This window comes from Corvus moneduloides, chromosome Z (assembly GCF_009650955.1).
Source record: "Corvus moneduloides isolate bCorMon1 chromosome Z, bCorMon1.pri, whole genome shotgun sequence".
Classification (NCBI taxonomy): domain Eukaryota; kingdom Metazoa; phylum Chordata; class Aves; order Passeriformes; family Corvidae; genus Corvus; species Corvus moneduloides.
Genome location: NC_045511.1, coordinates 37,360,926 through 37,462,934, shown reverse-complemented (window position 1 = coordinate 37,462,934; position 102,009 = coordinate 37,360,926). Strand labels below are relative to the sequence as shown.

General features: G+C 40.5%; 3 protein-coding genes across 4 annotated transcripts; all 3 read right to left on the bottom strand.

The window, feature by feature from the left end:
* Positions 1-40,918: 40,918 nt before the first annotated feature.
* HSD17B3 (hydroxysteroid 17-beta dehydrogenase 3) lies at positions 40,919-63,848 on the bottom strand. Its single transcript, XM_032095785.1, is given in 11 exon segments — positions 40,919-43,881; positions 44,190-44,221; positions 45,110-45,241; positions 47,044-47,066; positions 48,416-48,453; positions 49,210-49,277; positions 49,741-49,848; positions 53,226-53,235; positions 55,273-55,340; positions 61,494-61,535; positions 63,635-63,848. Coding segments are annotated over 11 exon segments (831 nt in total). The 5' UTR covers positions 63,789-63,848; the 3' UTR covers positions 40,919-43,725.
* SLC35D2 (solute carrier family 35 member D2) lies at positions 40,919-87,694 on the bottom strand. 2 transcript variants are annotated; one of them, XM_032095784.1, is made up of 12 exons: positions 87,417-87,694; positions 84,653-84,686; positions 83,041-83,127; positions 79,809-79,876; positions 77,362-77,433; positions 75,351-75,419; positions 74,226-74,328; positions 73,585-73,677; positions 71,166-71,233; positions 70,356-70,434; positions 68,495-68,577; positions 40,919-42,460 (listed from the first exon to the last, which is right to left on the bottom strand). In XM_032095784.1, coding segments are annotated over exons 1-12 (900 nt in total). In that variant the 5' UTR covers positions 87,560-87,694; the 3' UTR covers positions 40,919-42,459. The 2 variants fall into 2 exon arrangements, with proteins under 2 accessions (XP_031951675.1, XP_031951674.1); XM_032095783.1 differs by lacking the exon at positions 40,919-42,460 and adding an exon at positions 65,745-67,877 and having other exon boundaries at positions 87,417-87,691.
* A 438-nt stretch (positions 87,695-88,132) lies between these two features.
* Positions 88,133-95,283, bottom strand: ZNF367 (zinc finger protein 367). The gene is given in 6 exon segments (XM_032097082.1): positions 88,133-90,765; positions 91,352-91,490; positions 91,853-91,972; positions 93,682-93,832; positions 94,827-95,162; positions 95,164-95,283. Coding segments are annotated over 6 exon segments (1,011 nt in total). The 5' UTR covers positions 95,188-95,283; the 3' UTR covers positions 88,133-90,524.
* Between the last annotated feature and the right edge of the window lie 6,726 nt (positions 95,284-102,009).

Genomic DNA, 102,009 nt, shown 5'->3' with positions numbered 1-102,009 from the left:
TTTAAGTATTGAAGTGATATAAATGCAGGAGGAAATGATTATAGAATTTCAATTCCTTTACAGTATTTATTTCAAAGGTCATGGGTCAAGTAAAATACAACAGAAATAACCCTGGTCAAATTTATTTGAAAAGCATAAATACAACCTGGAAAGCTTTAGAGACCCATTATTTTAAGTATGAACTGTAAGTTTCTTATCCAACAAACATTTATACACCCTCTGATTTTGAGAGTCTTCCATCAAAATCAGCAAGCCTAATAGATTGCATAATTTTAAGCACTGTTCAGCATTTAAAGATATTTTTTATCTCTACTTCAGCTCTATTCAGTAGATCATACTTTTTGTATACACAGAGAAGTTCATCATGCTTTGAGAAACCTGCCTAAGTTTTGTTAATTTCTATAATGGAGAATAAAGAATTTGTACCTTGGACATCTGAGTGAAATGTATGTATAAGGTGTACTCTAATATGAGGACAACCATATTCTTGTAGTGGAGGAATAAAAGTGTCATGATGAATTTACCCATTAGCCTGCAGTTTTTGTGGACTTGGTAGAGGAAACACTTGGGCAGTTAGTGTTCATATTATCAAAGCCGTTTTCTGAATGTATTTGAAAAATTACCTTTTGGCAAACATACCGCCTGGGTTACATTACAGTATTAGCATAGATAATTCTGGCACAGATGAAGTATGGCAATGGTTAGACTTTGTAAATGTGCATCTAATTTTATACCTTGAGGGTAAAAACAGCCAAAGTGAACTGTTTTCCTCGGAAGTGGTGTCTGGCATCTGCCTCTTGTTTTTTGCTGCTAAATACAAAAGGAGGTTTGTGGATATGATAAAAAGCTTTGGCTTTGTTAGAAAGCTTGCTCAAAGAGTAATGATGAAAAGTATTTAACTTACAATTGGGTAAGTAGCATTTGTTGTGTGAGTATATAGTATCTCCTGTAATAACTTCAATATGTCTCTGTGATTGTTCAGTGGGATGTACCAAATGAAAGGGATATTTAACAGGTCTGTTTTTATCACTGTATCTGCCTGATGATCTACCACATCTGCATATCATGTGGAAGACATGGGCACCAAATAGGCAGACTTGGAGTAGGTACAGGACAATATTTTAGGCAAAATTGGAGCTTGGGTTCAGAGGTAGGCTCAAGGTCAGCCTGAAATCACCTTTACTGCTCTTGTAAGATTTCACACTGGCATGGTAGGCAAAAGGCATCAGAGGACTGGTTTTGTCACTAATACGGAAAATTTCACTTGCTAGCTGTTCTGCTTGTGACTGTCTGCTGCTTGTCCCTAAAATTTCAGAAGTAAAGGTATCTTCAGGAAATTCTGCTTGCATTTTTGCTCTATGAAGAAGAAGCACTTTTAGGTTCCACATGTTGGCCAAACCTGTGGAGGAGTTCTTGCTCTGAGAAATCACCCAACTTTCACCTACTCCTCATGACAGAAATGATTTGTTGTACTGAGTATGACCTTGGTTCTGTAGTAATGTGATATGATTGTAAGGAAAGCTATAATAATCTTTGATAAGGCTCCTGCCTCTTCCTATTCAGTAACAAGAATATAATCCCCTATTACTACAGGGTAATCCAGAAAGCCTCTGTTGCTTTTTATGGGACATTTTGATGGCAATGTGCTCTCTTTACTCTTTTCCCTGGCAGAAATGCACTGTGATTTCAAATTGAGTCCATCCCTCAAACCGTTAAAAATTAACTGGATGAGCTATATCACATGCAGTGCTATATAGCACCTTCTTTTAAACCTGGAGTAAATAGCCAGCCTTTCCCAAAATGAAAGCTTTTCTCATAGTCACTACAGGGCTTTAAAAATATTTAAATCCTCATCAAAGCTGACTAATGCCACTGACAGCAACAAGTGGGTCCCCTTTTCATTCGGGTAAATGGCATCTCTTAGAAAAGTGTAAGACTTGAAGACTACCTCTGATAGTTTTTCTTTCACGTTAAATTCCAGGTAGTCACACTGATAAGGAAATGCCAGTATTCACGCTGTACCCTTCACAACAGTTCCCACACCTATTTGTAAGTTTTACCCATCAGCTGAACCATTTCCAGGCACATGAAAAACAAGGAAGAATTTTTCTTTTTATTCTTCTGATCCCTAACACATGAGCTGTCTGATTTAAATTTGATACTGTAGATGCAAATTTTTTTATCTTATGGAACAAAAATGCTATTTTCCAGGGGAAAGTCTTGCAATTTCTTCTTCTTAGGAACCCAAGTGTGTATTTTTCATGCTTTATTGGTGCTTTGCGTATTTTTAAATGGATCTGAGTTTAGAGAATTCTGTGAAGTCTAAACCAGATTTTCCAATCATTCATGGAAAGGTATCATGGCAAATTCTCATATGGACTGTGATCATCATCAACCAAACCCAGACCTCAGAATTGAATATGCAGACCTACAAAGGTTGCTTGGGTGCCAACGTGGTTTTTGGGTGGTATTGAGTTGGCTTGGACACTCTTCTTGGATTCTACTTCTCTGCTGTTTGCAGCAGAAAAGAAGGGCCAGGCAGGATCTGTCCTTTACCAGTTTGTGGGTATGGTTTTAATTCCTCAGGGCTGAGAGCTGTAGCTGGCATTAGGTTGCTCTGAGTATAGGAAATCAGAATGTAACTGAAACAGGAAAGGGATTAGAAGGATGGAAAAAAGGGAAGGGACAGAACCACAACTCTAAAACGGTTCCTACTGCGTGCAATTCAACCCATGCCTATTGTGTTTAGCTGCCTTTTCCCATGCACTTGTTTTTGATCTACAGCACACGCGACGGTGGTAACTACTAAAACCTAGGGAACATTTGCAAGCTATCAAAGGAGGTGGAGTCACTCAGGCAACTGGAAAGGGAAACTCTGCTATTTCTCAGGATATTTATAGAAGGGTGCCCCCACTGCCATTTGTGCTTCAGGGAGGTCCTTCCCTTGATTACTGATAGTGTGTACTTTAGCCATGTGTGGTGTAGCAGACTGGGCTCAGCACTGTGAGCCACAGTTCCCCTTTCCCAGAGATTCCTTTGAACTTTGCAGCCCTATGCAATAAACTTATGTGTGGTGTTAGGCTGGCCCACCCAGAAGCAAGATATTTCTTGGAAGCTGTCTTGCACTTCCCTATGGCAAGCTACTGTGAAAATGCTATGGTAAAGTCTCTGTGTCAACACTGCTTCTCCCCCCCCTCCTTGCTCCAGCCTGCCCACTGGAGGCAGACCAGGACTATCCCAGCTGGAGCAGCACTTTTTGCTCAGCACTGTTTCTGATTTGAGACCTTTCATTACTGTCCCACTCCATATGGACTGCTGGAAAAGCAGGATGTTCACTGACAGCATCACATTTGCCCAAAGCTATTGTTTCAGCTTTTGTTTTTAATTGCAGCATTCTCAATAGCTGGCCTCTTTTCCTCTTTTTTGATTATGAAACAGGGCTACATTCCATGTGTTTTGTTATTGACGGTGCTGTTCCAATCTCTAATCCATTCTCAAAACAACAGTTGGAAAATACTTTTCAGGTCCCTCTCCCCAGTGACAGCTGGTGCATTTTCAAAGACTTTGGTTTAAGATGAGAGAAGGGAAGGGAGTACCAGAAGGGCTAAGCAAGCCTGACAGCTCTCTTATCCAAACACACAGTCATTCCCATGATTGATGGAGTCCTTGCCAGACTCTGGGAGGCTTTCAAACACACTGTTCTGGGGTGGTGTGAGTTTCAGAGGGTCATTCTGGCAGGTGTGACTAAACGCAAATTAAGTGTTAGCTCCCCAAATAAATACTAACTCCGGGAAGATAACAAGTACCATTTTCACAACTTACTACCTTTGAGCAAAGAAAGTTGTCTCAGAACCTGGAGATATTAATGAAAAATGCTGAGAACCTTACAGTTGACTAGGCACTGGGCATTAAGTTTAATAAGTTAATACTTCTACCAACAAATGTATGTTTCACAACCAAAACTGTGGATGTATGTTTTTTTTCCATGGCTTCAAAAAATAACAACTAAAACTACAAAGCAAAATAAAAGAACAGCAACAAAAAAAAAACCAATAACAACCAAACCCCCAAACCAACCAACCAACCAGGAAAAAAACCAAACCAAAAAACCTCCACCAACCACTCCGTTCTCCTCAAACCTCCCAACCCTCACCATATATTCAAAGTAAAATTTTTGTCTGGTATCCAGAATAGTGTCCTGTTTACTCAAAACATCTTCAAGGACTAGCTTATCATCAGGAAGAGCCTTGTGATAGAGTTTTCTTTTCACTGAAAAGTAAAAAACCCTAGATTCAAATGCCTTTAAAGAATCCCAGTCTGAAAGGGAAGCGGTCTAATATCCTTATTTGTACTGTTCATGTCCTTGTGATATATATGTTGATACCCTTAATATGTATTGTTGATACAAGACAAGTATTTAATGCAGTACAAAGCTAAATGCAAATGAAACTCAATTTGACAATTTCAAATGCACTTTCTAAAAAGGAAGGCCAAATAAATGTGCACATCATTTAAATAGAACTCTAAGTTTTAATGTCCATATACTAGGAAATAATTTTTCTAGTGTTTTCTTCTACCGTGAGTTATGACTAAGAGTGTCTATCAGCCTATAAATGCCTTGCCCTGACAATGTTTCAATGTCAAACAAAAGGACTTTTTCTTCCAGAAAGTGAATCACAGCTTTTTTTCTTTTCTTTTCTTTTTTTTAAAATAAATAAATAAATAATACTTTGCACATAGAATACCTTCCACCAAATTTCCAGGAGTGGGAAAACTCTCCCTATGCCTTTGGGAGACTGGAAGGTGTGAAGTGAGGATGAGAGAATGTGTTAGGTTCCCAGGGATGTAAAAGTCAGAGCAAATGTAAGGAATCAATTCCAGTTCATCCTTCTACTAATATGTTGTTGTAACTATTAAACCTTATCCTCATCACATTAATAACAGTAAGTCAGTGGAGAGTTACCTGCCCAGCACGTGGATCTACTTTTTTTCATGTTTTCCCAGGATTCTCCAGAGAGCCATAGATTCATAGTTTTTCTTTGGATTGGCATACGCAGGTTAAAAGACAAAACCCTCAAAACTGTATAAAATGTGTCTATACAATTGATGAGGCTCTTGGTTTTGCCAGCAGGCAAATGGGTAGAAATCAAAGACTTTATTCCATCACTGTATGAGTTTTGTGGCTGCTTCTGGATGAAATAATCCTGGAATTTGACTTTAAACTGGAAAATGCTGGAATTAATTTTGCTTTTACAATTGCACTAACTATGGTCAGTGCTTCATCCCCTGTCACTGAAGGATAAGAGAAGCTTTCTGCCATGGATGCATCTGATTTGTCATGTGCAAAAATATTCCTCTTGGCAGGCCTTCATAATCAAGCCCATTTCTTGCTATCGTCAATGCTGCTGTGTGGTTTTCTCTCTTTGCCAACTGCCTCAGATCCCTGCTCCTTTAAAAGTCCCAACTAACTGGTCTCAGGGGACCAAACTCCTGCACATGTCTAAGACTGCATTGTAGCACTTTGCATCCTACTCAAATTGGGTCACTGTACGTGTGCCTTCCAGTGTGCCCTGGCACATGAATCACCCTTTAAATGAGAAAACTTTTTACCATTACACTACTTGAATGCTCTAAAGGCAACTAGATGTTTCATTTATAACTCGGTTCTGAATACTGGCCTTGAGGATTTCATTCTGGTTTTAATTTCTTGGATACTTTTGTTTTGAATATATTGTCAGTGATTAAAAGCTTATACAGGGTGGGAAGGGGAAAGAGAGCAGAAGAGTCACCACATTACATAGCTTGTGAAAGGCTGGAACAGGATGGCTGCTGTAGAACAATGCACATTTAGAAAGACACAGAGCCTGTGCTGGCAACTTTAGGCAGCTTTAAAGTAATGTGGATATAATATGTCCCCAGCATGAGGCTGCATAACTCTGCCAGAATACTGCAATGAGAAGTATTGCCAAAGGGTAGATGCAGAGAAGTTCCCAGTATCTCACAGAATAGAACAGCCATAGAAAGCTGCCACAGAAGATGCTTTGTTGTTGCAAGTACAGGTGGGGTAGGGCTTCCCCATCTATGTGGACAGTGTTTTTTCTCTGCCGTATGTTTGCAGATAAGGGAGATAAGTTAGCCCTCTGCAGGTAATACTAGGCTATTGGCTTGATGGCTATTGGCTGTAAAAAGACTGGAGGGACTAGCTCATAGGGAGTTATCTACATTATAAGCCTTACCTGGCTGTAGTTAGACACAATCCCACCCAAAACAACTCAGCACTTCAAGGACGTCTTCCAGTATTGCTTCACATACCCCTTAACCTTCCTGAGTTTTTTCATGGAGAGATCCTTTGGTGCCAGCACGGCAAATAGTATTTGTATTGCTTGATTGCTGGAGGTCTTTGAGATGGGCTCCATGGCCTTTCCTTCAGTCTTCATGACCAGATATCCCAGTGGCAGAGATAGAATGAGAAAACTATTTTGTAGAATACACACACACACACACACACATTTATCTACAGATACGTAGACAAAAAGTCAGGGTTTTGTTCTGACTTTGGAAAAAGGGATAGTGGCAGAGTGTTAGCACTACGTGATATCATATGGACCCAACGTGAGTCAAAGGTCACAAAAAGCAAGAAGAGCAGACTCACACTGTGTGTCATACATGCAAAATTAATAAAACTGAAGAGCTGTTACTTTTCAGTTTACATACATGACTACTGATTTCCTGCCTAACTAGTTCCTTATGTGAAACATAATGCTTTCTGACACTGAATATTGATTGGTCATGAGTTACCATTCTAGAGTTCACCATGCTGTATTTTAAGCACTTGTTAATTTACCTTAAAGCTCTAATTATATTATACTCCTAGTTTATTGAAAAAAAACCAAAAAGAAGCACCAACCAAACAAAACCAGGAAAAATCACTCCCTGCCCCCCAAACCAAACAGGAACATGCAAATTCAATTTATTAGTTACAAAAAAAAAAAATCAATTAAGTGATAGTAGCACTATGCATGTTCTTTTCTTAGGTGTTGTGAATTTGACTACCAGATTGGACTGCTCTGAAGGTTGTTTCCAAATATTGGTTTTGATCTGTTGCAGTAAAACAAACTAAACTTACATGTGTTTCTAGGAATGTATTACTACAATGATTACTTAAATCAGGGAAACACAGTACCTAAACTTGTTGTGCACTCCAAAGCTAAGCTGAAGTCTGCAGTAGATAATAGGAGTAAAGCTTCCATTAATTTCCTTCCACACTCCATTTAATTTTCTTCATCAGAGTAGACCCTCAATATACTAGAAGTAGGGTGGTTATTTTTCATAAAATGGGGCATTATTTTAGACATTTTATTCACCAAAGTGCATGAGGAAAGGGCATAAAGCAAATAACAGTTTCTGAGGAGGAAATCTTACAGAGAATTGACCTTAGAAATAATGAAGTTAGGTGGAGAAACATTTGCCAACATTCCCACAGTAGACCAAAATATCTGAGCCTCAAGTAGAGGTGTGAGGAGCAAAGGAGACACAGAGGAAGGAAAACACATAAGAAGGAGAAACAGGCTCTTTGGAAGGTTGTTATTTTTAAATGGTCTCAATACTATGCTTCAAAGAACAATTTGATCTTACCTTAAAATAAAGGAATAAAGCCACACAGGGAGTGAGAAATTAGGGTGAGACTACTTTCTTCTTGCTCCTCTTACTCGTGTGCATTTACTTCTGTGAAAATACCTACTTTCTGCTTTATTTAGAAATTAATGTCTACCCTGAGAAGCATGTAACAATGAATTTGTTCTTAAGCCTATGCAGAGACTTTAGTAGATGTTACTAATTTTTATGGCTTTAGTAAAAACTCTTACTGTTTAGATCCCATACAAATAAAAGCGTTTCTATCACCTGTCATAATACCCTATATTGTTGTAGGTTAAGATAAAAGTCCATTAGAGTGATTGGCTGACTCACTTCAAGGATTCAAAGGCTGTTTGTCTCGATTAATTAAAGACCTGTAATTACACCGGTTTGACCTCGAGGACAGCAATTACTCCACAAAAGCTCTCTACAGGAAACCAGACATTAGCCTTGGCTAATTAGCTTGACATTCACAAGCTGCTCGTATCAGAATGCAGATGGTTTGGCAATACCAGCATGCAAACAGCACCTACACATGCTGCAGGAACTGCCCCCAGAAAAGAAACTGTCCGTCAGTGATGACTAAGAGCGAAATTATTTTCTTGGTGGTTTTTATAATTTGCATTTAGAAAAGTCCTTTTTCCCAGAGACAATTTCCCATGGAGAAAAATGGAAGAAGGGGATGGCAGCCTGGGAGATTGACTCAATTTATTACCGGAAAAAGTAGAAGAGTCTGGTTCTGTAAACTTTTCCTGGTCCTCCTGACAGTGATTAGTCCTCTCATGCCTATTGGCACACATTCTTCAATCCTTCTTCTTGTCAATGTCTATAGGGTTTATATTTAGGATGCTGTAGGCTCCCTACATATGGTCCGAATACAGCAGCATATAAAGCAAAAAATTATTATTCAATTTATGCTAAAACTTGCATCATTTGCACACAAACTAAAATGCAGTTTTGGTTTGGATTTACAGTTCCAACTTCCATAGATGTTTAAGTAATGATTCAATTAGTCCTATAGAGATGTTTTAACATATGCTCAGCATGTAGCTCAAAAAAAGCTGTGAGTTCACACTTCTTAAGAAAAGAGAATTTAGAATTATTTATTTCCTTATGTCTTTCCCAAGTGACAGTCAAATTCTAACCTGTATTTCAATTTTTTTCTTCAACATAGTTTTCTACTGTGTGTTTCCAATGTTACAGGTTTGGAGTCATTTATATAATGAAAGAAAAAATTTGGCATTTGTCAGCATGGCAATCTATGGTGAGCCTAGACACTAAAATGCCAAACTTCTTTGTATTTCTCTAGAAACTACAGAACTAGGAGTTTATTTGTTATGAACAAGTGTTTCAGCAAATGATCAACCTGTGAATTTGGGTGGTGGCCCAAAAGTCCACAAAAGACCAGATACCTTGGTCCTTCTCTGAAGGCATGACAGCGTGTCACTTGCTCCTCTCCATATTTAGTGTGCCCACCAAAATGTTGGGGTGTCCACCCGTCCCCCTGTGGACTTAAGTTTGTTTGTAGTCCTTTCTTGTAACTAACTTTTTACCCTCTGCAAGATATGAGATGGATAAGGAATGCTGGAATTTATATTAACAAATGTACTTCTTAAGAGTTTATTTGTCATTCACTCCTTTTCCAGTCTCAGTATAAGCAGTGTTTTATTGCTCAACTGAGTAATATCTACATTTGTCAAGTGATATTTGACTTTTCCTGAAAGTAAAAAAAGAAAAAAATATATACAAAGGACATTTTTATTGCAGTGAAAAATATCAGCTAGCCCTGTGAAACAACTGCTAATCAAAGATCTGTCAATATGTAGGGAATCATTTAATTCAGTCAGTTGGAATGAATGTTCCTGCTTTCACCATTTCCAACACCTACTCTTGCCCCAGATTTGCCTCTCTGTGACATTGAGGAACCTTTAGAATGTCATTAAACTGTCCATTGTTTTCACAGACATTCACAGCATATCTCAAATTTGATGTCTTCACAGATAGGTCCAGAATCTCCAGAAGCACGTTTACATTGCTCTGTGTCAAGCTATGGAAATGCAGACAAGGATCTGGTCCTTATCTCAGGTCACATCAGTTTTCTGCTGAAATAATTCATCATCACCGAACATGGTTCTGATGGTGTTACACTGTCAGCACTATCAGAGCTAGCTGGTGTAAACCCATCTCAGGTTTGTCTCATGATGGTCAAACTAATTTTCTGGTTATAGCACAGATCAATCTCAAAGAAAGGGTGAATACTGTAAAATGGTTAAATTTTGACGAAAGCTCAACCTGTTTACAATTCCTCTCAACCTCCACTTTTGGGGGAATAGGAGGGAAAAGGTAGAGTAGACCCTCAAACACCAAGTGGTGCATCCCTCCTATCACGAAGCATTTCAGGAAAGTGAAGGTGTTACAGAAGGTATGGAGCCTCAGGACTACAAAGGACAATCTTGTATGGATTCCTGATCTTATAGGTAGGGCTGCCACCTCTTATTCTTCCTTCACTTGGCCTTCAAATCACATGGTTCATGATGCTTCCAGAACCATGAATGACACCTTTGCAAACATGCAGATGTCAATCTAGTGCATGGCACTGAAAATACACAGTGCAGAAATTACAAATTACAGTGTGTGCCAACACTGAAAATTAACATACTCATGAAGGTGCCTTTTCCAGTTTCTGTGTTTTGTTCCACACCATGAAATTTCCCAGGGCTGAGCATGTCTCAAGCTGCCTCCAAGGCCAAAGGGACTGTACTACAATAAAGTGAGAAAAAGATATATAGCTACTTTCCCACTACATGCAGCCATGTCTGTTTTCTAGATGCTCCAGCCCATGAAAAAGAGGAGGAAAAAGAAGATGCTGTCTTGCAAACCCTTAAGTCCTTACTCTCAACAATCTTTGCCAAAATGGCTATCATATACAGTGGTAGGTCATGGGGGGGGGCTTGTTGATGGGAGAGAAAAGTTGGATATAGCTATTCTTCCCTCATGAAACATAGTAAATCCCAACAAAGAGCCACTGAAACCAAACCAGTGACCCTGAGTGTGCCTCCCAAGTCAGCCTTTGGAAAGGTAGCTTGTTATGCATAGGGGATGAAAAACTATATCCTGGAAAAACACAGAAAGTAAATATTTAAAGAAAAAGAAACACAATGAAACAAATGCCTTGTGTTTATATTTCTGTGGACCAGTGCCAAGTATCTCTCAGCCTGTTACCCAGCTAATGTTTACTGTACCAAATGATTTTTAAATCAGTGGATTACTCTCCTCCATGGTTGTGAAAAACATCTATGTATTTGTTCTGGACTTCCTCTTCCTGCCTTTGTTGTTAATTTACAAGTTTCTCACATCCCTCTGACAATTTCTGTCTGTCTGTTTACATGTTTTAGATTTCTGATGGAATGTGTACATTGCTCTTACCACCACACTCAGGATCTGTTGCCCATTATCCCCAGGAACATAAAATATGTCTAAGCCATTTTTAGTGGGCATTTGAGAACACAGGCCAGGAGTACCCCCGGTGTCTTTTAAACCCCAAGATCCTTGATGCCTGCTCAGAGCACCATCTCCCTCCAAGGAGAAAAGACTGTCAGGTCTCAGCCTCTGTTCAAATCTCTGGAAGGGTTTTAATCCAAATTATTTGAATGATGAAGAATGAAAACCACAGACTCCTAACTTAGCCTCTCTCACAGCTATACTATACTTTGCTTTCTGACATTTGATGGTGAATCATGAGGTCAGAAGCCAGCTAGGGAGCTGTATTTTTGCACATTGTAGCCAGAGATGCACACTTCTCCTCAGTCTGAGAAGCTCAGCCCTCAAAGACATAACCAGCAATGCCACCCACTTTCCCTCCTTTCAGGTCTCTGATCGAAGCTTAGGCAGCTTGGTATGAAGCAAAAAGCATTCTTCTGTGTGGTTTCAACTTTCCTGGGGAAGTTATGAGAAAATAGTAACTGCAGACAGAAATAAAGACTGAGAGGAACAGCAGGCTCATCAAACATCACAAATTCTTGGTTCCAGGAACGTGCATGGAAAGAAGTTGGTCAAGAGCAGTCACTTCCATCCCTAGGTGAACAGCCTTGCCCATACATTTCTTACGCAGTTGCAGGTGTGTAGCACTTAGATGGATGTTTGATCACTTTCACTCACAGAAGTGGCTGGACACCTCATGATGAAACAGAGCCCCAGCTACAGGAACATTCCTTAACCCTGGGAAAAACAATGAGGCCGTTGCTTTAAACCACGGCAGCAATCTCTTTCAGTGTTAGACCATGGGCAAGAGCTCATTTCAGATGTGAGGACAAGCAGTGAGCTGTGTCTAAGTATTCTGAAAGTGTATTCATTTACTTGAAAAGAAAAGCTCTGGCTCAACTTATGCAACGTGATAAACGTTTGGTTGTCACATTACCTAGGCTGGAAAAGTCTGCATCCTTTGCTGGGAACCAAGGCAATGGGAAAAATGTCAAAAATTTAATGTTTCAAGTACAAAATCAAAGTCAAAACCTTCTAGCACATCATGGTTGGGATGAATATTAACTGGTGGTGCTCAACTACTTGTTAGTGCTTCGTACCAAGCTTCCATTAACTTCAATGACATGACTGTTTCCTGTGGGAATTACACTCTTGAAATTTTTTTTTTTTTTTGAGGGGTTGGCCTGTCTTTCTTGTAGGTTTTGGTTTGGCATTTTTTGCTACTGCCTATCAGAAATGACTGGAACTATTTCTGCAACTTTAATAAAAATCAAAAGTTGAAAATGATTGACAAGACTCAGTGATATGTCAGGGCCTGGTTCCCACTGCTTTCCAGAGCAAACTGCAGTCCACATGCCCCTGTTGATTTGTTCTGTGCAGCCTGTACTGTTGCTTTTTATCAGATAGATGAGAACCATAGAGGAAACCATCTTGTTCAGACCACATCAAGCTCAAACACCAGTACCATCTGATTTAGGCTTTCCTTTCTTCTGTTTCTCTTTGATCCCGTTTTGCATGCCTTCTGTCATTAGATATTATAGAAGCACAGATCCTTTTTTTGGAGGAAAGTCTGAACATAAGGCCAACTCTTACTCTGCACTCCAGAGTGGTGAAAAAAATCTTGGTGATCACTGGATGCAGAAGTTTTAGAGCAGACTCATCACCATTTAGCAGGACAAGGTTTCCATTCAGTGTGACATCATTCTTCTAAATAATCTGCTTTTTGTGTCCATCACAGATGGGATGCAAGTGGGTACAAATCATTGCAAGAGAAATATGCACCTGATTTTAAGAAAGCATTTGCAATGGCGTAGTTGGTGATGCACTGGTGTGGATTGTTTGTGGGGTGGTGGTTGAAATTCCCAGCTCTGAAGGGTTTTAAGAATGAGTTTGTCTAAGACCAGTGAGGAATAATATAATTTTGTGAGTTATGTGGGTCTTATCAGCCATCTCTGCCTATTAGTGAGTTTTTCAGACATAAGCCAAGTAGACTGTGCAATTGTGCAAGGCAGGACCCAGGACCTCTGAGGGAAGATGAGTAACCTCTAATCACCAGACAACAAATCCTGCCAGCCTCATGCCAACTTCCAGCATCTTCAGAGTGGAGCTCCCAGTGCAGCTGGAGCAGACACAGAAGCCAGACTGCTGCAGTTTGTGGAGAGGGCCCAGGGATCTGCCTCCTGCACTGCCTACGTGTGTCCACAGCACCACTGCTGGAGTTCTCACTGGGTCCAGCCCCAGCAATGTCCCGTGTCTTACCAGTAATGCACTTATTTTGTGCATTTAAGTAACAAAAATGTACCTTCGGTCTAGACAGGGCCCACAGCTTCCTAACACCCTCCTCTCATGTTGGGTCTAGAATCATTCCTAAGAGGGAGAGTGTGTGGACACTGCGGATTCCTATCTCAGTCCAAGCACATGTACACAAACATGTTCAAAGGAAGTTTGCAGCTGGACTACTAGACTATCCCTGACTCCAAGCCTGTGGCATTGGGTCCCCAGGCAAGAAAGTTGCTGAGAGGTTGCAAGTGGAGTGTGTTTCCGTGGTAGTGGGAAGTGACTCTGCATTTTGTGCTTCTGCATAGAAATACAGGTTATGTCCTGAGAACGCAAGTGTTGCCATCTTCTTTATAAACAGCCACAGGAATGTAAAAGTTGTTCAAAAACTAGATAGGCCATGTATGGTCAAAGTGCTGTCCAGAGAAATGGCAGGTGTTTGTTCTCATGGGACCTCTTCATGTCACAGCTCGTCTGAATATTAAAAGGGATCATTTGTATGTGAAGGGGTAAAGAAGGGTCAGGGCCACATTGTTCTTTGCTCTCTTTGTTTCTTAGAACAAAGCAAGGAGTCAAATTTGAATTCACAGAGTGGAGGGACAGCCAAACTTCGTGCTTGGGAACCTGTTTGCATTTGTAACTAGCATAGTGTTAATTAAATTGAAATGGATTCGCAGGCATAGTTTCTGTGCTGGTTTGGTTTTGTTTGAAAACGTTGTTTTGAGGATAGGGAAAGAGGAGAGACAGTCCTTTTACGTGTGCATGTGACAATTTAAGCACAGTTACTTAACACTCCAGTCTTCTCTTCGTGCATGGTGCAAATCACAGAAAGACAATTTGGAGATTATTATTATAGTTCTCATAGTACCCGTACTTTGGCCTTGATTTTTCACAAGAAATCGTAGAAGGAGGAAAATGAGGTAGTTACACTGTCAGTCCATCTTGGGGTTTAGCTAATTTAAAATGTATTCCTGTGAACAATAGCTCCAAATTGCAACTGGGATTAAATTACATGTTATCTCATTAGTATTCAGCATCATCACTGCAGCTTTCAATTGCAGCTTCTAGTATAAACTGCCTGTGTGAACACAGCATTTGTCTCTGTGTTTCTGAATCAATCTATATGAAGTTAGTTCAGTGATACACTTTCTGCCTGGTTCTTTGCTACCAGTCTGTTGCTTGCAAGGCTAAGAGATACAAACAGCACATTTGACTTCAATCTGTGAGAGGCACAATAAGCACATTTCCATTTTAAAGTCATTTTCCAAAACAAGGCTGAACCTCATTAAAAACCCCAAACATACAGTTACTGAAAAAGAAATTAAAAAAAATAAGTGTGTTGCTGCAGTAAGGAGGGAGATGCCATTTGGATAGTCTGTGAGACAGCTAGCACTGCTGTATTTCTTATAATGCCATTCACGTCTGATTTGGCTGGGAAGGGGGCTGTGTAGCATCCTAGGACTTAGACTGCTGTGGAGTGCTCACAGCAAAAGGCAAGGCTCACACAGCAGGTCAGGAAGGCAAGGCCTGGACCCATTGTCCTGCCTGTCACTAAAGCTGTGGACCAGCTAGGTCACTCTATAGCTCTGACTGCACCCTAAAACCAGGAGGAGCTGACAGGTGATGCAGGACCTGGCCTCTGGGAAGGGACAAGGGCTTCTGCCCCTTGCTGAGTCTCCAAATCAGGCGGAGAAGGGATGTCTCCATGCTTAATCAGGATAAACAGTCCCCTGTGCCATGAACACAACAAGGGCCAAGAGAACGGACCGGGAGCATTTGTCATTTCCACAGTAAGGACCTGGCCTCTGGGAGCAGCAGTGTCCTCCTGAGCTGAAGGGGCTGAGGAATGGGTGAGAATGACCAGCTGTACCCTGCTATTCCCAGGCTCACTGTCTGCTGAAGCTTAGTACAAAATACAGAGCAAAAACTGTCTGGAAAATATGTTGAATCCAGGTATTTGTAATCACAGCTGTGGAAGCCTGACTACTGCAGTCATTGTGATTCTGAAGACTTTAAAATGCTTTGGGACATATTATTTGATATGCTTTCTTTATTTACACTCCTTTAATTATGCCAGTAGTGGCCTAATCCATCACCTGGTGATGTTTTCCTGCATGAGAAAATCTGAGCGCTAAGATTTTCTTTGTGCCTTTTATTAGAGTTTCGAAGTTCTGTGTTAAATGAACTTTTTTTTCCTAGTGGATCTCTTTTGGTTGTTTTTTGTTTGTTTGTTTGTTTGTTTTCATTTGATTGGCTGGTTTGGTTTTTTTGTTTGGTTGGTTTGTTTTGTTTCCTTATTTTAGTCCAAGTTAATGCAACTGAAAAATTAAACTTTTCTTGATTTGGAGCAAAGGCAATGGGAAAAACGAGATCTTATGTAGCCTGTTTATTTCTCTGTGAAAGCAGTACAATATTTCTTCCAATGATTTCAATGATTGCCTAAAATTTCATGAAATCTTTGTCAAATACAGGATGTTCTTTCATCTCCAAATAGAATATACAGCTATGATTTTGCAAAGTGTGAGGCAGGTCCCCAGGAACTGCTAAATATGATGGTATCAAGCACTCATGACTCTGTTGTCAGTTTCTGTTTTTAGTCACAGTGTGCCCTAAATTTGGCGTTGGACCAATTTTCTTTTATATTGCCTATTTGTAGAAGTGAAAACCACCTCCTTGGTGACAAGACTGCCTGCTGAGGGCTGTGTGAAAATAAAGAATTTGAATGGAAGACTTGACATGAGTCCTACCTCTAAGGGCTTGGGTTTAGGGGTAGAGGTTTTTTTCTTTTTGTATGAGTTTCAGATGCAAACTGATGGAGTTCATGTAGTGGCAAGCACTGCTGAATCAGGAGAAACTCAGATATAAAAATCTCCCTGTAAGTTTTGGATTTTTGTCCTTACGGGAATAGGAGACACAAGTAGTATGATGAAACACAGTGTGATTTGCTGTGGCCTGCATTTCAGATAGCTTTCCAGTAACCTGTCCGTGCTCACTGGTGCCTCTCTTGAGAGATCTCAGGGGCTGAGACCTCCCAGCCTCTGGGCTTAGTTCTGTTGCCCTACTTGTCTAATGGAGAGGTGCTAGTAACAGTGAAAAGTGTCTTTTTAAATTATTTATGAACAAGCGTATTGAGAGACTAGGGAAATCAGTGAAAGATCACCACATCACAGCCTCTTTGTGACTAACTCACTATTTATGATGTTCATTGAATGAAGCATTTCTGGAAGCCAGTTTCACTAGTTTCACTACAATAATGTTCATTATAGCCATTCTGCATTTGCAGGGTGCATCTAGTGGTGGGGTTCTTCTATGACTTAACTCTTAATGCGGTTGATGTCATCAGTCAGTCTGAAAACAGGTGAAGGTGTTTGTGGAGGAAAGCAGAACCAAGAGAGCAAACCCTAATGTTCTGTCACCGTTCTGTACTTTTCAGTTAATTAACTTCTTTTTGCAAGCAGTTTCTCCAGGAGCAATGTTTCAGTGACAAACTCTATTCCCAGGTAGCAGATAGGCACAATGACTAATGTGTGAAGAAATAACTCTTATTAAATTACTTGCACTTGGTACATCAGCATCAGAGAGGCAGTGCAGAAGAGGAAGACAGAAGAAAATCATGCAGAAGCTGATTTCAAAGAGAAGTTACCAGGATTATTCTGATTTGACCTGGGATTTTTTCTCATTGGCTGCCAATGGAATTAAGGCTGGAAGGCCAGATTATTTAATGAAGTTTCTCCATTTGGGTGATGTGAATATCCAACAAGAGAAGAATATGAAAAACGTCATGCTGCCCCAGCCAACGTGGAAAGTTCCTATTAACCCTAAAGACAATCTGTATTGTAGCAGACATCTACAAAGTTTTCACTGTTGTAGCTTAGCACCAAGATCAAAAAAAGGGGCAGTGGAGATGCAGTAAAACACAAATTAAGCCTGTTTGCAATAGTGCTAGTGCATCTTTGACAAAACAGAGGCAGATTCATGATCTTGCATCTCCCTTCTACATCACATACATTCCCTAGCCCAGGAAAGAGGCAAGCTGACAATGGGGCTTCAAAAATTATTACTTTAGTTTTGCAGAAGCTGACCACTAACTTGGAAGTTGAAAGGTACATTTGGAAGAAACAAGGAAAACCAAAGTACCCTGTGATAGCCGTTTTGCAGAACTTCTTTCTGAAAGAGACAGGAAAGATGGTTTCGAAATCATCTTCGCCATGGATTTCCAGCGGAAGGTTGAGTGCTGACAGAATGTTGGGGCCTCTAATGACACCATTTGGTCACTGATTATTTGTAGGTTGGGACTTAGTGGGTGGCATGGAGCTCTCTGTGAACTTTTTCATCTTCTTGTTGCTTTTGACTGTTTTCTTCTTTTTTTCTTTTCTTCTTTTTTTTTCTCCTGTCCCCTGGAGTGGCCAGGAAAGCATGGTGGTGGGGGGACACAGCATTCACAGCTAGCCTGAGACACAAGCCAGTTTATTTACTTAAACAACAAACATCCAGCATGCCAGCAGAGCAGTGACAGAGGGCAGTTCCTGAATGGGATGAGACAGTATGTCTTCTAAAGCGCCCACCCACGTTGCCTGAAAGGGTTTAGTGGTGCTGACTCCTTGTGAGGAAATAACAGCTTGTGTGTTCAGAAATGTCACAGGCAACCCAGCAATGTGTGTGATGTGAGGATCTCACAAGCTGTCTGCAAATGACCAGAGGCAAAACTCTGCTTATTTTCCCTTTATTTCCTTCACAGCTCTGTGTACCCCTCCCCCTGCCCTCCTTTTGGGGCTGTCATTCTTCTCATCATCCTGAATGCAGCTGGCATTAAGCAGCAGAGCACATTCTCCATCAGATGGACAGAGAAGGGGGTTATATAAACAAACAGAACAACAAGAACATTTCTAGGAGCAACATCAAACTCGACCTTTTGTTTTATGGCAAAAAGTAACAAAGATGTTCTTGGGAAAACAGCTTAGCTGAGAGAGAAAAAACACGAACCCTTGAACTGTTGTGCCTATGAGGAGCTGACCAAGCAGTGATTTGCTTTCTTACCAGGGCTCTGAACTCTGCTGGACTATAAAAATGTACATTGTCATTGTCATTCTGTAAAGCTTGGTAACCTCAGAACTCAGCTGAAATAAAGCAAAACAAACCTTTTGCTATCTGTTGTTTTTCTAGCAATCCTGGAGTTGGATTTTTGCTGACAACTCCTCAGCATGGCAGTGTATGACACCAGTGCTCTGTGATCTCCATTGCTCGCCTGCTGCTTTTCCAGACTGAAGCAAAGGTGTTGACTTTGACCTACAAAGCCCTTGATGGCTTTGGACTTTCCTATTAGATTTTCTCTCTCTGAAAGCAGTGACCCACAGAGGGGTCCCAGATGTTATGAGACAGGTTTCTCATTAAGGATACCTTGTGGATGGCATAAACTTCCATACCCACTCCAAAATATTCTCACGAATCCTGATCATGTGAAAAGTTTGTGTAAGAGCAAGTCATTTCCTCTAGCTCTTGTCAAAACTCTAATGCACCCTTGAAAGAGGACCAGGGAATCCCAAGATTTCATCCTCAGTCTTCTAAATGCTAGCTCAGAAGTTCTGTTAGAGGGTTTTTTGAACTACCTGAGTACTGGTAATGCAGCACCAACTTTCCTTCGGTTTCAATGGCATTTGAGAGGTTCATTACCTCAGTTAAAGGGAGTAAAATTAATTTCATCTTAGTTCAGGTGCTTAAAACTTTATTTCAATATTTATTATCTAATTAATGAGGGCTTATCACTTAATACTGCTGCATCTAAGCTTCAGTTAATATGAACTATTAGACTGGACTTCATCAGCAGTCAATGGGGAGGATTTTTTTGTGAGCTATCTAGACACTGCCGTGGGATTAGAGGACCCATGCTATAGAACTTCCTCCTTCTCTGCACTGATTAGAGAAAGTGTCAGCGAATACTCAAATGCATCTGAAACTCAGTTACGTAAATACATTTAAATACATAAATCTCAGATGGTGGTAGCATCAAAACCGGAGATTTTTCATTCCCTTTTAACTAAAACCTTTCTGTGATGCATATTCTTTCCCAAACTGTTTATGACTTCTTACTAGCACTGAGTTCTTTTCGTCTACAACTCTTAGGCTGGGATCAACAACAGTGTTTAGCTCTCTCTACCCACATGGCATCTAGATAGCTTTCTGGATTTGGACTTTACTATCCTAAGTTACAGTTTATCTATCCACTCTTGCCTGGCTAGCCTTGGCATTATACAAAATCACATGCAGACACCCCCTTCTAGAAAACTAAAGCTCATTCTCAAAATATACATTCTTGGACAGTGTTGAAATCTCCTAGAACACAGAAGCACTCCGTGTTTTTAGGGGACCAGTGAAATCATGTTCTGAAGTAGTGTAACAGTACAGCTTACCTGACCACTGAGAAGGGCACTTCTCTCCCTGCTTTTCCCACAAAACACTGTAGCAAGCTTGTAAATAATTGGTACAACTGCAACAAGCTTCACAGATAATTCCTGCAATACTCAACAGTTTAGCAGGAGAAGAATGACGTGTTTGGAACAAGGAAGGCCAGATTTCTGTGCCTATGCACACCTGCAGTTCAGGACCTATGTCCTTACATGTGAGAACAACACTAAATGAATTAAATTAAATTATTTGAATAAATAGGAAAGCTAATCTCCAGAAATAGAGACAGACAGAGCTGATTTTCTGCACTCTGACAAGGCCATCAAATCACAGAAGCATATGATAATTTGTGAAATGTACCTATCACATCCACAGAAGTCCCTGGCTGAACAAAACTGGTTTAAAAAGTACTCTGCTTCTTGCATCTAGCTCTCCCAGAAGAGAACATGAAATAAAGAGTGTCCTTCCTTTCCATGTGGAGCATAAAAGGTAGCTTGTCTCTTCTCATAAAACTGAGGTTTATCAGCAGATATAATCTCACTTGGCCACATCATTGAACACCATTTAGTGGATTGTTACCTGTGCTAGAGCTCACAGCTCATGCCTGGTTTTACCATCAGTCAACCTGCCTGTTCTGTAGTCTCCATGCTGATCATATGCATAAATAAACAGTCTGCCTAAGAGATGTAACCCTGCATTCCTCCCTACACACAGCCCGATGAATTGAGAGCTGCAATCTCACCTAACAGACCATTCTGAGTTTGTGCTTCCTCTGCCGCTGTTTGCTGTGTGTGGATACTTTGTCTCACACAGCACCACTGAAGCACCAAGCTATTGCTAAATGTAGCCTTAAAAAAAAAGGGCAAGGGGCATTTATAAACATTGCTACTCTGTTTTGGGTCTCTGAAAACATTTGCCCTGCACATTACACCATGCAGACCGTCATATGCTTGAACTTGGACTACAGCAAATATGTGCCTCAGTGTTTCATTAATAAACTGTAGCACAGCCAATGCCTGGTGTAATTTTAATTGGAGAATCACACTGTCCCTGAAAAACGGGTAAGGAGAGGCTAGTCCAGATTTTTAAACAGACTTTTCTACTGTACTGTACTGCACCAAGGGAGAAGAAACAGTCTCGTAATGACCAAATCGGAACAATTACCTTTAGGTATACATTTTAATTAGCAAATTTTGACTCATTTCAAAGTGATCAGTAGGAATAATTTCTGTTCACAAGCCTCAAGTGAATAGTAAACCTCTAAGCTTGTATCATCAGTGACGCACATTTTTGTTGTGTCAAGAGTGTCAAGCCTTCATCAACACCTGTCGTCCAGGAAGAAAGAGATAGGAAACATATGTGAGTTAGTGGGCATGGTGGTATTGGGTCAAAGGTTGGACTTGATGATATTGGAGGTTTTTTCCAACCATGGAAAAGATTCTATAGTTCTGACACTCAGAATTTGTTTACAGTTTAATAAACTGTTGCCTTCTGCCCACACCAGCCAGGAGGGACAGAGCTTTATGGAAAATGTTTTGTGAACAAGCATTTGTCTCCAAAGTTTCTCTGAATATTTTTTGGTACAGCTCCACCAGTGGACCTCTGTAGACTGTGTTTCAGCTCATTTTGTGCCCAAATTACCTAAACCACATGACTTGTTCTGGAGCTAGCATGGAAAATCTTGACTTCAAAACAGTAGAGTAGATACAGGCATGAATGATGAACAGCTCTCCCACATAATAAGGATACTCGTAATACCTTAATCCTAAAATATATAGAAGAAAATGAGGCAACATCTTATTAATATATACAAACTGCCGCTCAAGCATGTGAAGATATGAATGTAATTATGACCTGTCAGCTCTCGTTCTGAATATTTTAGTGTGGTGGGAAGTCTGCTGAAATCTTTGTGGAATGCAGATACATTCCAATCATCCAAGTAGCTCCAGGACAGTCCAAGACTCGTGATTTCAAATAAATTAATGTATTTCCTGAGTTTTAGAACTGAAAGATGCGTGTAACATCTGTACAATCGCAAATTTGGTTATGAAAAACCTGACTCATTCTGAGATTAGCAGAATCCTGTATTTGAACTATCTCATGGATTTACAGTATTATCAAATTCAGACTCTTGAAGTCAGAGACACAATCCACTCATGCCAACTATCTGACAGGAGAGAAGAAGGCTGTTTTCTGCTGAGAGATGTGCCACGTATATTCATTTTGCATTCTGGATTGAAAGTTTCAGGCAGACACTGGCTATCATTGGCTTCACTACAATTCTCAGAGCAATTATTACATGCACAAAACTTCTCCAGATGGGGGACCACAGTATTGTAAATGATGCAGGATTTTTTTTCCAGGGAATTACTACATCAAAGGAATAAGTAAATTGTAATAATATTCTCCCATAGCCTTAAAATACATTACACCTAAATAAATCAAGAAATAAGTGCAGTTAGAGAAAGAGGAACTGCATTTTATTAGTTTAGAGTTGGTTTTGATAATGTTTTGCTCTGTAAAAGTGAGCTGGAATTCATGTTGAACATGTTGGGTTGTTTTAGCCCCACAGAGAAAACCAAAAGTTTTACTAGACATCCTAAATAAAAAATTGAGAAGTCTGGTTTCACATTTTGAAGTGACATGGTGTTTAGAAACGGATCCATGTATATTTTACAAGAGAGAAAAAATCTCTGAATGAAACTGCATTGTAGGGTTAAACAAAATGCCTTGTACATTCTCTCCAACAATGGTTTTACAACTTCCTGGTTTGTCTGTGATTGAAAATCCAACTGATCCTCCATGTAAATTTTGAGGAGATGCAGTTTATTAATGAAATCTGAAATTTGTTCTCAGAGACACATCTTTCCAGAGCACTGCAGCAGCGATGAATGCATGGCAAAGCAGCATGACAATGAACTTCCAACTCCACTCTTAGCAAGAAGTAAGAAGCTGTGGCACCCAATCCACTGCAGATTCCCTTTCAGTTGGATAAAGCAAGGCAACTGATGAGCCTAGGCCACACGAGTTGTAAATATGTTTCATCTCCACCGTATTTCTTACTTATTTACTCTTAGATGAGGAGAACAGAATTGAGACTAAAAAAATTTGTATTTTTTTTATTTTTTGCTGAAACAAACACAAGAAATTCAATAGGCTGTGTGTTAATTTGTCATAGTGTTCATTAGATAAATAAATAAATAAATAGCACTGATGTCGCAGTGACCGCTGCTGGCCACGGCCCAGGCTAGCTCCAGCGGTGTGCGGCAGGAGTGGGGAGCACCCAGAGGCACAGAGCTTTAAAGCGGCTCCTCTGAAGCCTCTGCTCTACTCAGGGGAGCGAAGGCTCCAGGCACTGTGGCTGTCAGCAGCCCTCGATGAAGGGAAAGATAAAAAGCAGCAGGGAGGCTTGCCACGGGAGGAAATCCAAGCACATCGAACGGTACCCTCGGAGGACAAGCAACAGGCGCAGTGCTGCTACACCTTATAAAGGGGGGGGGGGGTGAACAGGAGGAGTAACCCAACTAGGGACCAATAAGCGGATTAGGAGGGAGGGACGCTGGAGGGAAGGACTCACATCTGGTCCAATGGTCTTGGTGGGTGGAGGGAGAGGGGTCACATGCCCCAATGGAGCATCCAGGTTTAGGGGATTTCCAAGAGGGGAGGTATCCGAGGGGGCAGGGTCTTGGGGGATTGACGGGGACCATCTAAGGGTAATTAGGGAGGGCTTTGGTGACAGGCACAGAACAGTCCAGAACTCTGGGAGGGGTTTGGGTGATTGATAGGGAAGGTGCCAGAACAAGGGGAGGGGATAACCATATATGGGAGCACCGGGGGAGCGGCTTGGATATGGGGCAGACCAACTGGGAATAGAAGTGGGGAAGGTAGGGACAAACCATTAGGATACAAAGAAATACAAAAATACAGTAGAAACATCGCATCACCACACATTGACATTAATCACCACATGGGACTGCAAACCACTTGTCTGCTTCTGAAAGCTCAGATATTCCTCTTTTATATTGCTACTTTACTGTGAAACCATTTATGGGTTTAATAAGTGGGACTCCTGTCTACATCTCAATTAAAAAAAAAAAACAAACTATAATAGGCAATACCTCCCCCACAAACTGCTTTAAGAAATTATCTCTTATGTGTCCTGTCTAATAGACACAATAACGGAAGCCTGTGAAAAACATGACGAAGTTGCACACAAGGAAGACCCACCACAGCAGAGCATATTGAACAGCTGCTAAACCTATAGAAGTCACAGTTTCACGCACTGACGGTTTGAGCATCTGATCTTATTGAAGCCAGGATGATTTGGAACAGCTTAGAGAGGAACTATTGACTGAAGAGACCTTTATATGGAAAACCATTGTTCAGTTAAATTTTATGACTTCACAGCTATTAAACTAGAGAAATTTTAACAGAGAAAATTTCCTTTGAGGTTTCTTTATGAAGTGAGTAAGCTCAGTTCCCCATTTTTTCACAGATTAGGCTCTCTTTTAAGAAGCGCTCTCATCTTTCATCTACTGGGAAGAACAAAAAGCATAGCCTGGGTTTAGTAATGCAAGCCCCTTATCATGAATGAATCTCATCCACCTAGAAAGAGGAGGGAGAATTCTCAGCAATTCTACTGTTAATGTTATGATGGATTTTAGAGAAGCACGCAGGTGGTGACCAGAGTTTCTCTTCTGGGTAATAACTACATTATCAGGAATGCTATATTGGCCACAACATTTGCCATCAAGAAGTTTCCCTTTACCTCTGTGTCATTCCAATAGCAGCATAGAAGGAGCAATTAATGACTACCATGTCACCTGAAGCCTTGTCCTGCTGGCACTCAATTGTTCAGAGGTGAAGGATCTTTCACGAGGTGCCAAAAGGGGAGAAGACATGGCCTATCAAAAGACACTATCACATGTGTTCATGGGTTCTCTTGACTCACCTGACTGCTGAAGAAAGGTTACAATATGTGGCAGGGCTTTCTTCAGTGGCTTTTTCCCAGGGGACAATTCAGCAGCTAAATCTGCACAATACCATGTGCATGGTAGCACTCATTCGGCTTTTCTGATGCAGTCACACTCGACCTGGAGTACGTGGAGGGTGAAGCAGATACCAAAATATGTAGACTTCAAAAGTACCTTTACTACATTCCAAAGTCATATTAAAATCCACTCTAATCTTCCTTGCCGGGACCTTTCTGCCAGACCATCATACATGGTCTTTCTAACCCATTCTTGTAAACCTGGGGAATTATGTTTCATCTCTTGTTAGATGTTAAATGCCATTTCTAAAATGCTGATATATGTCAGGACCCACCCAGGACACCATCTGATGAGAAACTACTGTGTAACTTTTTATTATACCTTCAAAACATATCTGAATTGAGAACAAGACTATTACACTTCTACAAGCATAAATGTATTCTGAACTACCATGTTCCAATGCCACAGATTTTTCTTAGTACTGTCCTTTCCTGGTACCAGAGGCTTTTGACTGATTATATGTCCTTTATGTTTCACTTTGTTCTTTTGGTTTTTTTCCCTGACTCAAGGAAACCTCATATTTATTAGAGTAAGTCAAGTTCAAAGCAGAGGATATGAACAAGCCCAACAAAGTGAAGACCTTTTTCATAATACTTTAATATTCTAAAGCTTCACACTTTGTAAATTGTGTCATTGTAGGATTTATTCTCCCCAATTTTTCCAGTGTTTGGATTTGATAGCAAAAGCTAGCTGTCTCAAAAAAAACAAAACAAAACAAAACAAACCTGCATCTTGAAAGGCAACAATTGCTCCCTATGTGTCAGTGCACTCCCACAAGTACAAATTGATGTCAGTGCACCACACAGACTGCTGGGGGTAGGGGGAGGGCAGCTAGAAACACACCTCAGGATAAATGCCATCTATCTCTCATTCTGTTGTGGAGCAGCATGCAGAATGTTGTCTTGACAAGATTGCAGAGAAATGGCAGGTGCTTTGGCACTCTCTTTTCTTGTGGGTTTTTTTGGGGTTGGGTTCTTTTTGTTTGTTTTGTTATGTTTGGTCGGCTTTTTTTTCCCAAATCATGCACATATTTAGAGTAACACCACGGAAAATATTTGAAAAAGCCATGTTCAAATTTATTTCCTTTTCCTGGCATTTGATGTTCTGTGCTCTACCAGCAGAGTGGAAATGTCAGAGAAACCCACCTGCAATGCCCTGGCATTGTGCTGTGTGGGGAAACTCCCAAATACTGCCATGTGGGGAGCAGTGGCAGCTACAGCATTTTTCCTGTACACTTGCACTAGATCTGCCATTGCAGCTCATGTCAGTTTGAATTTTGGATGTCATAGGTACTGCCACGGTTATCGTGCTTGATATGTGGTCTAAAAGGGAAAAGGCACTTCCTTGGGGGACAGCAGCACAGTGCCACATGCTTCAAGCAAGACAGCTTGAGGCTGCTGTAGTGTCATCTCACTTTTGTAAACAGGGGGAAGCTGCTTTATTTGGATCATTTATGACTCATTCTTTTCAGAATTTTATTTTACAGTACTTTCTCTGTGTTGGGACAGCCTTTAAAAGGGAGTATGAGTTTTATAACTTAACAGAGTGCCAGGAACATGAATGGTGCCACAAACATAAGAGAGGTATATTGTCCCCGTAGCTTATTATGAAATCAAAGCTATTATTACAGCAGCAGTAAAAAGATGAATTCCAAAAATTAGCAGTCCAGCTCTTTCTTCAATTTTGTTATCTAGAGGCTCAACATATATTTTATCCAGCAATATTTATTTAATCAGACTAAAATAATTGTCACAATTCCAAAACCTTATGGAACAATACTGAAATTTTAAAAGAAATTATGGGAGAAAGGCAAATGTATAAGAATTGCAGCACCACTATGGCCAGGTGCATGATAATATTTATTACTTTATAACAGCTGAAAATAATAGTGAATATGCAAGCTGTGTACATGAATAATACTGTGTCTGCTTGGTAATAAAAACCAAACAGCATTATAAATGACCCGACAGCCTCAGAGCATTCGTGTCATGCATGTGTGTCTGTGTGGGGAGATACAACATATGTTTCACACATACTTTATTTACATGAATGCTAAAATGTCTAGTTCACCTAGAAAAGGAAAATGACTTACATGGCCCTGAGGGTGCTTGGGCTTAGCCCAGTGTAACGCTGGCCTCTAAGCTTAGGTGTAGCTTTCCCTACATCAGTGCTACGTGTGGTGCTGCTGGAACCATTAGGAAGTCACCCCAGCAGGGTGAAAGCAGTTTACCAGTGCCTAGAGGAACTCTGCTTTCCTCCTGATTTATGTTGCCACATTCAGCAAAGAAGGCAGTTTCTGAAGGTGAAATTAGCTGAATTCCACTCTTATATATACAAGCTGTGCATCTGGCCAGGTAACTGGCCAGATAACTTGATGATTGGTGGAATTAGGGGCAACACCTCATCCCTAGAGGTGCTGACCTGATGTGTCACCTCATATCAAATTACGTGGCACAGTTTCACATTGCTCAAGGCCAGGTTCTTCAGCACAGTGTTTGAGTACCAGGGACAAAGAGTAGTCCTGTAAGACACAGAACGAGGAACGCTCGATGCAGTTGCCATTCCCAGAGAGAGGCAGGGAACAATGCCCAGACCAGAAGGGAAGGATCTCAAATCCTTTAAGAGGCTGTAGGTACTCTGCACTGCTTCCCTGGGGAGGGAATAAACATCCTACAACAGAAATTAAGGTTTCATGAGAAGATGATTGATGGAGAAAAATGAGAAGGCCAAATGCAGGGACAGCTTTAAAGCAGGAAATAGCCATCTCCAGCACAGACACGGATGCACTAGCTGGATGTGCTACAGTTTAAAATAGGGTGTGAAAATGCACTGAATAAGCAGTTGTCACTTTCTTGCTGTGTTTGTGAGCACTCCCACCATATCAGACATATCAGACAGTGCTGGATGGCCCTTCTTTTGCAGAAAAGGTAGAAAATTACTTCACGTTTAAATGGGATTAGGAATATGCCCACTGCTGGAATTACAGGGCTCCTGGGGAGCCAGAGGCTGTCTCTATAGAGTCATTAAGAAGCTGTTAAGGAAAGACAACCTGTTGCTGACATTAAGCAGAGTTTTGCATCTAGATCAGAGAATATATGAAAGTGTTATATCTAAAAATTAAAACAAAATTTTGAAAATACATTGATTTTCATTTTTACTGTGAAGCCTGTAACATTACAGAATGTAAAAAAATAAAAGGTGAGATGGCTGAGAGTGTATCCTCAAAAACTCCAAAAGCAACAGCTGAAATTATCAAATAAGAAACAAATATCTGTGATTGTTGCTCACGGGCATATGAATTCATTATACCAAGGAATGTTGTGTTGATGTAGCTGTGATACAAGATACAAGGATAAAAGTAGACAGTGTTTGTCCAGAGAGGTAATATCTTTTATTATATTAGAACCTGAAGGAGGGCATACATGTCTGTAAGATTTCCTGGTTTATCCAAGTATGACACTCAGTCTAACAAAGGACTATCTTTCCTGAAACATCTTGCTTTACTCTTATTAAAACATGAAGTTTACTTTCTTTTTGCCAGACTTGCTTATACTTAGAAAAAAAAATTACAAATTGTTTGTGTGCGACATTAATATCTCTCTCAACAGGTAGGGGGGAGGGAGGGCAGCAAGGAGAGAGGATGTTCTGCTGTAACGTCTTTTTCTCCTGACAAACCATCACAAGTAATTTAATAGCAATGGACTTTTCTGGACTGAAACTGCTAGAAACAAGCTAAAACAATAGGCTCAGAGTACAGCATGTTGTTCATGTGCTTGCCATATGCCTATGTTGCAAGCACAGTTATTAAATATTGAAAGAATATTATTCAACTTTTACTGAAATTCTCTGTGATTTCATCAGTAAAATGGGTTTCTGTAATCCAGATGGGATCAGTGACACAGTTTAATAACAGAAGCAACTCTGGAAATTAAGGTGATTATCAATATATGGGCCACCCACTCTGTGCCATTGATGGGAATCTGCCAAACAGAACAGGAAGAGAAGTTGGCATCTACTGTGTATCAGCAGCAGAGATATTTTGTTACTTTATTTATTGATCTATTTATTGATTTATGATGTGGGTGGAGCTTTGGGAGAAGAAAGCTGCCTTTTAAAGCCTAGATCTATAAAATCAGCATATGAGGATAGTTAGACAGTGTTCTGCAAACATTTGTCTCAGACACCAAGAGCTTCTGCTGGTTTTGTTTTTCTTTTGATACAGAATTAATCCTTAACCATTCTTCCTTTCAAAACTATTCGTGCTCTGAAAAAGAAGGCAGAGTGTGCTTTGTTTATCCAGTCTGAGTAACTCACTTTGGGTGCAAGTGGTTAAGTGTGATATACATATAACATCTTCAGAAGCTTGTAGTCATTGGAGTCTGGAGAACTTCCTTACAAACAATTCTCAGGCTTTAATTAAAACTGTGGTATGAGGGCTGTACTACATTATCTTGCAGGAAAGCAGCCCCAGAAGACTGACTGGAAGAAATACACTTAAAACTCAGGTGCAGCAGGGGCCACATAACCTCCAACTCATTCCCATTATGTGACTGAAGTCATGTTTGCATCACACACCAAAATTGCAAAGAATAAGAGAGAAGAAACGGGATTGGTGTTGGTTTTGCCATCTGACAAGCACACATTTCAAGCCATGTAGCAGTGAGGAGTTTTAGGAATAACAGTGAGCTGCTAGAACAACTCCACAAGCCTGCAGGCTCGTGGAGAAGCAATAGGACAGTTGGAATGGGACAAAATCGAACTGTTTATAGATTTTCATTGCTTTTAAAGGACAGGAGCCAAAGACAAATGACTTGCCTTTTGCTGCTTTCTCAATTTCCCATCTACAGAAATTCCATCTACTTGCCTTTGGGCGTTACGCATTTACCTCACAAGTGGATTTCCGTCTTCATGCCTACATTTTTTGATCTCCTAGGTCTTTGTTCTAGTCCCTCAACTGTGACACATTCCTAAACTTTCAGTCTGCAGCTGTAATCTTTTGGTTGTCTCACTGGAGGTTATATCCAGAACCCACACCTTGCAGCCATCTCTCCAAGCTTCTTTTGCCACCAGGATCATTTCTTCTGTAAATCTCCAATCTCTTTCCCTAGACATCTCATCTCTAGGTTTCTTTCTTCTCCACTTCATGCCTTCCTAATAGGCATACCTTTATTCAGCAAAAGGCTTTCTTTCTGAGTGACCCAGATATTTTGCCTCTACAAAATACACTAGAGAAGAGAGAAACTAGTAAAGAACGGCCCATGATCAAAGTAACAAAGTATTCAACTCTTCACTAGTAAAACAGGTTTCATTAGTCTTCATCTTAAAGGGGCTTTAGTTTTCACAGATACTGGTCCCATCTAAGGACCAAAACAAATTAAAGAAGTCAAGAAACTAATTCACAGCATGACCTATCTACGTACCAGAGATCAGTGAAAGAATCAGACACAGACCAAGCTGCAGAAAGCCTTGGAGGAGCCCACTGAGATGAGCTACTTCAGTTGTTTAAGCTGAGTTGGATTCTTCATTCTAAAATATCAGAGAATCAGTACTTACTTGTTTAAAACAGATATTATGTGTTCAGATGACTTGAAATGGCTGAATTTACAAGTTTTACTTGTCTCATAACTTTCACATGGGCTAAGAACTTCATTTACATTTTTAGAAAGTCAGCCCTGGACTCTAAAATTCAAGGTGACTTTAATTTAAGAATGCTTTAAAAATGCTGCTGTGAAGTCTATGTGTGACTGTCTGGCTTTGATGTTGAGGGTGGCATGAAGCCTGGCTCTATGGCCTTTCTAGTTCCTGACCATTCCCAAAAAGCCTCCAGGCAGCTTGGAGCTGCCAGTCTGCCCTGGAACTCCCCTGTCTGGCTACCAATGCTTAAATTCAGTTCCTTTTCCAGCCTTTGTTTATTTGTCCCACTCACATGCACACTCAAGTCCCTCTGTCACTGTATGTGAGGGAGAATACTATTGTGATGATATCTGAAATATTTCCATCTTGTTTGAAGTGAAATATTTACTATAATCTTAAATCATCAGTGCTGCTCAGCACAGGCTGGAGAGTAGGGGGTGGAGTGGATTAGAAAGGAGATGCAGGTGAAAACCCAAGATGAAATAAAAAGGGGGTGTAAATACTCAGTTACACTTTCTCACTGAACCTTATTTTTCAAAGCTGAGATAAAACCAAAGGCAGACAAACTATGAAATTTGAGTGACAGATTAAAGCAGCCTTACATGCTGTAAATGTTAGACAAATACAACAATCTGCATGTGTAACAAAAAGGGCAATATAACCGCCTTTGATCAGCGAGAAGATATATAACATTCTTTTTTGTTCTTCAAAGGCAAAAAGATGTTTTATTTACCCAATGTCACTTATATAATTGTTTGCTCTACCAGAGCAAGATCTAGAAGTATTTCTGCTTGTGTGGAACACGGTGAAAGATAAGAGCCCATAAAGCAGTCAGATGATCTGACTCCCAGCCATATGTTAGCCTGTGGGTAGGAACGGAACAACACAGGGGATTTAGACCAAAGCCTGCAAGCAGAGCAGACATAAACCAGAACCAGGTGTGCCCCATGGGCTGATCTCCGGTAGTGTTGATCCTTCTTCAATACTGTGTTGACATCAGTGGGCTTTTGGTATGAGCATGCCCAGTCGGCTGTTTCGGAAGTTATTAATGTGGACGGTATGCTGTTGAGAGGTGTACAAAAGGCAGGACTTTCGGCTGGATTGTCAGACCTTCCAGCTAAGTGTGGAGCTGCAACATGCTGTGGTCTGTGTATGGCTGAGGTCAGAAGAGAGATCACTGATGCCTTTATCTGAGTTTCACTGAGTTCTGTCTTAAGAAAAACACCCTCGAAATCAGCATTTGATTTTTCTTCTATTTCTCCTTAAAAAAAGCCACATAAACAAAAATCCCTCAGTATATATCCTGAAGAGAGTAGGTGAATGAGTGTACAAAGCCTGCAGTGCCATTAGAAGAAACAAAATAGGGTGAAAATGGTAGCCAAATCAGTCAGGATTTTATTTTGTAGTCATAGTGCCCCCCGGAGGTATCTGTTCAGTTAGCTGCATGGCTCCCTATAATTTTAAAGCTCTTTTTATTTAAACAGCCATGTACATAAAGCCTAAAGGTCTAATTTGTTCTCTCAACCCTGACTTGTTCTGCTTTTTGTACAGCTCGGTGTTCTCTTGAGCAACCTCGGTTTCTGTAGGTTTTAGCAACACACGATTGTTATTCTCTGCACACAAGCCGGCGTTGCACTGCTGACTGTGTTTTAGTTACACGCTCTTACAGCACCTCTCAGTGGTGAGGCCAACTCTTGGTTTGCTGCTTCCCAGGAGGCAGTTTCAGGCACCAGGCAAGGCATCTGTTTTCCAGTACGACATGGGAAGGGATAGTTCCTTATGCCAGCAGTACAAAGGCATCTCTGCATCACTCACCTCCCTCACGCTGCTCAGTTCCCTGAAGAGCACATCTTTGCTGTGGCTTCCAGGAGTGAAGCCAATCTACATCTCACTCCCAGACACAGGTTCAGTGGTCCTGGCCTACATAAGCATTTAAAATCTGATATTTTGATCTCTTAGTTTCAATAATAGCACTTAATTGTTCAGTAAGAGGTATCAATTAGTCTGATTAACTCAATCAGGTCACTTTCCTGCAAGAAATTTGTGCTGTTTAAAAAACCCTATTAGGACTGACTGTCTAAATAAGACGGATTACAATACTATACTTTTGCTTGAAACACAGTAGCAAGTATCACTAGTAGATGTCTTGTTTTATGCAGATGCATTCTGTCTCAGTAGGGATTAAGCCAAAGCCACTGAGGTCACTGGAAGTCTTTCTCCTGCTTACTTTCCATGCTGACACATCAGTGCTTTCCAAAGCACACTTGTAGAAGTTAGCCTACCCTGGACAGGAAAATTCAAGCAGCTATAATCCTAATGTAGGCCGCATCTATTTTCCTCAAGAAGTCATTTTAGCTTGTACAATCTGTAGGGAAAGGATTAAGCTTTCCAGCACTTGCAGTGTTATCATATTCTGAGCCATTAAACAGCAGTAATACTAACGAGCTGTCCCTATGTCTGCAATAAGTCTTCCAAAAAAAGTGGCTCCACATCATAGTATCTCTGATGTGGGATAAATGTTCTTGTCTCCATGGAGCGACACTTTGCCCCAGAGGTTTTAATAATCACAGACCCCCTACTGAGCCCTGCAGCATCAGTCCTCAGCCCAGATCATTCCCCTTCTATTGCTCCAGCTCAGGCACTGGAGCCAGCCATCTTCCCCTCTCTCTTGCACCCCAAACAGGCTTTAGTTTGCATCAGAACAGCTGCTTTTGACTTCTTCCTTTCCTTTGCCAAGTATTTTTGCAAAATACATTTTTATCATTGTTTTTTTCACTGTTTACTTCTATAGTAAATTCTAGGTCAATGTCTATTTGAAGACAGTGGAAAGAACTTTGATGATTATTTAATTTTCATTGACCGGTTCACTGAAGGTATTTCCCCAGCATAAACTCATACTGTGCTCACAACATAACAAAGTCATGCAGCAGGAGGATATCTCCTCCTAGGTAGCAATGTTTCAGCAAAGTCTCTCATTGTATTGAAACAAGGCCTTTAGTGTCTTGAGCAGTAGCAAACACAATTGTTTGGCCACACAGATTTTCCAAAAGGTTCCCTGGGAATGGCCAGTAGATTTTTAAACTGTTCATAGGGAGTAACAATCCTAGTTGCCTCAATACTTCAGGGCGGTACAAACTGCAATAGGTCATCCTCCAGTAGATTTTATACTCTCCCCTTGAGCTAGCAAAGCTATCAAGATGGGACTTCAGTGTGTAAAGCCGTGCTTGACCTTGCTCCCCACTCACTCACTCCTGGACCATTCAGCTTGGAAGTTTGCAGAGCAGCAAAGGAAAGAGAGGGGGAGAGAGGAATGCAATAGTCCTCTTGGGCCAGCTTCCTTTTCTGTGTTTTTCTTGACCAGGCAAGTAGCCAGGAATGCTAACCAGCTTTTTTTTTTCATGTACCTTTCTTTTTGGCAACAACAACAAAAACCCACAACCTACCAAACCCCAAAAAACTGTCATAACTAAACCAAACTGAAAAAAACCAACCCAAAACAAAAAACCCCAACCCACTAAAATCAAACTCCAAAACATTGTGGAGAGGCAGAACTCTTTTACATGTGGTCTTCTTTTTGGTGTGAATGCCTCAGATCTTCATGACAAATGCCCAGATTCAGTTAGATTTGAAAGACTGGAGAAGTTTAGATTGCTTTAGTTCAAAATATGCTTTATATAACATTTCAGTCACTCTTGGTTTTGATCAATTCTGAAAGGTTAAAATACACCAAAATCAATGTAGGAGACTTTAGTCAGAAGTGTATTTTGCCATCATTCTCTCAATTCACTCAGTAGGCTGGACAGCAATTTCAATGTAAATCACACATACTGTTCTAAAATGGGGACCTAAGTGTGTAAGTGTGGATGCTGGTATCCAGCTTTAATATCCAAGACTGAAAACGGGACTTAGAAAGCTCTCATTGTCCTACAGCTGTCCCAGGAGATGCAAGGGGATGTCAAGGAGCAGTTTATACCAGCTGTCTGCTGTGCTTCTGCTGCAGCCACCGACAGTGACCAATGGTCTGCCTCACTTTGGAAAACCCTGGGTTGTAATGTTGAACTCTGCCTTTGCCTTCAGAAACCCATATGTACCAGGATATATGCTCCCATGGCTTAAAGACCGTGCAGAAGGTCTGCAAGTAGGCTCTTAACCAAGAATGCTCTTTAAAAAGAAAGGGGACAGGAGGAAAGATAACTGTCCCTTTACACGTTATGGTCAGTTTGGGATTCTTGAAATGCCATAATGCTGGAAAGATCAAAGGAGAGAGCAGAATAGCCAAGAAACTATTTGAAGACTCTCTGTCTTTATTCTGTGTTTTGGGAGGACTGACATTTCTGAAGTGCATACTGCAGTCACTGTCAAGGCCAATCCCATCAGCTGCTCCCTCAGCAAAGCACTCCTCACTTGTACAGCTCTGTCATGCAGCTACCACATTCTAGGATATCATAAAAAAATATTTCAGGCAAGTTGCCATATCAAATTCTTTCTCTTGTGGGTGGTCCTTGAGAAAAGTAGAGCCCTGTCTGTATTACCAGCCCTGATAACAGACTGTTTACAACATTAGGATTCAATGGTTTAGATTTTTTCCCTCGTTGTAAATTACTTGTCTAGACAGATTTGAAACTCCAATCTTTGTGAAAGTAAGGCTGTGACTCAACTGCTGATGTAATCCACTGATTGAATACAACATATTGTTAAAACCAATCCTGCACTGCATAGTTCCTGTTTTCCTTAATCTAGTAGTCTTGAAGACTGACTAACTGGAGTGACTTTTTTCTGAGTGATTTTCTTCTTTGCCTGAGCATGTGACTAATGTAATAACCAAAATCTGTGTGAGTCAAAGATTTGCAGTTTGCATCCCACAGCTGTAAATTGTTTTAGCTTTACTCAAAAAATAGTGATTTGGGGAACAAAACCCCAGTGAAATAAACAGAAAAATAATCAAAAGTAAAAAAAAATAAAATAAAACAAACAAACAAACAAACTCCCAAACAACCCAAACACCAGCCAACCAAACTAGAAACCAAAAAAACCCAAAACCACCCAACCAACCAAACACAAAACAAAACAAAAAACCAAAAAAACCCCACAACCCCGGAAAAAAAAACAAAAACAAAAAAAAAAAAACCAAAAAACCAACAAATCAACAAAACCCTCACTCAGCTCTCTACTGGCCTGCACACTATACATTCAAAACCCTTAATGACTTGCACTGTTATACCTGAAAGGAGCCTCAAGGATAAAAAGATCTGACTTTCTCCAATTTTCTTGATTTTTTTGTGGCCTTTATTGAAGACCAACTTCAAGGTAACTCAGGCCACCAACACTATGGCATCACACATGGGTGACTATGCACATGCACACACACTGGGAAAAGCAGGGCAATGTAACCATTGTGAGAGTGTGAAAGTCAGATCCTTTGCTTTGTGCACTACACTGTATTTCTGACGCAGTTTCTTTTTCCACAGGTCCAGTGCTCCTCCTTCTATCTTTCTTCTGCTCTGTCATTGCTGAGAAAAACAGGCTAGGTTTAGTTCCTTGCAGAAAAATCAGGAAAAAGCCCTCTTTGGGAACAGCTGTAGCTACAGCACACTCTTGGAGGGCCTGCCATCCTGTGCCTGTCACTTAATGCTTTTGCAGTGCCATTAGCTGGGTGATTGTCTTACATGGTGGTTGTCTTGCATCCCCAACAAAATTGTGGCTCAACATCTGTAACACCCAGCCCATAAGGAAGATGGCCATGGCCAAAGGCCTTCTTCCATGAAAGTGCCACATCTGAGGGGAACTGGAACTGATGGTGGTCTTCCTGGTGGCCTACCCCCATTGCAATACGATGGAGTTTTCAGGATATTTTCTAGTGCATGACACTGGTCGGGGCCAAAATTGGCATACTGTATGTAGACAGTTGTTGAAGCAGCCCTAAGACACAGAAGATGGCCAAATGGAGTTCTTCTGGCTGAAGAGATCACAAAATTTCCCAGGATCCTGTCACTTGAGACCAGTACAGGTCAGTGATATAGGGAAAGGAATCAAATGCATCCACAGCAAGTGTGTGGATTGCACCAAGGAGGCGTACAGTCCACACACTTGAAGGAAGGGACCCTGACAGGCTTTGGTGGGCAAATGTGAACCTCAAGAAGTGCAACAATGTGGATGCTAGGAAGCGCTGGCAGAGGAATTTTCCTGTGAAACCTTTCTTTCTCATGAGAGGGCAGTTAAAGAAATCCAGCTTCTCACAGCTTCTCTGTGAAAGCTTTTGTTCTCATGTGAACTGGACGGACAACAGTTTGAGAGAATGTAAACCATTTTTACACCTGCAGGTTGTTATGAGAACTGTGAAAATTATTTTCCTTCTTTACGAATAATATTTGGAAATGGGTGTCTTAACTGCTCAACCTATCACCTTGAGAGGTGGTGGGTCAATAGGCCAATAATGTAATTTCTCTTTTGTGAACCATGCTATAAAGGTATGGGTGATTAAACGAGGTTGCTTTGGCCATACCTTACAACCTGGACTTATGTCATGATTTTCGCTGTCTCTCTGGGGATAACAGTGACACAACAAGGCCAAGTACAGGGTCCTGTACCTAGGTTTGGGCAATTTGCCATATCGGTACAAGATAAACGTATTGAGAACAGCCCTGTGAAGGACTTGGAGATACTAGAAGATAAAAAGTATTACCTATGAGCTGGCAATGTCTTCTTGCATCCCAGAAAGCCAACCATACCCTGGACAGCATCAAAAGAAGCATGAACAGCAGGGTGAGGGAGGGGATTCTCATGAGAACAGAGGAGCAGTGCACCCAGAGTGCTGCATCCAGCTCTGGAGTCTCCAGCAGGAGAAAGACATGGACCTGTTGGAGCAGGTCCTGAGAAGGGCCACAGTAATAGTCAGAGGGCTGGAGCACATCTCCTAAGAAGACAGGCTTAGAGAGTTGGGTTGTTCAGTCTGGAGAAAATAAGGCTTCAGGGAAACCTCATTGTATCCTTCCAATAGATAAAGGAGTCTAATAAGAGAGAGACTGTTTATCAGTGTCAATAGTGAGAGGACAAAGGGCACTGGTTTTAAACTGAAAGAGAGTAGACCTAACGTTGTATATAAAGAATAGTTTCTTCACTGTGGGGTTGGTGAAACACTGGAACAGGTTGCCCACAGAAGCAGTGGATGTTCCAACCCTGAAAGTGTTTGAGGCTGGGCTGGATGGGGTCCTGAGCAACTTATTCTAGTTGAAGGTGCCTCTGTCCATGGCAGAGGTGTTGGAGTAGATGATGTTTGAAGTTTTTTCCCAGTTGAAACCATTCTGTAATTCCCTGATTCACTGACCCTGGGAAAAGGAGGCATAACCCTCCATTAAGGCATGGACGGCAGCTTTTCATCAGACTCCCAGGTGGAGTCAGGATATAAGCACATAAGCACAACAAAGTTTGGCTCTAGGTGGATAGCCATTATTTTTGTTACATAATTTGAAGACATTTTACTTTCTGAGGCATGGGTCTCCTTAGAAGGCACAGGCTCCTTGGAGGGTGGGGCTGAGGAGAGGTGAACAACCCTCTGCAGTGCTACAGGCTGGGGACAGAGTGGCTGGATTGTGCCCAGGCAGAAAGGGACCTGGGGGTACTGGTCAACAGCCAATTGGACATGAGCCAGCAGTGTGCCCTGGTGGCCAAGAAGCCCAATGGCACCCTGGCCTGTATCAGCAATAGTGTGGCCAGCAGGACCAGGGAAGTGATTCTTCCTCTGTACTCGGCACTGGTGAGGCTGCACCTTTAGTGCTGTGTCCAGTTCTGGGCCCCCCAATTTAGGAAGGATGTAGAGATGTTCGAACGCATCCAGAGAAGGGCAACAAGGGTGGTGAAGGGCTTGGAACACAAACCCTATGAAGAACGGCTGAGGGAGATGGGGTTGTTTAGCCTGGAGAAAAGGAGACCAGAGGTGACCTTATCACTCTCTACAACTGCCTGAAAGGTGGTTGTAATTAGGTGGGGGTCAGCTGCTTCTCCCAGGCAACTACTGATAGAATGTGAGGATACAGTCCTAAGCTGTGCCAAGGGAAGTTGAGGTTAGACATCAGAAGAAAATTCTTCACTGAAAGGGTGATTGGGCACTGGAATCATCTGCCCAGGGATGTGGTGGAGCCACCATCCCTGGATGTGTTTAGAAAAGACTGGACGTGGCACTCAGTGCCATGGTTTAGTTGATGAGGTGGTGTTAGGTCATAGGTTGGACTAGATGATCTTAAAGGTCTTTTCCAACCTAGTTCATTCTGTGATTCTGTGAACAGTATTTGTCTTGAGGTGATCCTCCTTCCTCTGGGTGGCTTGGGGCAGGTGGTTTACCCCTCTTCACCTTTTCTTCCCACTCCATAAACAGGAGTAATACTGAATCCTTCCACAAAGGGCCACTGCTCCAGTGTGCAGACATGTTATTAGCAATGTTTTAGCACAAAAGAGGAAATCCCATGTTATGGGTTCTATGGGAAAAGCAGAGTGCCTGACTTGCTCATCTGCTCCTCCACCTTCTCCCTAAGTAGGAAGTACTGGGAAGAACTCCCATTTTCCCTTCTGTTCCCATTTCCCCATCAACCAGGTCCAAGTTTAGCAGCAAGAGCAGATAATATAATTTTTGAGTTGTTTGTTCAGCACTCCGAGAGAACACGTGGCCTACAAAACGAAGACGAAGGTATGATTGCTCCTCCTCCAAGCTCATATACCGGTGGCTAATCTACTCACTAACTTCTCTGAAAAGTCAGTGGAGGAGAAACCTCTTTTTTGCAGACTTAGGTTAATTTATCATTAGAGAGAGCACTTCTAATTTATCATTAGAAGACTGGAAGTCAGCAAGATTCAGCCTAATATTGTGCAAATAGAATCATAGAATCCTAGAATATGCTGAGTTGGACAGGACTGATGAGAATTATTGAGTCCAGCTCCTGGCCCTGCACAGGACACCTCATGAATCACACCATGTGCCTGAGCCAAAAGGTCAAACATAGATGTATTACAGACTGACCATGAAGGAGCAGCAAGTAATAATATCCTTCTGTTCATCAAGAGATCTGTTCATCAAGAGAACAATCGACTCCAAGCTGGTTGTTCAGCTCAACAGCCTGCAAGACCCATGCAGAATGCACAACCATAAACCAATGTGAGACAAGAAATATGGAATTGTCATTTGTCACAGATCACAGAACTTGCAAACCTTGGAAAATAAGTCTCTTACTCACTAACCTCTGGCTGTGCCAGTGGTACTTCTGTGTTACTAGGTTCCCTGTATGTCAGATAAATATTCGTTTCCAGAGACAAACAATTGTCATTGCAGGAAGAGTGAAAACATGTTCTTTAACATGAGTTAGGTAACTCATGTGAAAATCAGAAAGAAAATAAGGGGATTTGTAGCTATATAGTTGGGATCGTGACGAGCAGCAGGCAAGGGAGTCCTCAGGTTTTTTTCTACTGTGACTGAATCCCTAAGTGACCCCCACTGACTCAAGCAGAGTAGAAGCAGTCACTGCTCTGTAGGGGTTGCTTCAGCCTGCAGGGACTGCTAATACATGTAAATCAAACATGCAGAGAGCTGCCTGTGGACAAGGCCTCAGTATGTGTTTGGGAGTGGATGAACTGGGAAAGAGATGTACAGCATTTCATGCTGTATCTGAGAACGCACTGACTGAGCCCATACATACATGGTGAAATAGGCACTTCTGCTAACGACAAATACAAACCCTACATTTCACACTTGGGCCTCCTATTCAATGTGTATTTCCCCCAGGAACTTCAACAGCTTTTGGTGTACATGTAATATGTAACATATCTTGTATTCTGTATTTATTTGCTGCACAGCTGCACAAATATCACACTTAGAAGAATATAGTTTAATCACTTGAAAACGTAGTCTTTATAGAGTGATGAACAAACCATTTCTATTCCTTGCTTTTCAAACCAGCAATGCTGAAATGTCCGGCAGAGATGTCTCATTTTTATTTCCAGATGTTTTCTACATCGAGTGATAATATTCAAGTAGTAGTTCTACTTCCAATTCTGACATGAAAGAGTGCAGCTTCATTGAGTTCAATGGCAGAACCAACTCATAGGAGCCCATGTGAGTAAAGTGATTTTTAGTGACTGCTTGCAGATCTGGATCAAATCTTACTATACTGCAGGAAAGATACATATCATTTTATGTGTTGCAATTTTCATTTTTTCACTTCAGAGATCTCAGCTCAATCCTCACTTGCTCTTTTGAGACTTGTAACAACAAGTATAGGAGACATGTGCAGAAACCTGGGATGTAAATGGTGCCATAATACAAGTCTATGGTGTGCTGTCCATAGATGTCATTAGCTTCAATGCAGCAGACAGGAATTTCTGGAGGCAGAAGGATACATTTTGTGGTTTCTCTTTCTTCTGCGTGGCAAAGATTACAGAGACCCATCCCCACATTTGGCAAAAAAATCTCAATAATTTATTAATAAGGTCCTTGCTATCTTCATGCTGTTTTACAAACACTTTTTGAAATGCTGAAGTTAAATAAACATGCAAAACTAAAATATACATGAAAATTACTGATTTTTAATGAACAGAAATGCATCTGATTAAATAGCACAGACGAGCCTAGCCTAGGATATAATAGTTCAGGTGGAAAGGACTTACAGAGATAATTTAGTTTAGCTGCCTGACCACTTCAGGGCTGACTAGGAGTTAAAGGCAATTATGAAGGGCTTTGGCCAGAGGCACTGACAGGCATGGGACATCAACCACCTTTCTAGGAAGTCTGTGAGCATTTCATCATTCTCGCAGTAGAGAAATGCTTCCGAATATCCAGACCAGAGAGGAGGTGAGCACCTCCCTCTGCATGTCACCTCCTCAGGAAGCTGTACAGAGCAATGAGGTCACTTCTCAGCCTCCTTCTCTCCAAACTAGACAAACCCAGAGCCCTCAGCTGCTCCTCACGGGATGTGCCTTCCAGCCCTTCCACCAGCTCTGCCGTCCTTCTCTGGACCATTCAAGGACCTTCCCGTCCTTCTCAAACTCTGGGGCCCTGCACAGCACACAGGACTCAGGGTGAGGCCGCACCACGGCTGCATCCAGCAGGATGATCCCGATCCCAGCTGGTGCTGCCGTGTCTGATGCAGCCGGGATGGGGTTTGCCCTCCTGGCTGCCCGGGCACACACTGCTGACTAACACTGAGCTGCTGCCCACCAGCACCCCCAGATCCCTTGCTGCAGGGCTGCTCTCCACACACTCCTCTCCCAGCTTGTCCTTGTGCCCAGCTTTCCTGCGTCCCAGGGGCAGAATCTGTAATTGTTCTTGTTAACCTTCAAGCCACTGATAACTACCCAGTGCTCCAATCTATTCGCATCCCTCTGGAAGGCCTCTTGTCTCTGAATACAGCCAAAGAGCATCTCCTAGTTTAGTGTTGTCAGTAAATGGTGCATTCCACTCCTGCATCCAGATCATTGATAAACTTGTGAACAGAACTGGTCCAGAATGAAGCCCTGGGGAATACCACTGGTGACAGCTCACCACGCAGATGTAGCCCCACACACTACAGCCCCTGAAGTTCTGACATTCAGCCAGTTCTTATTCCAGCACACTGTGCACCTGCTCATCAGAACTGCTTGTCCAGAAGGACATTGTGAGGGACAGTATTCAAAATCTTACTAAAATCTTACTAAATATTACTAAAATCAAGAAAAGCTACAGCTACCACCTTCCCTTCATCCACTAGGCAAGCAACCTTATTGTAGAACGGCGTCAAATTAATTAGGCAGGACTTTCCATTTATGAACCCACAATAACTGCCTGGTGATTGCATTGTCCTTGAAATACCTTTTAATAACACCCAATTTGATTTCACAGGCATCCAGTCAAAACGGTTGTCTTCTAGATTCATTCAGCAGTGTAGAGTTACTGTGCATCCTTTTCCTATGTTGCTGCCTTTTACATCCCGTATCAGATATTGCTGAGTCATTCACAGGCTCTGGATAGAAATACATTTTTTTATCATTATAGACTTCCCAAAGCCCAGTGTGTACTTTACATTCTGGCAGATTTCTTTTTTCCTTCTTGCAAATTTCCTTGACTTTTCCAAAGAAACCAAAGACACAAAACACCCACTGAAAGCATGAAAATATACAGTGAACAAGTTGGAAATAAAGCAAATTATTCATAAACATCAAACAAGCGTAATTACTTGTGACCTCCAAGAGTATGTTAAAATAGTAATATAAATTTCTTAGAGCCTATATAAGGCTCACAAAAGTCACTGGAATAGCTTTAGCAAATCTTATATTCTTTGGGAAGAGACAGGAATTAATTTACTTAAAAGATTCATTGTATCAAGTCACATTACTTGATAGGTCACTCAAATGGATTTATGGCTCAAACTCATTTGAATCACACATAGAGAGACTCTGTAAAGTGCATCTTGCTGGGTTTTCCCAGAACACATCTTCTGACAAGAATGACTCTGTTAGGGGTTTCTGCACCCCTGCCTCAGCCAGTAAATGCACGCAGGACTGCTTCTGGAAGTCTGTCTCTGTGGAATACCATAAAGGAACAAACTGCAGGATACAAACCTTCAGAATAACCATGCAAAAACAACACAACGGCAAAAGGTTATAGAAAATTCCCAAAAGAGATCAGCTGAGTGTTCAGAAAGGCCATAGCATTAAATGCAAAAGCTTTTACTTCAGGCTTTCAGTAACTACATTTCTCTTAGAGGAAAATATTAATTTCTCTGTTTTCAGCAAATCTGTTCCCTTCCTTATACTTGCATGTAATGCTTATCATTAACAGCTGCCATGTATAAATATTTATGTTATTTTGTTAGCATGGTATCCAAGGAAATGATGTTTCTGTGATAGTTACATTCTGGTTTTATGTCCTTCCTCTCCCTCACTAATAACTTTTGAAATTGCTGGCCAATTTTTGTGAAGGAGTAGAGGTCTTGGAAAATTCCTTAACAGGGTCATGAAAACAGGCAGCTGGAGAGAGGGTGAAGACTAACCAGATATCAAACTGAGCTCAGCTCAAGTCTCGTAAGTAGACAAAATTGTCCTGTGCTGTTACCACTACACTTTACTTGTGTATTTCTCTCTTCATATTTTACTGGTGCCGTATTAGCTTTAACAACCCATTCTCTTTCTCATTTGATGTCCAAGGTCTATGAAAACAGAGAGAAGAACAGGCTGAGTGCAGACAGACTTGGCTGAAGTCTTTGGAACTCATTTATACACAACCAAATTAAATGAGAATTTCATGGGCTAAATATCCAAAAATCTCATCTCCAAAGGTGACATACTCCAGTGATTTAGTAACAAACTCTCCTGCTGTCTTTGTAATAACACCAGAGTTTTGGTACATTGTCATTGGAGCAGAAGTACCATAAGGAATCACTACCTAAAATAATAAGTAATAATAATAAAAACAGTGTAATGCCATCTAATATTTACATAAGGCACTCTGCAGAATCCCACAGCATCTGACACATTTTAACAGATATTTGCAATGGATTAGGGCACTGTGTGGAATAAGTGATAGTACTATGGTGAAATAAGGAAAAAAGCTGCATAGAGGGAGAAGACAGAACTTTGGCAGAGCCACTCAGCAGTTCACTGAGGACAGCTACATGATACAGGTTTAGGCATCTCAAATATTCTTGAAGAATTTGCTAAAATGAAGGCTAATATGGCAAGATACAGCACCACCTGTATGGTAATTACTTTTACCTTATACTCTGCTTGTACTGGTTATAAAAGTGCTTATAAAAGCCTGGAACATAACCAAACCAAGCCAAACAAACCGTTAGCATAGGAAACTAAGTACTTTCACTAAATTGTTACAAATAAATTAACCAAAGCAAAACCTGAGCCAAAACAAAAGAAACCCCAAAGTTAAAAGATACCGAGAATGAAAAAAGACAAGACAACATAACACTACCAATGTACCATATCATTCTGAAATAATGTTAAGTAAACATTTTTAAGGATCTAAAACTGTCTGGTTTGAATGTAGTTCAAATCTGGAGCAATGAGGAATTTATATTAAAAAGAGAAAAAGGAAATAGAAAACTAGACTTTCTTATCAACAATAGGTCTTTTTTTTTTTTTTTTCCAATCTAAACTTTGGCTATGTTCAAGCAAATATTGTTAGAATTTTTCATTTGAAGGAAACCTGAGCCAATCAAGTTGCTTACGGAGTTTTACTCAAAATCATTCATTCCTCATTTTTATAAGTTCCAGGATTCAAATTCAGAGCAAAAATTTAAGGTGAAATCTGCGAAATCAGGCAACTCACCTCCCACCTACCAGAAATTTTATTATTGGTTCCATAAGCAAAACCTAGCACTTTTGTGCATCTACATGTTAAGTAAACTAGCCAAGTGAGTCTAGTAAAATTCATCACTTCCCAGAATGAGGACAGATTGTGAGCACTGGTGTAATACTATTCAATCAAAGGCAAAAGTATTCCAGGGGTCAGACATATCCCGAGCTGGATTTCATTTACATAGTTTTATGGATTCTTAGTTCTCAGCTAGTGCTAATTTACATTACTTCATTATTTCAGTGGAGCAACATAATTTGTATACTGACCATTTGTTATCCTGATACAATGCTTTAGTAAACACTTAATAGGGATTTCTTCATAAAGCAGTGTGAGAGGTTTACCTTAGTAGCTGAGTACATTGTATATAATGGACAAGGGAAATGACTCAGACCAGAGGACAGGTTCAGAATTAGACCTTTCTGTCTGAAATTTAGTTTAAACAGTTACATTCAGTTTACACTTTACAGGATTACAGTAACAGGCTGCATGAGTGGAAAACTCTTTTTTCCCCAGAAGGCATAGCTCTCCTATTATACTATCAATTACACTTTCAAAAGATCCCCTTTTTACAGATTAGCTTGGTCTAGACCAGCTAGGAATAATGTCATAAATGACATTTAAATGCCTACAGCAATCACAACCATGGGAACATTGTATATGTAATTGTACCTCTAACAGAGAAAAAATCAGTGTCAGAGGAAAGTTTTTATTCTCCTAAGTAATTGGTAATCCCCTTTTTGCTTTGGCCAGCACATCCTTTTTCCTTCTCCATGGATCTGTTGTTATAGCTTCCCCATTCACAACTCCCTGTACACATCACTAAAATCCAATGCATTTAGCAACAACCAGGAAAAAACAAAACAAAGCAAAATAAAAATTAAATAGTAAGAAGTAAATTTTTTGCCAAAACTAAAAGCATGTACTGGCCTCTAGAATGCAGTATTTAATAGTGCTTTCTAGAAAATTCATCCAAAGTTCCTAACTTCTAATTTAAGGATCCCATTAGGGTTAATATACATAACATACATATACCTACATACATACATATACATTTTAATGTACATAGTATTAAAAGGAGAACAGGGATCCTTAATTGCATAGATGAATTCGTATCTCTGATTAGTAATATGGGCATTTCCAAAGCTTGAAAAGCATTATTGCAAGCCCAGCTACCACTCTTGGAAGAATAAGATAATATGTTCAAATGCTGTTTCTTGCCTGATTAGGCCCATCACATCCCATTTTATTTCTACCACATTTTTAACTGGACACAGACATATATTTTATGTTTTCTGCCTTGTTCTACAATTGACTGACAACTTGTGGGAGTTCCTATACATATACTCATACAGCACTAACAGCAGTAGAAGAAACCTTACTGATTGATAGACTGTAAAGTCCAGAAGTTAATGTGAAAGCATAACTACCACTAAAGATACTGAAGGTAGAAGCTAAAAGCAATTCGATGTTCTAGAAAAAATACCCTGGTTGCTTCTTTTCAAAATTATTTTTGTCACCTTTAAGACAACTATTTTAAGAATTTTTCCATCCCCCATCTTCCTGATAGCATTTTTCAACCAATTTTATTTTAATCGCGAGTTTTTCCACTTGATCAAGCCATACGTATACAACTCAAATAGCTAAAATATGGCACATTCAACATTTTGGAAAATATTTTAGAAATGCTAGTGGCCTGAAAATCATATGAATTGTCAAAAAATCCCAAAGGTTAGTCTTGTAAGCAGTGAGAGTCTTATGTTTATCCAAAGCTTTTAAACAGTTTCTGAATTTCATCATTCTTCAATATGGAATCATAACTGCAAGGAGAAAGTCAGCTCCACCATGTTCTTTTTGCAGTTTCACTTTTGCTTACAGCTGGATCAGAAATTACAGAAAATCATGAAGAGACATCATTTTTTTTCTGCTACCAGAAAGAGCTTTAGGATCTTTTTTGATGCTAATTATTTTATTTTTTTTCATTCTTATTTTAGCAATAGATTTAATCATGCATCTGATTTTTAAAGTGAAATTAAATACATTTTTTTAGGTCAGAAATCTGCTTTTCTTTGTGCCTTTTAAGAGTATTATTGACAGTATGCCTAAGTACCAAGGAGAAGTCATACTTACATTATGAATCATCTCAGGACAGGAGTGTGACCTAACTTGTACAGGGCAGTAGTGAAAAGTAGTGCAAATTAATGGTGAAATTTAATTGAATACTTGTTATTTCCTGATTGTTTTTCAATAGTGTCATTGTGCTCAGGAGGATAGTAGGAGCAGTGTGGGGTTCACAAAGCATGACAACACCGGTCGGTCACATCAGCTTGGGTGAAGAGGAATTTCGAAATAAAGTGTAAAACATGAGAAAAGGTCCTTCTTTTGCATTGCTGAAAATCCCACTGACGTCTGTGGGAGGCAGGATACCTGGATCTCAGGCATTACACTACAAGAAATGGTGAACAGGATCTTAGCAGGAATCCAGACAGGGAGGAGAAAGGAAAACCCAAAAAGATTTAAAGATTATATGGACCTAACCATGAGGAATGCTGGTTAGGAGAATGCTTTCTTCTTTGTAATTTGGAGGAAAGTGAATATTCGTGAAAGACTGAAAAGGATGTGATTGCCGCAGTGGGGAAAGGAATCCCCAGGCACTGCAAAAACAAAAGAGTTTGATTCTGAGGTATGTGTAAGGTGGGAAATGATAAAGACCTTTTGTATCCACACTGAGAGGGTACAAAATGGCATATGTATATATATATAAAATTCAGATATTGCAGATATTTCTGTTCTTTTGACATATAAATAGAATAAATCCTAGGAGCAGAAATGTCACAAATCTACTTACGTAATTTCCTTCAATTGATTGCTAATATGTGATTTATTATCTTAAGTCATTAAGCAGGAGTAAAAATTTGGGATGTAAATTTTGCTAGCCAGAGAAAGACAAACATCTGCTGTTAATTTTCATGTCATTTTTAGAAAGACATGAAAGGCATGAAAGCCAAGGTTGAGATCTTCTGCTCATGTTCATGTTAACATGCCGCTTGCAAACAGCAGAGCAATACAAATCTTAATCAGAGTTGAAAAGCATGAAATACTAAATGTTCTTGGAAGGGAAGTAGCCAACCAAAATTAGCACCAAGGGGTAACAATACAGAATTGAGAGGCAGCTCCTGGAGTTTCTGTCCTGCATTGATACAAAAACATTTTGGCAGAAGAGAATTGTGACAAAAAATGCAAGTACAGTGCTAAAATTCAAACTGATTTACCTGTCTTGAAAACTTTAATTCTGTAGCAAATGTCTCTGTATACCAAGACAAAAACAATTTGCAAAATGTTAAGCTGCTTCAGCTGTAGTGCAAGGATGGGTTTCTTCTGAGAAATTGTGTTAAAAAGTTTCCAGTCAGCTCTGATCAAAATATTTCACAGCCACTAGAAACAGGTGGGTTCCTTAAATTAACCCTGACATTCCTGATGAAAATCACTATCTGCTGATGAACTAAATGAAAATACACGGAAAAGCTAGTTGGTCACTCTAATGTGGGACTGATTTTTTTTCCAATGAAATACATTACAGACCCAGTACGGATGGAAATGTGTCACATACCTACTTGTAACAGAAACAACGTTGCAGTTGACAAGGTCCTGCAGGAAGCAACAAAACCGTTAATTCATCCTTAAGTGAGAGTTTGAGGGAAGCAGCCTGCCTGAGGCTCTCTGATTTGGAAGAGATGATGACATAAAAACTGAATGAATCCTGAGACAGGTGCTAGCAAGATACGCACTTAGAAATTCCAGCTTTTTCATTGCAAGTGATAGAGGGGTAAATAACTATTAGGTAATGGAGAACTTGATCACACATCCTTAATCCTGTCATCCTATTCAACCTGTGTAAATTAATTCCCCCCACAAAGTAAACTGTGTTTAAATTATGTTTCTTTTTTCTTTCTTTTTTTTCTTCTTTTTTTTTTTTTTAATTTGATTTGTTTGTTTGTTTCCACATATTTAAGCAATGGTGTCCCAAAGAAAGTAAGTTTCAACAATACTAACAAGAACCCAGTATTTTCAGCTGTGGCTGTGAATAGACTGGCCCCATTACACTACAAGCCAGCAGGGAGTCAGAGGGGTCTGCTAATCCCTGTTACAACCAGGCCAGCTGTACTCTCCCCTCTATCACTGGATGCTTCCTGCAGTTTAGCTGAAATCTACCATTCTTTTTCTCTTTCAAGCTCTTCCAAGCATTAAAACCAAATCAAAATATGCTTCTTCAGGCCCAGTTCATTTCCAACCCAACTGAACAGTTAATACTTGATTGTAGCAGGGGCAAAATCTGTGCCCCGTTCAATGAATTACAATTCCTCGTTGTTATATTAGATGTTGAAATCCACAGAATAATCTTACCTCTTCTATGTCTTGCCCATTAAGGAAACGGCATGGAAGAGGATTATGAAGCATTCCAACATTGTTAACTAGTCAGGGAAAATACAACGTTAAGAACCAAATCTAGACAAAGTGCATAGTTCATCTAGTAAAACAAATTGCTTCTCCTCACGACCCAGAAGATTTTGAGCTGCATGTGAGGAGAAACACTATTTAGCATCAAGTCTTGTTCTCACTGAAGTCACCAATACTGATGACTCTGGGGAACAGAAAAATAGACTGTTGCTAAGGTTGGTTGTGTTTTGTTGCTGTAGTTTCATTTGTTTCACTATTAAAAGGATGATTTTCTTTAAAAATAAAAAAACCTTCCAAACCCCCACCTTTTCACTGTTCCTTCATGAATAATACCAGACAATGAGCCACAGGCTCACTATGTATGCTTGGTTTAAAGCATTGGCTAATAAGTTGTTATGACACATCATTTTTACAACGGTCTGTTTAATATACTACAGCCATAAAATACTCGTCAATTAACAGACCTTAATGACTGACCCAAAACACCAATATCCAAGTCTTTCAGATCTTTTTCAATGTTCTTGTACACTGAATTTTTAGCAAAATCAGCTTGCATAACCTTCACCTTTTGATCTGTGGCCAGCTCTGTAACTAACAAAAACCCCAAAACCAAAGACAAACCAGCCTAGAAAACCTGTTTGTACCTACCAAGAAAGAGGGAGAGCTGTAATAAGTAGTTAGAGAAATAACCAGACGTCTTGTTAAGTAATGTCCACTATACAGTAAGCAATTGTTCCAACTTTCTTACTCTAAGAAATAATGCAGCACAGGCATAATATTCTCAGTTTACCTGATTGTTTTCAGGTAAATGGTCTGGCAAATATAGGATGAATTTATGCCCTGAAATCAATGGAATTTTTCTTATAAAATCTAACCAACATTTAGTCCTTCAGTAAGGTAAAACAAAACAAATTCAGAAATAAGCCACACAGGACTTCTGTCCCTGGATATCATAATATTTATAGATGAACACTGTCAGCATACATTACATAAATGACTGTGGATGACAGATCCTGTATGTAAGCACAGCTCTGCAGAATGGTTTAAAAGACTTTTGATGGATGAGCACTCTAACAAGTGGAACTTATCTTTTTACACAGGAGGAGGGGTAAACAAGGCTGGATGTGATGCAGCATTTTCTGCATTATTTTCAAAAAATTCCTTGCCTGTTTTGACATTTACATTTCCATAGACTGAACCTTCTTTGGGATTTTGCAGCACTAAAAGGCATTTTAGAGAGGCTATAGCTTAAATTTTACAAGGTCAATTAGAAGGGAAAGGGAAATGTGTGTGATTTTTCCAATGTCATTGCTATGCAGGAGTGGAGCCCAGCTGTACATTTCCATTTTTCTCAGCAGTTGATTTATTGCTGTTCATATTTTCAATGAAGTTTCATGAGGAAAAGAAGTAGAAACTCTTATTTACTCATTTTTAAAGGCAAAGCTCCCCTTTAAAGGGGCCCAGTAAGGTCTCCTCTAACTAGATGTTCACATTGTAAATTTTTGCTACTAAACCTGCTTTCATGTTTTATGGGCAACCTGAAATCCAGATGAAGTTTGCTGAAAAAGTGACAGGCAAACTTGGAAATGTCAATAGAATATCAGATTGCAGGCTCTGTGCAAGTGGCAGGAATTCAGGTGCACGCACATGGCAAAAAGTGCATATGGCTTTCGGGAAAATGTCTCTGCTGGTTTGGATTCTGATTTTATCATACAGAAGATGGAGAGCATTGCCTTGAATAGGAATCAGACTTGCTGAATTATTACCCAGAAATTTTGTCTCATCCCTTGGTGCTCACTCAGTAAGAAGAGGCCTTGTGCCAGCCCCTGCAGGAGAGCAAGGATGCAGAAAGATGGCTTTGGGTCCAGCAGGACAATCTGCAACAAATAAGAACCTTTGTTGGAGGATGAGACAAAGTTGTTCCTCTTTGCCCCTCAAAGCTCTTTGCAAACTGCAAGTCTTGACCATCCTGCACTACTCAAGTAATGCAGTTTGAGGAAACAGCAAGCACTCTGACTGCAGATCTGAGATGTAGGTTGCCTCTTGAGTGCAGTTTTAGAGGACATCTGTCTCCATGACAGAAGAAAGGAGGAACGAGTGCCCTTTTTCTTGCCCTCTTTCTAAGCTGCCGTTCTGTGTATGAAAGGGACAAAACATCCTTTGAACCTTCAACCTATAAAAGCAACTCTAGTGGCAAATGACCCCGTCATGGTCCCAGGCTGGGCGAATGGTGAAACTATAAATAAAAGGACATTGTGAGTGTAAATGCAGTGAGTGGGAAAGAACAGAGCAACAGCTGGAGCAGACACCTACAGTGACCTTCTGATTGAAGAGTTCTATAAACAAAATGAGATGGTCTTAAAAAGTGTAGTGATGTTGCAGCCATCTTTCTCGCGGGCAATCAGAAGGGCAGCCAAAACTAGAGCAACATGAAAATGAGGATCAAACAAGCCATTTGGACTTTCTCTGCAACTCCTTGTCTGTATAGAACTGTACTGCTGCAAACAGCACGGTCAGCCAACAAACAAGTACTCCAGATGGCTTTCCTCTGTCTCTTTTATGAATAAACCAATATTTTAAAAAACAATAAAACTCTCATGCTGACAAATGAATTATCCAGGCATAGCTCTTCAGAAAATTATAACAATTCTGCAAAGGAGAGAGCCAAAAAAAAATTTCCGATGTTTCATATGTCTCTCCTCTCTGTGACAAAGATTTATGTTTGTCTTTGAAGACACAAGCCATTACATCTCTGTTTAAAGTCCTAAGTGTGCCAGAAGCAAAAATCCTAGCTTTTCAAACACCAGGACAGGTTATTGTCTTTTCTTTCCTCTTTTTTTAATAATGGAGTAAAAACTAATTCAAGGAAAATTAAAAGTGAAAAATTAAAAGTTGGTTAATTCAATGTGTTTTAAGATGTATCACTAAGGTTTATACATCTAACTCCTTCTGACCTCAAACTACTTGGGAATCCACTTGTCAGATAGGTTAATGTGCTGCTTTTTGAAATTTACCAAAAAGATAATAAATCAGAATGAAGCATGAAGTTGTTTAGGATACACAGCATACCAGAATCACTCCCCTTCTAGAAAGTTTACAGAGTTACAAAAATGTTCTGAAAATCCAGGTAGCAAAATGGATACCTGATTGGCACGAGAACCGATCTTTGCAGAAAGTCCCTTTTGAAGTACTACAGCAACATTTGAATATGAAGAGAGAAGCACTCATCATATTCCATGGAAATTGGCAGATAGGAGAGCAAATTGAGGAGTTTACTTTAAGGGATCAGCAAGACACAACAGACCTTTTTAACAGCCTTTTAGACTGCAGAAAGGATGTGCAAAATGAGTTGTTTTATGCTAGTCAGTGAACTCACTTTGTTACCTGCTTATTTCTTGGAGCAGGCAGGACAAGAGGCAGAGGACACAGCATACTGGAAACTCAGCCTACGGCAGGGAGGACAGCTGAGTGAATTAGCACCTTCACAGGTCTTTGTGGGAGCAAGGTATATTTTCTTCCAGGCTGTGTGGGTTCCTTTTTTTATTCACTACTTTATTCTATATTAGCAGGCATGATTTCTGCAGTTTCCTGCATCACCAAATCCAAAGTCATTAACTGTATGCTCCACTAGTTAAACTGATACAACTGTAATTTTATTGTATCTGAGGATCACACACCTTATTTTTCATTAAATAAAGATTTGTTTCTACAAAAAAAACCCCAAACCCCACCAAAAAGAAAAAACAAACAAACCACAAACCAACCCCAAAATAACCAATCAAAACAAATAAACAATAAAAATCACTATCAAACCCTACAAACCCCAACCACACTTGTGATGAGGAATTTTATATCTTGCAGAAGTGGCTTTTTTGTTTGTTTGTCTATTTGGCTTTAACAACAAAATGGTACAGATCCTGGTCATATAAATACATACTGAGGTATCATTTTGCAAACAGGACCTAGCTCTGCCTGTACAGCTTGCTTAGGAAATTTAAGCAGAAGAAATGAAACTGGACTGCAGTTAGTAGCATTCCATCATTTCTAATCCCCTGGTATTGTTGTTTGATCAATGTTTCACAACCAGAGTACTAAATGTATTAAATGAGCAGTGTACCTGGGGTAATGGTTCTGTCTGCCCTCTGTAACACCTACTTTGGTACCTTTTATCTCATTTTAAAAGAGCTTTCCAGTCTGAATGAATGGAAATCTGGTTTTCAATTCCAGTGTGTTTTTAGAGAAATGTTTTTCTTACTGTGGATTTCTGCCGGCTCCAGCTCTGAGTACTGCTCTCAGGCACACCTGTGGCCCACAGAACTTGGAAAGCCAAACACTGAGATCTCTGTAATTACCCACAGCTTAGACTTTTTAAATTTATAGTATTCAGTATCCAAACAGATGTGGCAGTATAATTAGGCAAATAATACAATCAGTTTGAAAATGGAGCAAGTCTGTTCAATATAATGTCCAATAGACGGCAAAAAATGTGTGGTGTAAATGTTAAAAAAAAAAAAGGAAACAAGAGTAATGTATCCAGAGCTCCCTGCTGATTTTAGTGCCTCCACATCAGATACGCTATGCTTTTCATTGCTGTATTTTTCTCTCTTTCCTTTTGTTTGTGCCATCTACTTATTGTTAGATATTCATTTCCAACCTGACACAATAAATAACAGATGACTCACTCTGGACTTCAGCCAAAACCAGCTGAAAACAATAGAAAGATCTCACTGGGATTTGCCCCCAATGTCAGCAAGCTGTGAGAAAGGCTATGCCCACAACCAGGTAGAACAGTGTCAAAACCTCATCAGTGCAGCCTGACTGCTGGGATCACACCACACACCTCCCTGCACCTTGGATTACATGGATAACACTGCTGCTGTGAGAGAAGCTTCCTCACAACTGAAAAGCCATGGGTCAGTGCAGAAGGTGTAGGAGTGTTTGCAGGGTAGGCTATCTCAGCAGTACCTTTGGAACAGGCAAGTCCTTCATTACCCTCAGCCAGGAAGGTGTCCAGTGGATGGCCTTGTAATCAGTCATAGTGTGGAGGCTTTTTTACAGCTTTCCTCATCAGACATCCCTTGGTTTCCAAGAGAAAACAAGTCTATTCAGCCCCACAAGAAAAAAGAGAGGCATGTTGGATAGAAAATTTCTGGGCCCAGTCCTTGATTTTGGCAGCTGCATGTTGAAAATTTGCAGACTTTTTCACCCAAGTCTGCCACATCCCTGATAGATGTGCTGCTCTCTCAGGTGAATATCCTGGACCTGATGTGCTGTTGGAGTCAGCTGCTAAGCCTCCTTAAAGGCAAGTTTTTCCAACTGAGGTGTAGTCTTGGAGTGACACATACTTTTAAACATGTTAATCAAGGAATCTGCTGGATAGAAGCCATGTATAGAAAAAGAGACAGTGGAAAGAATTATTTTTATTATAGCAATCTGTAAAGTTAATGGAGGATAAAAACTCATTTGACTCCTAAATAAATTCTAACTGTCAATCTTAAAGTATTTATACAAAACATTCACCAGGATTAATGGCTAATTTCCTTTGAAGAAAAGAAAGGGGACATTAATTCTAAAGGCACTCTATTTAACTGTTTCATCAAGAGCCAAATGTAAGTTGAAAACCTTAAAAAACCAACCAACCAACCAACCAACCAAAAAACAAACCTGGCACTTGGATTTCATTTTTAGTCCTCCTTTGCTGTGTTCCACAAACTACTTTACAGGTAAACTATTTATTTGTATTTACAGATTTTAAGGGCAGAAAAAGGTGGTAAAGAGCACACATTCACTTTTTTTCTAGGCCATTACACTCTTTGAAAGAAAGCATATACTTTTAGAGTGATCCATGTCTAGAAGGGCTCAAGGGACACAGTAATATAAAAAAGTTTTTAGTATTGGAGCAAGACCTGCAGGTACAGCTGTAGCAATATCCAGCACTCTGCTGTGCTAGATACTGTACCAAGGGAAAAGACCTGCAGATCCCTGTAAATGGGAGGAGAAGTTTTAGACAAACACCAAATTCATTTTTTCAAAAGTTCTCCCTATCATCACTATAGTTAATCCACTTCTTGCCAGATACAAGAGAGGAATATAAAAGTTGTCAGGAAACAGTAAGGTGACAAGAATCTTCCCCTTTTTTACAGTTTTTCAAAAACAGCAAACATGAATTTTTTAAATTCTTTTCATTCACTTGTCACTTGCCTAATGGATAAACAAGAGATATTAAAACCAGGCCAAAAAATAATCAGTCTTCTACAGACGTCCAAAATATTTCCTTCACTCTATAATCTTGGACCCTTACAGGAAAAATATACTGGACAACAATTAAATCCCATAATATGAACAAATATAAATAATTGGAGTCAACTTCAAATGAATGAGTGTCTTCAGGGAGTGAAAACCACATGACATTTCCCAGAAACACATTTTTATTTTTATTTTTATTTATTTTTATTTTTATCTTTATCTTTATTTTTAACTTAATTTTTATCTTTATTTTTATTTTTATTTTGGAGCCTGGACTCGTTTCTGACTTTCCAGTCATTTTACAACATCACCTTCCATCATCACTTTTTTTTTCCTGAGGAAGTACATTAAGGCTATTGAACTGAAGGCCCAAAAGCTAGAAAGCATTTGGACTTTATTAACTTTTATTTAATAGAAATAAAATCTGATGCAGGGTAGATGGAAAAATTTTAACTGGTTTTTTTTCATTTTTTTAAGTAGATGCAAACTTAAAAGGAAAAAAAAATAAAGAAATCAAAGAAAAAAGGTGAATTATATGCATAAATACTCAAAATAGTCACACAAATATACATCCACAAAGATGTTGGCAATAGCTGGAATTTTATAGCTGCAAAAACTATTAAACATAACAATCCATTTATGGTCAGTTTGGTATTACCATCTGCAGAACAAATGAGGAACAAATAGAGAATGGTTTTCTCCTGTTTTTCTGAGGCCTCCCATGCCCATCAGATTTTTAGGCAAAGCCAGAGAAAGGAACACACCCTCAGTTTTTGAAATGAGGTTAACAACAAGTGGTAGCTGAGCTGAGTTGCATGCATAAAGAAAGATAAAACTAGAACTAGAAAAATGCCCATGAGAGAAAGGAGAAAGAGAGCTAAATTAGCCATCACAGAACATAAAGCTCATGTCATCTGAAAGAACCAGATTTGCTTAAAAGAAGAAATAACTGGCAAAGGCCACCCACTGAAGATCCATTCATTTCCATAGCTGACTTTCTTCTTAAAACTATTTGAGGAAACAGTTTGTCCTGTTGGGTTCTCATGAAACAACACACAGAATGTTAAGAAATTAGGATCTTCTTTCAAAAATTTTCTCCAACAAGAGCACAAGGGGATGTCTTCCTGCTAAAGGCATCAGCAACAACCATTTGCATTTTCAGCTTTTCTCACAATTCTGTACTTTTGGAGATCCTCTAACATTAATTGATCAGTGCTCCAGAGATATCTGCACAGACTTGGGTGCTTTGGGGTTTCAAAAGTCTGCTTTAAGTACTCCACTTAAAACTCTCAAGAGGAGAACTATAGTTGCCTACATATTGGTAGACTTTGATTTTTCTTCAAGGAATTTGACCCAAGGCATTTTCAGTCAGATATGGTCTCTGTTTCCAGGATCACTTGCTCCTTTCTGTCATTTGGGGGTGTTTGGATAGGGATTGTTTTAATTTTTGCACCTTCAGATGCAACACCAAGTATCAGCCATGTCATACACAAAAAAGTTCTGCTTCGCTGGGCTTCTCAGTATCATATCAGCTTTGTCTCTGTATTTCATTTGACAGAAAACCCCCTCCTAAAACCTAACTAAAAAAGGATTCCAACCGCTAAGGTTGCATTGTATTTCAGCTAAAAGCACATGTTTAGGGCAATCTTATAAAATTGTTACCTATCAGGTGAGAGGAATCTCTCTTGCTGCTGTGCACCAGACTAACCAGAAGTATAAGGCATTTCTCAAGGCAAAGGAGGCCATCCACCTGAGGAGTCTGTTTTGCTTCCTCACCCACGTAGAAAAGGTGCATGCTTTTCAGAAATAGGGTTTGTAGGACATTGTAGATACCGTAATATACAAACAGACCCTCAAGCAAACAAAAAGAACTGTGCTCAGAATTCCCTGGCCACCTGCAGGAAAGGTCAAATCTGGCCTAATATTTCAAACTACGGTAACTTGTAGTGTCGATGTCTTTAGCACAAAGAATTTTCCTAATATACAAAGACTTTGACGTTGAAGAATGGTGTTTCCCTTCACAGTAAGGAATAAGTAAGCACTGCCTCCCAGCACTGCGTAATGTGGAGCTGCATATGTTAGGAAATCCTGACTCCCAGTGGCAAAGGACTAAAATGCTCCTGAGACTCAGTCTGCCAAAATGTAAGATCATTACTACCAATTCCAGCCATAACGAATCACAACAACTAAGAATTTAGAAATGCAGCTAATGATGAGGAAATTTCAAGCAGAATCAGCACTCTGGAATCCCAAAAATACATGATTAAAAAGTTTAAAACTACATTAAACAAGTATTAAGTCCCTCTGCATTTTCTAGCGTGTTTTTACAGCTCAGTCTGAGTTGACTTTTTAAACAATAAAGCTTCATGAAAGGCAAGGTAGGTTTTAAATTCAAACCATGCATATGACTGCTACATTTACCTTGACAAATTCATTATATTCTACATGGGTCATTAAATGTAGTAATTTAAAATCCTTAATAATGCTTTGTGGAATCTGTAGCTGCCTACTGTAATTTCCTACCTCCTAGAAAAGAGATCCTTCTCTCTTCCCTAGGACTGTACAGACATGGTCTGTGTGTCATGTTTTGTCTTTCTCTAACTGGGATTTGGAACGGTAGGGTCCCTATGAATCAAAGACTCATTCATTTTAAGTATGATTCAAATATTTCAACCCTGGTTTTGGTCCAGCAGACCAGAACTGAGATGACAAGGCAAAATGATCTTGCAATCTTTCTGCTAGCTCTGTATGTTCTGGACACAATGCAAGGACAATAGCAGTATTTCCAGGAACAAATCCAAGATAAAGTGGAGAAAATAGAATACTTTGCAACCAGAGCAGGAAAACTCAGATCATATTTAACAGGTATTATACTGCTGGCAATAATACACAGAATTTCAGGAAAAGAAACAAATATTTAAGACTCGAGGAGCTGTTAAATTAACAAATGAATGAAGTCTTAAATGAATGAAGCCTGTCTCAAAACGGTCTCCTGAAACACTGCTTGAACACAAGCACTGGCCTGACTTGTAAGAGAGTGATGAACCTTTAACAGTAACAAGAATGGTGACCACGTGAGCCACAACACCCTGCTTATGCCCTGACATCACATGAGAAGAGTGAAGAGGCCAAACTATAAATCTCAGAGTATGCTGTGGCCTTGTCCATAAACCCAGTATGTCTGAGGTGCTATGTCAGTAGCAGATGATAAAACACAACTGTAGTTATTACACCATAAAAGCAGAACAAACAAGACTACATCAGTACCTGAAATGCTAATCTTTGAGTAGAGATGTGACAGACTAGCAGCAGGCTCACAGATGACTTGCTTTTCTTTCTTCTTGTAAGTCTGGTGAGTTTAAACCCTATCAGCCCAAGAACTCACAGACCACGTAACAGAAGGGTAACAAGTGTAACAGAAGCCTGGCTTTTCAAATAAGTATAGCAAACTAGATCCAAAATACCAGCACTCTGACATCACAACAGTCAATTAAAAGGTCAGGGTCTTCATCCTCAAAAAGGTCAGTCATTCAAAACCACTCACCTACACAAAATACAGGTAGAGCCTTCAGGGAAGCCTGGATATTCATTCAGAAGAGGATAAGCTCAAGTTCTACGTGTGCTTGCCTCTCAATACAAGCTTGGGAAACTAAAGATCTGTGTCCCAGCATCAACTAAGTAGTGTTCTGAGACCTCACAGCTGCCAGGTTCTTCACACAGCTGCAGGCAGCTTTTGAGCTTAAGAGACTTCGCAGAGTCCTGCATCTAGCGATAAACCTTGGAAACAAGAGTAGTGAACCTGTAGATATTGCAATCTCTCTCTGGACCTCAGTCTGCTGAGTTTTACCCAATGAACCACCTACTGAGATCTCCACATAAAACACTGAACATAGGAAACTGCATTCCACTAGCCTCCCAAAACACGAAAACTGCTCTCCTTAGAATCCTGTAGCATATGCTACCAAGTGTGGACTCCTTAAATTAGTTGTGACTCATTATCAGCCGATGACTGAGCTCAGGACATCAGAAAGAAATTCATCACGTGACCTCAGAACTAATGTTCTAGAAGACTGTGCCCTCCAAACAAGGCTTGCCTTCACACCAGCACATAACACCAGAGGAACCTACACCAGAAGAACGTCAGAGAATTTTGTACCCTGACATCAGAGTAGCAAGACAGTGGTGCTGAGCCAGAAATTCTGAAGGCACACAAATATTAAAACAGCAGGATCAGATTTATTTATCCACAAGCCACACACAAGCGCGTGCTTCAACCTCAGCCAGCAAGATGATGTGCCATGCTATGAGCTCATGTGGTGTGGGCTTGAGATCTGTCCCACAGAGCAGCAGCTGAGCACAGCTTCAATCAAAGGGACCACCTGGACAGGATGGTACATCTCAGCACGGAGAAAGATGACTCTCAGTCATCCCACAAATGCCAAAAATAATGAACAAATGTTCCACAAAATCTAGCCAGCTCCAGCCAACTTTAAAAAAAAAAGGACAGTAGCTGGTTTACTCTTTTTTGTGGTATAATGCAGCCATTCACGTGTTATAGCTGGCCTTTTAATGGGATTTGCTCTTGCATAACCCATATAGCACAAAGGAAGCAGAACAACGACAGAAGGTCCAATCTAGACATTCACAGGTTCTTGCAGCCTTCACATGGATAAAATATCACCAGATGCTCACACAGAAAATTAGTTCAGCAAGCTGCATAAACAGGGTCTTTCACCCAGAAACATGGTAATAATGTTTAGGCATTTCTGATGACTGCTTTCCCTGTATTGATCCCATCCCATTCCCCCTGAGCTACGTATTCATCAGACCCTTCCCATTTGCTTATTACTACAGCAACTCAGTGAGTAGACGGGAGGCAGCATTTTCCTTTCTCTCCCATGGGATTTTTATCACAACTAGGCTAAATGTTAAACTCTAATACATGGTATTGGTCTTTGAGCTTCCTACATTCAACGTTCTTTCAAAAGTAGCTGTTGTATTGCCATTCCCAGTAAAGGAAGACATAGTTAGGTAGGTGTTTAAACAATGCACAATGAAAAGACTAGTGCAAAAATCCTGTAAATCAATAAAAAAATCAATTTGTTTTCTTTTCCTGTGAAATGTATTTTATAATCTATAAGAAGGCATCACATCTAAACTCTTGCATACAGGCTCTTGTAACTCTTGTTACAGGCTTTGTTACCCCGTCACCTCAGCTCGGAAGACAGCAACTTATGATTCACTGCTGTTTAGCTTCTAGAAAGGAATGCCGTTTAGAAAGAAGAAACGAGGGAGAAAATGTACTGCTCAGTCACGATCAGCAATAGCAAGGCTGGTACAACACAGTACAAGGCCAGCCTGCCTTGAGTGCTGACCAGCATGGGTGAATAGGAAGGTACACTTCCTAGGAAAATAAACACTGCACAGCAGTGGCTACAGGGACAGCACAGAGATCTTCTTCCTCCTGCAGCCTCCTAGAGCTCCTGATTTTGAATTAGACCATTAGGATTCTTTATACTTTCCATAACTTGCATCTTATATTAATTTATACAAGATTCTGCCTTTTTGGTTATTTCAGATATAACTTTCAAAATGTGTTTGCAAGTGTAAGGGCTGGAAAATTACATTTTGTGTTTTAATACTGGACCAGCTCACTGCAGATTAGCCGTGAAACTGGGAAAAAAAGGGACAATTTAGGAGACTTCCTTCTCTGGACAGACAATAGGCCCTCTTTTGAATCACTCATTTTAGTTCCCTGGTTTGCTGAGACCACTGAGGCCTGAATGAGTTTCCTCTGAAATGCAGCACTGGTTTCCTTCCAGAATCTGATTAATGTTATTCTGGCTATACAGGAGAGAAGGATTAGCACCATGTTTGTCACAGTTTGAATTCTAGAATAATTTTACTAACTTTAGGACACTGATGGAGGGATAGCAATTGCCATTTTGCTAAGATAAAATGAAGGGTAGGTGATCTATTTTGCCTGAAGGAATATGTTTTTCCCATACATCCTGCTCCTGTGACCACTGGAAAAAGCAAAAAGGATAGGGATTACATCTGGAGTTCTGGTTTAGCTTATTCTCTCTGAATTGTTTAATCTTCATCACCTGCTTTTCTTGAATAACGCAACCTAAATATCTCCATTGAAGAATAGAATCAATCTTCTAAATTTTTTTTGCCTTGTGACCTATGAATGTCAGTTCATTCAGCACTTTCTGTCTTCAAAGCAAATCTCTCCCCAAGGTAGCCCATGTCGTACAGGAGGTAGTTATTACTCTCATTTTCAGCGGTGTCAACAACCAGCAACAAGTCAATTGTCTAAGAGCTGGCAGAATTTTCTTCCATATACGTATTTTCACAAATTCTGTTTTGCAAGATTTGTACTTATATGCTGGTGGCAGAATGGTAGGAGATAAAGACTGGTGACTGAAGCTGATAAAACAATTTCTCACACAAGATTTCTGTCTGTAAGGAAACATCACAGCAAACTTGCCACCATCTATAAAATGCTCTTCCTTCAGAGCTGTACTACACAGTTTACTTTTGGATTTAGTCTTACTGGGAAAATAAACAAGTCCTGGCATTTGTCAAGCACTGTGAACTTTAAACACTGTGCATATAAATACCAAAGAGGAACTATAGAAAGAAAAATCCTTATCACCTTAGAAATACAGAAGAAATAAAGTAGCAAAGCACCAAAGCAGTTCCAAGGTAAACCTGGTAAGTTTTAGAGCAAATGAAAAATTAGTCATTATTAAAAAAATGTGGATTAAGGACTTCTGCATTGCCAGAGGCACAGAAAGCAAGTTGTTTTTGAACAGTTAGGTGTTGCCAACAGAAGAGCAATTACTCTCTCATTTCACAGGGAAATGAGATCCCAGTGAAGCAGCAGTGGATATTCAGCTTCCTAGCAGACCTGTAGATGAAAAGCAAAGAGTCTGCTGGGAAACAAGCTTCCACATGCCAGCTTTAATTTTCATGATTCTCAGCATCACATGACACAGAAAATTATCTGAACCTTATGAATTTTAGTGGGGCCAGAAGACTTTGTTTATAAAAACACAGCATAAAGGTCCATTAAAGGAAACAAGTGTTCCAATCTTAAGTGGAAAGAAAGATTTTACACACAAAGTTCCACATGCTGCTCCTTATCTCATACACACTAGGGAGGTCCTTGCCTCACTTAAATCAAAATGAGACCTATGCACTGCCTTGGAAGTATCTGGTATTCAGGCAGGTCTTCTACACATGAATGGATTTAATTTATTAGTCTACTATAAGATGTGGTAATTAAATATATATTTAATATTTAATTATATCTTTAATTAATGTATTTTAGAGATTTAATAAATTAATATATTTTGTCACATCAAGTCTAATGCAGGAAAAAGGAATCAAGCATAGGTCTACTATTCAGGTCACTTCTTAGCAAGAAACTGCCATCAGCAACCCTGGCATCTAAGGAACCCAGGAACAGCAGTACCTGTTCATTCCTGCTTTATCCTCATCATCTAACAAGTTTAAGAAAAATATCAATGATCAATAGGAAGAAAAAGGTGCTTATTAAACTTTTTGTTATTTTATGAGAATGTATACTATCTTTAAAAAAGCACTGCCAACTTGCAGCCTTTGAAGATTTTAGACTAAAGTACATTTAGCTCATTAACGATATCATTAAGGATAGGTCAGCAATTTGGAAAAAAACACACTGGAGCAACGTCACCAGGAACAAGAAAAGTTGCTTTGAAAGCTGGAGAACATATGCTAGACATAAACTAGCAGCTTCACATACCAGGAAACTGAGGATCTAGGCAATGCTATTAAAATGAAAGCATTTGCAGCAGAGAGAAAACATCAGAAATAGCAACAGGGAGAGATTCACATCTACACACTCGGGTGTGAGCTGTTACTGGTCTGACTAGTTTTCTGTTCTCCCCAAGTACGCAAAACCTTCAGGCTCCAAAGTTTTAGGAGAAAAGTAAAAGGAATCAAGCAAACCATATGTAGTGGACACTGTTTCATCCTGAAGGAACAGGGTAAAGAAATGCAAGGAAAACCATTCCCAATTAGTAATGTAACAATCCACCACTCAATTACAAGTAGAAGATGATGCAGTTTCCTTTACCTGCCCATTCTCCCACTGACCGAAAGAAAGCCTAAGGCAAAGAATTCCAGATACGTGGGGAAAGGTATTTCATAAATCTAATGCATTTTACTAGAATCCAGAAACACATCAGGCCCCCGACAAGACTGAGTAGCTGATGCTGGAACACTTCCATGGCAAGTGAAGGTAGTGAGCCTGTAAGAATCAGACACTCTTTGCCTGGAAAATGCCTCTTTCCAGCACACTGCTACTCTCTGAGCCTTGGCAGAGAAGTGAGAAGATTAATCAAATCATATTATTTCATTCTTCCCAGGAAATGTCCGGGACTTAGATTAGAATAACATCACTACATTACACCCAGATTTGTAAACTATTAAGAAAATCCAAACTAAACAATGATTTCTGATGTTGGCCTGAGAAGAAATGTTTCACTCCTTTTCTGGAAACTACACAAATCCAAAAGACTAATTTTATTGTAATTGTTTACCATTCATAGAGACCAAAGATAGGTTTAAACCAAATTTTTGAAAAAGAATACTCTAAACAGACATCAACACTACTTCTTACAGTGAAGAGTTAAATTATAGCCCAGACATTTCCAGGACAAATTCATACTGAAACGAGAAAAAAATATTTATCATGTCACATTACTGACACCTTCAGACAGAAACCCACAATTGTGCTGCTGCTTGACAAGCAAAGACAATGTCTGAATCACAAGAAAGGTAACATTAGCTTATCTGTAACAAGATAAAAAATTATTACTGTTTTAGCTTAAGAACCCAGTTTCCTCACACTAAAGCCATCTTAATTTTCCCTTTATGCTTTTCCTCATAAGTAAGCCTGGTCAAATGAAAAAAAAAGGTGTAAATATTACATTTACGAAAGTATTTACAAACACAAACAACCCAAAGAATCACCCACTATTCAAGGAATACTTTAAATTTGAAGAGATTTCACTGTTTCCCACATGTAAAAATAATGCCGAATAACTCCTTTAAATCAATGCCCCTAAAATTTTAAAAAATCCCTTCTATTTGATGATGGAATCAAAACACAAACTTCCACAGCTGCCAGTCTTCTCTTCTGCACTTCCATGTTCTGTTTTCATTTTCTTTTCCTGTGGTTGGTAATAAATCTCAGATATGTCTACAGAACTTCAAGGGCATAGTATGAGTAAATTAGACCAAGATTATGAGAGGAAAAATTTAAAAAATCTTAAGAATGTGAAGAATTCTTCACTGAGCCCAGTCTAAGTTTTTTTTCTGGGGTGTTTTTGCCTCTCTGACTTGGAATCACTGCAAGAACTTTACACAGTGAATGGGTAGAAAGTTCCTTGGGTGACTACATTTTCTCACTTAATCTCACTTCCCTACAGCCAGGTCACTGCTAAAAAATCCCCATAAAATTTAGAGCATGAACAGATCAATGTACAGGACAATATTGTTTTCTGGTCCAGTAATTATTTTTCGTTGTATGTTTCCTTGTAAATACACCCTGACACCTGTAATGGTACGAATGCAATTTTTAAAACCTTAATTTCACTAATATGAAATCTGTATAAAACTAAGCAGCTGTAGCCTAACAAAAATCAGTTTTAAGTTCTTATCTTATTAACTGAAAGACACAACTACTGAGGTTCTGGATGAAACAGCCATGCAATTTCCTAAATTCTAACATGACAGTTGTGCCAGGTTGAGCCCGTATTTCCAGAATTTTAATCAGCAAATTTAGTGGAATCAACAGTATCTCAGTAATATAGTAAGTGACTGAAGCTGAGTTTATTTGTCAAAGTATGTAAGCACTTGCAATTACTTCTAGGTAATACTTATTTTTTGTTATTCCTAAATTTATTTTTTAAATGATTCTGAGCAACACTGTCATAAAGACTATGATTATCAGGTCTGTGTTTCAGATGAGAAACCTAAGTCTGAAGCACTTCAAAAACATTACATGAAAAATAAATTAAATAAAATCACTTCCACTATGGTACAGAATGAACTAAAGAAACTACTTTCTTTAAAAATCTACAGCAGTTAATAATATAAAAAGCAAACATTTGTGTTGTGCATGTGCTTGGGACAATTATATGTGTCTGTCCACGGAAAAAACAACCCAAACAAAAAACCTGTTAAAACTGTAATCTGCATCTTTTTATTTATAAAAAGTACAGCAAAATATTAATGAATTTATGCATACATTAGGTGTTCCTTTGTGGGAACTACATCTTATTTAGCAGGTGCCATTGTGTGTTCATCAGAATTGCAATCAAATGGCACTCATACTAATTTCATAATTAATGAAAACCTTCCAATACCTTGTCCCATGGCAGAAAGTCAAGGTTCAGTAATTTGAATTGTGGAGGTAGAGATGATCTGAAGAAAGAGGAGTCTTATAAAGGAATACACTCAAAAATATTGAAGGTTTTTTAAGCATAAAGGAAATCTTTAAAAACAGAAGATTACTCAAAAATATTTGCAGCAACACTTTCCCTCCACAGGTCTTCAGAAGATAGAAAATGAAAGTCGCATTCTTAGCCAGCTGTGAGAAAATGGATAGCTCAGATTTCTCTTCTCACTTTGACTGTGCCTTTAAATGTCGGTTCTAGTATTTGCAGTCACTGCTCCTCTTGCAATTCAAATCCATGCAGGCAGTGGGAAGCTCAGTCACTCCCTGAAGCTTCTGGTGTGAGTTACCCAAGTGTTTCTTAGATGTAATCCAGACTGGTCATTCAGGTGCTACACACAGAGTAATGCTTTTCAGATTTTCTTAGCTGCATCTTAATTCAAGTGGGGATCAAACAAGTCATTAGACCACCCTGCTTCCATGTCAAAGTCTTTCAAAATCTTCTTTTGATTTGATTATTTTCAAAAATCTTGGCTCATGCTTGCAGGGAATTGAGAACTTCAACAAGATTAATTACTCTGCTGTCTTCCATCACTTCAATGCTTCTGTCATGTTTTCAAAGGTTAACACTATCCTCAGAGATACAGGTAAGCATTAGCAAGTATTCTCAAAGAAAGAAATATAGATACAGGGCATTATTGTCCCAGATGATAAGTCAGACTGTCACAACCTGGGCCTCTTAACCACTGTACCAGCTGTGCCTACTGTAGTAATCCCCAGGCTCGTTATGATTCTTTGCTTAGGATTTAAAGCATAAACTAGTACCAGATAAGCTTTTACTGTATATATGACACAACAGGACACTAACCATTTCTCCTCATTTAAACACAAGTCGGTCTTCCATCTATGTTTCCCTTCCCTACTATATTTGTACATTGTAGCACCACTTCTCTGTAGCAAGGTAGTTACAGACAAAATGTCAGAGGAGGGGACTGTGATATAAAAAGAAAAATGTACCTAAACAAAAATAGATTTACCTTTGTTGGCACTGGCTCACAGACACACACACACACAAAATCCTTAAATATTCAAAAATCCCCTGTCACTTCCCTACTCTCCTTGATCTGCTGCAAAGTTATGAGGGTTCACTTTTAACTACAGTGCCAATTGCAGCAGAACACCATGGTGTGATTGAGGATGAGAAAAAACATAGAGAGAGGATGCCTACACAATATACACTGAACACACATGCACATAGCCTGACTTTTTTAGATGACACACAGGGAACAATCTGGGGCCACATATCCTCTTTGCCCCATGTGTTCCACATCACTTACCCAAGAGCAAATACATGTGTGAAATCAATCTGAACCGCTAGGATCTTTCATCTCTTCACTGATATCAAGGATTGCATATGGCATAAGGCAAAGGTGAATCAAGCCTCATGATCTTTACAGGGAGTTTTGCCTCAAGAAACTACAGGCAGTCACTGAAACAGAACTCAAACAGGTCTTGTTGAAACAGCACCAAGTACTGGTAAATGCAGACATTTACAACTTGAGATTTGCTCACAGCATTCCTTCCTATAAAATGGCTTGCAGTGTAAAAAAAAAAAAAGCTGGAATCAAACTAGTTTACATGTAAAGAACATGGTGTGCAAGAATATTTCTGTGTCAGTGAATTGTGTGCATGTTTGTGACAAATGAGGTAGATATTTTTTGTTGTTCCAAATATGTTCCAGCATATACTTATTTAAGGTCTTGGCCATGCTAAACAAACTTTTATCTTCAGTCTCTTTCAAGGCAGGCATTTTGTCTAACTCTTGGACACTGGAAGTGCATTCTCTTCATCCCCAGGTTGTGCAGGCTTGCTGTTTCCTCTTAATGTTAAAAATGAGTATCTCAGTCCTCCTGCCATACTAAAGAAAATGAACAGTGGTGTCACAGATATCTGATGTTACATATGTCACTTAATAGGTACACACCTTTTCTTCCAAAGGGCTAAAGAACACTAGCTATCATAAACTAGGAGTGCCTGAGAGCTATGCAAACCATCTGAGAAAGCAGCTCCGGGCAAAGATCAATTACCAAGATTCACACACATGGATGTAACAGATCATCCAAGCACAGAAAGTAACAACTCACAAGTTAGAACTTATTTTCAATGGGTACAACTCATTCAGTCAGTGTTCTCACTTCCCACACCACACTTGGCTTTTACTTGGAAGCCTTGCAGCTCAGGAATGCTGCTCATAACAAAAGAAAAAAGAACCAATTCAATTCCACCCAGTAAAACTGCAGGCATATTTCTACAATTAGGCCCCACCACAGTAGGAGTTAATACCTGAAAACGGACATGAAAAGACATAACTAATGTCATAACTGTAATGAACTTTACATCCTGAGGCAGTGCTTCTTCAGGCCAGTAGTTTCAAAACAGCATCACCCAAATGAGTCAAATCAATGAAACATAAAACTAGAGCTCACTAAGAATTTGACAGCTTTAATAAATAAAGGCTATTCAAGTTTCACTTACCAAATATTTAGCCCTACAAAGTTTAACATGGAGAATATGTAATCTCCACCAATCAACATTCCGATGTAAGCAATGGATATATTCTGAAAGGAAACAAAAGTCATGCATTTATTTAAGTCAGACTTCATCTCCATGAATACAAGTGATACCAACTAATTCACTTTCCTAAGGAAATAGCTATACTGTGTTGCTGACCACTCTAAAATCAGCCTTTAAATTCATTTCATGGGATGTCAGCCTCATGGATAACATAACAATGAAAAGAATAATAAAATCAGTATGTTTTCTAAATGCATACAATGCACTGAGAGTGATGAGTGAATTTCTGGGAAAAAAATTAGCTATTTGATATTAGGTAAAATGAAGCTAAGGTCACCTTTTGAAATTTATTTCTTTATCATCTTCGGAATTCAGATCCCAGTCCTTAAAACTGAGGTTTGGGTTCTCCAGCATAAAAAGGATGCCTTAAAGTTACGTAAAATTACTTCATTATTACCTTAAAAGGGTTATCTGCTTACTTTTCCAACTAAATATGCACTGAAATCACTTGGTACAGGTTCAAGACAGGAACAGTTTAAAGATTCTACCTCTCACCCACCCCAATCAAGTTTTGGAAAAATTGTCCCCTAAAGACAGACAGAAAGCTGCAAAGCGTGTAAAAGTTTACCAACACTTTGTTGCTTTCAAATGTTTTAGCAGCTAGCCTGGACAATGACATCAGTCTCTGCTTTCTCTACTGGAAACTGCTGCATCATAAACTGCTAGTCAACTTTAAAGCTGCCCAGAGTGTGTCAAAGACTATTACAGCTTAGAAAGTAGAAATAGTCTTGCTCTGACTTAATGGTTTGATGCAGACATATAAAATTTAAAAGAACACTTTCAGGGCCACAGAATGAAAACTAGATTAATCTTGCAGTTTTCAAAAAACTAAAAAGAGAAGTACCATGCTTCTTTTGCAGATTTTGTTATGCTAAAGGCATTGTTTTCCTTAGTCATGGAAGGGAGCACTTTCAGGACTGTTATTCCTGTGCCTAAGCTAGTTTGAATTCTGAAAGTGTTTTGCCCACAGCTGCATAAGTTTTATCTTTTACTAAAGCTCTTTCAGCTTTACAGTTCTGTGTTTCTCTCCAAACTGGCCTACAAAAAAAGTGCGTGAGCAGTAAGGGATGTTCCCAGACATGCAGTCCTCATCAATACAAAGCAAGATGCACGGTTTTAGATTAAACTGGGTTAAAGAAAACAGACTGTAAGAACACAGGGTTCAGTTTTTAAGACATGCATGTTTTGGTGTTGATCAAATTGACCAGAATTTGTACAAACCAAAATGAAACAGTCCATTCAGCTAGAACACAAGTTCTCAAACAGAGGCTGAGGTACTTAACCATAAAGCACACTCTGTACTTCAGCTTAGTCGTTATTCTGTACCTATGAAAGCCCTGTGTATCAGCTGCAAGGGAAATTAGTTCAGCCCAAAGTAAAAGCAGGTTAGTCCCTATCAGTTCACCTGGATTTGCATCAGGGCATCTTGACTAACACACAATAACCTAATAAACAGAGGCAGGGGATAGTACCTGATGAAATGTGGCTAAATGTACATCTTTTAATTAAAGTGGTTTGAGTTTCTCTTGTAGGAGAAATAAAAAAAGATCAATACAAAGAATGCTTTCTAGAGCATACCTGACCTTCAGTGCAAGAGACCAGGGTCACTTTGCGGTGTGACCTTGGTTGGCACAAGCAGTGTCTGAGTATTAGCCCTCATTTTGAGTTTCCATCTCAAAGTACAATCAAGACCGCTGCTAAGCCAATGATCTTCCCTGTCTATCTGAGCATTTTTATTTCCCTCTTCTACTCCATAACTCACCTTGATGGCACCAACTACTGTTGTTGTGAGCGCAGAGTTGTAATGACTGCACAGGACAGTAGAATACATCAAGAGAAACCTAAATAAAGGAGAAAATTTTATAAATTCCTCCCAGGGACCCCGGAAGTTTAGCAACACTTTGAGATGTTCAACATTTTCTGGATCAATACTTTCCTGGGATCTATAATCCCACCTGTTTCAAACCCTAAAAGAGTAATTTCTGTGAATCTCTATTTTAAGTTAATGATGTGCACATAGAGGATATTCAAAATATATGTTAAAATGTGCTACTTGAGCTCTAGCAGAGTCATCCCTTTTCTCTGTGCTTTTTCTATGTCAGTATTTGAAGTTTGTTTGACCCCTTGGTTGTGACATGTGGAAGATAAGAACATGATGCAACTCATTCTTCCTTTGTCTCTGCAGTTTCAACAGGAACAAAGCATTATTTCATTACTTTTAAGTGTCCCACATTTTTCCAGCTGCTTTAAAGGATAAACACACTGAAACAGTTCCTATACTCAAAGACTTACATGCTATTAACTGCAAAAAAGTTAGATGATCAGAAGAGACAGTACAGAAAACATAAAGCTAAATGTCATGTTGTTCAGCACCGTACTGTGAGGTCAAAACCACAGATAGCACTGAGTGGTTATTTACACCATTAGAAATAATTAAAAGTCAAGACATAACCCTGGGGGAAAACCATTTTCTTTGAACTTTAACATAATTTACTAGTGAGTCTTACATTTGAGATTTGCAATTTGAAACACTGTCATGAAAACATCCTGCTTGATTTCCCTGTGTCCTTACCCCAACAAGCAGGAAAGAATAAATTGAAAGACAAAGAAAAAATTTGTCCAGTGCTGGAAATGTGTTGCCTATTAAAAAAAGAGAGAAAGAGAATTATGTGTTATATAATCAACTGTAAACACATATAAAATATACTTCATATGAAAATATGTAAATTCACAAAATATGTTTAATTCTTACCAAAATTATGAACCATTTATATTACTACTGGAAAGAGTTTAATGCATCTAACTCGAGAGACAACAGAATGACAGCACCCATGATACCTAGACACATGTAACATGTAGAGCAGTGCAGATACACAAGTGCATGCTGTAAGCAATGAACATAAATGCAACACAGAAAGCTGGTTTGGTATTTACTGACAGATACTAACACAATGAATAATAACACATAATAAATAGTGGTGATATGAGACAGACGGAAACAGCAAATACATAAATAATTTCCTCTAAATCTATTCTATACCACAGATATGTTCATGAGCTGCTTTAAAGGCCCAAGCCTGCATTTTTGAGTATTACTAAGGTCTCTCCACAACGCAGGTCAATGAAAAGGCTCAATCATCACTTTGAAGACTCCTCCCTAGGGAAGTGCAGCAAACAAACACAGAGTGCCACACAAACAGTCACTAAGAAATAAGTCACAGATTATTTTACATCTCCAGTAACTCCCAGATATGCCTCATTTTAATCTGGTTACTTTACACTCACTACATAAGCACTAAATTCAGCTAAGGCTGAACACATCCCTGAGAAACAGAATAAAGGCCATAGAATAATAGAATAATAGTCCATGCTGAGCCTTCACCATTTGAGGTAATAGGTAAGAGGGAACTTGAGCAGCTCTGCCCTGCTATAATTGTGCTGGCGTGCAACAAAAACCTGCAGAATATAACAGAGAGCCATTCTGGGGCTTCCTTCCTCTTACATGACATCATGCTTTTCTGTCCTCACAGTGAGCCAGCTGGTGAAGGAGAAATTCCAGGAGTAAGTGGGACATTCACTTACAAACGGCAATCTCTACAAGATTACAGAAGTAGCTAGGGGAGCAGAAGCATGTCCGCATGTCCCTATCACATAGACTTGGTACTGATGTTTTGACTTCACAGCAAAAGACATGCTGTGATAGGTCAAGGCAAGACACTCCGCCAGGGTAAAAACTGGTCTGAAAATCTGCTAAGTACAAGGGTTATCTACAATCATTTCCTGACTCATCATTGGTATTTTTCCATTTCTCTGTTTTCTCTGCTATTTGATTTCTGTGTTTCACACTGACACTAGTTATCTGCATCATTTAATAGGACTTCTATTGTTAAGTGACCAAACCAGCATGATGCACAGCAAGCACAATGTATTTCTCTAATAAATACTTATTCTTTTCAGGTAATTGACCATTAAGTTGTTTGCAGCAAATCAGCCAGTGGGCACAACACACTCTTTATTTTTCCCATGAACTAAACCTAGCAACAAGGTAAACTTCTCTGACCAAGTCTCCCAAAATGTCTCCAACCCTCTGCACTGGAAAAGCAGTTGAAACCTTACAGATATACAAACTTGGGCCCCTTTTCCAATATGGGCAGCTGCTGCATTTTCCTAAACTGGCACAAGGTCATGCTGGACTGATGTCACAAAGAGATTTCACATTCACACCAGACCTGTTTCCACCACTTTCAAGGAATCATAATTTTTCTGCTTAAAGCAGAATTCTAAGAACAAAATGACAAACTCATGTGAGTTCAAGGCACAACAACATACAACAAAGAACATTGCAATGATTTATTACATCCTGCAAAGAATTTTCAGTGGCGAATGCCACGCATTTCTAGAAAGAAATATGAGTGACTAGACTCATTTTACTATTAAGAAAAAGGCACCTCAGCAAGTATGTGAGGGAGCCAGGAAAACCTTCTGGTCTGATACTTTATGTATCAGGACATACTGCCTACAACACTGTACTAGGATTACCTGGGGAGAATCTTGCTCTCATTCTATGAGAATGCAAAATGTAGGTTACCGAACTAGACTGAGACTAAACAGAAATCTGTCCTGGACATCAGAATGAGAGGAGGACTGCAAATTGTCTGTATACTTGCAATCTCATTTTAGAGCATGTGGCAAATCACACAGAGCAGCTGGATTCTCAACCAATTGTTCTAGCTGGGGGCCTCCAGACATACGTTAGTTCATAGACAAAGAGTCAAATAAGGACTGTCACACAAATTCAGCTTCCCCTTAAGTGAATAATCACAAGCTCTTACCTGTGAAGGGCAAGTCCAACTCACACTTTTCAAATACTCATCACTAACATGGAGGTAGGATTACCTCTTTAGACACAAACAAGAAGCCCAACCCACTGACCAAATGAAACCTTAACAAAATAACATTATTAGTCTGAGATATGCACTATTGCTACTTACCTGCTGAAAGTCTCCAGTAGAAAAGCTAATAATAACTGTTGGAATCACCATGAAACAAGCATTATAGAACAGGACACCATATTTTCCCAACTCCTGTGAGAAATGAAACATGATGTTTGGCATTAAAAGCCATTTGGGAGCAAAACAGTACATATTACTCTGGCAATTCTCCTGACATTACTGTCAGTGAGTAAACAGAATATAACACATCTCAATTTAAAATACAACCTTGCAATCCTTGGATTCAGTATTTCATACTAAGCTGAATTTCCACTTCAGTCACTTTGTGCACACAACAGAGTATTACTACTCTGTTACACCTTGGACACTTTCTATACAACACCAGGAACTTCCAGAAGCACGGGTCTAAAAGTGCTTTGTGTTGACTTCACGTAAGTCTCTGCCTGGCCAAGGAATCACCCAGTCCCTCTACTGCAAATCAACCATGAAAACACATAACAGGAAAAAGAATTCTTCCCCTGGCTGTTCTGTATCAAGAATGCATATATCAACTGAAATGTGAAAGTAAACAAAGTTATTTATTAGTTCATAATGGTAAGTACATAAAAGTCATATAATAAGTAGTCCACTGTTATTATATTGTCATAATGCTAAATTCAATCTAATCACTCCTCAGTTACCTTTGGATCAATTTTCTGCTTTGTATAAACTCCATTTGCTGCTGTGAAGATATCGTTTAGCAACACAAAGATATAGCCCTCCAGATTGAAAGACAGATCAGACCTGGGAAAGAAATACTATATTGCAAATAAGCAAAAAATATGCAATGCATTGCATTACCTTTCTTACCTAGATGAATATTGCAAATGAGGATATGCAAATCCTGTGAACTCCAGCCAGTCACAGGTTCTGCTTCAAGCTTTCTTTGTAAGTCAAAGTACTTTACATTTCTCAGTCACAGGACCATCACAAATTAGACATCAGAGAGTTCCTAGTACTCAGTGTGAAAGTGGCAGGAAATGTTCGGTTTTCATTCAGAGAAGAATTTCACCCATTGCAACCCTGACAACCAGTCCAATTATAACTGAGTATACTTACCTATTTCTTTTAATACAAAAAATACCTAGGGAATAAAATCTAAGTGGTTTTTACAGTCAGACCAGACATGTTGTCATCCTTTCTATTTTGACTAGTTACCTCATAGATATGGACTAATTCATTTAATAGGACATGGCTCTATCAGGGTCACATCACATTGAAATTATTTTCCCTTGTTCATAGCAAAGCCAGGAAACAAACAAACAAAACATTACCTTTCCAGTTAGGTAAAGGAATGTTCAAACAGAAAACAGAGGACAACAGCATACGAGTACTTTGTGAACCTTATCTCACAATGGAACTTATTAAAAAAAAAAAGTGTGTTTTTTTGTGATTAAAAAAACAGACAATGCCTAACTCCATATTTGACAATCAAAAATACACTTTTCAAAGATTATTAAAATACACTTTTACCATGAAATAAAAGCAGCATTCCTCACACAGTTTTAACTTGCTTCACTCACTATCCTGCAAACATGGAAAACCTAGAGGTGGAAAAAGACACACACAAAGACTGCCAGCATGAATTGGATTTTTTCCTTTGTATACCTGCACCTCCCAGTGATGTCACTACAGAGATTTTCCAAATCAACTTTATCCAGAGTAACTGATCTCACCTTAGGTTTACTTGGAACTAAACAAGGAAAAAATCCTCCTGCTGTCCCTCCCCTCATAATACAGCTTTGTATAGAAAATTAAAACCTTACCCAGCAGCTATGAAAGCCCCAAGAATGATGGCAAATACGCTGACTATAATATTCAGTGGATACCGCTTCCTGCAGGCAAAAATTAAACAGTTCAAATTTTTATTATTTGAAGGGGAGATTAAATGGCTGTCTGCCTGAAAAGTTTCAAAGCAATTAATAATCACAGAACATTTAACAGGAGGGCAAAGTCTTGATAACCTTACAGAAACAACGTGATTGCCCACGTGCCACACTGTCAGACATTGGCCCTGAGAACGGAGATTGGAAAAGCACTGGGAGCACTCTGTTACTAGACAATTATATAAGTAAAGATCAAAGGTTTAAAGTAACAGCACTGAACCAAACTAATTTAATGTGTCTTGATATCCATGATAGACATAATTCAGTGTCTTCCAGCAGTCCAATAAAGGAAAATCACTGTACATCTCTCACGCAGTTTTTCATATCACCTTTGTTGAGGAAGATGCCACACAGTACACTCTCTGGATTATTTTCAAATAGATACTTATTTTGAACTCCAACTGAAACTTTGTACTTGAAAGGGAAAACATGGTGCTTATAACACTCTTCACTACTACATCAGTGTTGCCACAGAGTAATGAAAAGCATACTGTAAAACTATCCTGGTTTTTATATCTACACTACTTTACTTGGAAGTATCTTAAGTACTCATTTTTTGCACAATACTGCAATATGCCTTACAGATATTCCCCTGGACCTTATTCTGTCAAGATAGACTGAGATCCATCAAAACAAAATGCACAACTCTCTGAAGAAATGCTCTTGGAGAAATCGTGTGTGTAAAAGAGCACATCTGTGGACCACTGTCCCAACAATAAAGAACTGAGCAGACTCTAGATAAATTAGGCTTTGATCATAATGACTCTCAAGAGGAACAACCCAAAGCTTAACTGTTTAGAAAATCCTGACGTAAGCCTGCACAGACTTTCTAGAGTCCTTCCACTGTCAGCCCTGAGAAAATACACTGTGTCAATCTGTACCAATACAGCATTCTGCTCCCAAGCTTTCCTTTGGTTAGGATGCTGCTTGCACTCATAGCCCACAGTGCCGTTCTCCAGCTGAGCACGTATGATAATCTCACAGACTCACATTTTTTTCTCACTTGCCTGTGGGAGTCCTCAGGCCAACAGAAGACAGCTAGTTTTGCTTTCACTGGGAGAACTTAAAATTACAAAATAATTCCAGAGCATCCCCAAATATGAATCACATTGATCAACTAAATGCTGCTTCAGCCAAAAGGAGATGACAGTTTACTTGGGGGTTTTTGAAAGCTTTCCCCCGACCATCACTCTCGTATTGCCTGGGTTCAGCTTTAGCAAGCTGGTTTTCTCCTCGTGAGTTCATCTTGTCCAGTACCAGCCATGTGGATAGAACTGTGAAGTTCTAGACAAAGTATGATGTATTTGTACTCCTGTTCCTCCAACTCAGTACAGTTGAAACGAGAGACCCTGAGCAGCTAGCATATCCTCCTTACTTTCTCATGAAAAATAACATGGGTGTCTGTAAGTAAGGAATTCTCTGATTCAACAACTGGTAGATACTCTTTTGCTTCATTAACTTGGTATGTTTTCAGACTTGACCCAGACAACTACTCTACATAAGCAGACTGCCATGCTATCAGCACTGTTTGGAGACATAAGGGTCTGTCTGTTTAAAGCAGCTTGCAGTTTCGAAGCCTCCAAGGTAAGACACAAACATAACCACTGAAAGTGTCTGAGTTGTGTCTGCTGACCTGAAACCTGTGCAACAGTCTAGAGAAAGAATTTTTCTAGTGAAAATTAAGTCAGGCTGATATTTTTCCTCTTCACTAAAATGTATATATCTATGCCTTCAAAAAAGATACATAAAATCACTTCGCTTTTCTCTATTTGTAAGTAAAAATCACTCATTCAATATTCTGATGAGATGACATAAGTAACCCATTTGATATGATCTAAAATAAAGGTATCTTAAATGAAAAAAAGAAAAAAAAACAAACAAAAAAGATCACCCAAGTATGATGATTTCCAGCAGTAAAGTAAGTGGAATGGTAAACTTCCTGAGCACTGTAAACATCGGCAAACTGTCAAAAAAACAAAATAAAATCCAAGCAGAGTATCAGATTAACAGCATTCTTATATTCCAATTCTTATTTTACTAACCAGGGGATGGAACATTCAGTCCATCAATAAGAAACCAAACCAAATACCAAGTCACTTAGCACATATATAAAATTCAGTCTGACATTAGATGCACATTAGACAACCAAATCATTGAAGGATAACAAGCTTTGCCAATTTGTAAACCAGTGCAACTGGCTATGTTCTGAAGGTCACTCTGCTTTACTGAAATGGAATATAATAGGTATTTTCTACCTAGCATAACCCTGATGAAATAATTCTTTCTTCAAAATCCCCAAGCAGAGTTAAATAAAAAATATTTCTATTGTAAACTTAAGAGGCAATAAACCTGTCTCTGAAAACATGTAACAGAAATAAAATACAAAGAAAACAAGCTGTACTTTGAAAAAAGTAAAATTAATCCATGACCAAAAAATTAGAGGAAACACAAGAAACATGAAAGGTGGGACCAGCTGCAACTACCAAACAAAGTGCTACTTTTGAGCAACATGTTGTTGATCTTCATGAAGTAATGCAGTTGGAAACCCTTCTGGGTGAGAAACACTTTCATCTGACACTTTGGAAATGTGACAGCATGGCCATATGGACCAATTAATCCCCTGCTTAAGATAGCTATTAGCAATTGCATTAATAAATGATACAATTCCTAACAAAATGTTTAATAACTTTACAACAGGCATTTTGAATTTATGCATAGGATCATCTACGCCTTCCAGACAACCCAAACAAGGTGGAGAATTCCATAATGTAAACAAATATCATATATTTTAACAAAAGGCAATGTAACAAAATGTTAGTGGCAGAAACACTGCAGGCATTTTTAAGCTTCTGTTATAAAAATTAGTTTCAACTAGTAAATCTAAAAGAGGTACACCAGCCACAGGAGAGGAAGAAGGTTCATGTACCCTACAAAACATTTAAATTTACAGTCAGAGAAAAGGGAAAGAAAAAGCCAACTTTCACAGTTTTGAAATTATTTTCATATTCACAATAGCTGAAGTGCTACTCTGGAGAGTACCGCCTAAATCTTTATGTCTATTTCAGTGGAAATAGTGAACACATTCAACAAAGAGTTGCAGAATCAGGCATCTAGTGTTCATAGCTAGAGAACATAAATTCTATAAATAAAAAGAAATGTTAACAAATTAAAAGTACTACATTGGGGGACCGCATCACTCGTCATTCTCTACAACTCCCTGGAAGAAGGGTGTAGTGAGGTGAGGGCAGGTCTCTTCTACTGTGCTGTAGTGAGATCACCATAGCAAATGGCCTTCAGCTGAGACAGGGGAGATTCAGACTAGATATTAGAAAATAATTTTCACTGTTAGAGTGGTCAGGCATTAGAGTGGGCTGTCCATAGAGGTGGTGGAGTCACCATCCCTGAGGGTGTTTGGATCTGGCACTGGGTGATGAGGTCACTGGTCCAGGGTTACAGTGGTAATGCTGGGTTGATGGTTGGACTAGATGATTTTAAAGGTGTTTTCCAACCTTGACAATTCTATGATTCTGTTATTCTATTTTCTTTCCTAGCATCTGTCTCATAGTTATGAAATGCACACAAACCTGCAAAATTCTGTTTTGGTTTAGCTTAGTACCAAACCCTCAGGAACCTGCAATGACAAAAAAGCCACCACAACAGTAGGGCTGTATCCTCCAGGGCTGGTGCAGCCATCATGCTTCTGTGCTCCTCTTTCACAGAAAATACAGTCATTCATTCTATTACAGCACGCCTACATTACTTACACCTTTTTAGCACTGGCATGGAAACAACTCTTATGGATCTACGCTTACAGGCACATGGGAGTCAAGGCACTGTTCAGCAGTGCTCCCTGACAACCTGCTTTTGGCGCTCAGCAGGGCTCAGCCACCACCACCACCCCACTACACAGCAGTTTTTTCATCTCTTGGTGATTCCTAAGTACCTGCCATGACATTGTGGTACAAATATTTTCCTTGTACTTCTTCCTTCAGAAACATCTTACAATTTTCCAACTCTCTGGTTAGGACACCCAGGAAAAGCTGGACGCTTAGGCATGAAGCACAAGTGAAAGCACTTTCATGGCCACATAGGAGTATAGTGATTTTATGTCAGTACAGCCCTGGCTAAGCTCTCCTTAAAGGAAGCAGACAACTTGTAAAGAGATCAAATGTTTAGGTAAAAATTTCATAACAGTACCAGGGGTTTAGATAGACAGGCAGACAGACACCACATGAATTTAAGACTCTAGACAATGACCTTCTGTAGTGTTTCTTCTTTACCCCACAAGAGAAAAGGGTAAAATCCAAACAGTCTACTTATAACTTCTATTTACTGTACCTGAGTTTGCTGGTACTTGATAATCCACTTAAGTGGTTTCCAACATAAATCAGAGGCAGAGGAAACAACTGTGATAAAATTAAAAGCACAACTCAGATTATTATGTTTAGAAGTACTTTTGAGAAACTTTACTTGACAGAATTTGGTACGTGTAATATCAGATGTACTTTTAGCAAGAAAGAGGGTTTTTTTAAAGAGGAAAATAATGTAACTATGCTGCTAACTCATATGCAGCTCCCATTTATGTGACTGGTCATGACCACAACTTCCCTGATGTAATTAAAAGAGTTGCAATCTACCACTAATGAGATTTAGAATCCATTTAGAGTAAATGTTAATCAGTTTTATTATAGTTACTATAATCCTCATATTAATACCCATTTTAACATTTAATTTTAGGTATAAAAGTAATACTAGTAACAGTAGCTAAATAAGCAAGTGAAGAGATGGAACAAAAAAATTAATAAACTGTATGCTGTGCTTTTCTACGTACTCTACATATATTCGTATAGCCGGAAATTGCAACATTTTAGATCTAACAAAAAAAATTATGTGAGATACTAGAAAGGAAAGGTAAGTATTTATGAGTAAATTAAACTTTACTTCTATAAAAGAGACTGGCTTGCACAGTTATGGTCCATAACACAATACAGAGAAACAATAACAGAAATTCAGAGCCTTAAGAAAATGTGTGAGAAGCCATGGATCCCTACAATAATCAGCTGCAATTCAAAGCCATTAATTTTCTTCTGACAGAAAAAATTACAGTATCACAGAATGGGTAAGGTTTGAATTTGTAGAAGATTTAAACCAACCGAAGTAATCAATGGGGACAAAGGCAGTGTGTACGTTTGGTCCCACTCACTATCAGTCAAGAGGGGCTGAAATGGCAGAAGACATAACAGAACCTCTATCTGAATGTGTAATAGTTGCTCTTGCTCCTACACAGGGACACTTCAGGTTTGTGTTTGTCGAAGGCTATGCATTCTTAAAACTTTGTCTGCTGGAAAAGCATACAGAGGAATGGGGTGTTTTATCTATGTTAAAAATTCTGCCTTTTTTTACAGCAAGAGAGAAGAAAGGTGAAATGAAAGCTGATAGTCAACTGAAGCTAACTTTTAAGTGAAAGTCACAGTAAAAGTAAACAGGACTTGTAGTGGTTTGGTCCAAAATACTCATTACTGTTTACTTCTTATAAATCATTATCACCGAGCACAGCACGATAGAAATCCTGATTTGTCTCCCTTCTCTGTAAAATTTACATATCAGGGACAAGATTGGAGCAAGCTGTGGATAGGCAAACAACCTTAGGGACCAAAAAAACACCAGTACCTCAATGAAGCCTAAGGACCAGAAAGACATGAGTACATCGAGCCAGAGAGACATTATGAACTCAACCAGCATGGTGACTACTTTACCCCAACACAGAATAAGTAAATTCAAACCAAATTGTAATTACTACAGGTTTTTTCACTTTCCTTCGAGCCACGCAGTTGGTCGCCACTAAATTTGTACCGGTTTGGCCAAATTTAGAAAGAAAGAAAGCAGGAGTATAAGTAACAATAAATATTCAGCCTGTCAACATAAGTTTGCAAAAATTTTGTAATGCACTGTCTCATCTACAGGTTTTTATTCAGAACATCTTGGTTCATTTAATCTATAGACTGAAAACAGCAGGAATTACATTACCTTTCCTCTGAGATTTGTTCCATTGTAAGGACAAAATTACAACATCCAGCGCAACAGCAGAGATCAGTGAATCATTTACTTAAAAAGGGTCAGGAACTTCAAAGCTTCATCACTAAAATAAGCATTTCACTACTTTAAAACTCTAGCTGAAAGCACTGAAGACATAAACCAGTTCAGGAGTGAAAAGTAATGATTATCTTAGTGTCAAAGCAAAAGTTGACAAAAGGATAAGGGGTTGACCTAAGGGTTCCTTAAAAAGTAGGGAAATCAACAATGAGTAATCCAGCTGATTCACTGTGACTAGTTAAACTCAGCACTACAAGCAATATGCAAGTCCTGGGTGCTAAAATGATGACTGCTCCCAGCCTATCCAGTGAAGTCTCCCAAACAACAGATATTATTAGGATAAAGAAAAAGGGTGCTGTATTTTTTTAATGACTTTGTACTTAAGTTAAAGTGAAGACAACAGCAGTTGGACTGGGGAGGATGGAGGGAGGAAACTTCTCAAGGTCTCAATAAGTTTATAAGTCGAACTCAAAGCTACCCACTGGGAAACCTTTCTTATTCTGGAATAAAGAAGGATTGTCCATTTTATGAATGATACCACAGATTTTCCTCCAAGACTTGTACATGTAGAAATGCCAATGATTTCAACATGCATTAAGAATAAGTAAGTCTCTGAGACATCCATTGTAAACCTCACACTGATAGTAAGACATGATTCTGCAGTAAGGACGCTGGCCTGAAAAGCTGTAATATCTGAGCCCTGCAGCAGGGCTGGGAACTGTGTGTCCTGGAGCAAACATGACCAATACCCTGCAACAAGACATAAACACACAGGCTAATGCATCAAAGAAACACTCCAGCAACATTGTATAGATGCAAAAATCTTCAAGGATCATTGCTGTAGTCATTTCACATCCTAGTTCACAAACTGAGGTAAGAGGAGACCCTCTCACATTTGCTCTGTCCTGCCTCTTTAGACCAGACACATTTAAGGTCTGTATGATGCAGCTAGTCACTACCTACAGCATTTTCAAGTGGGCATTATTTTAGCCCCTATGGAACGTAAATCTTATACAGGGAGTCAACCATTGTTTCAGTTTCTCATCTATCATATTATTTTTCTATTATTTTATTACATGCTTCATTCATATTTCTAAGCAGCCTTTCTCCCTTCATGCGTGTTCCAAAGTCTTTCACAAACATAGCTCCCATTGATCCCAGAGAGAGCTATATCCAGAAAAAACACTTCAGGAACATGAAAGAGTTCATCCAGCTGTATGAATGTAAAGCACACTTCCCATGTGCTGCATAACAAAATGGCACCAGATTTCTCTGCAAAGAGTTTATCTCTACAGCCCAAACACACTAGAACACTGGAGAGAAATTAAAATTATCAAATCCAATTTTAAATGAAACAATGATACAAATAATCCGATTTGGAAAAGAAATGTAAATATTTTTCTTGCCTCCATAAGAAAGAATGGTACTGTAAGAAGTAACTCTTTCCTGTTAATACCAGGACATATGTAATCCTTACCTTCACAGGTATACTTTTGTCAAAATCAGGAAAGTGAACAATCTTATTTAGTTTTGACACATACAAGATAAGTATAGTGGCTGCCATCTAAACAAAAAGAAAAAAACGAGAAGTCATGTAAGAGCAAAATTGTAATGTATGAATGAAAAAACTGCTTCAAAGAAAAAATCTTTATATGAATTTGACAAATGCTAGGTTTTATGTATTTCTCTAAAAGAACAGCACAGAATGTGATTAACAAATTGAAATAATTTTACTCTTGTCAATTTTGCCAGCTATTTATTTAAAAGTAAAATACACACTAATACCTTACTATCCTGAAGAAAACTAGTGGCAGTCTGTGAAACAATGCATGCTGAGAAGGAGCTGAGAAAATAAAATAGGACACAATCCCAGAAAAACTGTGAAATTTTTACTCAGAGAGTTTTTGTTTAGTCTGCAGAATCACTCCTAAAGCATTTTTTTGGTAATGCAAGATGGAAGTTGGACATTGATCAGTCTGTTGACAACATGAGGAAGAAACAGTAAAGAAGCATACAGAATTAAGGAGAATACCTGAGCAATCATACATCACAGATGTTAATGCTGTCCCCAGGGAGTCAAAAAAAGGGTCAAATTTTCCTAATACAAAAATACAGTAATTGACTATCTATAGAATGAGGTGGAGTCATGTTCTGCAGACTAAATTATACTGTATCATATGTACTTCATAAAGTGATCAGCGAAATCTCAGAAGGATCAGTCAACAAAAAAAAATAGAAATGCAATTAAATCTTAGGTTCTGCAAAGAAAAAAGGTGCAAAATCACGTGAATTATTGCCACATTTTCTAGTCTTTCACTGAAACATGATCTGTGGTTCCATGAGCTGTACGGATGTGTAGAACTCTCTCTAGCACCCAACAGCAGAGACACCAGACTTGTGGTACCCTGCTTTCAATTCTTCCTCACTACCCCCTGGTGTGCAACCTTGGCAGAAAGCAAATTCTCTGTAAAATGTATTTGCCTAAACAACATCTGCTTCAAGGCTCAATCTTTATCAGTGATCCCTCTGCAGTGACGCATTCCTCTTTATGGACCCAGTCCACAAGCATTTGCCTCCTAACAACAAAAATAATAAAAAACATTTCTGCTGCAATACTGCAACTTACCCACGGGCAAATAAAGCAACAAAGAATCAAAATTTTGCACTGGTCCTACTGGAATACTGCTGGGAAATGAGGAGAGATTTATGAGGAAATACACGGTTTGGCTACAAACAGGGGCAGTGTCTCTGCATATAGGCCACAAGTGCTCAAGGACCCTCATAGAATGCATGCACTTGCTAGAACAAAGCTGGACAGTTTTGAAGGCCAGATCTCTTAATTACTGAACTTTACAAGGAGAAATAAATAGCATTCCAGTCTTTTACGTGACTCTCCAGGCAATAATTTTGACTCAAACTCAAAGTTGCCTGTTTTCAATGAAACAAATTATAGATCCTTATAGTGTATCTAATCCAGAAAGCAAGCAGTTCACTATAACTGATTTTGCTCCCTAAAATGTACCTCTATTATCATTAGTTTAACTTACAAAATAATGAATACTTTTATTATGCTTTACTTGTGAACATACCTGTCCAATTCCAAGAAACATTGGTGATGGAAAGCTGAAAAGCATGAACAAATATTTAGTACTGAGGAATGGGAAAAAAAAATTAGGAAAAATAAAAAAGTTAAAGTTTAATACCAAAGTCAACAATTAAACACGAGGATGACTGGCCTGTGCTTTGGAAGAGCTCAGGACTACACCAATTGTAGTAGTAGTATTTTATTTCTGCAGCCCAAATACAGCCCATGCACAGTTGATCAGTTCTGAACTGCTAGTTGTTTGTAAGTGAAGGTAACACACTTAGAGAACTCTTAATGCATCATTTCTTAAGTAGCCTCACATATACTTCATGCATCCTGAGATGGGATAGTAACTTAAACCTCTTGCCCTTGCTCTAACTTGGAAGCTTACCTCTGTAGTCCAAACATACTAGCAATATGTTTTTCTGAAAATCCAATTCTTAGGCAAATTTTGTAGAAATGTCTATTGTCTACTAAACCAGCTACATTCCTACCATAACCCTTCAGTTAGCTTTAGGTGAAAGCGTAGATAGAATCATAGAATAGTTTAGGTTGGAAGGGACCTTTAAAAATCATCTAGTTCCAAACCCCCTACCATGTGCAGGAACACCTTCCACTACTCCAGCTTGCTCAAAGCCCTATCCAGACTGGTTTTGAGCATCTCCAGGGACAGGGAGTCCACAGTCTGTCTGGACAACTTACTCTGGTGCCTTACCACTCCCACAGTAAAGAATTTCTTCCTAATATCAATCTAGACCTGTCCTCTCTCAGCTTAAGGCCATTTCCCTTTGTCCCATCACTACATGGCCTTGTGAAAAGTCCTCCTCAGGCTCTTCACTTTAGGTACTGGAAGGCCACAAAAAGGTCTTCCTGTAATATTCTCCAGGCTGAACAACCTTGTCTCTCTCAGCCTGTCTTCACAGGAGAGGTGCTGCAGTCCTGTGATCAGCTTAGTGGCCTCCTCTGGACTAGTTCCAATAGGTCCATGTCTTCTTTGTTTTGGAGGGCCCAAGACCTGGATGCAGTTTTCCAGGTGGGATCTCACCAGAGCAGAGGGGCAGAATCCCCTCCCTTGACCAGCTGGCCACATTTCTTCTAATGCAACCTGGGTGGTTGGCTTTCTGATCTGCAAGCACACAGTGCTGGTTCATATTCAGCTTTTTGTCCACAAACACCCCCAGGTCTTTCTCCCCATTCTCCCTTCAGACTATATTTGTGCCTGGGATTGGCTCAATCCAGGTGCAGGACCTCATACTTGGCCTTGTTGAAGTTCATGACATTTGCAGAAACTGCTGTACTCCTACTTGGTGTGGTGAGAAACGTACATCTCAAATGAACACAGCTGGGATGGGAACAAAGCATTGGCGAAAGAAACAAACACACTGAATCACAGCAGGAAGGCCATAACAGCATTACAGTCCTAACACAGAGTTAGGAGCAACCCATAGCAAAAGAGATTCAGGGAAACAGAGGTACCAGGGGCAGGAAAGGCATAAGAAATAACAGGACTTCCATTTATAATCATGTGACACCTAAACTGTCTTGTTTAGTACTTACAGCTACTCCATATAAAGATGGAGATTTCACCCACCTGTATTACACAGGTTTCTCCAGACGTTTGTGATTTGTAGAGGCCTAAATATTTCCAGCAATGCTGTAAGGTCTTCATACAAAACTTAGGCTTATCGATGGACATACTGTCCTTGATTATCTCACACAGATGTGCTAGATGTATGCCAGGGACTTGCAGGGAGCTGCAGTTTGTAGGATAAAACCTACTATAAACCAAAATCTCGACTTGCACCATGTATAATTTATGAGACATATTAAATACAGCTTCTACACATTCAAATAGCACTGAATGTTAGAAAATGACAGCAAGTTTGGCTTTTAAACTTTTTCATTTTGTTTTTTCTTTTTCTTATTTTGATTCAAGATGAGCTAAACCACAGCAAAAACAGAGCAAAGATTTTAAGTAAAACATATCAATGGTGAGAAAAACGGCAGTCACAGGACAATCACAGAATCACAGAATATCCTGAGTCAGAAGGGACCCACCCACAAGGATCATCGAAGTCCAACAAGTACAAATCTAGACTGGAAGAGTATGAATTGGAGATGAATGCTCAAGTTCCTCTAATTCCCACAGCTGCAAGACTAAGAGTAAAATGCAAAGCGTAAGAGGTCTGCAGCTAATGCAGTTGCTTTACACAATGGTAAGAGGATGCTAATGATTCCATATGGGTACTGGCACCATCAAGTCAGAGATGGACTCTTTCAGTGTTTTTATGATTAAGCCATCTTACGAGGTTCACTTTTCATTACTGGCTACCTCAGAAAAGAAAGGTGCTGGAAGGAAGACACTGTTCGGCAGGAACAGTTAGGGAATACGCTGTTTCTCTCACGGGTGCCTAAGGTAGTGTGATCCCCTGGGAATAGCGAAAAGCCCCCGAGAAAAGACCGGCGTTGTCGGAACTCTGCCTGCCGTCGGGTGGTGCTGGAGAATTGGTACACACTGGGCACATACTGTGTACATACTGGAGACACCGGCCCGGCTTCCAGCACATTACCCACCAGCGGGCTGCCCGGGATTTGAGCTGCACGGGTGCCGTGGGTGACGCCAGCGGGAAGGGGAGCAGGAGCGGGAACGCTTCCCCGCCGGGCAGGGGGCAGCCTGGCACCGCCTGGCACCGCTGTCCCACCGTCCCACCACCCGCGGGCGGGGGGACCGGGCCTGCCCCGCCGCCCGCTCTGCCGCCGGCGCTCACCTGTAGGCGCTGAGGAGCGCCTTGTTGACCAGCACGATGAGGAAGGAACACGTCCCGTAGAAGAGCGCCGAGAGTACCCTGGGCAGTGCCGGGGACGCGGCGGCAGCGTCCGCCTCCTCCCCCGCGGCCTGCCCGGCGCTCATGGCGGCGAAGAGCGGCGGTGAGCAGGGCCGTACCGCGGGCGGCACCAGGACGGCCGTGGGGCCGCCGCTCCTCCTCCTCCTCCTCGCCGGCCCGTCCCCGAGCGGCGGCGGCACCAGATCCCGGGCGCGGCGGCCCCGCGGGCGGGTCTGGAGCGGCGCCTCGCCTCGCCTGCGGGGGGCGCTGCCGCCGCCAGGGCCGGGGCGCCCTGTGAGCGCGGCCTGCGCGGCCCGGCGGCGGGGCGGGCACCGCGCGGAGAGCCCAGCGCGCCGGGCCGCCGCGGCAGCAGCTCCCGAGCTCCTGCCCGGTCCCCGCCAGCACCCGGCACCACCCTGCCGTGGTGTTAAACCAGTCCGGTGGCAAAGCAAGGCCTCTGGGGCTCGCCCGCGGAAGGGAGACGTCTGCAAGTTCCTCAAACTGTAAAAAACTCTCTATGGAATTTGCCTCGGGTGGTTTAACTTGTGTCAGATTTCAAGGGACAGGGAAAATAAACACCTTCAACCTTCTCTTCAACAAGTCGGGTTGTCAGAAACAAGGAAGAGGCTGAGTATTTAATAATTACCAAACGGCACACATTAAACCTGAAAATTAAATCAAGTTTTATTCAAAGCATCTATTAGAATGACAGCACATCAACTCTTCTGCTTTTAACTCATGCCAAACTACAACTTAAATCTTTCAAAGCACTGAACAATTTCTTGTATGTAATCACTTAGTAAAACAAAAAGCAGTCTTCCACATCCCGTCTTTGCTTTTTTCACTTGGTATTTTACCCAAAACTTGTCATGATCCAAAACTGCTTCAGCTGTCTGAATTTTGTCTATGGCAAAGTACAATCCAGTGTACTTGTCATACTTAAAAGACCTGAGGAAATATTCTGGCTGACTGAAAAAAAACTTAAAAAAACTCAAACCAAACAACAAAGAAACCTGCCAAAAAACTCACAACCAATCCTAATGAAGTAAGATTCCAGTCTGCAAGAGGTTGGTAATTACAGAGTCTCCTGCCCTGTGAAATACTACTCAGGAGCAATTCTGAGTTATGATTGAGAATTACAACAGATGTTATGTTCAGGGCTCATTTTGGGATCAGACTATTCACATGAAACCAGATGAACAGTCAAAAGCATGTAATTTTTTTTAGAAACCCAATACCTACATACCTGAATGAATTACCAGTTTTACATAGGCTAAGAAGCCTAGTATGACTAGTGTTTCCTGTTTTTTTCAGAAGCTGAAGCAGAAGTTAAACCGTATCACTGGTGCAAAATTATTTACATTCAATGAAAGAGACTTTTTTTTTTTTAATTATTCAATTACTTTTTAGTTAAGTGCATGAACACAAGATTTAAACAAACTGGGTTAATGAGATTTTCAACCACAACAGGTTATCAGAGAACATACTTCAACAGCTGCAGTTTCTGATGTAAAACCATGCTACTTTTCTGGAACAGCTGTATGCATCTGGTCAGCCTATATCAACTGATCGATAAAACATTTTCCTCCTTTTCAGTTTAAGTGAGAGGGAAAGAAGCTTCCCTTCTCATCTGAATTTCCTGACTTCCAATGAGAGGAAGAAGTTAAAGCAAGCAGGTCAGTAAATGCACATTATTAATATCCCCTTAAGCAGTAGCTTAACAACAACAACCACCAACAACAAAACCAACAACAAAACCACACACAAAAAGTCCAATCTGAAAACAAAGTTTTGTTAGCATATTAGGAATCTCTGGCTGCCTTCAAAGCAAAATATGGAAAAAGATCACCATGAGGCAATGCTACTGAAAGTATACAACATTCACAAAGTGACAAGATACCCTGTTAAACATTTTATATCAGCATCTGAGTACTAGGCAGCGTTCTGTAACTTCATTTATTTGGGAAATATATGAAATCACACTGTTAACACACTTGTAACTACCTTTGGAAGCCTATTTTCTAATTGTATAGTGAATACTTTTCTGCAGTGTTTAATTTATAGCTGTGCTATGGTTAGTGAACAAAAAATCGGCATGTTATCCTGGAGTAAAGCAGTAAGGTGGCTTTATGCACGGTAAGTATGGAGGCTTCTATTTGCTAATCATTATATAAAAGCAATACTTTAAAACTTAGTGTTTGCTAATAGAAGACCTAGCATAGTTTACTACAAATTCATACCACCCTGTAAATAACCCCTTTGTTAACAAAATCAAGTGCCAAATCACTACAGGGTCCAAAAACACCTGAAAAAATATTACCAATTGTTTACCTTTTTCTAGACTTTGCAAGACTAATCATTTTCAGATAAAACAATGTGCAAAACTTCCCAACTACACATGTTAGGAATAACAAGTGCTACCAAGAGATTCTGCTGAAATCAAATCAAAAAAACATGAAGCAGCAAAGTCAAGCCTCATACCTTGAGCAGTCACAGTGAAGATATTCCCTGCATGAAGCATTTTCTTTCCCTGTACAAGTTGAGATAACTAACCTTTGCCCTTCGCCTTGGAGATGCTAGGTAAAGATATACTGACATTAGAAAAACATGGTTTCATTGCTGTTTAACAATATCCCCAGACCCATCACTTTGCTTAAATAGTCAGATAAATACTTTTTTGTCAGCCTTCTTTGGCCACATGTACCATCCTGCTAATCGTGAACACTTTGCTCAGAAAGTGTTTCCTGTGAAATCTGCTTCAAATAAATGAGTTAACCTTGCAAAATCTAGCTTCCCACGACACATAAATTTGTCAACCCTGCCTTACGCAGTCCCATATTTACAAAATACTTAGAAATTTTACATCTGTCTTCTACCTTATCAAAAGTGCAATTCTCTCACCCCATGTTATGGGGCAACAACATTCTTCATAAATTCTACAGAATAGCAGCCTATTATAAGCAAATAAGGTGCTTAGCTTATGCTTGGGATCTAACTGGTTAAGTAATACCAGAAAGTACATTTTTTATGGGCAGAGACTGCTCCTCCTATCTACTGTCGCAGGGGTGCCACAGCTAAGTTTGCCAGCTCAATGAGTGCCAGTGCACCATGCATGCGTTCACGCTGCTCCTGGAGGCGGCGGTGGCGGGCAGCTGAATGAGCGCTGTTTTTCTCTTCATCATCCTCCTCGTCAGACTGAAGATACTCCATTGGGTCCTGCTGTTCCTGATCCGTTTTCTGGATTGCTTTGGTCTTCAAAGCAGGGGCACGCTGCTCTCTAGTCTCCCAGTATCTATAACATCAAATGTGGGGAATACTTGTAAAATACTGACTCGCACACCAACAATTCAAAATGCGCAAAAACCTCCCTAGCACTAGCTTGCACCCAGCTGGGCACTGCATTTGGCTTTATCTTTCAGCCCTGATATAGTAGTATTTAAGCTGTCAGAAACCTCCTTTATTCAGTATTTTAAGTGTAAAGTGCCCAAGTGAACATCTGTGACAGATTGTGTCTCCATGGTGTTCTCATCAGGCATTTCTCCCATGGCATACACAGCCCCTCATAAAAATGCAAATTCAGCAAAACTGTAGCACTAGCTAATAAAGTATTAGCAGGTGTTGATCAAGCAAAGAGAAGTATTTAAGCAGAGAGCAAACACAAAACAAAACAAAGCAAAACAGTAAGAAAAAGATTTCATGAGGAACTGTGTCTTGACGAGGAGTTCATAATTCTTCAAGGATATGCAAAGCTGTGCTGATGTGTACTGGAAGAACATCTAGTTTTGGTTTCTTGGGGTTTTACTATCCTTAAGAATAAATGCTGTGTCAGACCACCCTTTTAAGTATTTTGAGAGAAGTGACACCATGAGGGAACTTACTTTGCTAGCCACTCAGCCACAGCTTTATTGTCAGCCGTCTGCTTCTTACTCAGTCTGTCCGTGAGCTCCTCCCTCTTCAGTCGGGCGTATGGATGTTTGGGACAATGACGATTTGCATGTGTGAACCTGCTTAAACAGCCTTAAAAAAACACGAAGTGACAATGAAAAATGTGTTACAGAAAGCAGGCAACCAAAGAAAGTGTAACATCTGTGGGACAAAATCCAACCTTCCCATTCACAAAACCCCTAAGTTTCATTGAAAACTGAGTGATCTAGTTGCAGTTCATAACATGCCCCATCATTTTATGCATTGGTGTCCACTGACAGAGAATGTATGCAATACTTAGATACATACTTGCAGAAGAATTAGGCAGATTCTGCATGGCTCTTCCCTGCCCTAAAAGTTCCACCAAAATTAGACTCCGAAGCTTTGGTTAAGGACATACATTTCCAATATTAGTCTGACTCCAGAAAGCAGCAAATTGTTCTCTGATAACTCACCATTCTCTGAGCAGACAAAAGGTTTCTCTCCTGTGTGGAGTCGCTGGTGAGTTTTGAGCTGCCCACTCTGTACAAAGGCTTTCCCACAATCTGGGTAGTCACATAAATAAGGCCTTTCACCTTAAAAATAGTAACAGAAGAGATTTGTGAAAGATAATCAGAAGTGCCATAGGATCCAGTGGTGGTCCCTGGCTTGAAACTTGCATAAGCAAGCTCTCATTTTACCCACTCGGAAACTTACACCTACTTAAAAAGTCCTGGTGTACCTTGAAATGCATGCTCTGTGCCACTGGACAATATACTTATCTCCAAAGAGGAGAAAAAGAAACTGTATTTTTCCTTGTCATATTTTCTGATTTAAGACTCTTAGATAGCACTACATAAACTTTGTCTTGTGAAACTGTGCACCTGTAGAGCAAGAAATATATGAAGTAAATGGACAAGTAATGTAATTCAAGTTGTAACCACAACTTGTAATATCAAGTTGCAATAAATTTTATGCTTACCATAGCCTGAATTAGCGTAAAATATCTGAGGTCAACATTTCTATGAGGCTGTAGAAATATCTCATTAGGAGAAATATCTCACATTTGAGAAAAGTTACAATGGTGGAGGCTGCACAAGAAAACTTATACCAGGTTTAACTTTTCTTAGGACAGTCATCAAGGAAGATTTCTCCATGCAAAATGCAATCAGAAGAACAAAGAGAGCAGGTGTCTCCTTCCTCATGCAGATCTGACTGAACACGCTACACAAAGGCATGCCATGCCACCAGCCTCAGGAAGGCAACAAAATGAGGGTGAGTCTGGTCACTAATTCAGAGGAATGACACCAGGGTAAGCTCTACTCAGTTAAGTAGCTCTTACAAGTTCAACACACTGTACGACCAAGTGAAGTAACATCTTTTGACCAAAAAACATGAGGAAACTGCTGTTTAATATCATTATCTAGATTAGTCATAGTGACTTGAGTCAGAAGGAGATGGTGAGAGCCAAGGCTTTTGTGGGATTTTGTTTGGCTGGTTTTGGGGCAGTGCTGGTGGTTGTGTCTGTATTGTGAGCTACATTTGTTCATATTTTACTGCAAATATGGAGAGCTGTTGAAGAAAAAAATGGATTTGTTTGGTTTAAAGAAACCCCAAACAACATCTTCAGTTCAAGCTCAGCTGAGTATTGAGTGAGTTCATCATATATTTTAACTTAACTGCAACTTTCTTTCTCAATACAGTTCAGTAAATTAGGATGACCACCTCCACCCTAGAAAATGAATTGTAGGTGATGGGGAAGAAACAACTGGGTGGTGATTTTAAGCATGTGAACTCTTCTCTCAATATTTAAGCACACTTCTTAGGATGTTACAGTTCTGAAGTTGCCAGCCACTTCTTAAGTTACTGTAACCTCTTACAGCAAAACTTCAATTGTAATGTGAAAAATACATCAGCAATGAGGAAACAAATCACAAAAAAGAGGCAATCAGGATAGAAAGTGCTTCCAAGCTCAAGTACAAAGCACCAAGCTCAAGACTAGTTCTCTCTCTTATGAAGTAAGCCCGTGACATCAATAGATAAAATGTTTACACAATTTGCCTACACTATTATAGCCCAAATCGCTGCTACACTTCCCCACGACAAACATGGTTACAAAGACTTTGATTGACTAACAAGCACTGGGAGCAAAGTATGATTAATTTAGCAGTTACAATAAAATCCTAACAGGTCAAGTTCTTTGGGGTTCCTTTATGCTTGCTTGGGGGGGGGGGGGGAGGTTAATTCCTTCCCAGGTGCTTCCTAAGTGGCTCACCCCAGCTATTCACACCTTCCTTTTACTTACCGGTGTGAGTTCGTTTATGGGCTTGCAGTGACTTCTCTCGTGGAAAAACCCTGTTGCAAATATTGCAGCGTATCCTGCTGGAAGAGTGCTCTCCTTCACTGATCAGGTCTCGGACGGTGTCTGCTCTTGGACGGCCACGTCTTATTCCATCCTGGGTGTAAATAACGAGGGAACTAAACTCAGGCACTTCCTCCCCCCTGCAGTTTGGCCAATGGGCACAGCATCCCCTAGAGCGACAGCACGACCAAGGATGGTGTTGTGACAGCACAGAGCCACACCAGACTGTGCCCAGCCCATTTCTAACTCACTCCTAAAGGCTGTGCTGTGGCCGGTGCAGGAGGGGAGACGACAGGCACCACCATGTGCTCAGGAACACGGGAAAACTGACAACAGGATCACAGAATGGGTCAGGTTGGAAGGGACCACAGAGGGTCATCTGCTCCAAACTCCCTGCTTAAGCAGAGTCATTCTAGAGCACATGGCACAGGATTGTGTCCAGGCAGTTCTCGAGTATCTCCAGTGAGGGAGACTCCAAAACCTTTCTGGGCAACCTGTGCCAGTGCTCAGTCACCAACGAGGTAAAGAAATTCCTCCTCATATTGAGGTGGAACTTCCCGTGCATCAGTTTCTGACTGCCGCTTTTTTTTCTGTAGCTTTTCACAACCAACCAGAGCCTGGCTCCATCCTCTTGGCAGCCTTGTTAGGTATTTATATACATTAATAAGGTCCCCTCTCCGTCGTCTTTTCTCGAGGCTGAACAGGTCCAGCTCCCTCAGCCCTTCCTCATAAGAGAAGTGCTCCAGTCCCTTAACCATCTTTGTTGTCCTACACTGGACCCACTCCAGGAGCTCCATGTCCCTTGTACCGAGGAGCCCGCAACGGGACAAAGCACTCCAGATGCGAGGAGAGAGATAACAAGGGGGCTTTTCTGATGGCGAGGATGCTTTTTTAAGGGTTTTTTTTTTACTTTTAAAAGGGGGGGAAGGACGGGCAGCTGCTCCGTCCCCTGCCTTTCCCCGGGGCGCGCGCGCCGCTGCCGGAAATGACTTCACTTTAAATGCCCGGGCGGAAGCGCGGGAGGGGCGCGCGCCGCGGAGTCACCCTGGAAGCGCGCGGCCGCCCGCCCCCGCCCGCCGCGCACTCACCTTCAGGTGCCGGTGCCGGCCGCCGCTCCCCGGGCTCCCCGCCTGCTCCTCGTCCCCGGCGGGGACTCTGCCCGCTCCCCCGCGGGGCGGCGGGAGGGCTGAGGGGCCGGCGGTGCTGTCGCCGCCGCCGGGGCTGAGGGTCACGTTGTGCGCGTTCTCGCCCCAGCGCCACGGGTAGACCATGAAGTCGCTGAAGCCGGGGCTGGTGGGGACGGGCGGGACGGGCATCGGCTCCTCGCCCCCGCCCCCCCCCGAGGAGGGTTTGATCGGGGTGATTTTGATAACGGAGACCAGGACGCGCTTCGGGGAGTCCTGGCAAAAAATCACCGGGGGGGGGGCCCGGCTGGAGCCGCTCCGCCATCGCCGACCCCTCGCGGAGAGCGGCGAAGGGAGTGCGGAGAGAGAGAGAAAAAGGAGGGCGCTCCGCGGCGGCACGGCCCCGGTGTCCGCGCCCGTGTTCCGGGATGGACCGTGCAGCTGCACGGATGTCCCGCGGCCGTCTCCACCTGTCGCCGTCCGGGCCCGCCTCAGCCGCTCATCACTGAGGACGGCGGCTCCCTGTGGTCTCGGTGCCTTGCCCTCCGCCTCCGCGGCCACCCCGAGCCGATCCGCCAAGTCAGCGGCGGCCCCCCGCCATGGCAGCAGTTGGAGCGAAGCAGTCACAGAGTCCCCGCACCTTTCCGAAGCGAAGCCGGCCCCGCTAGTAGCCCCGGTCCCGGCGATACCCGAGCAGGAGCCGCCGCCGCCGCCGCGGTACCTCCGCGCTCGCCGCCCGGGCCGAGCCCCAGGTTTTCCCGCGTTACGTTTCGCGCCCGAGCGCAGCCAATCATCCGGCCCGGCGCGAGTGTCACGGGGAGTCTGTTCCCGCCGGCCAACCGCTGGGCGGGAAAGTCGGCGGCCGCGCCTCTAGGGGCGGGGCCCGAGGGCGAGGCCGTGCGGCTGCTGCCATCCTATTGGGCAGCCGTCGGGCGCACGGCGCCGGGAGAGGCGCTGATTGGGCCGCCGCAGCGGGGGCGGGAGGAGGCAGGGTGGCGCGCCCGGGCAGGTTTGGCGCGCTGTGGCTGTGGGCGGGCTGCGCGGGCCAATCCCGTGGCAGCGCAGCGGAGTTGGCGCGCCCGGCGGGTTAAAGGGGCCGCCTGGCGGTGGGACAGGGGTCGTGGCTTCGCTTCCCTGGGTGGGGGGGGAAGCCCTTCCCTTTCCCCTGCCGGGACCCTGCCCTCAGCGGCCGACAGAACTGGGAGCGAACTTGCCGGCTGGGAGGGTGCCCCCGTGAGCCGCCTCCGCGGGGGTCGTAGGGCGGGCGGGCGCGGTCTGGACGGCGCGGCCGTTATGGCGCTGGCGGGGCCGCCCGGGGAGACGCCCCGTCCAGCAGCGGTGCCCGTGGCAGTAAGGCGCCCGTAGCTCTACAGCTACATTCACCCGGCGGTGTGAGAAGTGGGCAGGAGACGTTGTCACGGGCCTCGATTCGGGAATTTTAGGAGTTTCTTAAGGCAGATGGTATTTTATGAGGATGGTGCCAGACTCTGTTCAGTGGTGCCCAGCGTTAGGACGAGGAGCAGTGGCCCTAAACTAAAACACAAGGAGTTTCACCTCAACATGAGGAAGAGCTGCTTTACACTGAGTGTGGTAGAGAACTAAAACACAAGTTTCACCTCAACGTGAGGCTGCTTCAGCCTGAGAACATAACTTGCATTTCTTACATTAGTAGCTAAATTTTGAGGCCAGCACCAGGAGCACAGAGAAGCCATGGAGCTGTAAAAATGGCGAGGTTTTTTGTTCTTCAGATCTATTTTGTTTGCAGTTCGTATGCTGCAGATTGCTGCCTTGTAAGAGTGTTAGCAAACATCACTGCTGGCAGGAATAGAAAAGTGCAGGGAAGAGCAGGTTTGCAGCATACAACTTATTAACTAATGCCCCTTTGGATAACGGGAAAAGTCTGCCAGGTCTTCCAATGCAGAGGCTATAGTACAGGGCTGCAGTATTCCTTATCCATCCTGAGATCAGCAGCCCTTTCATTATGAATTATAGTTGAGTTTGTTTTGACTGCTCTTTTAAACTAACTAAAAATCCTCAAATTTTTGCTTAGGCATATTCTTGTTTATTGCAATGCTATCCTAGCTTCTCAAAGTCAGTGTTACACGGTAAAGTCCTACCATTACTGTGCCAGGTCAGGCATTGCTTACCAGGCCAGAAAGAAAATGCTGCAGCTTGTAACATTTGTTTCCAAAATGAGCAAATAGGTTTCCAAATGCTTGGACCTGACTCCCTTAAAAACCCTTCAGCCCTAAAAATAGTCCATGGTAAACAGTTCTGGTAATATAATGTTGTAGAGGAGTAGTAATTACACCCAAAACCAAACTGCAAATACTCTTCATCACTTTCCAAAGCTACATGCCTAATGCTTCAGATAGCACGTGTAGCTGCTAAAGAACTCCAGTGATGGATGGAATTAACATTATGAGCTGTCATACAGAACTGTAGATATTGGGAATGGTGCAGTGCATTGTGAGCACCTGAATATCTCCATATTTAACCTATGCTGCCCCAAGGTACACATTCTATTTTGTGATGACATTTGAGGGCCTGGCAGCAGATTAACTTCTTTACATGGATCTTGTAAAGTTTTCTAATGCCAACTGATAGAACTTTTTTAATAGAGGCAACACAAGAGAAGGAAGAAGTTAGTTGATGCCACATCTGATATTTTAACTGTTCAGAACAATGGTCTTTCATGTTGTAATAACAATAACCAGAAAGACGTGAACTTTTCCACCAGATCCTGCCCCTGGAAGAGAAAATGTGCATGTAGAATGTACGTGGCCTAAAGGGCTTAAAACACACTGCTTTTCAGTACACAGTCATAAGTATGTGTTAAAGCATTAATGTTTTAGTGTAGAAACAAAGAAAAGTTCTTTCTGAGAGTTGAAGGGCTGAGATAATGAAACACAGTACAACCTACAATCAGATCAAATCCTGCTTATTACAACAAAGAGTACCTTTTATCATACATGACATAAGACAGAAATTGTGAAAGGGTAGAGAGCAAGGATTCAAGAGTAAGCAGGAAAAATACCTGTGTTCTATCTGGCTAGTTAGACTTAAGATGGAAATGACAATTATGAAGTTTGAGGATAATAAACTCTTCCGGAAATAAAACCAACTAACCCTGAAACAGAACACAAACATGACAAATAAAGATGAAAAGAAGTATTCTACCTCTTTAAAGCACGCACTTTATGTTATGACCTTTAGGTAGATAATAGCAAACAATCACACTGCATGTAACTTTATTGTTACTATGTCATAATATGGACTTACATAAAAACTTCGCAATGGTAATAAAATCTTTTATCTAAGTCTTTATTATTACATTTTTCAAGTTTCCAGATTTCCTGTCTGAGCATTCAGATTCTGCTCTAGGAGTCACATTCACAATCTGTGAGATTTTCACTGCTGGGACTGAGACCCCTTTGCAGTGGGTGGCTCTAGTGACCTGACAGGTGCCCCATTTGAATCCCTACACACACCACACTCACACTGTCAAACACGTTTCCTTTACCATCCTGACCTCACATTTTCCATAGCAGAGTCCCGGAAGGTGGGTTCCTTGAAATATTTTAATTGTTACGCAGCGACACCATAGCAGCACACGCCGCTCCTATGGAATTGCTGGGCTTTTACACCCTTACAGTCCATACACCCACCCTTCACGCCCCTTGCACGTGCCTCTTGGTCCAGTGGTGATATTTGGGCTGGGGTCTCCTCCTTGTTCATTGGGTCCTGCAGAGTCCTTAGGCCACCCCCACCCCTACCAGCCAGGACCACAGGTCCCTGTGCCCTTTGTTAGCAGAAGGTCAATGGCTGTTCATGGCTCTTTGGGTGGGGCTCCAGCCATTTGCTGCCAGCCAGGGCAAATATCCAGCTCACACACAAAGCTCTCAGCATTAGGTGTATTCCTCTATAAGCATGTCCATCTTTGGTGATGCAGCTCTCTGTTTGGCTTAAGACTTCATGCAGTGAAGTTTGCTTAGTAGGATTGCGTTGCTGGAAAATTTAGATCTTCTAAGTGGCACAATGTTACCCTCTCTACCTGTTCTGGTGTCCTGCCCCAGAATGGGACCTCGAGCCATGTGATGTATTCAGCATGCTTCTTCCTCAGGCAGGAGAGATGTAGGCACTAGAAAATGAAATGTGCAGGGATGAGAAAGTGTCTGTAAGAAAGGTCAAGGTGAGGACGACCCTTGCTGGTGATTAAGTACTGAGCTGTAAAGGTCAGAGAAACAGCCTCCGTTCTCAATTCTGTCTCTTGTAATTAGGCATTTTTGCCCCAGAAGGGGGCAAAGAAAAGAAAAGGGAAAAGGAAAAAGAAAAGAAAAATAAGTAAGAGCTCCTTTGGCAAAGATGTCATATTCCACAACTACACCTGCTAGGCCAGCTTGTGTAGGGTTGTTCTGTGCATGTGAAAAATACAGCTGTGGAGAGAACATGGATGGAGTAGCCACTTTGTCAGGCTACTTGACTTAACATGACTAACCTGTTGTCAGGAAGGTTAGACGCCTATGCCTAGTACTGCAACCATGAGGTTCAGGCTTTGCATGCAAATAAGTAACCATGCTGAAGCCATCGCTGTTACTTTTTTGGTGTAAAATTCCAGGCAGAATGTTTGGGTTTGCTTCGACAGTAAAATTCAGGTTTTCCTTGTCAGTCTCTGTTGTTTGTGTAAATTCGTAACTTCACAATCACACACTGATTTCACGTAGTGAAAAGCTGTGAAAGGAATGAGAGGGAGGTGTTTTTACAAACAGTGTGCCTGCTGGTAGATAAAAGCCAGATACTGATAGGTGAAAGAAACAACGGGAGGAACCATAAATTCCAGGGGAATTCCACTAATTGACACAGACAGTTACTCATCCAAGGCCATGCTAAATGCCTGGACTTAGAGAAAAAGAATAGAGATATAAAGAAAAAGGATGGGGGCGGGGAGGGGGGGATGCATATTGGAAGGGGATCTGTATGAGGTGATTCGGGAAGTCTGTACCTCTCAAGTACCTCAGCCAATGGGGAAAGAGAGAAGGAAATGTGGCCAGGAAATCAGGATAAAAAGGAGGCTGCATCCTCCAGCAATCTGAGAGACCTCATGGGAAATTGCCCCATGACCTCTCCCTTTATTCATGAATAAAGCTACGGGACTCCTCTGTCTCCTTTTTGTACATAAACTTCTGGTGTTGTGATGTGTGTGATGTTGTGGATTTCTGACAGCTGCAAGCAAATGAAGAGATTGCAAATTACTTTCATCTGTCATGCAAGACTTTTAATCAGTTTGGGGGTTGGAATCTCTTACAGAAATTTTGTTTTGACAGCTCGGAGCATCAGAAAACTAAGAATTTTTCTAAAGCTTTACATTAATTTTATAAAACAGAATTGTACAGATAAAGGTAAGATATATTTATAGCAAACACTGGTTTTGGCTGTCATTGTGGAATCTCTCTGAGCAGCTAGACTTTTTTGTTTTCTCTTTTGAGACTTCATGAAAAAAAAGCCAAATCCCACAGAACACCAAATCTCTAATCTTACTGCTGAAATATTTCTGAATTCCTCATATTCATCGCTCTCCAGAAATACTGTGACCTTCAAAGTGCCTACTAAAGCTGCAAGGACATTACAGTCAATGATGGCACCCTTTTGTCTGTCATCTTTCATATACAGCATAATTTTGATTCAAACTTGTAGAATATTTAAATAAAAATATTTCAAAAATTTCTAAAAAACTTTCTGAATACAATGCATCCTGAGGAGATCTAGTGTAGATGCAGCAATTGATACCAAAAGGCTCCAAAGAGGTGTGCAAAGATTTGGTGAGTTTTTTGATATGGTGCAGTAATGTGATGGTGCTAATGTCTTTCTCCAGATTAGAACAGGACAAAATAGCTTTCCAATTCCTTCTTTGCACTGAAAACACATGTAGTTTAATCTTTCTACTAAATAAATCAACTGTTCAGAGCAAGTACAGTTATCTAAATGAACATTTTTATACAGTATTTTATTACTTTATCATATTCATGAAAATTTCTTCATGAATTTTTGTTTATCATGGGTAGCTACATTTTACAACATAAGAACTGTGCAGAAATAATATTTTTCCTTTGTTGAGTTAAAATATTCTGCTTTTAATTTGAAGCATTTCAGAGCCTGAGAGATTTGACTCGATTACCAGGATTTTGTAAAGCTTTTTGTGAGGTGATAATTGCCTGAACTTACTGTCATTAATTCCATTGATGCACAACAGTTCGTGATCTCTTGAATGAAACTGAAGCTTGAAAGGACACTAAGTCCAGTCATGCCCTGCAAAAGTGGGTCTACATGAAAGCCAGGAGAGATGTAATGATTATGTTCAGGGCTTGGAATAACCTGAAGAGGATACACCATATTTTATTTTATGGTGGTGTGCACAGACCTATCAGCACCCCAAAATGACGAGAGAAGACAGTTATAGTGACAGGGCTGTCTTTAATCCTGCCTTTTGAAACATAGCAAGAACTCTGATTTGGTTTCAAGTTCCTGTAATATGGATAAAATTAATTTCAAAACAAGGCGGTATATACAGTGAAGTTATGATAGAGGAGGTGTTAGTTTCCCAAGAACGATCAGGATAAAGACAGCCTCATCACAGAAATCAAGACTGCAATCGGCACTCTTTGGGCAATTGTGGCTGAAGGGCTAAGATTTTGTTGTTACTGTGGCTGATGAAAGAGGCACTGATATTTCACCTGCCTAGGAGCCCGTCCTCTGCGGAAAAAAGCCTGGCTGAGTCTCCCGGCATGTCACTGTTGGTCTTACTTATTGAGACATTTTTATTTTGAGACGGTGAAACTACTCGCAGCTCGGTCCAGAGCTGTGATCAGCCGACAGGGCTCCTACAGGGGGGCTGCACGGAAATCTCTCACCATGGGGGCATAGTGACCCCCGGGGAGCTCCACCCGCGGCTTTGGGCGGACGCAGCCGCTCTCCGAGCTAAGCGGCACTGCCACCGCGCGGGACCGCGGCGCTCGCTGGCCTGACCAACACCACTGCTTTTCTAAGCAGAAGGGGGCGTTTCAGGCACTTCGAGGGAACACAAGATTACTTTATGCAAGTATGCCGGCCACCCGCTGCAGAGCTACCCTTGGGAGCGCCCAGTGTAGCG

Excerpts from the sequence above, each read along its gene's own strand:
- SLC35D2 (XM_032095783.1), bottom strand. The coding sequence starts at position 87,559 with ATGAGCGCCGGGCAGGCCGCGGGGGAGGAGGCGGACGCTGCCGCCGCG. Across the intron at positions 84,687-87,416 it reads GCGCTCCTCAGCGCCTACAG|CTTTCCATCACCAATGTTTC; the intron begins GTGAGCGCCGGC and ends CATGCTTTTCAG. Across the intron at positions 70,435-71,165 it reads ATTCTTTCCTGCTTGTTGGG|GTTTCTCTTGATGTATTCTA; the intron begins GTAAGGACACAG and ends TCCTTTATTTAG.